Below are 144179 nucleotides of genomic sequence, written 5' to 3'. Positions count from 1 at the left end.
ATGGGAGTCGCCACCAATCTTTTTTGATGAGGTGTGATCGGGTCACCTCGAAAAGTGGTTGTTTTTAATAAACGATTTAATTTTTATTAAAACAACGCTTTTGGTCTACGAAATTCAGAAAAACGGGTTCGGGAGTCGGTTACGCACGAGGAAGGATTAGCACCCTCGATACGCCCAAAATTGGTACCTAGTTGATTACTTAATGTCTTAATGTCGAAAATTGAAAACCTTGAAGAATTTTAAAAATACGATCCTTTTATTAAAACGTTGAAAATTTTCAGGAAAAATGGGATATTTCACGTTATTCGAGAAAGAGAATTATATCCAGTAAGTTAGGACACAATGTCTCGAATTCCCGATACGCGAATGAAAAAATGCTTATTTAAAAAATATTTAACTATCTTGGATTAAAAAAGAGATCGCGACCAGTAAGTTAGGACACGATCTTTTAATCTCGAGATCATTTAAAATTTGAGTTTAAAAAGATTCGTGCATTTAGATTTATCGTGAAAATCAAAACCCAGTAAGTTAGGGTACGACATTCTCAAATCTAAACACGAGATTTTGCTTATTCAAAAATTGTAATTTATGCATTGAAATAAATTAATCTAACATGAAATAATAAAACACGATGTTAATACTCATAACAAGATGATATTGAATACAATAGTGCAAAATAATACGAACAATTGCAACGAAAAAGATAAATACAAAGTATGAATCAATAACACACGAAATAGCAATGTATACAAGCAAATAAAATTAAAGCATTCATTCAAGTCAATAACGGAAATGAAATAAATAACTAAATGAATACGAATATAAAAAGTAAAATGATATATGTGTGTACATAAAATTATGAGAATGTAAAAATATATATACGTATACATATTTTAAAATTATCAAATATAAAAATATGTGTAATGATGTATATATATGTATATGTGTATGTATAAAAAATGGAATGTCTAAAATATAAGAGTGTGTGTATACATGTATTCGTGAGAAAAAAATGGAAAGTATATAGATATACATATATGGATATATAAAAGTGTTTGTGTATTTATATCAAATAAGTTGAAAATATATATATATATATATATATATATATATATATACATATATATACGTATATATGTAAGCAATTGTATAGTAATAATAATATTGGTAATAATACTAATAATAATAGCATGAATATAATGCTAAAAATAATAAAAATAATGAGCAAGGTAATAAAATTGCTAAAAATTGAGACTAAATCAAAATAAAAACAAATATGCTGGGCAAATTCGAAATAAAATAAAAAGGACGAAAGGGACTAAAATGCGACACGCGCGAAAAGAGGGGGACCAAAACTGAAAATAAACAAAAAGCCCCAAAACGCAGCGTCGAAATGGATCATATTGTAACAAAAATGAAATTACGGGGCTAAAATAAAAAATAAAAGAAGATAGTGAAGATGGGCCGAATTGAAGCGCGCTGCAGAGTCGGAGGGCTAGACGCGAAATTATCCCCCTTTTAGAAAACGCGCGGATCCTCCCCTCGGGTCGGGTCACCGCGCGGGTCAAGGGTTTCAAAACGGCGCTGTTTAGCATTTAGTATAAATACAAAAAAACCTTAAAAAAAACAGATTCAGATCCTTCTTTTAAAAAAATAAAAAAAATCAGAGAGCTTTGGAGCTCTCTCTCAAATCCTCAAATCCGACCGCCTCCGGTCATCGGGCCGACGTCCGTCGGCCACCGCACACGGTGGTTGGAGGCACAAAATGGGCCATTTTTGGTCCCCTTTGGAGCTGGTCGTCTCTCGGACATGGATTCGAGGCCGAATCCCATGAGATGAGCACCGTACCCGAGAAAAACGAAGGGAGACCGTTCGTCTCCTCTCCGTCCGGCACGGCGCAGGTAAGGCCTCTTCTCCTCGTCTCTTTTTTTATTTTCGTTACAAATGAGTAAAAATAATAAATAAAAATAAAATAAAATAAGAAGAATGCAAGAACAGAGAAAGAAAATGGAGTCAACCTTTTTTGTTTTTTATTTCAGTTGTTGTTGTTGTTACAAAGATCATATTTTTTGCTTTTATATCTCATCTATTTCTATATTTCTATTATTTGTTGCTGCTTTTTGCGTGTCTGCTCTGTTTTTGCAGGTGTTGATGAAGCTAGGCACGGTGGGTGGCGATGGGACAAGGCAAACGGCAGAGGGATGGGTGCGGCGCTAGGCTTGGCTAGGGTTTCATTTTTTTGAAACCCTAGTTGGCGTTTTTTTTGGGAAATTGGGCTCCAAATTTGGGCCTCGGGTTTGGGTTGTAATTGGGCTTGTGGGTTGGTGTTATTTTGTTGGTAGGGCCTGGGCAAATTTGGGCTTCTACAATGGGTATGCATCCGATAAGGATATAGTTGGATTTTTTTCAAATTTTTCAATATTTTTGGAGGTCATACTGTCATATTTATGTATCGGACATATTTGTTGGACACCGATAGTTGAAGAGAAATGAAGAATCTGAGCAACATAGGAATAAACAAAAAGAAATTGTATGTATTCCTTTCAAGACCATATGAAGAAGGTAAAAGCAATAGAAGCTGAGACAGGAATGCTTTCAAAATTTCTCTATTCCAAGCTTAACCTTAAGTAGCATGGGATTCAGCCATGGAATATGTATATAACAGAAAATTCAAGTTTGTGCAGCTAACATGGAAAATGTGAGAGAAACGCAAAGAAAGCTGCTGTGTCATGATTATTATATAGATTAGTAAAGTTGGAGGCCTTTGCTTGTGATGGAAGCAAGCATGGTATATGTATATGAATATGAAAACCACATTCTAAAATCAATGAAAGCCCTTCTCAGAAACAGAAAGTAGAAAAGCATATAAATTATTACCAAAATGAAGACTTTGAATCCAAGTCCCTGCAGCTTAAAGTAATTGTAGTTGTTTCGTTTCTAGCATATAATGATTTAACTATCACTAGACTCACTTAAACACTATATATTATATATAATACAATGTTGAAGATCAAATAATTGGTTAATTAAGATCAAAGTGCATCATTATTTGCTTTTTTATCACCTTTTTTTATGCTTCTTCTTAATTAGGGAAAAAGATTAATTCAGTCCCTCTCAATTTCAAAATTGAGCAATTGGTCTTCTTAAAAAATTTGGAATAATTTAGCCCTTGTCAATTTCGAAAGTGAGCAGCTAAGGACAATTCATCATGGGTTCCATCAATTGTACATAATTTTGATGGGTATAGTAACAAATTTAGCCTTTAATGTTTACATATTTTTCCATTTCGGCACTAATTCTAAAAAAATTCAACAAATTCAGCCTCAACATTTACACATTTACACAAATTGTGCGGGACAAATTTGATAAATTAAGACAACAGCTCAAATGTGTAAACTTTGAGGGCTAAATTTATTATTATACTAATCAAAATCATGTACAATTGATGGAGAATATTAACATTGTGGTTAATTATCCTTAGTTGCTTACCTTCGAAATTGACGGGATCAAATTGCTTTGATTTTTCAAGAGGGACCAATTTGCTCAATTTTGGAATTGAAAGGGACTGGAGAGATCTTTTTACCAATTAATTGTTGCTTGCTTCAATAAACGGCTACCACAATAATGATGATCATTGCTCGCATTTGTTCCTCTGGATTCATGTAAATGAACTGTCAAGGCCGGCAACAAGTAATCATTCTTCACAAAAACAATAAGAAAACAAAATTAGAAACAAAGGAGACAAATTTAACTATATTTTACATATTATATCTTCATTTCCTTACCCTATAAATGCCCTGGTTGGGAAATTCATCTTGCATTTCAGCTGAGATTTTAAACAGAAATGGCTTCCTTCGCTGCTCAAACTCTCTTCATATTGTTCTTCACCCTCTTCTCAGCATTCTTCATTAAAATCAATGGAGAGTTCTCGAGGCAATCCATTAACATGTCCACAAAACGCATGGAGAAAATCACCCGTCTGCATTTTTACTTCCATGATATTGTAGATGGAAAACACCCTACAGCCATGCAAATTATCAGGCTACCAAACAAGACAGCTACATCATTTGGTACCACTTTCATGGTGGATGATCCATTGACAGAGAAGCCTAAGCCTACTTCAAAACTTGTGGGAAGAGCTCAAGGGATTTATGCTTTCGCTTCTCAAAGTGATTTTGGGTTGCTTATGGTCATGAATTTTGCTTTCTCAGAGGGAATCTACAATGGAAGTGCAATCAGCATTCTTGGCCGGAATGCAGTCCTTGATGCCGTGAGGGAAATGCCGATTGTCGGAGGTAGCGGAATTTTTCGGTTCGCTCGTGGTTATGCTTTGGCAAAGACAGTTTGGCTTAATAAGAATGGGGATGCCATAGTTGAATATAATGTGACTGTTTTTCACTTGTGAACAATTGGTACATGCATGCATGTGATGTAATTCGATTATGTATGCATTGGTTGGTTTTCTTCTTGCTTTAGATTGTTTCTCCTATTGACTAAAAAAGACAATTGATGTTATTGTCATTTATACTTTTTGTGAGGATGAATATGAGAAACTTGGGATTGAAAGAGATATTAACCTCAACTTTTCATTCGAACACATGACTATGAACAGAGTTTGTTGTATGATGGGACATTGTATTCACATTCAGGAGAATTGGTTATCGTGGTTTCTGGTGTAGAACTACGGTAATCTTTGCATGGTGGGCTCAACTTATGTTGATCCAAGGTTGGTTCGCCTGATAGGAACAAGACATAAGAGTAGTAAGTAGTTTAGAAATAGTAGCCATGTTGGATCTCTCAATCCAAACACAACATTGATTGGAGAAGGAACATTTCTTCACCGCATGTTGAGTTTAAAAACAGCCAAGAATCAAAAACAACTAAAATTTGTGTTGAAAGATGAAAAACAGAAGCAAAAATACGGATGTTGAAGGAGAAAAGAAGTTGACGTATCTCATTACTTCATTACGCAAAATAACATGTACGTATATAGTTCTATTACATTGGAAGAAAATCAATCTTGGTTGTACAAGTAACCAAACTGTAAAATCAGCTTAATGATAACCTAAAACCTACTAAAACTGCTAAGTACATGGCTGAACCTCAGCCAATCAAAAAGTTACAATCAAATCAAACATATGTCACATGTTACAAAAGTTAAATGACCGAAATACACCATGGACATTAGCATGCTGCTGCATTGTGGCTTGGACGCTTGCATGCTGCTGAAATGTTGCCAACTTTCAACACCGCATTTATCCTCCAAGGAAGATGGATATAACATATCAGGGGTCCTTGATTATGATCTGGTTATATTCACCTAAATCAAATCCACTATAATCCACACGTCAAAGAATTCTTCCGTGAAAAACAGCTCCATCACAACCAGGTTTCCAGAATTTCTAGCTTGACACTCAATGTCTTCATCCCTCGAATCATCGTCATTGACAAAAATGCAGCATAAAGCAACTCCCATCCATTGACTATCATTGTGAACATTGTGAGGAAGTTGTACCTTGATTGAAGAGTCAACTGCTTGGTGACTAAACCATTCTGGGATTACACTTCCAGTTACCATAACATCAAACTTTAGTCTTACTTTTGTAAATACCTGCAAAAGAAAACTCAGGTTGTTTAGTAACAAACACCATAAATAATCTAGTATTGGATTTTGTGATGGAGACAAGAGATACTAACCAACCTTAAATGCATTGATGTTCTCAGCCAATTTGCAGCAGTGAGTACCACTAATACTAGCGCAATACACTGCATTGCATACTTTTGATGGATATGCAACTGCTTCAAGTGAAGCACAACCTTAAGATATTTAAGCTTGGAAAGTCGAGTAATTGACGAAGGTAAGGTGATGAAATTGTTACCACTAAGACTAACATTTGTCACGCCTAAGATATGCTGTTGCAACAAAATTTCATTTCAAACTTTATAGAATTCTCTTGTTACCTGAGTGTTTCTTTCTACCAACAGTTTCTTCGGTTAGTAGCTCTGCTCGACAAATCTTTAAAATTCTCCAAGGATGAAATTGTAGCTTCATGTCTTTCTGGAAACGTAATCAAAATCTCTTCAACAATTTGTTGAATAGGATCCATTTCTTTGGTAGTTGCTGTTGTTAGTCTTTTGATTACTCAGGAAACAGAAAGAAGAACAAGAAAAAGGTTAAAAAGACTAACAACAGCAAAAACCAAAAAAATCGATCCTATCCGACTTGTGCAGCAGCTGAGCAATACCCGGAGGGGCAACTGTTTGTTGCAGCATGTTTTGCAAGCAGAAGCACCTTTGAGAGTTGGCTGGTGGATAGTGGTTGTACAAACAACATGACAAATGATCAAGAATTGGAAACCGTCAGTATCTTCTAGTGAAAGGCAAAAGAATAGTAGCCATGGAAAACCAAAACGGTAAATGGTTTAAAGCTCATTTTTTACGTTGTATTTGTCCCTGAGTATTGGACAATTGGTTGAGAAGGGGAAGATGAGTGAGTTGCCACAACAAGAGAGCGATACAGTGCCCTGGCACAAACGGCTTGAGCATTTCCATCATAGTGATGTGCTCTATATGAAAAAGAACCAAATTGTTGTTGGACTTCCTCACTTAGAAAAAAAGCATCCTGTGTATATAGTCTGCCGATATACGAAGCAAACAAGACTCCTTTTTCCAAAAGAATCAACTTGGAAGGCAACAAAAAAGCTACTGTTGGTCTATACAGATATTAGTGGACCTCAACAGACACCGTCCTTGAAAGGGACTGCAAGTACTGATCATCAGCTCACTGCACTATACACTCCAAGGCAAAATGGGATCGTAGAGAGAACAAAACATAACACTAATGGAGATGACAAGATGTCTTTTGCAAGAGAAACGTCGCTAAAGATTTTCTGGGTTGAAGCTGTAAATATAGCAGTATTTCTGCTAAACAGGTTACCAACAAAAGCATTGAAGAAGCACACATCATTTGAAACTTGTTTTGGAGAAGGAACATTTCTTCACCGCATTTATCCTCCAAGGAAGATGGATATAACATATCAGGGGTCCTTGATTATGATTTGGTTATATTCACCTAAATCAAATCCACTATAATCCACACGTCGAAGAATTCTTCCTTGAAAAACAGTTCCATCCCAACCAGGTTTCCAGAATTTCTAGCTTGACACTCAATGTCTTCATCCCTCGAATCATCGTCATTGACAAAATTGCAGCATAAAGCAACTCCCATTCATTGACTATCATTATGAATATTGTGAGGAAGTTGTACCTTGATTGAAGAGTCAACTGCTTGGTGACTAAACCAGCCCGCGATTTCACTTTTAGGTACCATAACATCAAACTTTAGTCTTGAATTTGTAAATACCTGCAAAAGAAAACTCGGGTTGCTTAGTAAATAACACCATAAATAATCTAGTATCGGATTTTGTGATGGAGACAAGAGATACTAACCAACCTTAAGTGCATTGATGTTCTCAGCCAATTTGCAGCAGTGAATACCACTAATACTTGCCCAATACACTGCATTGCATACTTTTGATGGATATGCAACTGCTTCAAGTGAAGCACAACCTTAAGATATTTAAGCTCGGAAAGTCGAGTAATTGACGAAGGTAAGGTGATGAAATTGTTACCACTAAGACTAACATTTGTCACGCCTAAGATATGCTGGTGCAACAAAATTTCATTTCAAACTTTATAGAATTCTCATGTTACCTGAGTGTTTCTTTCTACCAACAGTTTCTTCGGTTAGTAGCTCTGCTTGAAAAATCTTTAAAATTCTCCAAGGATGAAATTATAGCTTCATGTCTTTCAGGAAACGTAATCATAATCTCTTCAGCAATTTGTTGAATAGGATCCATTTCTTTGGTAGTTGCTGTTGTTAGTCTTTTGATTACTCAGGAAACAGAAAGAAGAACAAGAAAAAGGTTAAAAAGACTAACAACAGCAAAAACCAAAAAAATTGATCCTATCCGACTAGTGCAGCAGCTGAGCAATACCCGGAGGGGAAACTGTTTGTTGCAGCATGTTTTGCAAGCAGAAGCACCTTTGAGAGTTGGCTGGCAGATAGTGGTTGTACAAACCACATGACAAATGATCAAGAATTGGAAACCATCAGTATCTTCTAGTGAACGGCAAAAGAATAGTAGCCATGGAAAATCAAAATGGTAAATGGTTTAAAGTTCATTTTTTATTTTTTATTTGTGCCTGAGAATTGGACAATTGGTTGAGAAGGGCAAGATGAGTGATTGCCACAACAAGAGAGCGATACAGTGCCCTGGCACAAACGGCTTGAGCATTTCCATCTTAGTGATGTGCTCTATATGAAAAAGAACCAAATTGTTGTTGGACTTCCTCACTTAGAAGAAGAGCTTCCTGTGTATATAGTCTGCCGATATAGTAAGCAAACAAGACTCCCTTTTCCAAAAGAATCAACTTGGAAGGCAACAAAAAAGCAACTGTTGGTCTATACAGATATTAGTGGACCTCAACAGACACCGTCCTTGAAAGGGACTGCAAGTACTGATCATCAGCTCATTGCACTATACACTCCAAGGCAAAATGGGATTGTGGGGAGAACAAAACATAACAATAATGGAGATGACAAGATGTCTTTTGCATGAGAAACGTTGCTAAAGATTTTCTGGGTTGAAGCTGTAAATACAGCAGTATTTCTGCTAAACAGATTACCAACAAAAGCATTGAAGAAGCACACATCATTTGAAACTTGTTTTGGAGAAGGAACATTGCTTCACCGCATTTATCCTCCAAGGAAGATGGATATAACATATCAGGGGTCCTTGATTATGATCTTGTTATATTCATCTAAATCAAATCCACTATAATCCACACGTCGAAGAATTCTTCCTTGAAAAACAGCTCCATCCCAACCAGGTTTCCTGAATTTCTAGCTTGACACTCAATGTCTTCATCCCTCGAATCATTGTCATTGACGAAAATGCAGCATAAAGCAACTCCCATCCATTGACTATCATTATGAATATTGTGAGGAAGTTGTACCTTGATTGAAGAGTCAACTGCTTGGTGACTAAACCATTCCGGGATTTCACTTCCAGGTACCATAACATCAAACTTTAGTCTTACTTTTTTAAATACCTGCAAAAGAATACTCAGGTTGTTTAGTAACTAACACCATCAATAATCTAGTATCGGATTTTGTGATGCAGACAAGCGATACTAACCAACCTTAAGTGCATTGATGTTCTCAGCCAATTTGTAGCAGTGAATACCACTAATACTTGCCCAATACACTGCATTGCATACTTTTGATGGATATGCAACTGCTTCAAGTGAAGCACAACCTTAAGATATTTAAGCTCGGAAAGTCGAGTAATTGACAAAGGTAAGGTGATGAAATTGTTACCACTAAGACTAACATTTGTCACGCCTAAGATATGCTGTTGCAACAAAATTTCATTTCAAACTTTATAGAATTCTCTTGTTACCTGAGTGTTTCTTTCTACCAACAGTTTCTTCAGTTAGTAGCTCTGCTCGACAAATCTTTAAAATTCTCCAAGGACGAAATTATAGCTTCATGTCTTTCAGGAAACGTAATCAAAATCTCTTCAACAATTTGTTGAATAGGATCCATTTCTTTGGTAGTTGCTGTTGTTAGTCTTTTGATTACTCAGGAAACAGAAAGAAGAACAAGAAAAAGGTTAAAAAGACTAACAACAGCAAAAACCAAAAAAATCGATCCTATCCGACTAGTGCAGCAGCTGAGCAATACCCGGAGGGGCAACTGTTTGTTGCAGCATGTTTTGCAAGCAGAAGCACCTTTGAGAGTTGGCTGGTGGATAGTGGTTGTACAAACCACATGATAAATGATCAAGAATTGGAAACCGTCAGTATCTTCTAGTGAAAGGCAAAAGAATAGTAGCCATGGAAAACCAAAATGGTAAATGGTTTAAAGTTCATTTTTATGTTTTATTTGTGCCTGAGTATTGGACAATTGGTTGAGAAGGGGAAGGTGAGTGAGTTGCCACAACAAGAGAGCGATACAGTGCCCTGGCACAAACGGCTTGAGCATTTCCATCATAGTGATGTGCTCTATATGAAAATGAACCAAATTTTTGTTGGACTTCCTCACTTAGAAGAAGAGCTTCCTGTGTATATAGTCTGCCGATATAGTAAGCAAACAAGACTCCCTTTTCCAAAAGAATCAACTTGGAAGGCAACAAAAAAGCTACTGTTGGTCTATACAGATATTAGTGGACCTCAACAGACACCGTCCTTGAAAGGGAAGGCAAGTACTGATCATCAGCTCACTGCACTATACACTCCGTAGTTGACATCAAGTAAGCACAATTTTTGTTCATGATTAGGAACATTTTGTAAATACTTGAATTACGTGTGAGTTATGTGAGTGTTTTACAGTTCTCCAATAGAGGGGAACCGTTTGAAGGAGTGAGTTCATACTGAGAGAGGTGAGAGTAAAATTGGTCACTTTGTTGACCATTCTTTTATGTAATAATAAAAGAAGAGAAATCACTCTCAAACATCCATACCACCAAGTACTCAAATAATCTTGAAGCTTCTTCACATGTAATCAAATTAACCCTAAACTAAATGGCGAAAAATAATTCGATGTCTAAAACAACACTTGTTTTAACTGTGAATTATAAAGAACCAAACTTCCATAAATTTCATAATCATCCAACAATACAGCATCCAATGAACTGAAAAACACAATAAATAAGAGTTGCATTTGTTTTTTATTAAACCAACATAAAGAAGACATAACACTATATAGATTATACTCTAATCAAATTGTAATCAAGTTGTGTTTCCTGCTTCGACACGAGGCACAGGTGACTTAGCAGAAAACCATAAGCAGTTGCAATTTAGAAACCATGGATTTTGATGTTTTCCTTCTTCACAATGCCAGCCTGGTCGGAAAAACAAAGGCAACGAAGATTAGGATCTCGAACACTAAAACAGATTAGATGTTCATTAGAAAGCACTAACAATTACCTGAACAAGGAAGGTTGACACATTCTTGCGCTGGTCACCTTGCAGTTGAATAACCTAGATATAAAGAGCAACATAACATTCTTAACCACCAGTCACCAATAATGGATATCGATGAGGTTAACAATATCTAGGGGATTATACACATACCTGCCCTAATTCAGGGTCCTGGACGACAGTACCATTGCAGCAAAACTCCTTCTTGAGGTCTTTGAGTATCTTGTTGTAGCTGAATTCTTTCTTCAACCCTTGGACAGTCGTCAAGCTTTTCCTACCGTTGCGTTGCTGAATACGAATGTGCACATACTCCTTTGCACCAGCACCTGAGTCCTCAGCATTTGCATCAGCAAAGGGATCTAGCACAATAATTACATAAAACAAGTTAAACCCAAAAATGATGACAGATAGATAAATAGCATAAGTGAGGAAGTTAGGATCCAAGCATACCAAAGGCAGTAGGAATCTGGACGTCGAGATCAGACATGAAACTTAGTTGATCAAATAGGCTTAACAACCACAAGCTGAGACCTAAACATGTAACACGATACCCACATCAGATTCGGCTTCATATAATTATACCACCAAGAATAAGAATAGTTAATGGCAAATTCTATTATGATTTAAGGCAACCAATACAAAGATTATCAAAATTTTTCCATCAATAGATTGAAAAGAACAAACAAAAGCCTTAGAAACCCCTCAAAAGGAAAATTGAAACTACATGTATATAATCATTATAAAATCAAAACCATAGGCTAATTCGAAAACAAGCATTATTTGTTAGCAAAAAGCCAATAACCCAGACTCGACTTAAGGTGCATCACCACTCCAAAGTAAGATTAAAGTCTAAGGTTCGAATTCCCTATCAATCTTCGACTTCCTCAAAGAAAACAACACAGTTAAATAAATAAATAATACACTCCAAAAAGAAATTAACTTTGAATCCTAAATTTTGTTCCTTTTATTCAAGCAGAAGCTTTTCCTAAACTGAAGTAATTATAAACAATTAGCACGGAAATTAAAAGAAAATTTGACGATATAAACAAAACCCAGAAACAAATGTTTTAGATCAACCGGATGACGATAAAAAGTTCATCTTTAACAAGAAAAATGGGGGAAAAGTTACCTGATCCGAGGTATTTAGGGCTTTCTTGAGAGAATTCAAGAAGATAAATAAGAAGAAAACCCTAAAGATCGGATAAAGCTTTTGGTTTGGGTGGAGATGGTATTAAAAGGAAAGGTTGAGAAATTATTTTATTAAAAAATATTTTGTTAGTTGGGGGCATTTACGCGAATTGAGGCAAAGCGATTACGGTATTGCAATTTGTACTCGCTAGAAAAAGCTTGGTGATGGTTTCATACGGACACGTGGCGATTGATGGGAAAGTGATGAAGGAGAGAGTCGTTGAGTCGGAGATGAACAATTTGTCAACGGAGGTTGAAAAGTGTTTTTCGAAAGACAAGGTTAGTTTAGAAAACGACGGCGCTTTGAGGTCTAAAGAAAGAGCACGTGGGATTATTGTCTTAATTAAATATATTTCTGAATAAGATTAAAACACGTTATAAGTAATTGCATTATTCACAAATTTAAAATTATTTTTTATATTTTATTTTCATAATTTTTTTTACTTTTCCATTTATTTTTATTACATTTTGAAATAAAAACATTTAATTAATAATAACGTAACTAAAAATATAACATTATAATGAATTCTATATATAAACATAAAATACAATAAATTTTTTTTAAATCAAACTGGGATATTATTATTGCAGTAAAACAAAACCAAACAAAGGAAAAAGCCTAACAGAGTCAAAGACCACCGACCCAAAAACCAACACCGAAGCCCAAACATCAAAAAGCCAGAAAAGAAAAATCTAGAAACATATTAAAAAAACAAAATAAATGCCTAAAAAACCCTAGTATATCATTAATGATCTGTCCTCAACTTTCTCTTTTCAATATTTCCTTTTGACTTGTCGGATCCAAAAGCCCGAGAGTATTGTGACCAAATCAAAGTAATGGGACCTCTCAACTCCCATTTCAAACCCTTCTTTAATCAATTTGGTTCTCTTGGTCGTTGAACATATTTAAGAACACAACCCACCAGGTAAATCGTTTCTCTCTTTTTTAGACTCATCGTGGCTAGGTTATAGGCTAACTGATTAGCTGACCTGAGAGCAAAATGAAAAACTAATGATCGAAAACTTTCATTTTCCTTCTAAATGTTTTTGATGTAAGCGTTAATTTTTGGTTTATCCACTAATCTTGTTTTGTATTTGTTAATGATGGATCTAGAATCCCCTTCCATTATTACATCTGTTAAACCCAACTCGATCCCTGTAAGCACGACTTCGAAACAGGCGAGGGCTTCTATATCAAATGTCGTGCCAACTACCGTGTGCAAACGGGACTTAGAGACCAGAACTTCTCCTTTCGCATTTCGTACCACAATCCCTGAAGCCGACTTAAAACCTTGGCAGTTGAATGAGGCATCAAAATTGATTTTAATAATCTGCTCTTCAGGTGATTTCCAGTTCTCTTTCTCACCAACAAAGGTAGTCTTTTTATCTGTGAAACAACCAAGTTCACGAATGTAGTTTTTGGTGAAATTAGCTACTCTTATTCCTGAATGGGTTTTCCCTTCATGCAAGTTCCTATTTTTGTCTAACCAAATTGACCACAAGCTACAACCAAACAAGCGCCATTGGGACTCCCTGCAACTTCCAAATACCCAGGTAAGCCATTCAAAACAATCCGTCTGTTGCCATAGAATTATCCATTCAAAGTTTAAAATTTGCCATATTTCTACTGAAATAGGACATTCACCAAAAACATGCCATGAAGTCTCAATTCCCACCTTATATCAGGGGCAGTTGTTGCTTTGAGTCAATCTTTTGGCATACAAGTTGACCATCGTGGGTATGAAACACTCTCCATATCATTATCTTAATTTTATTAGGCAGTTGTAAATCCCACAATTGTTTGTAGAATTGTTTTGTTGTAATCTGTAAATCATTAAAATTAGGGGTAATGCTCTGAATCTATAATAGTTTATAAGCTTTTCTTACCGAGAACATACCTGAGGGCTCACCGCACCATATAACCATGTCAGCATGCTCATCCCTCACAAATGGAATCTGCAGGATTCTGTCCGTATCATTCATCTCAAAGGTATTGCGAATAATCTCCTCCTTCCATACTTTATTAGCACTATCAATTAAACACGCAACAGTAGATAAGTTTGCATTGTTAATTCGATTATGTAATCTGTAATTTGTTGTCCTGGGCAACTACGCATCCTCGTAGATTAATATGCTTTCCCATATACAAACCCTTCAACCCAGATCGTCGTTAAGGAGATCTTTTGCCGCCAAAATACTTTTTCACATATACGATGGTGTGCACCCTAGCTATGCCTGTAAGAAACTGGTAGAGGGATAGTATTTGGCTTTTAAAACCTGCGCTAATAATGAGTCAGGCTGATCAATAAGACACCATCATTGCTTAGCAAGTAAGGCCACATTAAATTTCGCTAAATTCCTAAAACCCAACCCACTGTTTAGTTTTAATTCGTACATTTTATCCCAGCTACACTAATGAATTCCTTTACGCTCATGCCCTTTTTGTCACCAATACCTAGCAATTATAGCTTCCATTTCTTCATATAAAGCTTTTGGTAAAAGAAAGAAAATCATAGAATAAGTAAGGATCTCTTGCAAAATTGATTTAATAAAGACTTTCTTACCCCCTTGTGACAAGAACCGTAAACTCCATCTATTAATATTTAGTTGAATTCGATCCTTTGAACTTTGAAAGGATATTTTCTTTTTCTTACCTACCAAATTAGGGAGACCAAGATACTTCTCAACATCATTCGAGCTCCTCACCCCCAACAATCCCGTAACAAAATGTCTGTCAGCCTCCAAAGTATTGGTATTAAAAAATACTATAGATTTTTCAAAGTTCACACACTAGCCAGAACACAACTCATATGTATTCAGAATTCCCTTTATCTTTTGAGTTCCCAAGATAGTTGCCTCACCAAATAAAATGCAATCATTCACAAAGAGGAGATGAGAAATCTGTAGGCCTCTCTTGCTTACTTTGGCCCCTTTAATCTCCCTCCTCAATGTCGAACACATAAGGGATGAAAGTCTTCACTGCAAATCAAAAAAGGAGTAGAGCAGATCCCCTTGACAAAGCCCTATGATTAGTTTAAAACGTTCTCCTTTGCCCCATTTAAGATGATCGAATGGAAAATCGAAATAAGACACTTCATAACGAAATCCACCCAAGATTGCACAAAACCCATTCGCTCCATCATTAGCTTTAAGAAATCCCATTCCACCCTATCATATGTTTTGCTTATTTCAAGCTTAAGTGCCATTTGTCCTTTTATTCCAATTCGTTTATTCTTTAATGTATGCATTATTTCACAGGCTACGAGTACATTATCAGTGATTAAACGTCCTAGTACAAAGGCACTCTGTGCACTATCAATGCATGCATCTAGAACATGCTGAAATCTATTAGCCACCACCTTTGCTATCACCTTATAAAGAACATTGTATAGACTAATGGGTCTAAAATTTGTCATTTTCGTAGGATGTGAGGTTTTGGGTATCAACACAATGTTAGTGACATTTACGAGCTCTAAATCTCTACCCTTGTTTAAGATTTCCAAACAGAAAGAAGTTACCTCTGTACCTACAATGTACCAACACTTCTAAAAGAAAATTGCTGGAAAGTTGTCATCACCGGGAGCTTTTGTAAGGCCCATTCCTTTCAATGGTACCCAAATATCTTCAGCAGTGCACTTCATTGTAAGTTGCAAATTTGCTTCCTCAGAAATGCAATGCTCAATTCTTTGCAAGATTGATTCCATATTGCTCACCCATCCAGTTGTAAACAACTCATGAAAAAAGCAATTGGCTATATTGTCCATCTCTTCCACGTCATTGACTTCTTCCCCATCCTTGTTCCACAAGCTTCTTATAGTATTAGATCTATTACGTTGAGTAGCATAATTATGAAAAAAATGTGTTTTTATCCTCCAATTTAAGCCAATTAGCACGCGTTCTTTGCTCCTAATAGACCTCATCTTTATCAATTTCCAAATTGATATGTAACTTTGAGTCAATTATTTCGGTCAAATTTTCATCGTTCCTATCTTCTTCTAACAAACTTTCCAATTTTATGCTTAGATCTTTTTTTAGCCCCACCCTTCTTTTACAAATTTTAATCGCCCATTGAATCAATCCATGTATTAAGCTTTCTATTTTACCCATTACCGTCCCCGAAGATGATCCCTAAATATCATTAACCGACCTCTCAAATGTTTCTTCTAATAGCCACCATGCCTTAAACGGAAAGGGAGCCTTCTTTATCTCCCTATGACCTTACTCTGTATGAATGAGCAAAGGATAATGATCCAAATGTGGGTTGGGTAAGTGTTGAATACAAGTATGTGGGAAAATTGAAAACCATTATGTGTTTGCAACCCCCTTTCTAGCATTTCCCATATGTTTATTTCTAGTAAATTTCCTCTTTCCCATGTGAACCACAACCCAGAGAATCCTATATCCAAGAGTCGACACTCGTCAAGAACTGTTCAAAAAGCCTCCATTCTTTTCTTATCTTTTGGCACCCCTCCCTTCTTTTTAAATGAGTACAATATTTCATTAAAATCCCCACAAACTAGCCAAGGATGAGTTTGAGTCCTTCTCAATTTTTGAAGTAAATTTCAAGAACTACATATTTTAGTTTAGTTAAGATTAGATTGTTTTTTTCTCGACATTAGTTTTGAGGTTTTCTTTTGTTATTGGGTTCTAACCAAGGGTTCTATAGGTAAATTTATCTTTTTCTTTTTATTATTATTATTTAACTAATTTTATTTATTCTCGCTTTTATTTATTCTTGTGTCATGTTTCTCTTGTGTTTTTTTAACTTTTTTTTGCGCTTTTTGCTTTTTTTTAAGAATAAGAGGAGAAAAAAATTGACGAAACCGATGAAAAGTGTTTTGGTATTTTGACTGCTTTGATATGATTTTAGCTTCAAAATAACATCGAATGGCCTCGAATCGATACCAACCGATGCGAATCCTTAATCTAGACACAAGAGAAGCACAAATTAGAAATAAAAACGAGAATAAATAAAATTAGTTAAATAATAATAATAAGAAAAAAAAAGAATAGATTTGCCCTATGGAACCCTTGGTTAACTTGTAACCAAAAACGCCAATGATTGAGCGGCTCCCTATGAAATCCCTAGAAGAAGAACCTCTAGAAACACCGATGAACGGGAAAGAAATTTGAATATTTGTACTCCGACATACCCTCGAAAGTAACAAACTCTAAATTAAATAGCAAGAGAAGAATCACTTTACTCTCAAAAATTTGCCTCACACAAATTTGGAAGAAAATAAATACTCTTTTTTTTATCCCCCTCAATGTATAGAAAGCAAGCCTATTTATAGGCAAAATACAAGAGTAATTGAACCCTAATAAAACTCTTTAAAATTATCTAAGAAAATAATAACCTAACCAATAAAATTACTTAAAACTCATAAGTGATGTGTCCCAACCAATGAGAATTAAGTAAATAATAATAATATACATAAAAGATTAATCCACCAATTTATGGGCTTTCACTATTCCAAGATTGGTCCAGTGAATTGCATTCCCATATTTGTCAACGTCACGAACATGATGAATTAAATTTGTAGCAACAAAGTCTTGGACAAAAGCATTCATCTTTGATTTTAATTGTCGTGCCTTGCTTCGAGTGATTGGACCACTAGGAAAAACAACCCATTGAGTGTCACCTTCTTGGCTCGTATCACAATAGGTGCCCCATAAAACCCCGTGAAGTGACATTCTCTATCAACTTAATTTTCCTTAACCAGAGCATCAATATAATTTTTAGAATAGCTAGTAATTGTAACAAGAACACCTCCATGCCAATGAAAGCCCACCCCGCGAACCTTCTACCTCAACATCAAACCCATCAGTAAATCCACAACTTTTCCTAACCCTCTCCATACGTCTGCTATCAACCTTCGTCTCCATAAAGAATACAATTTGAGGATTATGTTACTTTAGCGTGAATCGAAGCCTTCTTATTGCCCGAGGACTCCCCAATCCACGGCCATTCCAACTTATGGTTTTCATTGAATTCGGTTGGCTTGCTTATGGGCAGCCGTCAGTCCTATTTGAGAAAAAACAACCATTTGTTCTTGAATGATCTTCTGAAACTGGTAATCAAGACCATCGTCATCAAATCTTATGATTATCCTCACTAACAGAAGAGTTCTCAAATTCATCCTTTGTAACTAAAAAACCCTTCTTCTTACTTGTCACGATTTCCATTTGGACATAATCAATCTACATAGTCCTTTCCAATCTCTTTCAGCTCATTTTTTTAGGCTTTTCAATTTTTTCTATTGTTGCTACATCCACCCTATTTACATTCTTATCTTTCCCCCGAGACTGCATAATCCCCAAATTTCATACATGAAAATCAGCATTTTTAGATTCAATTTTTGTAGGACAACATTGACTAGATGCCCTAATTTCCTTAAAATTACGGAACAAATCTGCAGGTCGCAGATCTGTCAAAAAATACACCTTATACAGAATCTCTTTCCCATGATGAATCGCTATCGGCATCTTATTACGAGTGGTGTCTTTTTTATATTTGACCTCCGATGTATCCACCCCTTCATTCTCCCCAATATATAAGCATTACTTAATGAAATTTTTTACTGAAAAACCAAACTGTAGAATCTCTTTACCGACTAAATTAGATTCAACTTTTAGCACCAATGAGTAAGGGAAGTCCTCTTCCAACTTCTCTTCCCCCAGATTTGGGATCTCAATACAATCTTTCACAGCATGACCCACACGACCACAACTAAAGTAAAAATTCGATAGGTTTTCATACTTAAAAAGGAAGCCAAACTTTCTCTTGATTGCCAGATGTAATAAAAATTCCCCTCTATAACGGTTTTTGGACATTGGACATCTAGCTGGACTTTTAATCGACAAACATCATTTTTTATCTCCGATAGCATTACTCCTCCAAAAGTGGAACCTATGGCATGTATCAAATCTTTCTTTTCACACTATGGCGATCAAGGACCAATTTTAAGCCAGAACGGTGAGAAAACCAATTTAATATCTCTCCTTTATGTCGCCTCCTTCTATCTATCAAATATAATCAATTGTCTTCTGAATAGCTACAGTCTCCCATCCATGATCGTCTTCAAGTCATCCTCATCCTCAAACGAGATCTGAAACAGGTTTTGCCTGACCACTTGGATCTCAAATTTTCTCCTAGTCTTCCATATACTCTTCAATTGTGCACGAAAACTATCTGAGTTATATTATTTTCTCATCTACACAGAGCATAATAACGACAAATTACCATTTGGTACAACCAAAGAATTCTTCACCGTTAATTGTACCAGATCTTTTGCTAAGAGGGAGATTTCATCCCCTGCCATACTGGGAAAAAGTCACCACCCTACTCCAACCCAACCATAGCAAGTACTATTTCTCTAGGACACTAAGAGATAGTACTCTTGACCTTTTAGATACACCAATTTTAGGGTTAGACAAAATACAATTATTTTTACATATACAAGACAAGACACGTATTTAGGAGCGAGCGTGCAATCAAATTGAGTGAAAAAATTTAGAATTAATTGAGTTAACAAGTCCTGTTTTATCATCCTAACTCGATTTGAATTTTTTTCGAATCAAATCGAGTAAAATAAAATTCGAATTAAGTCTAATCAAGTAAAATTGTTCGAGCTAAATTAAAAAATTAAACATGTTAAATTAAAATCTTATTGCAATATAATTGATACCATGTTAGAGTTGTGAAACCATACCTATTTGAAAGTTTTTCAAAGCATAATGGTAATAATAAATACCTTAATATGATAAACTAGAATCGTTAATTAATTTAAGTCCCAAAGTTATTATTCTAAAAAGATTTAATTTTTTACTTTTTTATATATCTTTTGAATTTTTAAAATATGATTTTATAATTTTTATAAATATTTTGAATTATTTTGTAATTTTATTGAGAGAGGCCAATTTGCTCATTTTCAAACTTGATAGAGACTAAAAGAGTATTTACACCAATCTGTTATTCGAATTTTAAAATATAACTTGAATTTGAATTACTTATTTGAGTTGACTCGAATAAGTCGAATAACTCGATTTAATTAACTCGAAATTCAAAAAAAAATTAATTTTTTCAAATCGTATCGAGTTCTGCTCACTCCTATACATATCTATATCTGACCTTATTTCAGAGCCAGGCTAGCATGTAATAGCAAAAACATGCTAGAAACAGAGGATAATAGTTCCATTGGCATTCAACATCACATAGGCCAAGAGTAGAACAATACATCAATCAAATCAACATGGGGATACTTATAGCAAAACAAGTTCATCAGTGGGTAGGATTTTCAGCTATTAAACGTAGAGGCTAGATTCCCAGAAAACTAGGAACCTGCAACTTAAAAACCATGGATTTTGATGTTGTCCTTCACAATACCAGCCTGTTCATAAAGAAGAACATACAAAATTAAGAACTTGTACAACCTGACCGAGACCAGAGAGCGAGTGTCAACACATGTATGTTCAATAGAATCATATTCGCACAGCATATCTACATTTATGTCGGACGCATATACCAGCTTTAAGAATATATATAAGAAAACCAAATGATAATGACAATAACCTGAACAAGAAAAGTGGAGACGTTATTCCTTTGATCACCTTGAAGTTGAATAACCTACACATAAACCGAGTACATAATAAACTTAAAAATGAAGAACAAAGACAGTGGTGGCGAAGGTGACTTTATTAGGAGGTTAGACGTGCACCTGCCCTAACTCAGGGTCCTGGACAACAGTGCCATTGCAACAGAACTCCTTGAGGTCCTTGAGAATTTTGTTATAGCTAAATTCTTTCTTCAACCCTTGGACAGTAGTCAAGCTTTTCCTACCATTCCGTTGTTGGATACGAATGTGCACGTACTCCTTGGTACCAGCACCAGAGTCCTCAGCATTTGCATCAGCAAACGGATCTAGCGTAAAACCGCAAAGCATATGAGTTCATTTTCCATGGGTGATCCAATTTAATCGATAAGAAAGGTGCAATGCTTACCAAAGGCAGTAGGAATTTGGATGTCAAGATCAGACATGAAACTTAGCTGACGGAAAGGTCGAACGAGTTCAACGCACTGAAAACCTACATTGCAAGGTCAAATCTTGATCAGATATTTCGTATACTAGATCAATTCAGTTCGGAACTTCCTACCTTTCAAGCAAAATCATTTTCTGCAAACACTAACCGGTCACCCTGGGGGTAACATAGCAAATAAATTTCATCAAAAACACAAATTTAGTATTCTTGGTAAAAAAAAAAAGATGAGAAAGCACCATAAAACCATACATAGATTTCAGCAGTTACAAGCATAAGCCACGAACTCATATCGGAATTTTAGCAAAAGGGAAACTCGTTATACTGATCTGATCTAAGGAGGGGGCACACGTGATTTGGTCCTAAAAAGAATTCGAGCATAAGCCCTAAATTATATCAAAATAAAAACAATTGTTTTGGGAGAAAATCATAAAGAAGCGGTTAATACGTACCTGATCTGAATATTAGGGTTTCGAATAACTAAGAATCTGATTATGAAATTTAGAAATCCTAAAGGTGATGATCGAAGTCTGAGCTGATTCTCTTTTTCTCTACCTGAGTTCTGACTTTTGGGTTTTGGGGGGGGGGAGAGAGAAAATGATTTATCTGTCAAGTTTTTCTGGATTAGGCCAGGTTCAGTAAGTGAGTCGGCAATGTGGGGGGTATCTTAACCGATGATCAGTTTGATCCACACATGTACGATGATTAAGGCGAGTTTGATTGTTTGTGTAGAGAATGAGTTAGTTTGGAAGTGAGAGAGAGGGTAGAATTGTCCGTACAAAGATAGATTAGACTACAAAAACAACACCGTCTTAGTTTTTCTCTGAAATGGCACGTGCCTTTTTCTAACTCCTATGATGCCTTCCAAAATCTAAAATCGTTGGTTTTTCATTTACGTTATTTTGTTTGAATTTTAAATATTTAAATTCGATTTTTTATTATATGTAAGTTTTATTTATATTTATCTCGATTTAAATTTCATTATATATGATTCTTATTCAGAGTTTTTCGATCTAAATAAATCACTTTTCAAATAAAATAATACAATAATTATTAAATTTATTTCTAATCTCTATTATTTAAATATAAGATTATGCCATGATATTTTAAATTTGATAAAGTTTGCATCATTTTAAATGATCATTAATTAATTTAAACAATTAATACTATTAATTATTTTTAATTCGATAATTTTTTAAAATATTCATTCAACTCGTTATGTTAAAATTAATTTTAAATATAAATTTTTTTAAAAATCATGTCAATTTTTAAACCAAAATAATTAGTAATATTAACTATTTGATCTAACTAAGATTAAAATAAAATAAAGGATGAATTTATTTCAAAATTAAAGTATAATAATTAACTCTCAATTTTGATTAAATATTAAAATCATAATTAAATTTATATTTTTTTATTCCAGGTTTAAAACTACCCATGAGCCTTAAATAATAACATAACACTTCAACACTCAAAGCTCCTCTAACATTAAAAACAATACCAGTTAATACTCAATAACCGCCAACCATTTAGTAGAGAACCAACAAAAATCAATAAAAAATCAAAATTAAAATAAACCAATTTTTAACAACAAAATTAAGATTTTCTAAATTATATATTTAAGTTTTCTTTATGATTGAACAGAGAACATAGTCAAATCCTATTCAAAATTTCAAATATCAAATATCGTTAGTTTTGTTGATTTCCATTTTTTTACCCAAAAGTTGCAAATAAACAGTAAAAGAAATGAGAAGATATAAAAACTTAAAATATCATATAACCATTCACTGGAAAAGATGTCAGAAAACTCATTCATATCAAAACCTTGGAAGATAAAATCAATCATATAGCAAACATAACATTAACAAAAAAATGTTAGATATTAAGATCATAATAAGTAAAAGATTAACTCTTTCAAGTAGCTCATAATTTTCTTTAACAACAACATGATGGGTCTGCAAACTACATCCAATAAAAAGTTCAAGTTGAAAAATTCGGTTCTAGAATTTCCAGGCATAAACGATTCAACCATGCAGCTGTATAAAACATTGCAAATATTACAATAAAAAAAATTAGAAGATTATGGCTCAACAACAGTCACCTGTTGCCATTCCCCATCTACAGCTTCTTTCCACAACGTCACATTGTTGTTCCCATCAGCCACAGCCAATATGTTTCCAGTCAATGACCACGACACCCTCCACACAGGGGTACCGAAATCATGCAATACTTTACCTTCCCACTGATCCCCTTCCTTGGCCACTGTCCATATAATTACTTTCCCATCCTGGGAAGCGCTTGCAATGGTCGATTTTGGTAGCCCCAAATTGGGTGCCCAAGCAACATCCCGTACCCAATCAGTATGCATTTGGAGAGCCGGAAAGCAGTCCATCTTCCAGATTCCATTGTAGAGTTTCCACACCTTTACAGTGTTATCACACCCACCAGAACAAAGTTTCTGAACAGGGTCCAGCAAACCCGAACCAACAAGAGCACCGGGTGCTGTTGATGGAGCCCATGAAACAGATGTTACCCCCACTGGGTGAGCCTGATCAATCCTTGATACATCCCAGCCCCCGTCTGCCCTTGCTGTGAAAACTGATATATTTCCATCAGAAGAACCACATGCCAAACAAAGTCCCAGTTCATGAGGAGCCCAAGCAATTGAATTAACAGATGACTTATGGTCATCAAATACATGAGCCTGAGCCCATTCATTCTGATTGCCTTCCTTCCAAATAATCACACGTCCATCATAACAACAAGAAGCAAGTAAAGAGCCAAACTTTGGATGAGCCCAAGCCACCTGCCATACTGGTCCCTGGTGACCTGTCAGAGTCGCTAAATGCTGATGTGTGTTGTTGCTCACCCCAACTATCTTAATTGTGCTGTCTGATGAGGCGGTAGCAATACGCTTACCATAAAAATCCATGGCCACATCATGGACCGTGTCCTGGTGGCCAGTTTCAATCTTCTGCGATGGCATTTCTCCTTTATCTGTGAGTTATTCAGTTTCAGTATAAAAAATAGGAGCTGGAATTTTGAATTAAAAAATAATTCCATAAAAGAAAAAAGAGCTTTTTAAGGACTGCAAGACATATAAATCACACAAAAAATTAAGAACTAAGTCATCTAAGGAAAAAATCTAAGAAACCACAACACGAAAAAGGCAATGAGGCATAAAGAAGAACAAAATCAAAGGAACTACAACACCAAAGGCAAACATTAATAATCATATGACTTCAGTAAAGTCTATGTTTCATTAAGACTTATCTTTCTTATCGGCCTTGGTTTCATTTGATGCCTTAGGTTTGTGACTATGTCTTGACTAATAGGGAGAAAAGGAGGCAGTGACAACTGATAAAGCTCCACCAGCAATCGGATCATATTCTCGGGCCATCAAGGCCAAAAATCTTCTATTCTCTCCGGTGTTCTTTCTCTTATTTCCAAAGGTTTGTGAAATTGAAATTTCTTGACATGCCAAGGTTTTAGGCCTGAATTTTCATTATATGCCCGATGTATTAAATATTAACTATCACCATTCTATTCTATTCCCAGGATATGAAATTCATCTCATCACTATAAAGGATCAGACCAACAGATCTAATAATTTGAAAACCAATTATGATGTAATGAGGCATCTCAGCTTTCCTACTTTGGATCTCAATACACGATGGTTATTGACAGTTTCGAAGCAAATCTACAGGTACTCCACAATATAGGATATCAATGGAAAATGTGAGTACAAATAGCATGAAATCAGGCTGCGATCTTACCAGTAATCGGCAGAAGGAACAACAGCAGCGTCGATCGGATCGAAACTGGTTGAGGTTACAACAAAAAAGAATCATAGTTAGATCTAATAGAACCGAAATATAGAAATTAAAAAAAAAATAACAAAAGAAAAGAAATTAGAGAAAATTCACCTTGAAAGTAGGGATTTTCGGAGAGGGCTTTGATGGATCAAGTAATCTGAAGATATCGATTTTGGGGATGGAAATAGTTAGGGCCTAGGGCTCGAATCGGTACGGTAACCTTGTTTTATAAGGTCAAGCAAGACGTTAAATGACGAGAAAGGGCTTGAGGAGAAAAGGTAAATTTTAATAAAAGGTCCTTATACTATGAACTTTTGGTGAATTTAATGTTCTTATTATAATTTGATATCTTTTAGTCTTTACTTTTTAAAATCAGGTCATGTTTTTTCGGTTAATTTCATGATGTGATTTATTTTTTCAATATATGATAATATAATATTTATACCTTGATAAAAATATGACAACATTTTTCAAGATATGTAGAAAAGTGCTGTGGTGTATATGACACCTCAATGTATATTTTAAGAAATTTAAGAAAAGTCATGCCAAATTATTTGCAATATTGTAAATATTGGATCGTTGATCGAATAGGTCAAATCATCAATTTCAATTCACTCGACTTAACCGTCAATTAAATAATAATAAATAAAAAATAAACCGATTCACCATTATTTTTTCCCGGTTTTAATTTTTTAATGATTCACAATAACTTGTTTTATTTTCAATCGTGGTGAAACCAAAAATCTTTTTAGAGGGTTGGAATTAATTTTTATATTTTATAATATTAAAATGTAATTTCACCATTTTACTAGCCTATATCTTTATAATTTCTTAGAGGATTAAATCAAAATTTTATCATTTTTGGGCAAAGTACAATTTTACCAAGATTAATTTAAAATTTTATAAATTATAAATTATTTAAAAGGGAAATTTTTTCATTTTAGGGGGTTGGAACACCTGCCACCCCTAGCTCTGCTTTTATATCCAATATTACAGAACCGGTCAGATCATCAATTCTTGATTCAACTAACTCAACCAATTGTTCCAATTTAGTTTAATATAATTGACTATTTGAAAAAATTAACAAAAAGAATTATGTTAATACTAAAAGTATGCATCTCAAAAATAAAAATATTAAATTATAGTAAAAAGATTGTATCTGCCAGGCCATTAAAAAAAGAGTTAAATATAAATTTGGTATTTGAACTTGTCCACTTCTTTCAGATTGGTACTTAAGGTTTTTTTTTGTCCCAAATTGGTACCCAAAATTTTTTTTGTCAACTAAGTTGGTACTTTTTTTTAACATCGTTAAGTGTAGGGTAGGTGGCAATACTAGACAACGACACATGTTATTAGTGACATCATGATGATGCCATCATCTAAAAGTTAAATTAAAAATTATTAATAATTTTAAAAATATATACAAAAATAATAAACATATATTGCCCCGCTTCTTTTCTTTAATTTCCCCCATTTCTCCTCATCTTCTTATTTTCTCCTTCCTCCTCCTCTAAACCCTAGCCAGCACCTAGCCTATGCCACCATTATTGGCCACTTTTTTGGCCCGAAAGTGGCACCTAATTGTTGCTCTTCATTCCCTCTTTTGAATGCTCTGATTAGATTTCTTGGAAAATTTCCTAAAAGCCACAAAAATGCCTTCAACTTTTGAACTTCTCTAATGTTGATCTAAATATCTGACTGCGAATGGATTGGTTGTTACAGTCATGGTGGTCGGTATTTGGCCCTTTGTCGAATCATTTTCTGCAGCCATGGGGTTTGAGGCCCTTAGTGTAATAATATAATTTTCAATGGTGTCGGAAACAATGGTTTCGGGACCATAGTTATGATGAGTGAGTTTGTAAATCTTATTAATTATTATTTACAATTTAAATATGGTGTCGTTGTGAATTGTGATTTGGTCAATTTAATTAATTGGTCGTTAGTCAAGGTACAAGTGGTTCGTAGTAAAAGTCAATAATTTTAGAAAATAAGGTATTGGGACCTTATTTTTGAAAATAAAGCTCGTAAATATTTCCATGGAATATTTATGGAGCTATATTATAAGTGAATTGAAGTTTGGTCCGAAAATTTTAGTGATTGGATAGTTAATTTAAGTATAAGGACTAAATCGTAAAAATTGTAAAAGTTAATTGGTATTAGTTTTTATTTGTTAAAAGGCTAAATTAATCAATTTTTGAGGGTTTAAGTGGAAAATTGACCATTTTTATTTGAAGTGAATGATTGTGACTTGGAAAAATTGTAATTTTTGTTAAAAATAATTAATTATAAAGTAAAAATTATAATTAAGTAAAACAAATAAGTGTCATCATCATCCATTTTCATTTCTTCTTTCTCAAACTGAAACTAAAGCACCAAGGAAGCCATTTTTGAAGGCTTACATTCGACCAAGCTTAAGGTGCTTGCATGATTGAAAATTGGATCAAATTGAAAAAAATTGAGAAAATGACAAAAATTGTTTATTAGTCCTTAGAGAGTTGTTTTTTCATGTCTTGACCAGGTAAGTTCATATGGTATGTTTTTGTTAAATTGTTATATTTTTAAAATTATAATGGTAAATATGTTTAATTAAAATTTTGATTGTTTACAATTTGGTACAAAATGTGAGATATGAATTAAATCATAAAGAAATGATAAATTGACTGATAAATTGAATATAATGAATTGACATTTGAGATTTATTAGTTGAATTGAATCAAATTGATATGATTATGTTTGATCTTCGAAATAGAGGAGTAAATTTAATAGATTTGGAAATATTGTATATTGTTGTAATTATAAAATTATCTTTATGATAAGATGAATTATGATGTTATGCATACAAATTGATAATTGGTTTATGAATGACGACATTAAACTGAGAAATTGGCATATAATGGAAATTGAGAAATTGTTACCCTATTAACTATTTGGGCAGAGTCGGATATAGTTGGCATGCCATAGGATAGAAAGAGTTCAGGGTTATGCAACTATGTGTAGGGCCAATGTTGGGCACACTCATTTTTCGGTTATACCGACCAGTGCTAGGCACATCTATTTGTTGGTTTTACTGACTAGCGTTGGACGCAACTTATTATTTTGGATTTATTTGATAGGCACTAGGTGCCAAATTGGTGTGGTTGATTGGATCCGTATATCTGTCCGAATCAGGTTAATAGGGACATGTATAATATAAATAGAATAAATGATATTTAGATTTATTTGATACGATGATCGAATGATGCATATACATATTAAGAATTGGTTATACAAGCCCAAGGGGCCAATATGGAAACATGACAAATCGATGAATGTGAATCAAAATTTGTATTATGAAACGAAGTGGTAATTGACATTAAATTGGAAATTGATATATATTTGGTATAAAGATGAATCAATTTGATTTGAGAATGAAGTTCATATGATTTAATATGAATTTGATTGAGAATTCAAATTATGAAATGAAAACAATTTTTGCATTAATTTGAAATGGGATGTATTGCGGGTAAATAGATTGTATGATATGATTAAGATAGTGAATTGATTAAATGATTGTTTTTTTTTTTGTGAATGATAATGAAATGCTATATGATTGAGTTACTATATGGTATGATAAATATTGAACTCACTTTTTTTATATTTGATTTGCCATGATAGGCAAACTTTACCTAGCTAAGTAGCATGTAGTGTATTATTATAACTTGAGGTAAGTTACTTAGTTTTATACCTTTGAACTTACTAAGCATTGTATATGTTTATCTCGTTTGTTTTCCTTTTCCTTTTAGATTGCTAACTTGCAGAACACATCAGGCGAATCGTTCGAACCTTACACTATCTCGTTATTGATTCAGTAGTTTTTCTATTGTTTAAAACTTGGTTTTGTGGCATGTATATAGGCATTTATTTTTGGTCAATTTTGAATGTCGGTACTTTGATTCTTGATTGTAGTTTGTGTTTTGAATGGTATTATGTTATGAATATAAGTTATGTTTTTGAATCATGAGTTTTGAAGTTAAGTTTTGAAAGTTGCAAAGTTTGGACTTATTATGTAATGTTGTTTCTAAAGACTATTCGGCATGTTTGATGGAATAAATGGTATAAACATGTGTAGTTGAGGTGTGCTTATCCTTGAAACATGGTAGCTTATGAATTGATAATGGTTGATGAATGGTTGATTATTAGATATATGATATAAGGTTAGTTGTTGGCTTGAGACTTATACGGTCAACATTGATAATTGTATAGCATGTCTTATGTTTGTTTAAAAGGTAAGGTTTGGTATGTTTATCATGGCAAGAATGTACCATTTCATTTTGAGATACATTGTTTGAATGAATCATGTTGGTATTATAATTGTTGAATGTTTTGGTAATGATTTATGGTTTGTTTGTGATGGTGCGAAAAAGGCATGTTGGTTAGGAACTTTAGGTTGTTTTGGCATCATGATTTAGATTGAATCCTTGAGGTGTTTTAGTTAAGATTTTGATGAAAATAAACATGCGTTTGGTAATGCTTAAGGGTTTGGATTATATGAGTTGCAAAAGTGGCCATTTTTTGTATCACATGGTTTACCACACAATTGTGTGTCATACACGGTTTGTTGACACGACCGTGTGCCATTGGTAATTTAGATGCAGGATTATTGACATGGTCTCAGTCTCTCACACAACCCAGTCACATGGTCGTGTGAATGTTTGCAAAATTTTATAATTAGGTCCACACAACCACAGTGTGTTACACGGCTTGTCTATTATTGCAAATAAAATTATTTAAGATTTGGGGGTTTTTTTTTTCACAATTTCAAATTTGAGTTTTTTTTTTGTTTCTTGATATTTTAATTGGTTTTGTTAAATATCCATTTCAAGTATTCATTTAATTATTTTACTTGTTTGCATGTCTGTTTGTTATCTTGAATCAAGATATTAGTGGGTTATTGATGAATGTTCTTTAATTTACTTCAAATTTATTTGCAAAATCTCATAAATTCATAGAACATGCTCAAAATCTAATAAATTCTTAAAGTATGCTCTCCTTTAACGTGAAAAAGAAACCCTCGGTGGAAATAAAATAAAAAAAAACCCAAGTTGAACACAACCAACTCAAATAGAAAACAAATAATAAAAGCTTTTGTAAGACAAAGAAATGAAGCAATAGATGAAAGACATTGCAAAGGGAAATGGAACAAATTTATGAAGATATTCAAAAAATTTGAGAAAGATTTCTTTTTAATTTATCATTTTTTATATATATTTTAGATATTATTTTAAAAAAATTTTAAATTATGATATTTAAATTTTTTATTGATTTTTAATATATATTTTAAATTATGACGTAATCATGATCTCATTAATGAAACGCGTTATTGTTTGGTACTGACATCTGTCCCAGACTTAATGTTGTTAAAAAAAAGTATCAAACTAGTTGATGGCAAAAAAGTTCGAATACCAATATGGGATAAAAAAAAACCTTAAATACCAATCCGAGAGAAGTGGATAAATTCAGATACTAATTTTATATTTAATCCTTTAAAAAGTTTAGAAATAAAACAATGGTTGGTCAAAGTGGGTGACGTCAAAATTGAAATTAATTTGAATTTCTCCTCTTCATGCTTTAATTAAGTACAAAATTTATAAGGGTTTTTTAGTTAAATATTAATTTTAAAATAGTTTTTTAAAGTCATTTTTCAGAATATATAACTTTTAGGGTTATTTTAAAACTTACAATATCAATGTTCAATTAGTCAACATTGATGTAGTATTTATTATTTGTAGGCCCAACCTATCCATTTAAATAAAAGACTTAAACACTCATAGATGTCGTGTCGAGGTCCCTTGATATTTCCATTCTCTTATGTTTTACCTAAATCTTATTTATAAAAAACATAAAACTCTCCCGACTTGAAAATAAATCCTAAATTTTCTACTTATCTTCTCAAAAGAATTTTTGTTTAAAGGTTTCATGTAAAACACATAACTTATCATGTTATAAACATAGTCAAATTATTGACTTGATTTTTTAATTTTGTTCATATTAGATTTTGTTACAATTTTATCATTGCAAATTCTTTTTAGATTTTACTAAATTAAGTATTTATTTTGTGATATTTTAAATAGGAAAAATATTGATCTATTCATGTCCCACATAATTTATGGTTTATGGTATCAAATGAACATATCACAAATGACTTAAAAGGGCTGGTTTACTTGTGGCATTTAGAACAATAACATTTAAAATAGTGTTGGAGTTGTTTGGCGCTTTAATGGAAAGACAAAGGTTGGAAACATATACATATAATTTTCCATATGGAAAAGCGTTATATTGCTAAAAGATGTTTTAATAATTGGTCTTCCAATCGATAGACATGTGATAACTGAAGCGACATGAAGATGCTATATTATTTATTGTTGGGTGTGGTGTTGAATAAGGAGTAAAATGAACAGATGAGAAACAAGTGAAATTTAAAGGGTAGAAAATATTTGTCGAATTGGCCCCTCTGTATAATGCGATATTGAAACAGCTACAACAATATGCCAAAGCTTTGATGCTTTGGATGATGGGAGGTATGTTGTTTCCTGACAAGTCTAGAAATAAAACTTCATGGCATGTATTTAGGTATATTGTCAAATTTTGATTTGGTTGGTACATTCTAGTTGGGGGACAATGGCTTGAGTGTATCTGTACAGGGCACTTTGTAAGATGACTTGAAATTGACAAAATAAATATTGTTGTCTACTTTTGCAAACTTGGGCATGGATATGGATGCCATAGCTATCGTCCATCTCTTTCTAGCCATGGGAGTTATCTTATGCAAAGGTAAAAAAATAATCGTATTGAATATCTTAAAATGTATTAAATGATGAATAATTATAATGTCATTTGCATCTAATATTTGAACAGATTTAGAGGTCACTTGGATCATATCAGTCATACAAAAGACTTGACTTAGAGTGATGGGAAATTGATCGATTAGCCAATCCGAAGGCATGTTGATGTTATATTCATACTCAATTAAAGTAATTAAAAGTGTTTATGAATATAATTTTATTTTTGCTACGTTTGGTAGGAGTATTACTTTTTACACATGTTTTAGTATATGTGATAGCAACAAACTAATTCAATAGTAATATTTAGTCACTCCCATGATTTATTTTTAGCAAAAGAACGAAAATTTTGCTTATTTTGAAGAGGTCTTATTTTTACAAGAGTTATTATTTATCTTTCTAATTTCAAGTTTAAATTTGTACTAACTATTTTTTATTTAATGTCTAACTATTGTAATACATATGTAATAAATAAATGTGTTATTCATACTATTACAATATTAACTAAACGATGCATTATTGTAAATGTTTGCAGTTTGTGTGGAGGTCATACATAGAGAATGCAATTATTAATTTTTTATCAATGATAGTGTACTAGAACTTTGTGGTGTGGAGGTCATGCATGTTGATTTGTTTCCGTATTATTTTAGGGGGGTCGAAATTAAATTATAATTTTTACGATAGTAAAAATGCGATTTCACCATGTTAATAGCCTACATCTTTGTAATTTTTAAAGAATTGAATCAAAATTTTATCATTTTTAGGGGGACAAAGCACAATTTTACTTTTACTAATTTAAAATTTTAAAGGGCCTAAATGGAAAACTTTCCATTTTAGGGGGTCAGGGCCCCTGCCAGCCTCCCTAGTTACGCTCATGATTGAGTAGGCATAATTAGTATTGTCCCACAGAGAACAGTATATATATTTTTAGGACTAACGTTGTGAGCATTCCATCAATGGAATCATTATCTAATATTGTAATTTTCATCCTTTTCATGTATATATTCAATGGTTTAGGTAGATAGGTCAACTGCATTTATATGTGAAAGAGGAATATCTACATATGAAGAAACAACACATACCAAAGAGCTGGAGTCTAAACCACTTATGCAACATTTTGACTTAGAGCCATATGTCAAAGCTTCCACACAAGTCATATTGGCATTGTTTGCCCTTGTGAACTATCTGGCTGCATCCACGTTCCATGTTGGTTAAGAATTCAATTAAGCAAACGCCTTTCCTTCACCATTTAAGACGCTAATGAAAATTTTGACTAGACTTTTTGAGACCTTTAGACTATCTTTTTGTGTGATTCTTGTACCAAATCATTTTTAAATGGTTTGACTTTGTGTTTTGTAACCTAATATATGATCATTTTTATAATTTATCAAACAATAAAAACAATAACAGAATTCAAGGGTTGGATATGAAAACAAAAAATAAAATAAAAACAGAATTAAGAATATTGAATCGAAAATTAGAGAAATTAAAAATAGAGTTGAGAGAAAGGAAATTCTTATGGGAGATTCCAGCCTCCAGTTGTCTCATTCCGCTTTGGGTTCAATCATCGGCTTTTAGGTGATTCTTCCCAAACCGAATAAGCCAGTTATAGTGGAAGAGGACGCCTACAACCACCAGCTCCAATGATTTAGACTTACGATTTGGTGGAACCTGACTCCAGCCAACAATCGCTTCTGTGGGATCGTCTTGTGCTAGATCAACGCTTCTCAATGGCGAATCCCACGCCATTTTATCTCTTAGGCTCGCCAACCTCTGACGCAATAAGCTAACGAACCGACTGTGCAACCTTCCCAAAACATACAAAGCAGCCGCCTTTGCATACGTTGAAAAGCTTACTTCTTAAGGGACATGGACGGAAGCGTCAGCCCCGTAGTGTGGAGAAACGATGAATACTCGTTGAGAAAGCTAAGTACGAATTCTAAGCCTCAAGAACACTTTTGGGGATTTTTGACAACCTTCGGCTAGATGGGTTTAGTGGCTCATGGTTGGGGTAGAAAAGAAAATAAATAAAATAAAAATGGAAATTTTATTGAAAAGAAATATGAGAAGAACAAAAGCCTAGACTTTAGGGGAGTGAGTGTTTACAGAAAAAGATGGATCCCCTTTTGAGTCACTTCACCCCCTATTTATAGTGCTAGGGGAGATAGTCTAATCCTACTTAAATTCCTAAAAGATAAATACATTTAATTGAAGATAAATAAAGATAAAATAAAACCCTAAAAATAATCCTTAATAATTATCTCAATACTAATTATCCTAATATAATTAAAATAGAGTTTAATAGAATAAAATCTCTTCTTTTTGCATTTCAACCCTTGTGTCCTCCATGCTTGCACTTTTGGCACCAACTTTTCCTTGTGCACATTGGCCCATTTTATCTCTAAATTCATGCTTTTGGCCCTTAATTTTGCTTTTGCCTCAAATTTAGTCCCTATGAGATAAAAGATCATAAATAACTCCAATTAGAAGGATCATACTCAGAATAAATACATAATTAATACATAAAAATACGTTTTTCTAGAGTGTTATCAATTTGTTTAATTACAAGGCCAAGAGAAGTTTCTTGGTTGTCAAATGTTAGGGATTAGGAAAACTGTTTATGGTTATTAATGCTTTGAGATAACAACAATATTTTTTGGTGAAATGATGTTGAAAAAACATAAACTAAAGATTTAGAGTTTAGGGTAACATGTTATAACATTTGGTGAGTTTCTTCAACTATAAGGACCATCAAAAGTCGTCAGATACACAGTTAGGGATTAAAGAAACGTGTCAGGCTTTTGATGCCTTAGATGATATATTAGAAGCTAATATAATGTGATTTGAACCAACACATCCATGGAATAGAAATAATGAACATCAAATGCTTTGTAAATGAAGTGGAAGTCAACATTTTAGCAATAGACTCCGAAGCTATAGAGCTCTAAGTTAAAAAAAAAAAATAGGTTATGTTATTTTTTTTGTGTATATTTAAATGCGATATCAATAAAATTTTATTATTCATTTTTTCTAACGTTTGATATATTTATAGAGTGATTTTATTAAGTCTAATTCAAATAAATTAAACTTAAGAAATTTATTAAACACACACAAAAGACTACATCAACACTTCTTCTAATAGCTAAAGACACGGATTTCATAAGAAATTTATGAATTGGTACATTCACGAGTGTTGAGGTATCCCTTAAAAACTTATTCTAAGATTTTTAAAAAATACAATATTATAATAGTAAAATCAAATTTAAATGCATTACTGTTTTATTTTATATAAGCTTTAATGAATTTTTTATTATATTAAGTTTAAATTTTATAATTATTGGCTTAATACATAATTTGGTACTTGACATTTTTTTAATGTGGTACTGTGTTATTTTTGGTCTAACATGATATTTGTATTTGACAAAAGTTATATATTTTAGTACTCAAAAGTAAGGACGTCAACTTTTAATATTTAATTTGGGTTTTAGAACTGATTTAATGAAAATACATAATTAGCTAATAATATTAACAATTAATTTTCATCAACTCAACCCTAAAACCCGAATTAAATAAGATCATTGAATTGCATTTGACAAATTAAACGCAAAATTAAACAAATTCATAATTAACACTAAATTTATTCTATTTTCTAAAAAGTTAACACCGTTACTTTTGAATACTAAAACATATAACTTTTGTCAAATATAAGTATCAAATTGAACACAAAAAATAACACATGTACCATATTAAAACAAAAGTGTTAAACTTAAATATCAAATGATACATTATATTATATTTATATTAAATAATAAAATAATTACTTAAGTAATAAAATGTATTTTCTTCTAGAACATTTTGCAATTTTCTTTTATGAAATTTATTTTCTCAATTTCATTATTAAACAAATTAATCTTACTAAAAATAGAAGGATTAAGTCTCTATCGATTTGTAAAGTGACTAATTAAGAAAAATTAATAATAGGTAAATGCTTTCTGTCCATTCATCCTCTCTGACAAAACAAAAAAAGAGAGTAGATAAGTATATTAATACTAAAGAATCCACTTGTTGAGTTTTCATTGATCCATGCATTTAAATTTTGACCCTAACGCTATTATTCAACACATGATTTAAACATTTACAAGAGCTATAGGAGAGGGGCAGATCCAACTCAAGTCAATAGACTTACCTCCGACATCTCATCTTAATGCCCTCTTCTTTATGATATACGAAAGTTATTATTGGAAATAACATCTTATTCGTATGGTTTACATGTAATAAAGTTACCCTAATGAGAATATAAGCCAATTTATTGACATATTTATGGTTTTTCTTTTGTCGAAATATATTGACATATTTAATTGTTGATTTTGAAAATTTACAAGAATTATATTGCTTCATTTTCTTAGGGGGGATTAATTTACTTAATATTAAAATTCAGAGGACTGAAAAAGTGTTTTTACCAAGAAAAGGGAAAATGAACGTAATTAAAAGAGACGATTAATCAATCAATCATTTAGAAAGAGGAATTCCAAAAGCCAGAGAGAACCCTTTCAACTAAAATTATAATAAAATTCAACTTCTTATCTCTTTCTCTCTCTAAAATCCTTCATATTGCTTCACTCTTTTCCCTCTCTTTCTTCCGATTGTTTCCCAAGTTCCGATCCAAAAACCCTAAAATCTACTCCCTTTTAATCTCAATCCCTTTTTATTTTAATTTCCCAATTTTATTCCTTCAAAATTTCATTTACTTCCCGAACCTCAAAAAATTGTTTCTTTATTTTCTGAGTAATATTTTTGATTTTTCGTTTAATTCCAATTAAGAGCTTTGAGAAAAGTTTAGTTTACTATTTTTAATAATAAAATAAAATTTTCTGTTTGGATTGGAAGTGTGTTTCTTTCTAGTTTTCCTATATTATTATTTTTTGTGAAAAATATTTTCTATGTTTTATTTCCAATTGAGACACTTGTAACCCGAAAATTTCTTCAATTAAGAGGTTGTTTCTTTCTGGGTTTTCATCAATTCCTCTTAATTTCTCCCTTTGAAAAGAAAAATCCCAGCTATTGGTTTAATTTTTTTAAGGAACAACCTTTAGTGTTATGTTAAAAGGAGAAATTGGGGGAATTATCGGAGATAAATTTGAATTTACTGGATTGTTTCAATTTTGGGTTTCTTAATCGGGTGTTTGGGATTATGAGGAACAGTGGAGATGGACAAGGGCAATCTAAAACGCAAGGTGGTGGTGTCGTTTCCAAGTCAGCTCGGAGTTCATTACGTGCAATTTCCAGTTACTTCAGGATTGTTTCTTCCGGGGCTTCCACTGTGGCACGGTCGGCGGTTTCCGTAGCATCATCGATTGTGGACAGGGAAGACGATTCTGGGTATGATCAGGTAATAAGTAAGAAAATAGGAGTTTTCTTTTAATTTTTTTATGAATTTTTTCTTTTCTTTTTAATTTCCATGCGGAATTTGTTATAGAGTTGGAAAGCTTATTGGAGTTCAATTTAATGTGTCCTAAAAAGGGAAATGTTTCAGTATTCTTAGTATGCACACGTTGAGTTTTGTTATATGGAATTGGAATGTCTTAATGGGTTGAAATGTTCATAAGAGGAAGTCGTTTTTTCTTTAATTGGAGAACTTTAATATGCCTATGTTGAGTTTCTTTTCTTGAAATGAAAGAGAAACATAGGTGTTGTTTTGGTTATAGGGTGTATGATTTTAGGTTTAGTATGGTGTAGTTATTAGTTTGAGCTTTAAATTTGCTATTACTCATTTTGAAGATTTTGAGTTTACCATTTGTCCTAGAACTTAATACTTTTAGGTGCCTTTTTTATTCAAGCTTTGAAAAAAAATGTTAGCGCATTTGCATGTTCCTTTTATTTCTGTTTTGGGAAGGGGAGATTGTGACATGTGGTGTGATTTTTGGTTGTGAGTTTAACTTACTTTGACCGGTTAATAATTGATGCATGTAGGAGGTATACTTTTAGGTTAGCCTTTCCTAAATATGCTTTAAGATGAAGAGCATAGAGCAAATATGACTAATATCATAGTCCTCTGTGACTTTTGTTGATGTAAAGGTTAATTGGGCTGGCTTTGACAAGTTAGAAGATGAGAAAGGTGTCATTCGACAAGTTCTCCTGCTTGGTTATCGGTCTGGTTTTCAGGTTTGGGATGTTGAAGATGCTGATAATGTCTGTGACTTGGTTTCAAGACGTGATGGCCCTGTTTCATTTATGCAAATGCTACCAAAACCAGTAGCAGCAAAGAGATCAGGAGACAAGTTTGCAAACAGCCGTCCCCTTTTGGTGGTCTGTTCTGATGGGTCCCTCTCCGTGGGTGCTCGTATTCAGGATCATTCTTGCAATGGAAGCATACCACGCAACAATTATTCGGGGAATGGTAGCATTGTTTCTGCCATTGTCCAGTTTTATTCCTTGAGATCTCAATCTTATATACACAAGCTAAACTTTAGGTCAGTTGTTTATTCCGTAAGGTGCAGTTCTCGAATTGTTGCTATAGCACTAGCAACTCAGGTATGTTACCTTGTGCATATATTTTTTGGGCATCCTTACATCTAATCAGATATTGACTTAAGTTCTATATTTTGCAGATACATTGTTTTGATGCCACCACATTAGAAAGGGAATATACTATTCTTACGAATCCTATAATTACAGCCTCCCCTGGTTCTGGAGGTGTAGGTTATGGACCCTTGGCAGTTGGTCCTAGATGGCTGGCTTACAGTGGTAGTCCAGTTGTAGGTTCTAATTGTGGACGTGTCAGTCCACAGCATCTTATGCCTTCTGCAAGTTTCCCTGGTTTTACTTCAAATGGGAGCCTGGTAGCACACTATGCAAAAGAATCAAGCAAGCAACTTGCTTCTGGGATTGTGACCCTAGGAGACATTGGATATAAGAAACTGTCAAGATACTTGCCGGACTCATATAACTCTGTGCAATCAGGAAGTCCTGGCTGGAAAGGAAATGGAAATGCTAATGGTCATTTTCTCGATACTGATAACATTGGAATGGTACATATTTTCTCCCCAAGCTGATTACACCTGCAACTTAGATTTGTATTTTCCAGGGCCTCCTTTTTCATTCTCTTGTACACATTTGGCCCATTGCATAGTCTTTAATTTAACATCTGCAAATTGCTATGTTTGTAGTTAAGACCTGTATGAAAAATTCTGTTAAATATGTTATGTATTTAGTACATATCTTTTAATCTGAGGCTTGCATCTTCAATGAATATTTCAAAATGACTTTTAAGATGTGCTCTCTTATTGGAAAAAAAAAAATGCAAGCAAACCTTTTTTACATATGACTTATTACCTTTTCCATTGGCTTATCAGGTTATTGTCAGAGATATTGTCAGTAAGGTTGTTATTGCTCAGTTTAGGGCACACAAGAGCCCTATTTCAGCATTATGCTTTGATCCCAGCGGCACACTTCTTGTGACAGCTTCAGTTCAGGGTCATAATATCAACGTGTTCAAGATTTTGCCTGGACTTCAAGGAAGCACTTCTGCTTGTGATGTACCAGCATCACATTCACATCTCTACCGACTGCAGCGTGGTTTTACAAATGCTGTGAGTCTAGCATTAATGTCAGTATAATTGTTGCCTGTTTTTAGTGTCTTGCTTTTTTTCTTAATCTGTTTCCCTTTCATTTGAGGTTTCAGGTAATACAGGATATTAGTTTCAGTGATGATAGCAACTGGATTATGATTAGTTCTTCAAGAGGGACAAGCCATCTATTTGCTATCAATTCAATGGGTGGATCTGTAAGTTTTCAGTCTGCTGATGCTGGTTTTGCTCCTAGAAGTAGCAGTTTGGGTGTTATGACTAAGCCACAAGTTCATTGGCCACCTAATATAGGAGCGCAAACACCTACTCAAACAAGCTTTTGTGTTTCTGGCCCTCCGGTGACACTATCTGTTGTTAGCAGAATAAGGAATGGAAATAATGGTTGGAGAGGCACTGTAAGTGGTGCTGCAGCGGCTGCAACAGGCAGGATGGGTTCTCTTTCAGGGGCCATTGCTTCTTCTTTCCATAACTGCAAAGGCAATAATCTTTTGTTTACCGAGAGCAACTATTTGAAGACAAAATATCACCTTCTGGTTTTCTCTCCTTCTGGATGTATGATACAGTATGCTTTGCGACTGTCCCCTGACCATGATCTGACACCAGTTGTTTCTGGATTAAAAGCAGCATATGAATCAACTACAGAATCTGATGGAAGGTTAATAGTCGAGGCAATGCAGAAGTGGAATATTTGTCAGAAACAAACCCGAAGAGAGAGAGAAGATAATGCAGACATATATGGCGAGAATGGAACATCTGACACTGGTAAAGTATATCCTGAAGAAATCAAAGAGGGAACTACATCCACTGATCCATCCACTGTTGACAAATCAAATACCAACCCTCAGGAAAAACATAATTTGTATATTTCGGAAGCTGAACTGCAGATGCATCAAGCTCAGACACCATTGTGGGCAAAACCAGAGGTATTATTCTGTTGTTAGGTTCGTCAGGTGTTTGGTTGTGGAGATAGTCCTTTGGTGGTTATGCCTAGGACTTGGGATCAAATCTCAGTTTCACTGGGTATTCTGTGTCTGTGCACACATGGGTGTTGGAGGAGGTTGTTGAGATAAAGAAGGGTTGGCCCGGGGGGTGGGAGGGGTCATCCCCTGTTCTTTTAGTCCAAATATTTTCTTTTTTTGAAGAGACCTATCATTCTTCTTGTTTTTATTTGCAGATATACTTTCAATCAATGTTGATGGATGACATCAACATGGCTGATGAAAATGCTTTTGTTGGGGAAATAGAAATTGAAATGTTGCTAACTCGCATGACCGGAACACGGAAAAAAAGCTTAGTTCCAGTTTTTGATTACCTTCAAAGCTTTAAATTCCAGCAAGCAAGGTGTGCTGAAAGCTATTTATGTTAATCTGTTTTTTCTGATTCTAAGGGTGCATGTCAATTCTTTTTGTACTTGCATACAAGTCCTGGTACTTGGAGGTTTTTGGTTCATTGTATCATCCTTGGCTTTTCTTCGTTTTATTATCAATTGGCATTTCTTTCAACTGTTTGGTTTGCTTATGAACATCCATGGATATGTTATTAACTCTTATCATCTGGTTTACAGGGTTTCAACTGTAGATAACAATAACAATGGATGCCTGATGCATCAGAGGTCAGGTCTGTCTGAAAATGGCCGGCTTTCATGTAGAAGTATTTCTGGCTCTCTTAATTGCATGACCAAAAATGGTGATGCAGTTGATGAACTTCAAAATGGCATAGAAGAAACTAGATTGAATGGTCATCAGATGCCTTTAGGAACTAAGGGCTTTGTAAATAGAAGTGACAGCCCTAAAACCAACACTCGGCTTGAGATTGTAAATAATAGTGAGAACTCAAGAATGGAAGCTCAACTCAAGTTTGTAAATAATAACAGTGAAGACCTCAATATGGGGAATCTTTTTGGAGATGAAGGTGATGAGTATGATTAGAGGTAATCTTATTATTTCTAGTTAAAATTATTTTGTTTAATGTTAACAGTACATGTGTCCAAACTAATCATCTTTGCCGGCACAAGCTTGCATAAAACTGAAAAGTGATAGTTAATATAAAGATCACAAGTTTCACCTGCACCTAGATGTTCATTATTCCTTGTGATGTATGATGATATGATGCCATCTTCCTCACTTGGCGGATTTTGTTGTCACTTGTCATTGTAAAGCGTCATTACTTTCCTTATAGTTTTATTTAATGGCTTGATAAAGCTCTGCACATAGGACTTGGTGGACACACTGCTGTGACAAACTGTTTCCATATGAACTAACAAAGATTTTTAGATTATGAACTTGTATGCTTGAACATGGTGTTGTACCCATTGTTATGTCATTTGAGACGAAGCCGTTTTTCGGGATTCCACCTGCTAAATATCGATTACTTTACGTATATCATCTTGATCCTTCTTTTTCCTTGTTATGCTTCTAGCTAAATTTGATTAGAATACAAGCTTATTGTATTCTGATCATGATCATGAACTGAAGTTTGGCCTTAATCTCCTATTACAGGTGTGGAATTTTATTCTTTTGATTCTCCAGAGAGTCTGATTAACAGTGTTTAATACTTATGGGGGTGGCAATGTAAACAAGAGACAGAATGGATGCTTCGACTGTGAAGTGAATTGTTTAGTACTGTGTTGTTGGGTTTTTCATATGTTAACTTTGTAAATTATAGACAATGAATTTCCCAATATTTAGTTGTGATATGTAAATAATAGAATTACCTTATTAACTCCAACTCTTCTATTCTATTAATTTAAAAAGTTTATTTGTTACCATTCTACTTGGGTTTTGGTCAAGTTGCAATTATCCTAGTAAACAATTTGCAAGCTTCTCTTTTTCCCTAATTGGAGTTTATATTGTTTAGAGATTTGGATGAGTGATCAAGTTGCAATTATCCAAGTACAGAATTGCAAGTTTCTCTTTTTCCCTATTTGGAGTTTATATTATTTAGATTTGGATGATTGGGGGATTTTTTTTAATCTTCCATGTTTGTTTTATTGTCTATGTTTGGGGTGGTTGTTTCCAATAATGTTAACCCCAAATTTGAACCTGTGTTTTCTCCTTGGGCGTGCAGGATGTTCGTATGTATTAGATTCGATGTGGATGGTTGCACTATACATCTTAATGAACATTCCTTTTGAAATATAATTATTTTTTTGTAAATTGTATAAAAAATAGCCTTACTTAAATGAATTTCGTAAGAAGACATTTTTTAAGGAAGAAAGTAAGGACATGTGACACATATACATAAAACATGCATTTCATGAATTCTTTTTCAGTAATCCAATCCCCAAGTTTGTTTGCATTCAACACAAGCACCGTCATTATATTTTTGAGAAATATATACATAGTCAACCTTTTTTCAAGCCCTAGGTATATATACACACAAATGCATTATTTTGGAATTTGCTATTTATGACATGGGGAGAATTGTTCTTACCATCTATCATTCTATGTTTCAGCGTAGGGGTTTCAGTGGTTGAAATCGTTGCTGAAGACTGGATTTTATCTCATCATTGCTGTAAATAAGGCGATTCCACCATTGCAACTCCCCTCTTATTTCTTTAAGAGTGGCTGCTACTCCATTGCTTGTTGCGAAAGGAAGCTTTGTTAGCATGGGACAGTTTCTGACTTCAATCATCTCCAATGCAGGCCAAGCAGGTAGTCTTGAACAAATGGTCTTTAACATAGGCAAATCACTCAATTCTATGACCCTTAGTTTTGGGATCATTTCTGCTGACACTTCTCCTCCAATGATATATTTCATTTTGCTACAGTTTTTTACCTTGATTTGTTCAAGGTTTTTGACTTGTTGAAGTAATGCAAAGGATATGAGGGCCCTCAGCTTCTTACAGTCCACCACTTCAATGGTTTTTAACCATTTGAGGCATCCTTTTCTTGGAACCATGCCACCCAGAATTGCACCCAAATTTTCTAATCGATTGAGGCTTAAATGCTCCAAGTTTGGTAAGATGGTTCCTGAAATGTTGTCTCCACTTATCAAACTAGTGATGCAATCACACTTTGAGATAGAAAGTGATTTTACGCTTTCCAGACTTGACAATCTATGGCTGATTGAGAGTTCAGATAAGGCACTTATGCCTCCACATATAACCAGGTCCAAGGCACTTGCAGTGTCTAACAAACCATTGAGTCCTTTGATTCCCATGAGGTCAACCCCTCTGAGAATGGCTCTTTTTTCATCATGTTGAGTGGCTAGATTGTTTGAATCACAACTTCCGGGGCTAATTTGAATGTTGAACTCTCTCAGTTTCATCAACCAAGCAGAATCCAGGGTAACAGAATCAACCTTGTCTAGTCTTAGTTTAACTATTGAAAGCCGATCCAGAGTGAGTATTTCATTGAATGAAGCCTTACCATAATCTACATTACATCTGGTATCCCACTTGTATGCACTGAATGACATGTCTAATAATTCCAGGCTTTGCAACCCTGAAATTGTACCAGCTTCAATGGTTTCTAGATGGTGTGTTCGGAATAAATGTAGTTCTTGTAGCTTCTTTAGCTTGCTCGTCCCGTTTGGTAGTTCTCTCAATCGAGTTCCTGAGAGATCCATCACCAGGAGTTTACGTAGAGCTCCAAGTGAAGGGAGTTTCTCTAGATAACAACAGTCTCTTAGTAGAAGAGCTCGAAGCTCTTGGAGCTGACTAAGAGAAGGTGGCAGGGTAACTATATGAGACTGGCTCAAATTAAGGACTCTCAACTTTCTAAGTCCTGCAAAGAGATTGTCATGGATTTTGTTAATAGGATTACCCACAAGGATTATCACGGTTAGCTCGGAGAAACCCGAGAATTGCTTCGGTGGCTTTGTGATGTTGGTAAACAAAATACTTGCACAAGGTTTCTCTGAGCCTTGTTTTGTTGATATCCATATGGCTACATCCCTGACCACATCATGTAATTTCACAGTTCGAGCACAATCACCCTGTTCTAATAAGCAAGAGTCCTTCAGAGTTTCAATCAATGCTATCCCATCATTGAAACAATCTTCCAAAGGCTGGTGTTCATTGATTAATCTATCAGCTATCCAGCATTGAATCAATTCATCTGTTCTGATCGAATAGTTTTCTGGATATAAAGAACAAAAGAGAAAGCATGACTGCAGGATCTTACTTGGCAATGAGTCGTAACTCAACTTTAAACGACGATAGACTTCGTCCTCGATGTTTTTGACGTGAGGGTCTGAATGCTGCAAATGGTGAAGTGCGTGTTTCCACAACTCAATCCTTCTTTTGTTCCTCATTGACTTCCCAACCGTTTTGAGAGCTAATGGCAAACCGCCGCATTCTTTTGCAACTGCCCTTGCTAGTGGATTAATGCTTGGTACTTCAACCACATCACCAGCATTTTGAGCAAACAAATTCCAAGCAGCTTCTTGTTTTAGAACATCTAACTTGATCTCTTCATCTGTCATCATTGCTCGGCAGACATCGAGCGATCGAGTTGTCAAGAGAATCTTACGGTTGGCTTGATCATCAGTTTGTGGAACTCCCACAATGTCCAAATCAATATGCTCCCAAACATCATCCAGAATCAGAAGGAACTTTTTCATCATCAATCTTTTAAGCAGCATCTTAGCCCTTTCTTCTATGACCTCATTGGGATCCAATTCCAAGTTCAATCTCTTGGCTATCTGAGATTGAACCTTTTTCAAATCCAAGTCCTTGGACACTGTGATCCAAATGACAATATCTATTGATTCCATCAACGAAGATGACTCCAGCTCGTTGTTCAGGTTCCGGACCAATGTAGTCTTCCCCACTCCGCCCATTCCCCACACAGCTATCCTCTTGTTTTCGTCCCCTTTCAACAATTCCATTAGTTTTTCTATCATCTCCTCAGCTTCTCTCTGACCGGCTAGAGACGGTCCTTGTTGTTTCTCGACAGCTCGCACCGGAGACTTCTTGTCCGTAACAACATTATCGAAACAGCATGAATTAATCAGCTGCTGCACCTCAAGTTGCTTCTTGGCCATACGTCTGCAGAGCCTATACCGTGGAAGAATGTTGCAGCAAGGACCACATCCTTGAACAGCAAGCCTGTCAGCCTTTTCAAGCATTGGCTGCACTTCTTGTTCGATCTCTTCGACCTTCCAGATCCATCCTTTGACTTGTTCAGTAGCACATTTCCCTTCAGTTTCAGCTAATCTCACATCCTCTTCGATCCCATTCTTCCGGTCCTCGAGTTTCTCGAACTCTTTCCGCAGCCGTCCGGTGTTATGTTGGAGTTTTATAACGGTGGCAATGCTTGTAAAGAAAAAGCTGAAAATACATCTACCAGTTTCAACAATGACTGAACCCAAGGGATCCATGGCTGGAGGAGTCGTAAAGCTGTGTTTACATGATGATTTATAGTGGTAGATGTCGACAAAGCGCCAAATTCATAGGTTCAACCAAGGCACAAAAATTGAAATAGATATTTGTCACCACCCTTACGAAACTTCTAGGCGAATAAATATATGTATATTCTCTTCTTGTACCTTGTACTCTATGATTACGGATTGTCTTTTCTATGTTTCTACCATTTTCTAAGCAATGCTGTTTGTTGCTTCCCATTGGTATTGCACCAAAGTCATGAGGTTTTCTTTAGATAGGGTAAGTTGGGACGTGAAAACACGGCACAAGCACGACACAAATGCATTCATCTGTCCTTTTTTACACATTATAATTAACAATCACATATGCGAGCTCGAAAGTTCGAAATTCAATATCTGCGAGTGTGTTTTTTTTTTCAGAGTGCGGCTTAATTGTATAAAAAGAATCTAGTTCATATGATGCTGGTATCATTGAGGTTATTCGCTCTCCAAATTAAAGAAATTTCCATGCAGGTCGAAATTTGGCTTTTCTTGTTTGGTGTATGTGTTTGACCTTCACTTTGTTTAACCTAGCAATCTATGTATAACTTGGAGAAACTCATCACTAACTTTGATAATATAGAACCAGACTAATAATGCCAATCGTGCCGTTCAATCAGATAATCCAAGAAAATGAGGTTAGCTAATGTAGTGTATATAACAAGGAATCATGTCTAAAACCTAGTACCTCCTTTACTTGAAATAGCTATAATAATATAAGTACTAACTACTAATTAGTTTATTGTTAAGTAAGGTTTTACTTTATGAAATGTAACTTCTGTTTTATTAGTGAAAGAAAAATATTTAATAACTCAAACAATTTTCTTAAAAATTTAAGTTACATCAAATATAAAATAATATAATAATGGTAGTTTACATGATAAGAGTGTGGAGAGCCACTAAAGTGAGGGTGATTCAATTGTGGATGGTGCGAAGAGTTATTAAGAATGGTGGTTTTAGAATGTTGAGGTCATATTTGAGAAAGTGTGGGCATTATATTTTCACTCTTTTTTCTCCTCTTAGAAGAAAGGGTATTTATAGATCAAGAAAGGTACTTTTTGGGTAGAGTCCAGCCTAAACTCAGATTAGAGTATGGTTCGAATGTGACCATATTTAAGATTGATGAGCTTAGAAAGATAAAAATATTAATGAGTTTAGATTTAATGTAGTGACTATTTTAAATGACATCGCAATGATGTCTTTTCCATTATGATGTGGAATGCTCATGTATAGGAAACATAGAAATTACTCAAGCGTAAAAGTATAACAATTTATAAATGTAAGAATTTTAATTTTATAAAGTTATATGCTAAAATTTTACAAGTTTTTATATGGTTATAAAATAAAATAAATTTAAAATTTTTAAATGAAAATTTTTACAAAATAACACCTAGAATTTAACATGTAATTTTATAAAAAATATGTTCAAATAAAATTCAAAGTTAAGATTTATAAACATTTTCAAATTATATAATTTTGACAAAATTAAAGAAAAATAGAAATAATGCTACACGCAGCAAGGAGTATAATTGTATTTTTAATTTTTAAGTAATTTTGACATTCTTGAAAACATAAAATTAAAGGAAAAAAATTAGTATTTACACTCAACAACTGTAAATAATTTTCCTCACAAAATAAGTTATTATAATTGTTTCAAAATAATAACAATAATAAAAATATGACTCATTTTAAAGGTCATTAATTCTATCAAAAGTGTAGAAATTGTAGTATTTTGTGTTAACAATGACTGCATTTAGCTCCTATTTCCATACATGAAGTGGAAAAGGCCTACAGCATCTCTGCATGGAAGCATATAATTGAAGAGGGATACATGTATTAGCAGATGAAATTACTAAAAATTTACAAGTGATTTACCAGCTTCAAATCATTACATTACAATTGAGTCACCCAATAAATCCAGTTAGTTTCTTCAGTTAAAACTAGAACATCTGAGAATAATGACCAACTGCATACACTTCTTTGTATCAAAATGCAAACCCAAATCATTGTAGGTTGCCACCTTAGGCAACCGGAGGGCGGAGTACATGATCCTCTGAGGTGTCTAACGACGCAGGCAGCATAAACTGCCACATGGCAACTCCAGGATAACCAAAGAAAGGAACCAACTTGTTTCCTGGAACTTGACCTTGGGCAGTAGCAAATGCAGCAGGGAATGCAGGTGCAGGAGGCATGAAGCTGGGTTGTGAATTCATGGCCTTCAGCTGTTGCTCCAGCTTTTCCTTCTCGGCCTTCAGCCTTTGCTTTTCATCACGAAGTTCATTCTTTTCAGCCTAAAAAATGAGGAAATACAGCTTAATCTGGTGAAATGCATATGTTTCTTAAATCATTTCCGAGATACTGGCAGCTCCCGAATAGAAAATAGCTTCCCAAAGTTATGATATTACCATAAATGAACGTCAAGGCATCCTCACCTTCAATTCTTTAATCCTGTCATGGAGACTTGAAATTGAATCCTTCAATTTCTGGGCTTCACCTCGTAACTGGGTTACCATTCGGACAGCATCAACCAAAATAGCAGCCTTGTCTGTCTTGGGAGGCTTTTCAGGTTCCAAAATAGAACTCAGCTCCATAAACCTGTTATTTACAAAATGTTGAACATTCGTGCTTGGCATGGAAAGGAAAAAAAGCAAAGAAAAGGCACAAGAAGAGAGATGGGAGTACTTCTCATTTAGCTTATCCCTACGCAACTTCTCCCTGCATGCTTTGGAGCTTGAAACATTGCAAGACTCAGATCTAACTCTGCATTAACACTTGTGTCTTGTCAGTTTCTTGTTAACAGAATTGATACATTTGTAGCACTAGCAACCGAGTCTATTACATAAATGAGAAATACAAAAGGAATATTCAACAAGAATGTCAAGATCATGCCACATCGGAATCATCTTATCAATGCTGCTAGAATGGCAATAATCTCAGTTTAGTTGAGAATCTATTTGGTATTGCAAAACTAACACAAACTAAAATGCTTTAGCTCCGCAAAAATAATGCCCCTATATATTATTACCTTTTATCTACTTGCCAGAACTATGCCTCAGCCTTAAAATGTTTTGGATATTTTTATATGATTCCTTTAGGTATTCTATACTCACTTAAGTACACCAATTAAATAAGTTCTTAAAACTTTCATAAACACACGAGGAAATAAACAGTGAAGACTAGCTCATCACGAAAGTGAAACTAATGGTAGTTTCTAAAATCAATTTTCCCCCTCTAATAAATCATAGAGATCATGAAAAGAAAGAAAGTACCTCTTCTTTGAACCAGATTCCTTAAGGCCATCTGAATCCTCAAACGAGCCGTCAATTTCCACACTAGAAGCAGATCATACCACACAAGAAAGAAAATAAGAGTCAGGACAAACAAAAGAAACAAAATATCCAACTGAAGACATCTGAGCCACTACTATTGAGAAAAAAAAAGAGAGAATTTTGTTTGCAAATAAACAATGAACTACAGATCTACACTAGAATGGAAGTTATAAATCTTCCAAATGAAAACTTCTGCTCAACAAAAATAAAAAAATTCAGAAACAAGGTTTTTCTTTCAATAAAAATTTCAAGGCAAGGTGGATAAAGGACCAAATTAATGGTGAACATGGCAGTGGTGACTAAGCATTAAGAATTTAATTAGGCTCCTGCTAGCACTTAAAAGGTTTATCCAGATATGCCCCTACCCTCTAAATGGACCTAAATTCTTATTTGGTAAACATCTCAAGGTTTCGTGAAGCAAATCCCATATTAGGTAAAAAGCATGCGTAATAAAGCAACAAATGTTACTGCACATGGCAAAACACTCCAAAGGGGCACCCTACAGCATCCTCATCATACCAGTTTGGAAGAAACTTATAAAAGGATGCTTCCACAAGCAGCTTTGTTCAAATATGAATTTCATAACGTTGCTTTGTTTTCCAAAGAATCCTCTGAGAAGCATAAAAATAACACAAGTTCATGATAATTTTGTTTCAGAGGTTGGGTGTAAAACACAACATACTTTGAAAAATAACATGAGGTAGAATGTATGAACTACGACCCAAGAGAGCATGAATGGTCATTAATTACAACTACAGAGATCACAACGCCATAAAACCCATGACAACTTGAGCACTCGAGCCGCGTACTGTCAAATTGGATGGCATAACAAGCACCATAACTTAACCAAATGCCCAAATTAATAGGTTGTTTGAAACACATACCGTCTCCTTGTCTAGATTAAAAACACTAACAACCTTCAGTTAAGATGAAAAATTGATGAACTTTACAACCTATACTTAAAATCAATTCTCAGGACACTAAATATACAGAAAAATAAGCTAATAACCTTATTTTAACTACACCGAGCTAACCTAAACAATCATATACCCTAAGAAAAATAAAACTATACGATTTTTTTTAATGAAACCCTCACTTCATTTTACAAGCAATAACTTTAACGAGAAAGAAACGGTGGAAAATTAAAAAAAAAAAACTTGATCACAATTTCGAAGAAACCCAAATCAGGTTGAACAAAATGAAATCACACTAGATGATCAAAATAATATAAAAACAACGGCAATCGATCAAAGATTCAAATAAACTTTTCAAAACCCTAACTGAATTAGGGAAAAAAAAGAGAGTAAAAGAGGGATTTTTTTGGTCATACCTGAAAACATTAGAAGATGCATTGATTGGCCGAGTGGGCCAAGAAAATCCGGAATAAGGTCCGTCAGGGGCAGGGATATCGTTGATCAAGGTTGCATAATCGAAGCTAGACCAATAATTGGTGTTTTCAGGTGATACCATTCTCCACTGAATTTGCTTTTAGCCGGAAGGGTTTGGTTTGATTTCCGGCTTTTGGCAAAGAAAATGGAGTTTCTGTTTGGCAAGAGAGAAAACTAAAAACAAAGGGCGGGACACAGAGGATTGGTGGGAGGGGATGGGCATTAGCACCTTGGAACCCTTTTTTGGGCTTTAAAAGCCCAGTTGGCAACTTAGACCAAGTCTGAAGTTCCTTCGGGTATGGAGTATCAAATCCGGATGTATATCTCACACACATTATGCATATTCCATTTAGTAGCTATACTATGATTGAGTTGGTGTCACGTGTCGGTCGACATTAACACTAACTCAGTTACAGATATTATATTTATATCTTATCGTATTTATTTTAAATTATATTATTTGAGGATATTATAATTTTTTTATTTAAAAAACAGATAAAAATATACATATAGTGGTATTTGGACCTATGTATCACTTAACTAAAGTTTTATTTTGATATTTTTATACATTTTAATTTTATTATATACACTTTATTATCTCCATCAATTGTATATATTGAAAATATTGTTGATTGAGTTGGTGCCATAAGTTAACTCAACATAACTCAAAATTGATGACAACACTATGATAAACAATTGTAGTGCATTTAGTATTCTTAATATGATGTATTTACGTATTTGAATTATGTTTTACTCGCAATTTAATCTATCTCTTTTAATTTTTAACATCGTACATATTTCATATGTTATTATTTAATTTCAAACCATATGTTTCATTATTTATTGTATATTGTTAAACAAGTTTTAAATATATAGTTTCCACACATACGCATTAAATTTCCTACTATATTATAACACAATTATATTTTTTCATCCAATAAAATTCAAAGTCAAAGTCAAAGCTTTCAATAGACGACAAAATTTTATTTAACATTATTTTCTTTATTTAATAAAATCTTAGAATGAATTGTTAAAAAATCAAAATCAAAATTTTATTTAATCTTTAAGTGATCACAATTTAAAATTTAAAATAAATTATATTATCACTTTTTATCAAATAAATTAAAATAAATATTTTCTTTTTTTTATTTGAATTTCAAGATATTTTATTTCAAAATAGAAAAATTTGCAATTTTAATGAAAATTGTGATTTTGATGTTAGTTTAATAATCAGGTTTTGATCTCTTATTGTAATTTTTTCTCTTAATGACTAATTGAAATACATGATTTTGAAAATTCTTTATATTATTATCGTATAACATTTTGTTTTTAAGTCGGATCGAAATAGTAGTTTCGAGACCACAAAATCGAGTTAAAATATTTATTTTATTATTTTAATAAATTTTGCTGCATGATAGAATGATAGTATAAAAATTTCGTTAAGAAATTTTAAAGTTTAAATGCTTAATTCAATAAAAGGACTAAATCGCATAAAGCGTAAAAATTGAGTTCTTTAGTTTAAATGTTTTAAATGGCTATGGAATTAAAATGTACAAGTACTTAAAGGGTAATTAGACCATTCATAAGGTGAGTGGACTTTCATGGACATTAATGGCCTTATACTTGATGATTTAAATGGTTTAATAACCAAGGGTAAAATGGTTTAATACCTATGCTTTAATTTTTGGATTGGTTGATGAATTTGTGAGTTTTCATTGATGATAGTTTGATGTTTTTGTTGTTTGATGATGAAAAATAAATATTTGATGTTAGATTATTGTGTTTTATGAAGTGATTTTTGATGAAAATGCAAATTAGGGATTAAATTGTGAAATGTGTAAATTGAGTAGTTGAAATGTGAAATAAATGCAAGTTTTGGGCTGCTAGGGACCCCTAATGAATTCGGCTAAGCATGGGTATATCGAAATTTTGTGTAATTTGTGATTTTGTGAAATAGGGAATAAATTGAACAAATGTGAAATTTAAGGGGCTAAAGTGCAAAATTCCCATTTATGTGTTTTTGGATGAAATTGAATGAATATGTTTTTAAATAATTTAAATTTGAATTGATTTAGATCAAGAAAGAAAGAAATCGGAGTTAGATCGGGGAAAGTCGAAAGTTATCAAGTAATCGATCCGTTTCGCCAATTTTGATACGAGGTAAGTTCATAAGTAAATAAATGTTTTTGAAATTAAATATAAATGTTTTATACCTTGCTGAAATTAAATTGTACATGGTTATATATTTTCGATATTGAATTGTTTATGTATATATGATGCCGAATTGGATTTGTATTTGATTATACATTATCAAACTTGATTCGTGTATGGCTATACATTGCCAAATTGTTTGGTATATGGATATAAGTTGCTGAATTGATTCGTACAGGGTTGTACATTGCTGAAATTAATTCATACATGGTTATATATTGTCAATATTGAATTGTTTATGAATATAGGATGCCGAATTTGATTTATGTATGATTATACATTGCCGAACTTGATTCGTGAATGGTTATACATTGCCGAATTGTTGGGTATATCAATATTCATTGCTGAATTGGATTCGTATATGAATATATATTGTTGAATTGATTTGAGCATTGGATGACTGATTTTGCGTATGAAATAATTTAATTATGAAGTCGATAGCTTTGAATGAACCATAGAAAATGTATTTGAAATTGACGACATGATAATAGGACTTCAAGATGTGATTTTTGTGTAGGACCATGTCTGGGACATTGGCATCAAAGTAAGAAAACGTGTAAGACCTTTTCTGGGACATTGGCATCGTATATGATTTGTATAAGACCCTGTCTTGGACAGTGGCATCAAAATGCGTTAACATGTAAGACCATATAAGGGATATGACATTGTACGAGTTTTATAAGATTTCTATGTGTTCTTAACAAATCTAAATGTGGTTTTAAACTGAATGGTTCAGGTATGTGTGAGTGTATATGTTTATAAAATATAAAGGTAAGTTAGCACTTAATGTAATAATATGAGTTCATATGTGTTATTTAATTGTATATGTGTTTGTCATATGTTTGAGTTCAGCTTAGTTGAATTGAATTATAATTTTCATTGAAATGATTTATTTGCTTATGACTTACTAAGCTTCCAAAGCTTACTTTGTGCATTCTTCCACTGTTTTATAGATTATCGAAGTTAGCTCAAATTCAGGGATCGTTGGGAAAAGTCATCACACTATCGATCATTTTGTTGGTACTTTTGAAGCTTTATATATATGACATATGGCATGTATAGGCTAGTGAACTATTAGTGTATTTTTGAAATGTAATTCTAGCCATATGATTTGGCTTGGAAATGATGTATATGATAGAATTGTGTTTAGCATGCTTATTATGATATGTGACGTTTTGAGGATTAAATGTTGGCAAAAAAAAAAATGAAAAAAAAATGAATGAAACGAAAATGAATTGACTATTTTGATCTGTGTTTTATCCGTAATGCTTCGTAACCCTAATTCGGTGACGGATTCAGGCTAGGGGTTGTTACATATCGTTAAAAAATGAAATATCATAACACAACAATTATTTTATTTAATTAAGTTATTATATTTTAAAATAAGCTTAAATATTTATTTAATATATTTTAATTTATAGTCAGTGCTAGTGTGACGGTACAATGATTAAAAATAATGGAAAAATAAAACGAAGTTGATGAAGAATAAGATCTAGAATAACATATTAAAAGTTTAAAAAGAAAGAAAAAGGTGGAAATTAGTATTGGTGTACCAAAACATTTTTTTTGATAAAATAGAAATTTAAACTCACACATTTAAAGAATCATACAGGCATAGTTTATGGATTCATCCCACAACTTTAAAAATAAGATAAAAATTCTTGACTGATAGACTGGTTTAAAGAAAACAATAATTTCTTAAACAATATAATGTTTGTAGAAAAGGTTGAGCAATTAAATTATTTTAACACTAAGCGCCAACAAAGATATCAATCAAATCTACCCAAGGATCTACTATATATTAATTTAAGTTTCCTGAAAACCATGCCATTATCAAATATCTCACTTTATATATAACATGCATTTGTGGTTGATGGACATCATTTTATTCAAACATCTCACTTTATATATAACATAGTATTTAAGGTTGACGATGTCTATAAATAGCAACTCCTAAATGCATTTGGATCATACAAATCTCAGACAAAGATGTCTTCTAAAATGCCTGCAAACCTTGTACCATCAATGTCCAAGGAAAATCGCCATTTGGCCGATTTTGTTCCTAGCTTTTGGGGGGATATTTTCCTCTCTACTCCTCCTGGAATGGTATGTTTCTACGTGTGAAAACCTCTTTGTATGAGACTAGACAGACATATATCTACCTCACTAGGACTTGGTCTGTCTATTTATTTAATAGTGATATAAGGTAAAACTATCATGAAAGTTTATATGATACGAGTTGGATTTTTTACTTAAAAAAATAGATAAATCAGTCATTGTATGTTAAAAATTCTGTTTGTTTCCACTGTTAAGTGATGATGTGTCCCTATTTGGTTGCTTGAATTAATCTCTCCATGTCAATAATTCTATTCATTTCACTATTTGTAAAAAATTCTATCTATTTTGCTTGAATTAGTCTTTTCACGTCAGCATAAGATACATGTGGCCTGCCATGCATCACTATCTCGCTATTCCATCAACCGCATCAACACTTAATAGTAAAAATAAATAAAATTTTTAATAGAATGTCTAGTTTGTTCTTTGATCTAACGTACAAGGACTAATATTACGTTTTTTAATGTTTATATTATAGTAGTAATATATATTACTATAGATTTAATTTTTATGTGTTATAAATTACATAATATATAAAAATAACCTAACATATTACAAACTTTAAAAAAGGGCATGGCCGAGTTGGGCTCAAGCTTGAACATTTAAGGTCTGAGCTCGACCCATATTTTAAACGGATCTAATTTTTTTTTCCAAACTCTCTCAATTTTTGGATGGGCCTTAAGACTTGATCGAGTAACTCAACCCGTGAATAAATCTAATTAATACTGAGTTTTAGTGATGGTGGTAAATCTGGGACATGTTAGGTTTAGCTAGTGCCGGGGTTGTTTCGGTTAAGGTTTAGTGGAAGCTCTTGATTAGTTCTTTTTAATATATATATATATATATATATATATATATAATTTGTTTTTATAAAATTAACCTGAAATGGGTAGCAAAATTGTTGACTGTTAGTCATTGCAATATTGTGGGTGACATTGAGAAATAAAACACCCACAAAGGTTAGAGTTGAATTTTGCAACTCTCTCATCTCTATTCTCATTCTAATATGATGGACGCATGAAAATGTATACTTTAAATTTAATTGAAAACTTTTCACACTTAAATAGGATATGGATGCCAGAACCCAACAAGAGTATGAAGAATTGAAGCAGAAAGTGAGGAGAATGTTGGTGGCAAATATGGACAAACCATCCCAAAAATTACACATAATTGATGCAGTCAAACGCTTAGGTGTAGCTTACCATTTTGAGAAAGAGATAGAAGATGCCTTAGAAGTTATATATGATCATTACTGCAATCATATTCAGATTGATGATGATGAAGATCTCTACACTACTGCTGTTCGATTTCGTTTGCTAAGAGAGCATGGCTTCAATGTTCAGTGCGGTATGCTTTAATTTATTATATATATAATCATAAAAAGTTCATACATGCAACTATATTTAAGAGGTGAAATCCAATAAATTTAAAGTTGGAATACTTGCTTTTATGTTTTTCTCAGTTTTGATGACTTCATTTAGGAAAGTAATGTTTCAAATTTGATTGGATTGAGCAGAGACCTTCAACAAGTTCAAAAATGAGAAAGGAAAGTTCAAAGAATCCTTAATTAGTGATGTGAAAGGCATGCTAGAATTGTATGAAGCTGCACATTTTCAACTACACGAGGAAAATCTATTAGAAGAAGCTCTTTCTTTCACCACTTTTCATCTAAAGTTGGCAGAAACTACGGGGGACTATCCTCTCTCCACACAGATTGCTAATGCTCTAAAGCGACCCCTTCTTAAGAGCTTACCAAGGTTGGTTGCTTGGAGTTACATTTCCATATATGAAGGATATGGTACCCAAGACAAAAATTTAATGAAATTTGCAAAGTTAGATTTCAAAATGGTACAACATTTGCACATGAAGGAAATAAGTGAGATATACAGGTAATCTATAGTGCCACAAGGTTTTCATCCAAATAAGAACCTTTTATACACAGGTTTATAAATAATATATATTTATTCTTATTTTAGGTGGTGGAAAGGTTTAGATGTTGAAACCAATTTTCCCTTTATACGAGACAGATTGGTGGAATGTTACTTATGGATATTGGGAGTATACTTTGAACCTCATTACTCTGTTGCTAGAACTTTCATGACCAAAGTAATATCGTTGACATCAATTGTGGATGATACTTATGATGCATATGCCACATATGAAGAACTTGAAATATTTACAAAAGCAATCCAAAGGTAATTAAACAGACAAAGGTAAAATTTTTTTGATTGAATTATAGAGAGAGATAGCCATTTGAATTGATGACATATTGTAGGTGGGATATCAATTGCCCTGATCAACTTCCAGACTGCATGAAATTGTGCTATAGTGAGCTCTTAAAAATTTTTAAAGATATGGAAGACTTGATGTCCGGACAAGGAAAATCATATCGTGTCCAACTCGCAAAAGAAGCGGTATATATGATCAAACATTCTTAATTTGTAACTTCAATAAACTAAATTAATTGGTGTTTGCTAACTTCTTTATTTGTTTGTTTGTCAATAGATGAAACAAGTATGTCAAGCCTACTTTGTTGAGGCCAAATGGCTGCATGAACATTATATGCCAACGGTGGAGGAGTATTTGTCTGTTGCATTTGTTTCTACTTGTTATCCAATGCTTACAATTGTATCCTTTGTCGGCATGGAGGATAGCATAACGAAGGAGACATTCACTTGGGCATTTAATACACCAAAGATTCTTCGAGCTTCAACAATTATTTGTAGGCTGATGGATGATGTTGTTAGCCATCAGGTATATCATTTATTTTCATCATTGTAGTGTTCGGGTTGATTTCGATTCGATTTTTTTAAAACATTTATTTAAAACTTATATTTATTGCAGTTTGAGCAAGAGAGAGAACATGTTCCTTCGGCTGTGGAGTGTTACACGAAACAATATGGGGTATCAGCACAAGAGGCATACGATGAGTTCTACAAGCGAATAAACAATGCTTGGAAGGATATGAACGAAGCGTTCTTGAAACCAACGGTGGTGCCGACATCGGCTCTTAATCGAATTCTCAACCTTACTAGGGTTATAGATCTACTTTACAAGGATGAAGATGCTTATACGCGTGTTGGTGATTCAGCAAAAACTAGCATCACTGCCCTGTTGATTGATCCAATCTCAATTTGATTCAGGGATTTAAAAGTTTGAATAAACCCAAAATCACTTTCGAAAAGTGGTATCCGTGTGAAATTTAGTCTCTTATTATCGGGTTGTCACCTCATATGTAAAAAAAATAATGTTCTGCTTGGCAACCTTTTCCTACGTTTGAGTGCTTCAAGTTTAGTTTGAGTTGTTTAGGTGTTGACTATGTTTTCTATTGTATTAATAAAACTTTATGCCGAAATGATGTTGTTTGAAATTGTGTGATTAGAATCCTGTCATTTATTAAAAAAATAAATATAGTGGCAAAATAAGAAGATTTGTGGGGTGAAAGGCCGATCGTTCTTATTGCTTTGCAATCGTTCTACCGTCATTATCAACGTTTATTATAACAAATATGGTAGACAATTTTTTTGGGAATGTCCTCGGATGGAATAATCAATGTGATAATAATATCAGTATAGATGATGTGAATTCCCTTGAAGATGGCAACAGCTAGAACTTTTTAAAGTAAACGCTCATAAAGGACAAATCTGTATAAACTAAGTAATATCATCGAACACCAATCGGTGGATGAAATTCGGGTAGTCCAGATTGAAATCAAGAACATCATTCCCATGCTTCAATCAATGTGTCAAACAATGGGCAACATGATTAGCTTATCTATGGGTAAAAAAAAACTAAAATCAACGAAGGACTCACAAGAACCTAAGGTCTCCCTAACAATACAACCATAGAAAGATAAATCTAGAGTTAAATTATTAATTTTGTTTATAATAAAAGCACAAATTAGAACAGCTGTAGAAAAATCTTCTGGAGGGCCTTTTAACTGACGTACGACATAGCAAAGCCTCAACAAATGGTGAAAAGGTAAAGAATAAAAGTACAATTGTCTATTAAAATTAGTAAAAATTCGATAGAGAACTTAATTTATAGATCTGTCATATTAGATTATCAAGAAAAAAAGTTAGAGGTGAAAGTATATTTGAATCCATTGATATATTAAAAGTTTGAAAATTTCAAATTAGATCGTAATTTTTAGACAAGGCGACCATCTCTCTTCTTTGAAGATAGATGTGAAAAAGTTAGGTTATGCGTAATGTGGAAACCATAACTATATAACAGGTAACCTTAATTTTTTGAAAATGTTTTTCAAAAGTTTGATAGTTATTATTATCAAAAAGTGTATTTGAGAAGATAAAATGTCTATTTTAGACTTGATGCTATAAAGTAAAAAATATGTATTTAAATTTATTAATATATAATATATGGAACATATAAACTTAAATTATAATTAAAAGTTAAAAATAGTTTATTAAGTAAATAATATTATGATATATGGAATACATGTAACATATAAACTCAAATTCATTATTATTATGGTATATGAAATATATAAGCTTAAATTACAATAAAAATTTAAATGTAAAATATCTTTTAAATATAAACAACCATTAGTCCAAATCCATTTTGAATATAGTTTTTAAAATTATAATGTAATTTAAAATTTTAAAACTATTAAAATTTTTAAAAAATTATGGCTTATCATAATAAAAATTCGATTTAAAAATAGCGTTTGTAGGCACAATGTAAGTTTTTTTGTTTTTTAGAATCAAGCCTTGGTAAAGTTTTTGTGTTATTATTTCAGACATTTTGAATTCTCAAGTGCAGTAGAGGTTAAGGATTAAATGAAATTGGGATACCATCAAATTTGTATCCTTTTCAATAATTAATGTCATTTTAATATTTTCATTACGAAAGAAATCAAATTCAAAATAATGTGTCAACTTTTAAATGAAAATACTAAAATAACATTAAATTATTGAAAAGAGATACAAGTTTGATGGTATCCCAATTTTATTTAATCCTTGATTGATATGGGATTTGAATCTTGACATTTGCAACTCTTTGCCAATTCCAAGCAGAGATTTTCTCCATAAAGAAAAAAAACCATTTGTTTCGGTATGCGAACTATGACTCATTATACCTATATTTATAATTAACTTAACGATTTTTATATGGGAATTATATATTTTTGTTTGCTACTAAATTCTATTGTTTTTTATAGTCAAGCAATTATTACACATTATTATTTATATTTAGTTAATTACTACTATAATTTTTCTCCACATATAATTACCTTTTTCTTAAATATATATATTATTTAATCGAAGCTTGTTTGAAATAATGATTAGAATTTTTATCTGACACTTTGATAGTACGAGTTTAAACTCTATCATCTCTCTACTTCCTCATGGTGTAATGGTAAGAAAATTACTATTTCTAAAATAATGTATGATTAGAAAGGCTCAAATGCTCGATGATGAAGAAAAGAATAAATAGTGTTGACACCATTTTTTTGATTGAAAAAACGGGGTCGACTTGGGTTTTGAAAAACAAAAACGGGAGTCGCCACCAATCCTTTTTTGATAAGGTGTGATCGGATCACCTTGAAAAGTGGTTGTTTTAATAAATAATTTAATTTTATTAAAACAACGATTTTGGTCCACGAAATTCAGAAAAACGGGTTCGGGAGTCGGTTACGCACGAGGAAAGATTAGCACCCTCGATACGCCCAAAATTGGTACCTAGTTGATTACTTAATGTCTTAATGTCGAAAATTGAAAACTTTAAAGAAATTTAAAATACGATCCTTTAAAAAAACTAGAATGGCATGGATTAAAATTCAAGAGGATATTTGGCAATTTGGTTTAAACGAGAAATCGAAATCCAGTACCTTAGGACACATCCCTCGAATTTCCAAACGCAAAACATTGCCTTATTTCGAATTTAAAAAAAAAGAAGGATATTTAGCCATTTGGTTGAACGAGAAAAATCGACACCCAGCACCTTAGGGCACGTTCTCTCGAATTTTCCAAACGCAAAACATTGCCTTATTTCGAAAATTTTTAAAATGATGTTTGGCTATTCGGTTAAATAAGAAAAATCGACACCCAGCACCTTAGGGCACGTTTTCTCGAATTTCCCAAACGCAAAACATTGCCTTATTTTAAAATTATTTTTAAATTTTTTTTTAAAGGATATTAAGCCATTTGGTTAAGCGAGAAAAATCGACACCCAGCACCTTAGGGCACGTTTTCTCGAATTTCCCAAACGCAAAACATTGCCTTATTTTAAAATTATTTTAAAATTTTTTAAAGGATATTAAGCCATTTGGTTAAGCGAGAAAAATCGACACCCAGCACCTTAGGGCACGTTTTCTCGAATTTCCAAACGCTAAGTATTGCCTCAATTTGAAATATTTTCCTTTTTTGAAATATGATATTTATATGCATAATGGAATAATAAACATGATAATGTGAATATAAAAAAATGAACAAAAACGAATAATAAAATAAATCAATCATACATATTCCATAGCAAATAAATAAATAAATAAAACTAAAGCATAAACATGGACATGTGAATAAGTACATAAATGAACATAAAAAAATGAAAGTACATGAAAATTATAAAATATATAAAAAATATATGTGTGCATATAAGGAAATATACATGTATGTATATACATAAAATTACGGAAATATGAAAATATATGTATATATGTATTTTAAAATTATTATATAAAATATATATAAGTAAGCATGTACATCTATACATATGTAACTATCATAAAAAGTATATATATATATAAAATATAAAAAGTATATATATAAGTATATATATGAATCATAAAAATATAAAGAACATATATAAAATACGTATTTAAAATATGAAGAATATGTAAGTACATATATATATATTTATGAAAGTAAAGTATATAGATATGTATAAAAATTGTGAAATATAAATATATATATATAGGTACGTATATGCATATTACATATGTATATCATAAAATCACATATATGTATATAAATATAAGTAATTAAAATAATAATACTATAATAAGATAAACATATAAAAAATTTACATAAATAAGTGTAAATGGAAATACGATGATAATAAAATAATATTAAATAATAATAATAATAATAATAATAATAATAATAATAATAATACTAATGAACAAAATAATAAAAATGCTACAAAAGGGCTTAAATTAAAGTAAAAGTAAAAATACTGGGCGAATTCGAAATAAATAAAAACAGAAAGGACTAGATTGTGACATGCGCCAAAAGAGGGGGGACCAAAACAGTAAATATCCCAAAACACTGCGCTTTGATGGGGACCAAAATGAATCAAAATAAAATTATGTAGCAAAATTAAAAAAAACAAAAGGGATTGGATTAAGCTATGCCGCAAATGCGGAGGGGCCTATTGCGCAAATAGCCCCTCCGACGAAAACACGCGGATCCTTGGGTGCGGGTCGGGTCGGATCGCGGGCCGGCCTCCTAAACGGCGTTGTTTTGGGCGTTCTGGGGCTAGGCCAAAACGGTGCCGTTTTGTACCCCTATAAATTTTAAAAAATTTTCAAAAAATTCATTCCTTCCTTGTTTTCCAAAAAAAAAAATTCCAAACTCTCTCTCAACTCCCCCTTTCTTTCCCGGCGGCCATCGGTCCGGCCTTTGGTCATTGTCGATCATCGGCCATTGCCGTGCACTGCAAGGGAGGCCAAAAGTCTCCCCTTTTTTTTCACCGAATCGTCTCTTCGTTCCCCTAATCGCTCCGGTGTCGGTAAAACAAGGTAAAGATGCCTCATTTCTTCTTTTTTGTTTAATATTTTGAAATAAAAAAAAATCAAGAAAAAAAAGAAAAAAAGAAAAAAACCTTCAATCTTTTCTTTCTTCTGAACCGTTCTTTTTTATTACAATGGTTTTTAATCGATTTTACACTGATTTCCAAAAACAAAGTCCCCCCTTCAATCTGTTTTTCATCGGTTTTTATACCGAATATATAAAAAAAATAAAGCCCCATGTTGCTTGCTGTTGTGGTTTTTCTTTATTGTTTGCAGGTGGAGTAGGTGGCGGTAGGATAGTGGCGGTGGTGGCAGTGGAGGCGGCGCCGAAGTCGGAAGGGTTGGTGGCGACAGTACTAGGGTTTCAGAAAAGCTGAAACCCTAGTTTGACTGTTGAGGTTGGTGAGTTGGGCCATTCGGGTTTTGGGCTTTGCCTTTGGGCTGGTCCATTTAATTGGCCGTTTGTGTTGAGGTTAAAATGGGCCTGTACAAATAGATTTTAGATGTGTGCCTATAAATGCATGCAACTTAGAAAAACATTTGGATCGCACAAATCTCAAATAGCTTTTAGCTCACAACAAAGAAAAAATGTCTTCTTAAAAATCTGCAAATCTTGTTGCAACTCAAGATAATAAAATGTCAAAGGAAAATCGCCATTTCGCCGATTTTAATCCCAACTTTTGCGGAGACATTTTCCTCTCTTCTCTTGCTGAAATTGTATGTTTCTTATATGTGAATATCTTATGTTTATTTGTGTCATGTATTTCATACATAGATTTTAAAGAGTAAAAGTATAATGAGGTTTCTGTATTAAGATTCAGATCTCATTTTTTCCCCTTTAATTAAAAAATAGGTAAATTATTTCTTGTATATTAGATTAAAGAGCAAATTGGTTATTTCACATTAAAAATTATCTATTTTTATGTTAAAAACTGCCGTAGTTGACAAAACAACCAACACTTATGTCACATATACTTCATTCTGATGTATAGGGATCAATTTTTAATAGTAAAAATGGATAAATTTGTTAATAGAAGGACCGATTTGCTCTTTAATCTAACGTATAGGGACTGATTTGCCCATTTTAAGTACAGGGTGCAAAATGAAATCTCACTCCTAGTACAAGGGCCTCCATGATACTTTTACCATTTTAAAGGTTTTTATATATATATTTGAAAGATTATATATTCTTTCAAAAGAAAATTATATATTTATTTTCATTTCATTCTGTATTTGACATAAATGTTAGATAAAAAAAATTGAAAATGTTGAGTAACACTATATGAAATTGATTATAAGTATAGCCTTAAAATACATTTAATAATGTGATTCTTAGAATGAATTGAAAGCGTTTCAAACATGAACAGAATACAGATGCTAAAGCTCATCTACAATACGAAGAATTGAAGCAACAAGTGAGGAGGATGTTGGTGATAAGTACTGATAAACCTTACCAAAATTTGGACATAATTGATGCAATCCAACGTTTAGGTGTGGCTTATCATTTTGAGAATGAGATAGTGTCACGGACTTAGAGCTTTCCCACGGATCCGTGCGGCCTTAGGCAATTTCTTTGCTTAAAAACGCCTAAGTCAGCCTAACTTGCAATGATAAAAGATTCAACAGTAAAAAAGCCTAAGTCAGCTTAACTCACAATGATAAAGGATTCAACAGAATTCCCTTAAGGTTTACACGAAGAACAGCAGAAGAACGAAGTAAGAACGAGCCTTGAAAGATGAACAAAAGCAAGAATACTTGAGAGAAAAGTTTGAGTGAATACTCTCAAAATTCTTATTAACAACTGAATGAATTACAATGAGCAAAAAGGTCTCTATTTATAGTTGAGCCTCCCTAAAATCAACGGTGTAGATTAAAGTACATCAATGGCTACAGTTAAAAGCTGAATACAATTAGAACTCTAAGCTTACATAATAAGCTATATACAATTAGAACTCTAAGATTCCATAATTATATCTTCTAGATCACTTCCCGTTTTTACCAGGCTCTTGAGGTGGGCTTTTAATCTCTCCAAACAGCGGGCCAGTGTGATTGGGCCAAGTGACCTCCCTCAAATACGATGGTTCGTACAAGTTTGTCATGGTTGCGTGCTCCAATGCGCAACCCATGACATTCTCCCCCACTTGTTCTAGCGACGCCCTTGTCACATCCTCCTTATGGAACTGGTCAATCTTTTCTTGGAACTGCCATAATGCCTCGACAGGTTCCCAACTTGCTTCACTATCAGGAAGTCCCTTCCATCGAACTAAGTACTCATGCCGTGGTCGGTGGTACTTTTGTCTAATTACTCGATCTGCCTCATTGTTTTTGACTTCATGATCGTATGACACCTTTACCCCCATCGGTGCTCGTTCAGACTTGCCTCGATTTGGATCCTCTTGATCCCCATGAAACGGCTTAAGCATGCTTACATGGAAAACTGGGTGGACTTTATGTTTTGCTGGCAACCAGTTTGTAGGCCACCTTGCCTACTCTCTTCACAACTTTAAACGAACCTTCATACCTTCGCACAAGACCCTTGTGCAAGCCAGTATATCGTAAAATCAAGTGTAGTTTAGCAAGGACAGAGTCACCCACTTGAAATTGCACATCCCTTCGGTTCTGATCGGCCCACTTCTTGCTACGCTTACTTGCCTTGTGTAAAAAAGCTCTAGCCAAGTCATTCTTTTCTTGCCAATCTTTTGCGAATCGATAGGCTGCGGGATTTGGTCCTGTATAATGGGTCACAACAGCGTTGAGTGTGAGTGGCTGTTGACCCGTCACTATTTCAAATGGACTTTGATTTGTGGCCCCACTTCGCTGCAAGTTATATGAAAATTGGGCCACATCCAACAACTTTGGCCAATCCTTTTGTGTGGCACTCACATAGTGTCGAAGATACGTCTCCAACAATGCATTTACTCGTTCAGTTTGCCCATCGGTTTGTGGATGCATGCTCGTGGAGAAATTCAAATCTGAGCCCATTGACTTGAACAACTCCGTCCAGAATCGACCCGTGAATCGTCCATTTCGATCACTGATAATAGACAGTGGCACTCCCCAATATTTCACCACATGTCTAAGGAACAACCGAGCTGCTTCCTCAGCAGGGCACTCATTGGTCACTGGAATAAATGTCGCATATTTTGAACACCTATCCACCACAACCAAAATACTCGCGAACCCGTCAGACTTAGGCAAACCAATAATAAAATCCATGGATAAACTCTCCCATGGCCTTTCCGGAACTGGCAAAGGTTGAAGCAAACCGGCTGGAGTCTTTAACTCAACCTTGTCTTGTTGGCACACTAGACAAGTTTTCACATAAGTGTCCACATCAGCACACATGTGAGGCCAATAATATCGATCCTCCAAAAGGGCCAAAGTGCGATGCATCCCTGGATGACCCGCCCATTTCGAGTCATGACACTCTTTCATGACTTCTTTACGGAGTTTCCCATAATAGGGCACATAGAGGCGGTGTCCATGAGTGTATAACAGCTCCCCATCAAGCCAAAATCTTCTCGTTTTTCCCTCTTTGGCAAGCTCACTCAAATTTTTGGCCGTGGGATCATGGGACAATCCCTTTCAAATGCGTTCCAGCAAAGAACCCTCAGGTTGACTAATTGCTGCAAATTCCATCTTTCGACTGAGTGCATCAGCCACAATGTTGGCATTTCCTGGTTTATATTCCATTGTAAAATCAAACTCCGCTAGTAAAACCTGCCAACGAGCCTGCTTGGGAGACAACTTTTTCTGTGTTAGAAAATAACTATTGGCAACGTTATCGGTGAGGACCACGAACCTGGAACCCAATAGATAATGTCTCCATGTGCGCAAGCAGTGTACTACCGCAGTCATCTCCTTCTCTTGGATCGTATATCTACGCTCTGTCTCATTAAGCTTTCGACTCTCGAAAGCAATTAGGTGCCCATCTTGCATCAGTACTCCCCCAATAGCATAATCTGATGCGTCCGTGCGTACCTCATAAGGCTTCGAAAAATCTGGCAAGGCAAGTACCGGCTCTCTTGTCATTTCTTGCTTCAATTGATTAAAAGCCTTCTCACATTCCGGATTCCAATCCCATACCTTCCCCTTTTTTAACATGTCCGTCAAGGGAGTGGTAATTCTGGAGTAGCTTTTGACAAAGCGTCGATAGTAATTTGCCAACCCAAGGAAAGATATCAACTCCGTTACCTTGGTTGGAGACTCCCACTCTGAAATGGCTCGAACCTTGCTCTTATCCATTCGGATCTTACCACTTCCCACAATGTGGCCTAGGAATGACACCTTTTGTTGGGCAAATGAGCATTTCTCCTCCTTAATGAATAGCTCATTTTCCCTCAAAGTTTGGAACACCTCCCTCAAGTGTCCTATGTGCTCTTCAAGAGACTTGCTATACACCACAATATCGTCAAGGTAAACAACCACAAAACGATCAAGGAAGGGTTGAAGTACCTTATTCATTAGGGTGCAGAATGTAGCTGGGGCATTCATGAGTCTGAAAGGCATCACAAGGAACTCATACGAACCATACCGTGTCACACAAGCTGTCTTTGGTTCGTCCCTTTCGGCTATCCAAACTTGATGATACCCCGATCTCAAATCTAACTTGGTAAACCATCTTGCACTACTAAGCTGATCAAACAAATCTGCAATAAGAGGAATAGGGTACCTATTCTTCATAGTGATCTTGTTTAGAGCTCGATAATCGATGCACATTCTCAAGGACCCATCATGTTTCTTTTGGAACAACACTGGCACACCATATGGGGATTTAGATGGTCTAATGAATCCCGCATCCAAAAGTTCCTTCAATTGTTTCCGCAACTCTTCTAATTCTGGCAGAGACATACGATAGGGGCCCTTGCTGGCGGCACCACATTGGACATTAACTCGATTTTGTGGTCTACCTCCCTCTTGGGTGGTAAACTTTTAGGCAACTGTGCAGGCATTACATCTCGGAATGATTGCAACAATTGACCCACTTCTTTCGGGGTCTCACTAACAGACTCAGCGGTCCCTTCGATCTTCAAGGTGGCTAGATATGAAACTTCATTTCTACGTACACCTTTAGCAAACTGAATTGCTGACAGTGTTTTTCCCTCAAGGCTTCTTTTCCTTATCACTTTCACCATGCATTGATGTTTCGCGTCTGAAATCACCATGTAATTGCTCGAAGGGGCAATAAGAGCATTAACCTGATTAAGGAAGCTTAGTCCCACCACAAAATCATAATCATCAAGTGGTATTACCTTAATGGATACCTTCCCGGACCATTTACCGAGCTGAAGATGCACTCCCTTTGCAACCCCCTTGATTGGAACACTTTCTGAGTTTACTGTTTTGATCCGACCCACTTCATTATCTATCTTGAGGCGCAATTTACAAGCAGCCTCCTCGGACATGAACAAATCAGAAGCCCCTGTGTCAACAAGTGCATTCAATTTTCTGCCAGCCACAATGATGTCTACAAACATCAACCCATGGCTCATTCTATCTTCGACACCTCCTAGTATCGAACCAAGATTGTTGTCCTCCACATCGGACTCCCCCTTTGCTACCATAGCCGTGAGAGCGGCCTTCTTTGGGAAATCCTTAATCATATGTGGACCATCACAGTGAAAGCATCTTATAGGCCCACTCTTTCTCTTGTCCCAAGGCTTCTTGCCATTGTCGTTCCTAGTGAGCTTTTCTTTATCTCCCCCACTGTTACCCTTTTTATTAAATCTGGGCTTAAAAGAATTGGGATTGTCTTTCTTCCCACCAAATTCAGCAAGCGATTCTGCTACGGACATAGCCTTGGTGAGTTCTTGAACTCCTCGACGTTGCAACTCTTGCTTCGCCCACGATTTTAATCAGTCCATGAAGGAAAAGAATGCCTCTTTCTCCCCCATATCTGAGATTTAGAGCATAAGTTCACTAAACTCCTGCACATACTCCCTCACAGTGCCTTGTTGCGCAAGCCGACGCAACTTTGCCCGAGCCTCATCCTCGGCATACTCTGGGTAAAACTGTGCTTTGAACTCACATTGAAACTCCTCCCATGTTCCGATTTCGGTCCCACCACGTCTCACATCAGTGGACCGGCGACGCCACCACAACAAAGCAACGTCAGATAAATACATCGTAGCAGTAGTTACCTTAGTGACATCCTCCGTGATGCCTTTGGCACAGAAGTATTGCTCGATTCCCCACAAAAAGTTATCCACATCTCTTGCGGACCTTGTTCCCTTGAACTCCTTGGGCTTGGAAACATCAATATTGGGCTTGGGTGAGACAGCCGCTAACCCACCATTGCCCAAAGCAGCCTTGTAGATTATGAGTTCACCCTTGAGCTCCGCAATCTCTCCCTTCAAGGCCGCCACCATAGCCTCAATGGCATCATCTCTACCAGTTAACTGTTCCACATTATCCGTCACATACACTTTGAGCTGCTCCTGCATGGACTGCAATCCATCATGGAGTCTATCATCGACATCATCAATCCTTTCCTTGGTATCCCCCACGAAATTCTCGAGAGTGACGACATGATCTTCTAAAGCTAACAATATGTCCCTTGAGCGACTGGCTTTCCTAGCCCTCCCACGGGTCTCCACCCCCTCAACTTCTTTCTACATCTTTCAACGGTGGCTTCGAACCTGGCTCGGATACCAACTGTCACGGACTTAGAGCTTTCCCACAGATCCGTGCGGCCTTAGGCAATTTCTTTGCTTAAAAACGCCTAAGTCAGCCTAACTTGCAATGATAAAAGATTCAACAGTAAAAACGCCTAAGTCAGCTTAACTCGCAATGATAAAGGATTCAACAGAATTCCCTTAAGGTTTCCACGAAGAACAACAGAAGAACGAAGTAAGAACGAGCCTTGAAAGATGAACAAAAGCAAGAACACTTGAGAGAAAAGTTTGAGTGAATACTCTCAAAATTCTTATTAACAACTGAATGAATTACAATAAGCAAAGAGGTCTCTATTTATAGTTGAGCCTCCCTAAAATCAACGGTGTAGATTAAAGTACATCAATGGCTACAGTTAAAAGCTGAATACAATTAGAACTCTAAGCTTACATAATAAGCTATATACAATTAGAACTCTAAGATTCCATAATTATATCTTCTAGATCACTTCCCGTTTTTACCAGGCTCTTGAGGTGGGCTTTTAATCTCTCCAAGCAGCGGGCCAGTGTGATTGGGCCAAGTGACCTCCCTCAAATACGATGGTTCGCACAAGTTTGTCATGGTTGCGTGCTCCCATGCGCAACCCATGACAATAGAACATGCTTTACATATTATATATCATCATCACTGCAATAATGCTCAGATTGATGATGACCTATACACTGCTTCTGTTCGATTTCGTCTACTGAGAGAGCATGGCTGCAATGTTTTGTGGTATGCCTTAATTTGTTACAAGCAGTATATATATATATTAATAAAAAGAGTGCCCTAGATAGATATTATAAAAATATTTAATAGATTAAAAGTTTATATAAATGATAAATACCATTATATTGATAAATTCAATGATTTAATCTATATAATTTAAGTAAAAACTAATTAAGAAAAAGTTTACAATCTAGAATATCGAAAGAGGTTGCAAATCTTTGGGATTCAGACTCATTACTTCTTCTCCTTTTTTATGTTTTCAAATTGTGACTTCCTTTATACCAAAGGAAAATAATATTTAAAATTTATTTGGTGATTGAGCAGAGACGTTCAATAAGTTCATTGATGAGAAAGGGGAATTTAAAGAATCCTTAATCAGTGATGTGAAAGGCATGCTAGAATTGTATAAAGCTGCACACTTTCAACTGCATGGAGAAACTATATTAGAGGAAGCTCTTGCTTGGACTATGTTCCATCTAAAGTTGGCAGAAACTATGTACGATGGATTATCCTCTCTCTACACAAATTGCTAATGCACTAAAGCAACTCTTTCGCAAGAGCTTGCCAAGGTTGGTTGCTAGGAGTTACATTCCTTATATATGCGAAGGATCTGCTACCCTTGATAAAAATTTAATGAAATTTGCAAAATTAGATTTCAACATGGTACAACATTTACACAAGGAGGAGTTAAGCAAGATAAACAGGTAACCTTATTCATAGCCAGACCTATACACAAGCCAACTATTGACATATATTTATCATTTTTTTGCTTGTTTTAGGTGGTGGAGATGTTTAGATGTTGAGACTATTTTTCCTTTTATACGGGATAGATTGGTGTAGTGTTATTTTTGGATATTGGGAGTATACTTTGAACCCGTTTACACTATTGCTATAACTTTCATGATCAAAGTAATATCACTCACATCAATTTTGGATGATATTTATGATGCATATGGAACATATGAAGAACTTGAAATCTTTATGGAAGCAATTCAGAGGTCACTTGAAACATTTATTTTCACCTTCTCTTCAAAATCATCAGAAGTAAATGTCTTTTATTGAATTAAGATAGAAATAACCATTTGAATTGATGACATATTGTAGGTGGGATATAGATCAACTTCCAGATTACATGAAAGTGTAGTATAGTGAAGTCTTAAATGTTTATAAAGAAATGGAAGATTTAATGTCTAAAGTGTAGTATAGTGTCCAATTCGCGATAAAAGCTGTATATATGAGCTAATTTGTTTTCTTTTCTAGGAAACTACTTAATTTGCAATCTTAATCAACTAAATTAGCTGCTTTTTAGTTAACAAAAACAGCAAAGTCAAGTCTACCATGCTGAGGCCAAATGGCTCCATGAAAATTACATACCAACAATGGAGGAGTATATGCCAATAGCATTAGTTTCTTGTGGTTATCCGCTACTTACAATTGCATCTTGTGTTGGCATGGATGATAGCATAACAAAAGAGACATTTATTTGGGCATTCAATGACCCCAAAATTTGTAGAGCTTCAAATACTATTTTTAGGTTGATGAGTGATATCGTTAACCACAAGGTATACAATTTATTTACTTATTGTTTATCGCCATAACCCATAAAACAGAAATGGACGAGTAGCTCTACATTAGCTGAAATTAAATTATGTTTTATTGTAGTTTGAGCAAGAGAGAGGACATGTTTCATCGGCTGTGGAGTGCTACATGAAACAACATGGGGTGTCAATGCAAGAGGCATACAATGAGTTCTACAAGCAAATCAACAATGCTTGGAAGGATATTAATGAAGAGTGCTTGAAACCAACAGCAGCAACACCAAGGTCGGCTCTTAATCGAATTCTAAATCTTGCAAGGGTTATGGATCTCTTTCACAAGGGTGAAGATGCTTACACGCATGTTAGTGATGCAGCAAAAACTAGCATCAATTCCCCGTTGGTTGATTCAAGAATTCAAAGTTCAAATGAACTCGAGCTCACTTTTGAGAAGTACATCCTAAAATATCAGCATTTGCATGGAATTTATTCTTTTATCCTCGAGTAGTAAGCTCATTTGTAAAATAAATAAACATGGTTCTGCTTTCCCACCTTTTCCCGAGTTGAATGCTTTAAGTAGCTCGGGTTGTTTAAGTGTTTATTGTGCATTATCTCTCTTTTATTAACAAAGCTTTATGCTTTTAAAAGGAATGATGTAATTATCAATGTGGATGTAACATTTCCAAAATATATAGTGTTTCAATAGTTGTAAATGAAAAGTTATAAGTATCCAAAAGTTATCTCACTATTTATAGTTATTAGCTATGTCTCTTAAATTCAAAAGTTATATCACTTGATTATTAACAAATAGTCATAATTATTTAAGTAGATATGTATTGAATAATTATGTTTATTGCTAAAGATATGCCTATCCATTTGGATAATTATGTTCCTACGAACAGACATAAAACCTCCTATAAATAGGTGTGAAATTTCATTTGTATGGTATACAAAAAAATAAAAACAATTTTTTTCTATTCTCCCACCATCTTTTAGATTCTTAGATTGTTTTATAAAGAATTATTACATAAATTCTTTGTAGAAATTGATATCCTTGTCATGCTCTGCTCATTGCTCAGTAGATTGTTTCCGTCAATGCAAGACATAAACAATCATTGGACTTCATTGTATCCTCGAGGTTCATTTGCTAATAACTCTTTTGCACACCATAATATAGGTGAGGGCGAATAAAACCTTAAAGAAAGTGGCATTGGTACACGCCTTAAAACCTTTATTAATTTCCAATAAGTTCATTTTTATCCGCTCACAACAACACTTGTAGCGACCTAAAAATTTGGCACGGGCGCTAATTGAAGTGATTATTGAAAATTTAAAAACAGTGTCTCGATTTTATTTGAAAAGGAGTCGCCACCGATCTTTTTTTTTCTAGGTGTGATCGGACACCTAATAAATTCTCTTTTTAGAAGAAAAATTTATTTTTAAATTTTCCTAAAAAAGAGGCAATTTTAGGTCTACGTGAAAATCCAGAGAAAATTAGAGTTCGGGAGTCAGTTACGCGCGAGGAAGGTATTAGCACCCTCGCGACGCCCAAAATTGGTATCTTGTTAAACGCGCGTTGTCTTCATTTTCAAAAATACGAGTTCAATTTAATATTTACTCGCGATCCGATCGAAACATGAGAATTTTGGAAACACAATTTAAAAAAAAACGAAAATTTATGAAACACGAGATTTTTTTTTTGAAAACACGAAAATTTTGAAAACACGAAAATTTTTAAAAATACGAGGATTTTTGAAATACGCAAAATTTTGAAAACACGAAAATTTTTGAAATACGAACATTTTAGAAACATGAAAATTTTTAAAACACGACAATTTTTGAAACACGAGAAAAAAGTTTAGAAATTTGGAAATTTTTAGAAAACACGAAAAATTTTGAAAAATGGAATTTTTTGAAAACACGAGAATTTTTGAAAACATGAAATTTTTTTTGATTTTTCATTAAGCACGTATCGTATTTAACACTAATCGATGATATTCACTCAACATAGCAATGAAATCAACGAATTAGTGTCAAATCGATTCGTTACCTTATTTTTGAAAACACGAGAAATTTTTTTGAAGACACGAGAATTTTGAAACCCGAGGATTTTTTTTAAAAATACGAATTTTTTGAATATTTTTTATTTTTTTAAAAGGGCGTATCGAGTTTAACACAAACCGGTGATATTCACCCAACATAGCGATGAAAGCAATGATTTTATGATAAATCGATCCGTTGCCTTATTTATTAAAAGTATTTAAAATAGAATTAAAATTAAAATTGAATTAAATTAAATTAAAAATATAAATGCCAAAATATAAAAATGCATAAAATACTAATAATATTAAAACGAAAAAATACAAGCATTAAATTAAAATAAAAAACGAAATTACCGAAAAAATCTCGAAACACGAACTTCGCCGAACGGGTAACACAAATTAGAGTCTTTTTTTCTCTTTTTCTTTTTTTTTCTTTTTTTCTCTTTTTTTTTTTCTTTTTCCTTCTTTTTCTTTTTTCTTTTTTGCTTTCTTTCTCTTTTTCTTTCTTTCTTTTTTTTCTTTTCGGCCTGTTGGGCCGGCCTGCTGGGCCTCCTGCACACCTGCTGCTGTTGGGCTGCCTGGGCACTGGGCCTGGCTGATGGGCTGGTGCGTTGGGCTTTGGGCTGCTTCTTTTCCCTCTTTTTTTTGCTGTTTATTTTTTTTTGCTTTGTTTGCTTTTTTTTGAGCTGCTTTGGGCTTGACTATTGGGCTTGCTGGGTCGGGTTGGGTCACTGGATCGGGTCGGGTCAGACCCGGGTCGGGTCGGTTTGACCCGACTGTTAAATTTTTTTTCTTTTTTTTTCTTTTTCCTTTCCCTCTTCTTTCTTCTTCTCTCTTTCTTTCTTCTTCTTCTTCTATCTTCTTCTTCAAAACCGAGCCACCACACCGTCGCTTCTTTCACGCCGCCGTTCGAGCTGCCACCGTCGACTCCACCGGACCTTTCTCTTTCCTTTCTCTCCCCTTTTTTCTTATTTTGGAAGCTTTTTTCTCTTTGAAATTTTTTTTTGAGACTCGTGGGTGGGGTCCCCGATTTTAGGGGTAAAACACCCCTTTTATAGATGATTTTTTCTTCTTTTTGCAGGGAGCAGGTGGCTAGGGGAGAGGGAGGCCATGCCTTAGGCCGGTGGCTGGAAATCACGGGGGTAGGTGTGCAAGTTGCTGCCAGAAGGACTAAATTGCAACTGCAGTAAAACTTTTGGGGCCAAAATGAATTTTGAGAAAATTTAGGGGTCAAAATGTAATTTCAAAAAGTTAGTGGGTCAAAATGTAATTTCAAAAAGTTTAGGGGTCAAAATATATTTTTTGATTTTTTATTTTTTGAAATTTTCTTTGAAATTTTTTTAAATATATATATATAAACACGACAAAACCCGGACAAAATTTAGTGCTTACAACACTTATATAGCTTTATTTTGAATTGATCTTTGTTTTCATAATAGATTAAAATACATGTTCACTATGTACTTAGAAATTATATTAAGGCTCTATATAGGGGTTGTTCCTATTTTGATTACCTCAAATTTGCTTTTATTAAGTTGGCCACCCAAAAAAGAAATTGATCAAATTGGTCACTTCATCATTAAAGGATAATAGAACTCATGAAAATCCTGCAGATATGATGACTGAGTCACTTCCTATAACCAAGTTTGAGCACTGCTTAGACTTGGTTGGTGTTCATTATTGAAGTTAAACCCTTAAGGGTTTTATGAAAGAGGTGGAGAACTTGTTCGCTGAGAGTTCGCGATGAAGAACTTGTTCATTAAGAATTCGTGTCAAGGTGGAGATTGTTAGAATTAAGTGACCCGAATCCTTATTTAAATAAAATACAGTGGTAAAATAAAAGTAAAATCCCTACAGAATTATACTTATTTTATTTTATTTTTAGAATAAGGTTTTCCAAACCTTATTAAACTCCATCTATTTGATATTGATTAGAATAAGGTGTTTCAATCTTACTACGCTCCTATTAGAATATGGTTTTACAAGCCTATAAATAGACATAGTCTATTCTTGTAATTATTCGAATTCGACATAGTGGATTTTCTTCTCCTCTGCCCGTGGTTTTTTCCCGAAAGGGTTTCTACGTAAAATCTGTGTGTTATTTATTTTTATTTCTCTTTTTTTTTCTTTGTGATATATTATTATCGACATTCTATTTTTACAGTTCCTATTTTGATTACCTGAAATTTGTTTTTGTTAAGTTGGTCACCCAAAAAAGAAATTGATCAAATTGGTCACTCCATCATTAAAGGAAAATAGAATTCTAACCACGCATTTCTATGTTAGTCACTCTAAGTTTAGGGTAAACTATTTGTTAGTCGCTTTAAATAGGAGTTTTTTCTATTTAGGTCACTTTAAAACAATACGTGAAAATAATTTTCTATATTTTATATATATATATATACATTTCCTATAATACATATATACGTTTTTTTTAAAAAATTGTTATAAATATATACATTTATATATATATATATATATTTTAAACATTTTATAAATATGTGTGTTTGTATATATGTCTTGCAAAAATGTTTATTTTTATTAAAGCATTAAAATCACTTTATTTCTTAAAATTTTAAATATTTGGCATTCACGTTTTTCGAGAGAGATCGTATCCTAACTTACTAGGCTTCGATTCTGTTCGATGAATTTAGAGGGCCAAGTATTTATTTTACAATGAAATTGTACACATTTCAAATAAAAGCTTATTCTCAGGAATTCAAAAATGTCGGGTCCTAACTTACTGGTCACGACATTTTGCCATCTCGAAATAAGAATTTCTAAATAAATATATAAATGTAATATTTGGTATTTGGAATTTTGAGAAATTGTGCCCTAACTTACTGGGTATCGATTTACCTCATTTGACCTAAATAATCGAATATTATTTTTAAGTTTAAATGTATGAGTTTTAAAAATTAAAAAAGACAAGCTTAATTTTGAAGATTAAAAATGTTCGCCCTAACTTACTGGGTGTGACATTTTATTTCTTTGAAATTAGAATGTCTTATTTTTAAAATTCATTCAAGGTAAAAAGTTTTCTTTCAAAATCTTTTTCAAATTTTTCGACACCAAGACATTAAACAATCAATTTGGTACCGATTTTGGGTGTTACGAGGGTGCCAACCCTTCCTCGTCCGTAACTGACTCCCGAACTTGTTTTCTCAAATTTCGTAGACCAAAATCGTTTTTAAGGTGAGCCGATCACACCTCAATCAAGGGTCGGTGGCGACTCCAATTTTTTTTAAAAAAAGTCGATAACTTATTTTTGTTTTCAAAAAATGGTTTCGACAGCTTGACGACTCCACTGGAGACCGAACCCAGAATCTCTGGGGGTTTCTTCCATGTATTAATTGGAATGGAATTAAATTTTTTTAAAAAAATTGAAGGCCAATTTCAGAAAATAAAAGGATTATTCAAAAAAGATGTTGAGAAAATGGAGAGGTAATGTTTCCCACGACATATGATGAAAAAGGCAAGAAATGAATGTAATGTTTTAATGATTTTTCTTCTGAGAAGAAGCATCTTCATAGAAGGGTAAAGTTTTTCTTTTTGAACGACTAAATTGATGATTTAGTACATTTATTATCTATGCTTTGAACTTTGTCAATTTAGTCCGTAAATCTATCTTTACTAATTGTTTACCAAAATTTCCAATTATATATATATATATATATATATATATATATTATAAAATAATGAAAAGAAAGAACAAATTTATGAAAAACATCAATATAAAAGATAATACACTAGAAAGATAAAAAAATCAATACAAAGAGATAGTACACTTGAAAGATAAATGAGAGATTTTTTTTATTTTATTCCTTCTGAGTATCTTTACAAGCCTTGTACATGCCTCTATTTATAAACCTTTTAATATAATACGACCCTTAAGTTATAAAGAATAGACAGAGGTTTAATTATAATATAAAATCTTTATAATTCCATTGTGGGTTACAACTTTGAAAGTTATGGACATCCATAATAAAGTAATATTTATAACATTCCCCTTAGATGTCCATTAACAATGAATGATTATACCTCGTTAAAACCTTACTAGGGAAAACCCTATAGAAAAAAATCCCAGTGAAGAAAAAATAGTACACTTTAACAAACCTACCTCATTAAAAACCTTGCGTGTAAAATCCAATGGGATAAAACCTCGTCAAGGAAAAAAAAACAATGCTTATTATACTACCCCTTATTTGAACATCATTTTATAACTCAATATTGAGACGTTCAATATTATTTATCAATAGTAAATCATAACCATATACAACAAATTCTGTTGATGCGTATTAATATAGCAATAAATTCAATTGCATTCCCATGCATTAGATGTCGCCAACAATTTTGTAAAGCATGATGTATTGTATTATTCACTATTACCAAAAAAATGAGTGTATTGGATACATAAAGAAATGGTATTTCAGGACCATCATTTTATAATATAATTGTATGACCATTTGTACTCCTTTTCAATATCTCCAATCTACATGAAAAAATGATCTTGATTAATTTTAATTATATAAACACTATTTGGATACTTAAATTCTTTGTAATGTTATTATGTGATCATTTGTCCTTATTGAACGCTCGACCTTCGGATTGAGGCAAAATTTTATTTTAGATATACTTTAATTATAAAGTTTATCTACCGAATAATTATTGCTCTTGGAAATTTTTCAGGAACTCCAATAGTATTTGATATAATAATATCAACAACAATAATAACCTATATATATATATATATAAATATATTAATTAATAAAAACACGTGAATAAGCTCATATTCTCATTTAATGATTTTTGATGAAACTTGAGTTTTATGCTTTCTGCATTCTTTAGGGATTTTATTTTATAATATTACTAAATAATTTATATCAGTTGAATACAAATTCACTAGACGTAAATAAATAAATTTATCTAGTACCAAACTATTGCATCCACCACAAATTATTTTCATAGTCAAAACAAAGTGTCTTGTGAAAGTTTGTATTACAAGTCATATATATATATATATATATGTATATATTATGACTTGCATTTTTCACTATTATACTAACATGTACTCCACTTGACTTTACACCATCCTGTGTTTGGACTTCAGGCCCGAGAAACATTTCGTAAGTTATAAGGAAGTGTCTATTTATTTTGATGAGTTGTATGCTTTCAAATATATTTTCATTCAAGATTCTCACTTTCCATAATATTAAAGTATTCTATGTATATTGTCATTGTTGAACATAATTTCTTTTTGTTAGATCAATCATTTTCGATTGTGACAGAACTTATTGAAATATCTTATTATATTCATAAATCCAGGTACTTGAACCTTCTATGAGGTTTTATCAAAAGTTATGTCTTTGGTCTCTTCATGAGCATGTGCCTTCTTTAACATGTGACCATATTTATTTCTTGTTCATTTCTTTGAGGAATTTTTCATTTCATGGAACCTACTAATTTGTTTTATACGTAACTTTTGTACTAAAAACACTTATTTTGTACTAGATTAAATTTGTTTCATACGTAACTTTAATAAAAAATTTTAAATATTGCTTTTAAAAATTTAAAACAAAAAGAAATTCAAAGTGTTAAACGTTTACAAAAACATAAATACTTATTTGAAAAGTTTTTTAAAAATCATAATAATAAAAAACATGGTTAAAAAATATCAAAAGATTTTGAAAAATTTAAATGCTAAATTTTTTTAATGTATGTTTTAAATATTGTTTTATATTTAATTCAAATTAAGAATATTAAAAAATTTAAAATAACTTATTAATATTTGTTTAAAATATAACACTCTTTTCAATTTTCTTGAATCAATTATTAAAAATAGAATAATAAAAATAATATTAGGGTTAGTATTTAGTACACTTGTATTTTTTATTTTACAAGTAGCTTTGAAAAATTAACAAGTGTCTCTTTTCTTAAAATATTTTACTATAACCCTATAAGACAGTTGTCAAACCTTTTGATTATGCTTGTGGAGTCTAAAACTCTATTGGTATTCTACCAAATAATTTCCCTAACGTTGAATATGCTACTATAAATATATGAGAAATTATTTAGTACACTATCGGTGAAGTTTTTTGAAAAATAGATATTTTAAAAATGAAAATACATGTTAATATTTTAAACTCTTATGAAATAGAAAATATACTGCTAGTATTAATTTGGTTATTTTATTTTGGTCATTCAATTTTTTTTGTTAATTTGGTAACTCGAAAAAGAAATTGATCAAATTGATTACAATTTACCGTTAAATGGTAGTGGAAAGATGATACATTTTCATGTATTGTTTTATAGTGACCAAAATAGGAACAACTCCTATTTAAAGTGACTAATAGGTAGTTTATCCTAAATTTAGATTAGCTAACATGGAAATGCACACATTCCATTATCATTTAATAGTAGAGTAATCAATTTGAACAATTTCTTTTTTGGGTGACCAACTTAACAAAATAAGTTTGGGGTAATCAAAGTTGGAACAACCCTTATTTAGAGTGATTAATGAGTAGTTTACCTTGATATGATATCACGGTATTGAAAAACAAAAATCAATTCAAAATAAAGTTATAAAATTGTCGGTGTGTGGGGGATGAAAATGAATTTATGATAAATTAATAAAGGCTTCATGATTTGTATCAATGTCACTTTGTTTAAGGTTCTATTCCCCCTAACCTATTTTATGGTGTGAAAAAGAGTTACTGACAAATGAACCTCAAGTATACAATAAAGCCCAATGATTGTCTATGTTTTGCACTGACAGAAACAATCCACTGAGCACTAAGCAGAGCATAGTAAGAATATCAATTTCTATAAAGAATTTCCATAATAATTTTTTATAAAACTATCTAAGAAAATAAAAAAGGTGGAAGAATAATAATGTAATACCCGATTTTGGCCCGGGTAAAAGGCCCAAATTACAAACGGGCCTATAAGGGCCCAAACCGAAATAAAACAAGAGGCCCAAAATTCGGTCGCCCAAAACAATTGCAGGAACCCTAGGGTTTCTAAGGATCAACAGTGCCGCAGCCAAGCCAGAATCTCCACGCCTTCACCTGTAAGAAATAAACAGCAAAAATGGAAAGAGAATCAAAGATTCGCAAATCAAATAAAAAATAGATTTGTTTCTTCTTTATATTGTTTCATTCGGTTATAAAAAAGCCATGGATGTACTGTAAAAGGGATGAAAAAAGTAAATAAGAAAAAGAGAGCAGCATTTCACACAAAAAAAGAACTGGAAATTAAATCGGAGAATCAATCGAAAACACAAAGGTTGATGTATATATATATATATATATATTTGTTTCTGTTATTTATTTCTTTTATTTTTTACATACTGATAAAATAAAAGAAAAAGGTAGAGAAGTTTACCTTCGTGTGGGTTTGTCACGCCGTGAGACGATTGAGGGAGCCACCCCCGAGGATCGGTGGCCGAAAATCGAAAGGTTTTGAGATTTCCTCCCGTTTTCTGTTGTTTTTTTTGAAATTTCGAACCCAGATTTGGGTTTAGGGAAGTCATAAGGGCCGAAAAGGGGATTTTCTTTTTTTTTTTCTGGCCACCACAGACGGCGGTGCTGGTGCCGAAGACCAGCGGCCGGCGCGGTGGTCGGTGATCAGTCGATGCCCGGACCTTGGTCGGACGAACAGGGGAAGGGGAGAGTTTTTTTGAGTGGTCTAAGGGTTTTTTTTAAGAAGTGAAAAAAATGATTTTTTTGAACTAAATTTGGCTTAAATAGCCTACTGAAAACGGCGTCGTTTAAGGCCTGAATCGACTCAAAACAGACCCGACCCGGCCTAGGATCCGTGTGTTTTTATGCAGAGGGGCAAATTGCGCTTTTAGCCCCTCCACCTTTTAATGTTTTTACAATTAAGTTTTTTTAAATTTACCCTTCCAATTTATTTTCAATTTCAATTTGATCCTGATTGAACGACGCCGTTTAGAGGAAATGAGAGAATTTCCCTTCTGGTCCCTCTATGTAATTCGCGTGTTCAATTAAGTCCTTTGGGCTTTATTTATTTGCGGATTTACCCCAGATTTTTCATCTTCAGTTCAATTTAGTCTTTTTTTTTATTTTTTTAAAATTAATTAATTTCAATAATGTAATTATTTATATATATATGTAATTATTATTTTTATCTATATATATGTATATATTTATTTATTTTATAAGTGTACATGTATATATATATGCTTGCTCCTTTCCCTTAGTACATTGGTTCAAATCTTGTTGGTAACAATTTTTTTTTTTGAATCAATTAACTCTTTAATATTACATCAATAGCAACAAGTACAAAAAAGATTCAAAATTGTTACCAACAAGATTTGAACCAAGGTACTAAGGGAAAAGAGCAAGCATCTTAACCAACTAAGCTAAACTAATTAATTGACATATTATAAAAATATTGTTATTATCTTAATTATATTACTTACGTTCTAACGATTTATCGGACCTATTCCATACACGTGTCAAATTAGAAAAAATAATACAACAATTCTGTAAAAAAAATTCGGTGTTTACTGCAAATAAATAAGGAAAATAATAATTTGAATGTTTCAAAATTCAATTTTAAACCGAAAAAATCGAAATTTATGGGCAAAAGAGGATCTTTTTCGCCGACCATCGGCAGTTTGTCACCGCGTAGATCTCGAAAAGTTATTCGAAATAAAAAAAATTCGTCTCAATCGGACATCCCAGCCAAAAGTTATGGCCTTTCAAAGTTTTCCAAGCTAAAAAACATAAATTGTTCATGCCACGTCAGCAAATCGCGTCCTCGTAGGTGCGATTTGTGTCCACGTAAGCAAATCGCGCTGACGTGAATGCGATTTCCTAACGCGTACCCTGACATCGCGCTGACGTGGATGCGATTTCGCAGAAAATGGACCATTCCGGTAAATAATTAAATAAAGGGCCCATTTCGGTAAATTTTGAAAAAAATGGGCTTTTTTTGGCAAATTGCCCATTTTTTCTTTATTTATTTTAATTTTGTTTATTTACTGTTTATATTATTTCTATACTATTGTTATTTGTTAAAGCGGCATTTATACATACATCTAATATAACATTACATCATCTTTTTCCTCGAATTTAAAAATAGAAAATTTGCAAAATAGAGATAATACTCGTATTTAGGATTTTCAAGAAAATTGAGCCCTAACGTATTGGGTTCCAATTTTCTTTGTTAAATCTAACAATCGAGAATTGCTCTTTAATCAAAAAATAAAATGAAAAGCTTGTTGTCGGGAATTTAATATGTTGTGTCCTAATGCATTGGATGTGACGTGTTTATTTCTCGAGACAAAGATTTTTTTTAAAAATTAATAAAGGAAATATTCAACGTTTAGGGTTTTGAGAAATTATGCCCTAATGTATTGGGTAGCGATTTCTTCATCTCAAACAATTGTATATTCTTTTAAGTCTTATTACATGAATCTTTTGGACAAACTCATTTTTGAAGAAATAAAATATCGTGCCCTAACGCATTGGGTGTGACATTTTTTCTCCGAAATGAGGAAGTCTTAACGAATAAGCTTAATTTAACTAAGGATCGTATTTATCAACTCTCGACATTAAGACACTAATTAATCAACTTGGTACCAATTTTTTGGCGTTACGAGGATGTTAATCCTTCCTCGTACGTAATTGACTCCCGAACCCGTTTTTCTAAAACTCATAGACCAAAGTCGTTTTAGGTGGCCCAATCACACCTTAATAAAAGATTGGTGGCGACTCCAATTTTCATCGACAACTAATTTTTGTTTTTTCTCTCAAAAATAAAAATGGTTTCTGTAAAGCCCATATTTTGCCCAAGCCCATACCAGCATAACAAGCCCAACAAATAAAAATTATAGTACATTACAAATGACCCAACTGGCCCAAAAAAATAAAGCCCGATAAGCCCAAAAATTAAACACAATCAGAGAAAACCTAGGGTTTCCCTAACCCTTTCGCGCCATAGCCCCTAATGCCTATGTGCGCTGCTCCCTCGGGCGTACCATCCGCGCCTCGTCCCGAGGCTTACCTGACACCCTAGCCACCACCTTGCACCAAAACGGCAAAAAGCCGCGAACTCTGCGTTCGTCGATACCTGCAAATGACACAAAATAGAAACAAGAACAGCAGAAGAAAAGGAAAGAACAGTATAGAACAGTAGCATGCACTGTAATCCAAAACGACTATAAAAGCCGAATCAAACAAATGTAAAAAAAGGGGGGATTGAAAAAATATTGCTAAATCAATGAAGTCGAAAATCTTTGAACAGAAGGTTTTTTCTCTTTTTCATTCCGTTTTTTTATGATTTGTTTATGTCTTTCTCTTTTTATTATGTATGTATATATATATGTATATAAGAATATTCATAAAAAAATGAGAAGCAACCTTACCTGGACTGGTGCGCCGTCGAAGCCATCATCTCCTCTACTCGAATCGGAGAGAAAGGGGAAGGTTTTGCACCGAAACGGCACTCTTAGGTGCCTCCAGTTTCTGTTTCTGAGTATTATTTAAAGATGGATAGGACTTAGGGTTTTCTGAGTTGATTTTAAAAGCGGATTAAACGACGCCGTATAGAGCTTGCTTCAGTGGCTCTAAAACGGCGTCGTATGAGGCCTGTAACCCTGTAACCCGATGACCAGATCCAACCGCAGCTAGATCCACGCGTTTTGGAAGGGGGAGGATTATTTGCATGCCAGGTCCTCCACTTTTGCACCTTGGTTCAATCTAGTTTCTGTTGCTTCTTTAAATTGAGCCGCTTATTTTCTTGCCGATTTCATTTTAGTCCGCATCGCAGTGCTACGTTTTGTGGATTGGGATGTTTCCCACTTTTGTCCCCCTCCTTTCACGCGCGTCACGCCTCGATCTATTTCTTTGTTTTTTTTTTTTCTTGGATTTCGCCTCTAAGATTTTGTTTATGTTCAATTTAATACCCCCTTTTGTTATTTCAACTGTTTTATTATTAAAGTAGCTATTTTAGTCTTATTACTACTATTATATTATATCATTAATATAGTATTATTATTATCGTTATTATTATTATATTTATTTTTATATATATGTATATTTTTATGATTACTATTATTATGCCATTAGTTTTATATTATTACTGTTATACATATTTTTTTAAATTTACTTATTTAAAACTTCACCATCCTTTTAACCAGACAAAGGATGCTCCTCTACGTACCTATCCATTAAAGGAAGCTAGATCATACATTCAATTTATACCAGCAATAGCTATAAACTTTTGCTACTGCGCACTTAATGACAAAAAACTATGTTAATTAAATTTCCATTTCCTTTTTTGTTAAAATAACTCCAAACTAAGAAAAATAGACGAACTAGCATATATATGCATGTATTTCTTTTAAATGAAACAATAGATGTGTAAGGAAACATATGTAACTTTAGAAGACAGGGGTTCTAAGAGACATTTAATCGAACAGTTGAAGAACGTAAAAATTATTGAATAACATATATATTTATAACATAAATAAATATATCATAAATCCAGGTATTGAAATTGAGAACAGTGGAAAGGGAAAGATATACCATAAATCCAGGTCCTTTAAAAAATTATTGAATAACATATATATTTATAACATCAAGAAAGAAAATCCACGTTAACACTTTTGGAATCTAGGATATAAGGCTGACCTGAGAACTATTCTGTAGATCAATCCTAAAGAATTTGACATTTCAATTATTTGAAACACACTCCAACTTATCTGTTGCTTTTTGACTAGAAGGTTTCCATTTTCCTGGAGAAGGGAAGCTATCACATTTATTTTGACACATGAAAATATATTGATTTTTTTAAAGAAAAATAAAAGAAGAGAAGAGAAGGGATTCTAACATATTGTAAAAAATCTACTGTTGCAAATACAAGTAATTAAAACAAAATCATATTCATAAGATTTTAAAGAAATCATAAACATACCAACTCCACGTTTTAAAAATGCCAATCTGCAGACAAAAATATGTTTTTCTATTAGTTCAACAGCATGGAAAAGAAAATAAAGAAAGAGCAAAGCAAAAGAAACAACGATAAGCTATGGAGCATAACTTGATTTAAGTAAAACAAATGCATATTATATATTCACAATTTATTATTCATCTCATAATCTGCCTCAGAACTTTGTTCATCAATACAGAACAAGAAGAATTACCTCAGACAAATGAGAATAAAGACCATTAATTGTTGGCCATCATTGTCGCTTTCTACATCCCAAAGCCCCTGGATTTTTCTAAAAGTCCAGCGGGACTGTTATTGTTATATGTGTATGAATCGCGATAGGTTTTTTTAAAAGTTCTGCAGAGAAAGAAAAAATAGCTTTTTAAATTTGGGCGTTTAAGAATTGGGGTTGAGGAAGAAAAGATAGCAATGGGCATGGAGTTAAAAATTTTAAAGGACGGTATGTTTGTAAAGTTGGGGGTTTCAAGGGCGGAAATTAGGGATTTTAGGAGGGAAAGTTGGGGATTTTGGGGAGGGGATTTTATAAAATGGCGTTATTTTTTTATAAAATTATTTTTTTGTGGTGTTTTTTATAAAAACGCCGCTAAATGCTTTACTATATAAAATGGCTATTTTTTAAAGTAAAATTATTTTTTGTGGCGTTTTTTATAAAAACGCCGCTATTGCTTACCTTCTGTGGCGTTTTTATAAAAAAATGTTTTTCTATATAAAATGACTATTTTTTAAAGTAAAATTATTTTTTGTAGCGTTTTTTATAAAATGCCGCTAAATATTTTGCTATATAAAATGGCTATTTTTTAAAGTAAAATTATTTTTTGCAAATGCCGCTATTGCTTACCTATAAAAACGCCGCTAAATATTTTCCTATATTTTTTAAAGTAAAATTATTTTTGTGGCGTTTTTTATAAAAACGCCGCTAAATGTTTTGCTGCGCTATTTTTTTAAAGTAAAATTATTTTTGTATGCTTTTATTTAAAAGCGCATAAAAATTATTTCATTTGGAATAAAGCGACCTTTGTTTTGCTATGCTAAAATATTTTATTTTGTCTCATTAAAATTATTAGTTAAGTGATTTTATAAAATATTTATTATTATTTTTATATATTTAATTTTTATAAAAAAATCAAGTACTCTCAAAATAAATATCGTATTTTTAATAAGAAAAAATGATTGAATGGTTGTAATTAATTATTAAGTTATAATTATCCAATGTAAGCAATTAATCTCTCACATATCAAATTTCTATTAAAGATTTAGACATTAATTATGATTTTATATTGTTCATTTCGATCTAATCTCCATTTTATTAGAGATATTTCTTCCTAACTAAAATATAATTATTTTGGTAGATGTTCGATGTGGAATGATTTTAGTTTTTGTATTTTATTTTTATTTGTTATAATTTAGTCCTATATATCCAAAATAGATAGTTACCTATCCGTATCAATTTGTTACATTTTTTATTTATTAATTTTTTAAATCTAATATCTAAATATATCAAATGGTTTAAATTAAATATTTTTAGTCATAAACACCGGTAATGTTACCTTTTCCGGCGTTTACAGAAGAAATGCCACTAATAAATTAAATTATTGTAATGAAACGACACCATTTTGAAAAATTCTAAATCATATTAGCGGCGTTTTGGCTATAAACGCCTCAAAAGCTCGCATATTTTACAATTTTTTATATTCAATTATTGTATATTGCATATCAATTTTAAACTAATAATCTTTACAATTTATTAATTCTCTTTTACAATTATATAAGAAATTATTTAATATATAAATTAAAAAATACTAATTAATCTAAACTTTAAACCCTAACTCGACCCCGAATCTCTAAACCCTAAATCACTAACTCTTAACCCCAAACCCCAAACCACTAACCTCTAAACCTTATTTAATATAGAAATTAAAAAACACTAATTAATCTAAATCATAAACCCTAACCCGACCCCAAATCCCTAACCCCTAACCCCTAAACATTATTTAATATATAAATTAAAATACACTAATTAATCTAAACCCTAAACTCTAACTTGACACCAAATCTATAAACCCTAAATCTCTAACTCTTAACCTCTAACCCTTACCACCTAACCCCTAACCCCTAACCCATAAACCTTAAATCACAACCCTTAAATCAGAATCCCTAATCCATAATCCCTAATTCTATAATCTATAAACCTTAAAATTGCAACTCTTAAACCAGCCCTAAATCCTAAATTAACCATATATCTACCCTAAGCCATATATATTAAACCCTAAACTATAATGATAATTAAATTAAATATTTTAAAATTAATACTATCATATCTTTTACAATTATATTTGAAATTATTTAATATATAAATTAAAAATCAATCAATCATGTACACAAAAAAATTAAAAATTATTTTAAATAATAGTATATTAATTTCTTCATTTTTAACAAATATTTTTCTATGTTTTTTATTTCAAATTATTTTTACCTGTCATTATTTCAAATTTATCCATTTTTAAAAAATATTCAATTAAAAATAAATTAAATAGTAAATAGCAGATAAAATGTTTTTGCGGCGCTTTTTCAAAAACGCCGCTAAAGCCTCGAGCATTAGCGGCGCTTCTTGGAAAACGCCGCTAAAGATCTGAGCATTAGTGGCGCTTCTTCAGAAACGCCGCTAAAGATCTGAGTATTAGCGGCGCTTTTTTAAAAATGCCACTAAAGATTTGAGCATTAGCGGCGCTTTTTTAAAAAACGCCGCTAAAGATCTTAAAGGTAGAAAACGATGTCATTGTGCTTAGGTTTTTTGCGGCGTTTTTCCAAAAAACACCGCTAATGCTCATTTTTAGTGGCGCATTCCTAGGAGCGCCGCTAATGCTCTATCTTTAGCGGCATTTTACTTAATGCGCCGCTAATGCTCGATTTTTAGTGGCATTTTTTGTTCAAACGCCGCTAAAAATGCCGCTAAAAGCCTGTTTTGGTGTAGTGATACCAGCATAACAAGCCAAAAAAATAAAAATTATAGTCCATTACAAATGGCCCAACTAGCCCAAAAAAATAAAGCCCGATAAGCCCAAAAATTAAACACAATCAGAGAAAACCTAGGGTTTCCCTAACCCTTTCGTGCCGTAGCCCCTACTGCCCATGTGCGCTGCTCCCTCGGGCGTACCATCCGCGCCTCGTCCCGAGGCTTACCTGACTCCCTAGCCACCGCCTTGCACCAAAACGGCAAAAAGCCGCGAACTCCGCCTTCGTCGATACTTGCAAATGACACAAAATAGAAACAAGAACAGTGGAAGAAAAGGAAAGAACAGTATAGAACAGTAGAATGCACTGTAATCCAAAACGGCTATAAAAACCGAATCAAACAAATGTAAAAAAGGGGGGATTGAAAAAATATTGCTAAATCAATAAAGTCGAAAATATTTGAACAGAAGGTTTTTTTCTCTTTTTCATTCCATTTTTTATGATTTGTTTCTATCTTTCTCTTTTTATTATGTATGTATATATATATGTATATAAGAATACATATAAAAAAATGAGAAGCAACCTTACCTGGACTGGTGCGCCGTCGAAGCCATCATCTCCTCTACTCGGATCGGAGAGAAAGGGGAAGGTTTTGCGCCGAAACGGCACTCTTAGGTGCCTCCAGTTTCTGTTTCTGAGTATTGTTTAAAGATGGATAGGACTTAGGGTTTTCTGAGTTGATTTTAAAAGGGGATTAAACGACGCCGTATAGAGCTTACTTCAGTGGCTCTAAAACGGCGTCGTATGAGGCCTGTAACCCGATGACCCGATCCAACCGCGGCTAGATCCGTGCGTTTTGGTAGGGGAGGATTATTTGCGTGCCAGGTCCTCCACTTTTGCACCTTGGTTCAATCTAGTTTCTGTTGCTTCTTTAAATTGAGCCGCTTATTTTCCTGCCGATTTCATTTTAGTCCGCATCGCAGTGCTGTGTTTTGTGGATTGGGATATTTTCCACTTTGGTCCCCCTCCTTTCACGCGAGTCATGCCTTGATCTATTTCTTTGTTTTTTTTTTTTCTTGGATTTCGCCTCTAAGATTTTATTTATGTTCAATTTAATACCCCCTTTTGTTATTTCAACTGTTTTATTATTAAACTAGCTATTTTAGTCTTATTACTACTATTATATTATATCATTAATATAGTATTATTATTATCGTTATTATTATATTTATTTTTATATATATGTATATTTTTACTATTACTATTATTATGCCATTAGTTTTATATTATTACTGTTATACATATTTTTTAAATTTACTTATTTAAATTTATATATATTTGTCCTATTATTATTACTATTATAACTATTTATATATATCTTTATATCTTATTATATATATAAATATCTCTTTATAAACATATTTTATAACCTATATACATACATACGTTTGTTATACATACATATATATATATATGTCTATATCCATCATACGTTTTATAAATTATATATATATACGCCTATAATTTTTATTTATATATATATATATATATACATACTTACATACATTATTTATGCTCTATATATATATACATATATGTACATACTTACACTGTTTTATTTTATAATATACATACTTATATCTTTCAGCTTTATTATAAATATACATGTATACACATACTCTTATATTTTAGACATTTCATATTTTATATACATATACATATATATACATCATTACACATATTTTTATATTTGATGATTTTAAAATATGTATACATACATAGATTTTCATATTTTCATAATTTTGTGTACATTCATGTATATACGTTTTTACATCTATTCGTTATTTATTTATTTATTTACATTTTCATCATTATTTAGAAAGAAGGATTCAATTTTATTTGCCTATGTACTTGTCACTTTGTATGTTATTGATTGGTCCCTTTTATTATCTTATTTTTGTTGCTATTGCTCGTGTTATTTTTACGCCATCATATTTATTACTGTTGTGCTATGCATATTTTACACTATACATCAAAAGGAAATTTTTTCTAAATAAGGCAATATTTTGCGTTTGGGAATTCGAGAAATCATGCCCTAATGTGCTGGGTTTTGATTTTCGTTCGACCAAATAACTAAAATATCCTTTTAAAATTTCAAAATAAAGTAATATTTTGCATTTGGAAATTCGAGAAAACGTGCCCTAACGTGCTGGGTTTCGATTTCTCGTTGAACCAAATAGCCTAATATCCTCTTAAATCTCAATCCATGTCGTTCGAGTTTTTTAGGATCGTACTTTAAATCTCTTCAAAGTTTTCAATTTTCGACATTAAGACATTAATCAATCAACTAGGGTGCTAATTCTTTCTCGTACGTAACCGACTCCTGAACCTATTTTTTCTGAATTTTGTGGACCAAAATCGTTGTTTTAATAAAAATTAAATCGTTTATTAAAAACAACCACTTTTAAAGGTGATCTGATCACACCTTATCAAAAAGGATTGGTGGCGACTCCCGTTTTTTTTGTTTTTATTTTCAAAATCCAAGTCGACCCCGATTTATCAAAAAATGGTGTCAACAGTTTTGACAAATAAGAAACTTTGTTCCCATCTTTTTGGGTGTGTCATAAAATTCCACAGGTCCCATGTCTATTAATAGGGATATAACTTTTGAATTTAAAAGACAAAATTCATCACTATAAATAGTGACAACTTTTGGTTACTTATAATTTTTCATTTGCAACTATTGGAATACCGTTAGATAACTAGAGTTAGTTGGTTTGTCAAGTCAATTGATTGTTAGCTAAGTAGTTATTACTTTGTTATGATAGTTACTACTCAATGCAGTATAAAAGGGTGCTAATGACTTGTGATAATCAAGATAAGAAAATGATTTGTTTCTTTATGTGAGTTTCTGTCATTTGCTGCTGATAAATACTATATATAATTTGAAAATGTTTCAAAAATAATAACAATATTTGATTATTTTTATTCTTTTAAAGTACAACACCACTTCTTTTAAAAGCATGAAGTTTTGTAATAAAAGAGAGATAATACACAATAAACACTTAAACAACCCGAGCTACATAAAGCACTCAACTCGGGAAAAGGTTGGCAAGTAGAACCATGCTTATTTATTTTACGAATGAGCTGACCACACGAGGATAAAAGAATAAATTTCATGCAAATGCTGATATTTTAGGATGTACTTCTCAAAAGTGAGCTCGAGTGCAGTTGAACTATAAATTCTTGAATCAAATTGGGATTGAATCAATCAACAGGGCATTGATGCTAGTTTTGGCCGCATCACCAACATGCGTGTAAGCATCTTCACCCTTGTGAAAGAGATCCATAACCCTTGCAAGATTTAGAATTCGATTAAGAGCCGACCTTGGTGCTGCTGCTGTTGGTTTCAAGCACTCTTCATTAATATCCTTCCAAGCATTGTTGATTTGCTTGTAGAACTCATTGTATGCCTCTTGCATTGACACCCCATGTTGTTTCATGTAGCACTCCACAGCCGATGAAACATGTCCTCTCTCTTGCTCAAACTACAATAAAACATAGTTTAATTTTGGCTAATGTAGAGCTACTCATCCATTTCTGTTTTATGGGTTATGGCGATAAACAGTAAGTAAATAAATTGTATACCTTGTGGCTAACGATATCACTCATCAACCTACAAATAGTATTTGAAGCTCTACAAATTTTGGGGTCATTGAATGCCCAAATAAATGTCTCCTCTGTTATGCTATCATCCATGCCAACACAAGATGCAATTGTAAGTAGCCGATAACCACAAGAAACTAATGCTATTGGCATATACTCCTCCATTGTTGGTATGTAATTTTCATGGAGCCATTTGGCCTCAGCGTGGTAGACTTGACTTTGTTGTTTCATCTATTCACAAACAAACAAAAAGGTAACAAAAACCAGCTAATGCAGTTGATTAAGATTGCAAATTAAGTAGTTTCCTGGAAAAAAAGAAAACAAATTAGGTCATATATACCGCTTTTATCGCGAATTGGACACGATATGATTTTCCCTCTTTGGACATTAAATCTTCCATTTCTTCATAAACATTTAAGACTTCACTATACCACACTTTCATGTAGTCCGGAAGTTGATCTATGCAGTTGATATCCCACCTACAATATGTCATCAATTTAAATGGTTATTTCTATCTTAATTCAATCAAAAACATACTACTTCTGATGAGTTTGAAGAGAAGGTGAAAATAAATGCTTCAAGTGACCTCTGAATTGCTTCCGTAAAGATTTCAAGTTGTTCATATGTGCCATATGCATCATAAATATCATCCAAAATTGATGTGAGCGATATTACTTTGGTCATGAAAATTCTAGCAATGGTGTAATGGGGTTCAAAGTTATACTCCCAATATCCAAAAATAACACTCCACCAATCTATCTCGTATAAAAGGAAAATTGATCGCAACATCTAAACATTTCCACCCCCTAAAACAAGAAAAAATAACGATAAATATATGTTAATAGTTGGCTTGTGTATAGGTCTGGCTATGAATAAGGTTACCTGTTTATTTTGCTTAACTCCTCCTTGTGTAAATGTTGTACCATGTTGAAATCTAACTTTACTAATTTCATTAAATTTTTGTCATGGGTAGCATATTCTTCGTATATAGGAATGTAACTCCTAGCAACCAACCTTGGCAAGCTCTTGCGAAGGGGTCGCTTTAGAGCGTTAGCAATTTGTGCAGAGAGAGGATAGTCCATCGTAGTTTCTGCCAACTTTAGATGGAACATAGTAAAAACAAGAGCTTCCTTTAATATAGTTTCTCCATGCAGTTGAAAGTGTGCAGCTTCGTACAATTCTAGCATGCCTTTCACATCACTGATTAAGGATTCTTTAAATTTCCCTTTCTCATCAATGAACTTATTGAACGTCTCTTCTCAATCACCAAATAAATTTGAACTATTATTTTCCTTAATTTGGTATAAAGGAAGTCACAATTTGAAAACATAAAAAAAATAAAAAAAAATAGAGGAAGCAATGAGTTTGAATCCTAAAGATTTGCAACCTCTTTTGATATTCTAGATTGTGAATTTTTTTAGTTTATATATATAAAAAGGGATCCACTTAAATTATATCGATTAAATAATTGAATTTATCAATATAAACGATATATTTATCATTTATATAAACTTTTAATCGATTAAATATTTTTATAATATCTATCTAGAGCACTATCTTTATTAAAGCATACCACAACAAACATTGAAGCCATGCTCTCTCAGTAGACGAAATCGAACAGAAGCAGTGTAGAGGTCATCATCAATCTGAGCATTATTGCAGTGATGATGATATATAATATGTAAAGCATCTTCTATCTCTTTCTCAAAATGATAAGCCACACCTAAACGTTGGATTGCATCAATTATGTCCAAATTTTGGTAAGGTTTATCGGTACTTATCACCAACATCCTCCTCACTTGTTGCTTCAATGCTTCGTATTGTAGATGAGCTTTAGCATCTATATTCTGTTCATGTTTGAATCCTTTTGAATTCATTCTAAAAATCACATTATTAATTGTATTTTAAGGCTATACTTATAATCAATTTCATATTATGTTACTCAACATTTTCAATTTTTTTTTATCTAACATTTATGTCAAATACAGAATGAAATGAAAATAAATATATAATTTTCTTTTGAAAGAATATATAATCTTTCAAATATATATATAAAAAAACTTTTAAAATGGTAAAAGATCATGAAGTCCCTTGTACTAGGAGTGAGATTTCATTTTGCACCCTCTACTTAAAATGGACAAATCAGTCCCTATACGTTATATTAAAGAGCAAATCGGTCCTTCTGTTAACAAATTTATTTATTTTTACTGTTAAAAATTGATCCCTATACATCAGCATGAGGTATATGTGGCATAAGTGTATGGTTGTTTCGTTAATTACGGCAGTTTTTAACATAAAAATAGATAACTTTTTAACGTGAAATAACCAATTTGCTCTTTAATCTAATATACAAGAAATAATTTACTTGTTTTTTAATTAAAGGGGAGAAAATGAGATCTGAATCTTAATACAGAAGCGTCATTATACTTTTACTCTTTAAAATCTATCTATGAAATACATGACACAAATAAACACAAGATATTCACATATAAGAAACATACCATTTCAGTAAGAGAAGAGAGGAAAATGTCTCCCCAAAAGTTGGGATTAAAATCGGCGAAATGGCGATTTTCTTTTGACATTTTATTATCTTGAGTTGCAACAAGATTTGCGGACTTTTGAGAAGACATTTTTTCTTTTGTTGTGTGCTAAAAGCTATTTGAGATTTGTGTGATCCAAATGCTTTTCTAAGTTGCATGCATTTATAGGCACCTCCTTTGATGCCCATCAAGATCCAATATACATGATACAATGTATCTCCTCTAAAATCTATTCATTCTTTTGTTTATAATCGAGCATTTGAGTCTTTCTAATTTTTTACTAGAATTTATTACGAGGAAAAATATTTTTAAAAATAATAATTTTCTTATCAATACACTATTGAAAGAAGGAGGAAGAAGATATAGTCTATATCTTTAAACTCGTACCAAAGTGTAAGGTGAAAGTTCTAATCACTATTTCAAACAAGCTGTAGCTAAATTTAATATACATTAAAAAATAAAAAATATAGTCTATATCTTTAAAAATTTTAAAAGATTAAATTAATTTTTATCATTTTGGGGTCAAAGTGTAATTTTACTATAATTAATTTAAAATTTTATAAATTATAAAATTTTCCATTTTAAGGGGTTCAATGCTTGCCAACCTCCCTGCTTTTCCCCTGTGCAATCACTATGCTACACCTCATGATCTATGTACTTTTTTGAACATATTAAAAGTAAACTCGATTATTTTAGATATTTTAATTATTAAATACAAAAACAATGTAATAAATACTATAAAAACATGTAATGTAGGAATATTTAAGATTTTAACATATCTTTCGTCAACGTATTTAATATTTTTTGATATTTATATTTTCAAATTGAACAAATAAAGAAACAAAATACATATAGCTAAAATATAAACCTAATTATAAAAGCGTAAAAAAAAAGGAGGTAGTGCATAATTCTAACCCATGATTGATATGATGACCAAAAAGGTGGGTCCCTCGAGGAAGAAGAAATCAATAATTGTAATAATAATCTTTATATATTAATTATAAAGAGTTATTATTATTATTTTATGATTTTTTGGGAACTTTGAAATTATTTGCCAACAACAGAACAATGCTATGTCAGAAATAACACGTTGAGGGCCTACTGACACTAAATAAAAGGAGTAGAAGTAAAATTCAATAAAAATTAAGGGCTAAAATTTCTATTATTTTTATGTAAAAAGTATCAAAATAAACTTATAATGGCATCATTTTAACTAATGAACTATTTTTCTGCTTTATCCAATGTACAATGATTAATTTACATATTTTTCCAATAAAATAATCAAATGTAATCTAAAATATAATAAAGGGATTACTATGATATTTTTACCAAATATTTTGCAATATATATTAGTTTTATACCTGCGTGATGTACGAATTTATTATGTGTTATATTTAAAATATTTAATTAATTCATATTTTACTTTTAAGTATAATATATTAACACAAAAATATAATTTTGAAAATAAAAATTGGCAAACAAATTTTCATAAAAAGTAGTAATCAATTTTAATAATTAAAAATAGATAACTTATTGACAGAAAAAATTAAATAATTTATAAAGTAATAAAATTAAAAAAAGGTATAATTCGATGCTTTTCAATTGTTAGGTAGAACTTAAGACTAGTTTGGATGGGCGGTGTGTTTAGCTCCGGTGAGGTTAAAAACAGCGGTGGCGGTGAGATTAGTTACTGTAGCGGTGAGATTGGATACTGTAGCAGTGAGATTGGGAACAGCGGTGGAGTGTGTGTTTGGATTCAAACGCAGCTGTAGTGGTGAGGTAAGAATAAAAAATGACTATTAAGGACATCAAATTAGAATTGATATATAATAGAATTTTTTTAAATTATTTTACTTTTTTAAAATTATTAAAATATGTGAATTTATTAATTTATTTAATAAAATATTAAAATATAAATTTATAAAAAAATATTTTTTTCTTTAGCCATTAGCGTTTTCTATTTTTTCCATCAAAGTTTTTTTTTTTTACTTTTCTTTATTCAATTTATTAATAAATGAAAAGGGACAAAAAAGGCATGTAAGCTGCGTTTGTAGTTTTAAATTTTCAATTGGCCATAAATGGAGCAGTGGAAATTTTGGGGTGTGGTGCGATGAACTCCCTTCCACTGCACTGGAAGTTGGCCATCCAAAGAAGGTTTTGTGCTGCGGTTGCACAGAAATCAGTAAAAAATGCACTGAATTGATGCTAAATTGGGATCCAAAGGAGGCCTTAATGTTGAATCACCAAATTGTTGTGCTCCTATTTTTGAGTGCTATGAAATTAAATTATATAAAAAAAAAGAATGATAGTCATAACTCACTCGCAAATGTATTTTTATTCTCTAAATATGCTTCCTCTATAATATATATTTAAGGATAGTATTTGTTATACTGGTAATATATATTTTTATTCTATAAATAATTTTAAAAATTAATATGTTTTTTATTTTATAAATATCTATTTTCTAAAACTCTACTAATATTGAATATGTTACTATAAATATATGAGAAATTATTTGATATAATATCAATGGAGCTTTTAGACTCCACAAGGGTTGACAATTGTCCTATAGGGTTGTAGTAAAATATTAAAAAATAAACATTTAAAAAAAAAGACACTTGTCAATTTTCAAAGCTTCTTGTTGAATAAAAAGTATATTGGTAATCTTATCATACGTAATTCTTAAATAGGAGGAAAATACATTTTAGCGCACTCAAACCCACGATCTCCTACACTAACAAAAAATTAATGCCAATTAAACTAAGACTCAATCAACAAAAGAGTGTTATATTTTAAACAAATATAAATAACATATTTTAAAAATTTTCGAGATTCTTAATTAGAATTAAATATAAAACAATATTTAAAACATAAATGTAAGAAAAATATATTAAAATAGCATTTAAAATATTCAAAATCTTCGATTTTTGGTTGTTTTAACCATGTTTTATTTTTTTATTGGCGTCAAATATATATAAAAAATTAATAACTTTTAAATAAGAATTTAAATTTTTATAAACGTTTAACACCTTAAATTTCTTTTTGTTTTAAAAATTTAAAAGCAATATTTAAATTTTTTATTAAAGTTACGTATGAAACAAATTTAATCTTAAATGTACAAAAATTTTCGCATTTAAAGTTTAATTTAAAGCCGCCTAAACAATAATTATGTTATTGATAAAGTGGTTTTGTTATAAATAATATTTTATTATGAATGTTAACTCTCAAACTTGTAACTTTTAATGTATGAGTGTAATTAAGCCTCTTTGTAACTTAATAGATTGTATTATATTAGAAGGTCTGTAACCTTTAAAATATAGGAAGTTAGTTGAAATAGCTAAAGAGAAATAAACTTTAGTCTTGATGGATAAGTAATTTGTATATTTTTAGAGGTCTTTTAGGTTCAAACCATATCTCTCTCCTTTTCTTTTTTCTTTTTTAGCAACTTAAGATAAAAGTCATACTAAAATAAATATTATTTAAAGTAGAAGTTAAACAAGAAATAGGCCATGGCCTAATCAAATTTTACATATTTTGCTGTTGAAATTATTTTGCTTACCATATCAAACCAATTCCTGTTAAATTGATTCTCTACCGATTGTTGAAATTCTACATCGATAACCTTCGTAATTCCAACAAGTGCGGTAAGTGCATCCCGATCTAAAGTCTAGGACCCCAAATTTCATAGAATTTCTATACAATATTGATCTTTCAAACCAATTAGCCAATCTTTCATGGTTCTTAACAAATCTTTCATTAATATCATTGAATCTTGGTAAATCTCAGAAAACAAATGTTAACCCGTGTGAAATTATCGTTTGAAGGACTCGTTTTAGGTGCATCAGACCAGATTTGAGCGCGAAGAACGTTGATTAGACCTCCGACAAAAGATATGTGTTCTTTTACAAGCGAATCGAGGCAAACTGTGCCTAGGATTAAGGCTACACGGTCTGCCACACGTGTGGGCCACACAACCATGTGCCATGGAAATCCTAGTGTCGTCCATGAACCACACGGCCGTGCAGGTTTGGCCACACAACCATGTGACCCTTGTTTTTACAAATTTTTTAGTTTGCCTGAAAAATTATGATATATTCAATGTAGCCCCTGATTAGTTCTCGAAAGGTTTTTAGAGCTTTATTTAATTCAATTGAGTCCTTGATTATATGGATAATGATGGAATCCAAGATCTGATTGTTGAAATTATTACTGTATATTCATGATATGTAAATATTACGTGTCTACTGTCAACGAATTTATGATGAACTGCCATTGTTGTTTCCACCACTGTATTACTGATTGCATGATATTCATGCCTATTGCTACCGTTAGGCCGAACACATGATAAGCAAGATATTGGTGTTGTTATGATCTGTTATAAAGCATGACAATTACTACTATATATATTTGTTATAAGCATGATTATTGCTATCGTACTGATCTGTTATAGCATGATTACTACTGTATATGCATGATATGTAAATATATGCTTTTTTGTACAAAGTTAATTTTAGGTGAACTATAGCGACCCGATAGTCGCGGGTGTCAAAAAATGCATTACTGGGACTCCGTTTTCGTAAATCAGATTCGTAAATATTTATTAAAAATATTTACGAAGCTAGTTGTGAAGTGAATTAGGTTTCGGTTAAGTGAATTTCCATGAATTAAGAGTAATTAGGTATAAGGACTAAATTGTATAAATGGTGGAAGTTGAATTGTAGATTAAAGAAAAAGTAAAAGGACTAAAAAAGCAATTATGCCATTATCTTAAAATGAGGCGGCATAAGGTGAAAATTAATATAAAATTTAAAGTTAAAATATATATTATAATAGATTTACTTAATATTTCAGTATATATATTATATTATAATAACAAAAAAATAAATAAAAGAAAAAAAAAGAATTAGAAACAGAGACAAAGCAAGAACGAAGTAGAAAAGAAAGAAAGAGAGAAAAAAGAAAAGGGAGAAAGAAGGAGACGAAGGCTTTGGGGGCTTCAAAAATTTAAAGTTCAATTGGTTAGTTAATTTAGTCAATTTTTCTTGTAATTTTATGTTTTTGGAATCCCGGTGTTAAATACTACCCGACTCATGCCAAAATTTTAGAAATTATTGAGTTTTTAAGTGTTGTTAATGTTGAATAATTTTAGTATTAGGGATTAAATTGATAGATTTTTAAGCTAGAAATGAAAAAGGATTAAATTGTAGAATAAATTGTAAATTTTGAGAAATAGGGACTAAATTGCAAAAATCAAAATTAGGGATTTTAAGTGAAAATAGGAGTTAAATTTAGTCTAAAGTGGAATTTCATGAAATAAAGAATTAAATGTGAAGAATAAAAGTTAGTCTCGGTTTAGGGACTAAATTGGAATTTAGGAAAATATTGAATAAAAAAATTAAAATATTCAATATGAAATTGAATTGTGTTGTATTGATGAATTTTAATTATTTTAATTCCGTAGCTAAAGTCGTACTGGAATCTTCAACTAAAAAGGGAAAGGATAAAATCGACGAGGAATAGCTCAGAATTTTCGGTTTGTATTTCTATAATCCGAACTTAGTTATTAATTGTTGTATTTTTGATTTAATGCATATCGTAAGTATTGAGATGAGTATTTGACACTCTGTCATTGAATTGAATTTAAGTTAATTGAATGGATTGAATTGGTATATATAAATTGAATATATTGATTATTTGAATTGAAATGAATATTGGTTGTATTTGATAAGTGAATTGAAACCCTATTAACTGTATCAGGCTGAGTGGGATATAGATGGCATGCCATAGGATTGGAAGAGTTCAGGAATTTTTCGACTTTGAGTCGATGAGACACTGGGTGTCAATTTATTACTTCGGATTTATTCGATGAGACACTGTGTGCCAATTTATTTCGGTTTAACCGATGAGACACCGGGTGTCAATTTACTACTTTAAATTATCCGATAAGGCACTGGGTGCCAAACTGGTGTGCTTAGTTAGATCCTTGTATCCGTCCGAGTCCGAGTCATGTTAATAGGGGTAATTAATTGAAATGACACTGTGATTGATATTAGATGATATTGTATGTGAAATGATTGAGACACATGAATTGTGTATTCATGAATTGGATATGGAATGAATAATATTGTTGTTTAAATGATATGTGTATCATATTGTGAAAAGTTATTATATAGCAAATGATTAGAATTGAGTATGGTATGAATGATGTATTTATGAATTGAACATTGAATGACTAATGTCATTGTATGAATAAATGTGGTTTTTAATATTCAATTGTACTTATAATTAAAATGTGCATATTATATTATCTTGTCTTTAAATATTCAGATTATAAAAATACCACTGAGTTTTACTTAGCGTATGGTTTTGTTTTTCGTGCGCAGGTTAGGTACTTAATTTTAATCTCCGATTCAACATCCAACAACGATCCTGAACTCAAATGTGGTTATGTTTATCCTTTTGAAATGTGTCGGCATGTACCTAAAGTGTCTAAATAATAATTATTTATCCATACTTTGAAAAATAACATGAGGTAGGATGTATGAACTACGACCCAAGAGAGCATGAATGGTCATTAATTACAACTACAGAGATCACAACGCCATAAAACCAATGACAACTTGAGCACTCGAGCTGCGAACTGTCAAATTGGATAGCATAACAGGCACCATAACTTAACCAAATGCCCAACTTAATAGTTTGTTTGAAACACATACCATCTCCTTGTCTAGATTAAAAACACTTAACAACCTTCGGTTAAGATGAAAATTTGATGAACTTTACAACCTATACTTAAAAAATCAATTCTCAGGACACTAAATATACAGAAAAATAAGCTAATAACCTTATTTTAACTACACCAAGCTAACCTAAACAATCATATTCCCTAAGAAATATAGAGCTATACGATTTTTTTTAATGAAACCCTCACTTTATTTTACAAGCAATAACTTTAACGTGAAAGAAACGGTGGAAAATAAAAAAAAAAAAAACTTGATCACAATTTCGAAGAAACCCAAATCAGGTTGAACAAAATGAAATCACACTAGATGATCAAAATAATATATATAAAAACAACATCAATCGATCAAAGATTCAAATAAGCTTTTCAAAACCCTAACTGAATTAGGGGAAAAAAAAGAGAGTAAAGGAGGGATTTTTTTGGGCATACCTGAAAACATTAGAAGATGCATTGATTGGCCGAGTGGGCCAAGAAAATCCGGAATAAGGTCCGTTAGGGGCAGGGATATCATTGATCAAGGTTGCATAATCAAAGCTAGACCAATAATTGGTGTTTTCAGGTGATACCATTCTCCACTGAATTTGCTTTTAGCCGGAAAGTTGGAAGGGTTTGGTTTGATTTCCGGCTTTTGGCAAAGAAAATGGAGTTTCTGTTTGGCAAAGAGAAAACTAAAAACAAAGGGCGGGGGGAACACAGAGGATTGGTGGCAGGGGACGGGCATTAGCACCTTGGAACCCTTTTTTGGGCTTTAAAAGCCCAGTTGGCAACTTAGACCAAGTCTGAAGTTCCTTCGGGTATGGAGTATCAAATCCGAATGTATATCTCACACACATTATGCGAATTCCATTCAGTAGCTATATTATGATTGAGTTGGTGTCATGTCGGTCCACATTGACACCAATTAGAGATCTTATATTTATATCTTATTGTATTTATGTTAAATTATATTATTTAAGGATATTATAGATTTTTATTTAAAAAAAGGGGTAAAAATATACATATGGTGGTATTTGAACTTATATATCACATAACTAAAGTTTTATTTTGATATTTTTTATACATTTTAATTTTATTATATACATTTTATTATCTCCATCAATTGCATATATTGAAAATATTGTTGATTGAGTTGGTGCCACAAGTTAACTCAACATAACTCAAATTGATGACAACACCATGATAAACAATTGTAGTGCATTTAATATTCTTAATATGATGTGTTTACGTATTTGAATTATGTTTTACTCACAATTTAATCTATTTCCTTTCATTTTTAATATCGTATATATTTCATATGTTATTATTTAGTTTCAAACCATATGTTTCATTATTTATTGTATATTGTTAAACAAACCTTTGTGTTCTAAATATATAGTTTCCACACATACGCATGTGATTCAATTTCCTACTATATTATAACACAATTATATTTTTCATCCAATAAAATTTGAAGCCAAAGTCAAACCTTTCAATAGATAGACAAAATTTTTTAACATTATTTTCTTTATTTAATTAAATATTAGAATGAATTGTTAAAAAAATCAAAATCAAAATCTTATTTAATCTTTAAATGATCACAATTTAAAATTAAAATAAATTATATTATCACTTTTTTAATCAAATAAATTTAAAATAACTATTTCCTTTTTTTGTCATTTGAATTTCAAGATATTTTATTTCAAAATAGAAAATTTTTCAATTTTTAATGAAAATTGTGATTTTGATGTTAGTTTAATAATCAGGTTTTGATCTCTTATTGTACTTTTTTTCTCTTAATAACTAATTTAAATACATGATTTTTGAAATTTCTTTATATTATTATCGTTTCAATTATTTTATTTAATTAAGTTATTATATTTTAAATTAAACTTAAATATTTATTTAATATAGATACAATTAATCTGTCAGTGGTACAAAGATTAAAAATAATGGAAAAATAAAACGAAGTTGATGAAAAATAAGATCTAGAATAACATATTAAAAAGTTTAAAAAGAAAAAAAAGGTGGAAATTAGTATTGGTGTGACGGTACAGTGATTAAAAACAATTTTTTTGATAAAATAGAAATTTAAACTCACACATTTAAAGAATCATACAGCCATAGTTTACGGATCAATCCGGCTGCAACTTTAAAAATAAGATAAAAATTCTTGACGGATGGACTGGTTTAAAAAACAATAATTTCTTAAACAATAGTAGATCAAATTATTTGTGCTAATACAAAATTTTAATTACATTATTTTAACACTAAACGCCAACAAAGATATCAATCAAATCGACCCAAGGATCTACTATATATTAATTTAAGTTTCCTGAAAACCATGCCATTATCGATTAATCAGTGACGATGTCTATAAATAGCAACTCATAAATGCATTTGGATCATACAAAACTCAGACCAAGATGTCTTCTAAAATGTCTGCAAACCTTGTCCCATCAATGTCCAAGGAAAATCGCCATTTGGCCGATTTTGTTCCTAGCTTTTGGGGGGATATTTTCCTCTCTACTCCTCCTGGAATGGTATGTTTCTACGTGTGAAAACCTCTTTGTATGAGACTAGACATATATCTACCTTACTAGGACTTGGTCTCTCTATTTATTTCTTAGTGATATAAGGTAAAACTATCATGAAAATTTATATGTTACGAGTTGGATTTTCTACTAAAAAATAGGTAAATCAATTATTATATGTTAAAAATTCTGTTTGTTTCCACTGTTAAGTGATGATGTGTCCCTATTTGGTTGCTTGAATTATAATCTCTCCACGTCAATAATTCTATTCATTTCACTATTTATAAAAAACTCCATCTATTTTACTTGAATTAGTCTTTTCACGTTAACCCATTATGATTTTTTTTTATCTTATGTCTACTATAATTAGCAGAATTGTTAGATTTGCCTCTAACCTTTGAGGATTTCTTCACTTTAGCCCTTAACTTTTTTTTCCTCATATTAACCCTCATTGTTGCAAAAATTTTCAATTAAGTCCAAAAGTAATGGAAACCGTTAGTAAGCTAATAATCAAATATTTTATCCAACGTAAGTTGATAACTCTACTAATGTGGCATGATATGACATCGATGATTTGACATTAATTTTTTTAAACTTAAAAATTCAAAAATTATAAAAATATATAAATTTTTAAAAAATTAAAACTATTAAAATTAAGAAAAGATAAATTCTTAAAAAGTTTATCAACAATTTTAAAAATATTTATTTATCTTGCTTTTAAAAAAATATGAAAGTGGAGGCTCCATTTGGTATTGAGTAGAGGTGTTTATGGGCCGGACCGGGCTGAGTTGGATTCCGGTCAGGCCTAAACATGGTTGCCTAAGCTTGGCCCAAATTATGGGCTTATAATTTTGTTCAAACCCGCTTATATTTGTAAATGACAAATTCAAGCCCATTTTAAACTTGCTTCTATTTAAAAATATATTTATTTTAATTTAATATTTAATATTTAATATTTAAATATTTTATTTATTAAAATTTTAGATATAGTTATCTTAACATTTTTTAATGTTTATACTATAGTAGTAATATATATTACTATAGATTTAATTTTATGTGTTATAACTTACATAATATATAAAAATGACATAACATATTACAAACTTTAAAAAAGGGCATGGCCGAGTTGGGCTCGGGCTTGAACATTTAAGGTCCGAGCTCGACCCATATTTTAAACGGATCTAATTTTTTTATCCAAACTCTCTCAATTTTTGGATGGGCCTTAAGACTTGATCGAGTAACTCAACCCGTGAATAAATCTAATTAATACTGAGTTTTAGTGATGGTGGTAAATCTGGGACATGTTAGGTTTAGCTAGTGCCGGGGTTGTTTCGGTTAAGGTTTAGTGGAAGCTCTTGATTAGTTCTTTTTAATATATATATATATAATTTGTTTTTAAAAAGTATAATTTGTTTTTATAAAATTAACCTGAAATGGGTAGCAAAATTGTTGACTGTTAGTCATTGCAATATTGTGGGTGACATTGAGAAATAAAACACTCACAAAGGTTAGAGTTGAATTTTGCAACTCTCTCATCTCTATTCTCATTCTAATATGATGGACGCATGAAAATGTATACTTTAAATTTAATTGAAAACTTTTCACACTTAAATAGGATATGGATGCCAGAACTCAACAAGAGTATGAAGAATTGAAGCAGAAAGTGAGGAGAATGTTGGTGACAAATATGGACAAACCATCCCAAAAATTACACATAATTGATGCAGTCAAACGCTTAGGTGTAGCTTACCATTTTGAGAAAGAGATAGAAGATGCCTTAGAAGTTATATATGATCATTACTGCAATCATATTCAGATTGATGATGATGAAGATCTCTACACTACTGCTGTTCGATTTCGTTTGCTAAGAGAGCATGGCTTCAATGTTCAGTGCGGTATGCTTTAATTTATTATATATATAATCATAAAAAGTTCATACATGCAACTATATTTAAGAGGTGAAATCCAATAAATTTAAAGTTGGAATACTTGCTTTTATGTTTTTCTCAGTTTTGATGACTTCATTTAGGAAAGTAATGTTTCAAATTTGATTGGATTGAGCAGAGACCTTCAACAAGTTCAAAAATGAGAAAGGAAAGTTCAAAGAATCCTTAATTAGTGATGTGAAAGGCATGCTAGAATTGTATGAAGCTGCACATTTTCAACTACACGAGGAAAATCTATTAGAAGAAGCTCTTTCTTTCACCACTTTTCATCTAAAGTTGGCAGAAACTACGGGGGACTATCCTCTCTCCACACAGATTGCTAATGCTCTAAAGCGACCCCTTCTTAAGAGCTTACCAAGGTTGGTTGCTTGGAGTTACATTTCCATATATGAAGGATATGGTACCCAAGACAAAAATTTAATGAAATTTGCAAAGTTAGATTTCAAAATGGTACAACATTTGCACATGAAGGAAATAAGTGAGATATACAGGTAATCTATAGTGCCACAAGGTTTTCATCCAAATAAGAACCTTTTATACACAGGTTTATAAATAATATATATTTATTCTTATTTTAGGTGGTGGAAAGGTTTAGATGTTGAAACCAATTTTCCTTTATACGAGACAGATTGGTGGAATGTTACTTATGGATATTGGGAGTATACTTTGAACCTCATTACTCTGTTGCTAGAACTTTCATGACCAAAGTAATATCGTTGACATCAATTGTGGATGATACTTATGATGCATATGCCACATATGAAGAACTTGAAATATTTACAAAAGCAATCCAAAGGTAATTAAACAGACAAAGGTAAAATTTTTTGATTGAATTATAGAGAGATAGCCATTTGAATTGATGACATATTGTAGGTGGGATATCAATTGCCCTGATCAACTTCCAGACTGCATGAAATTGTGCTATAGTGAGCTCTTAAAAATTTTTAAAGATATGGAAGACTTGATGTCCGGACAAGGAAAATCATATCGTGTCCAACTCGCAAAAGAAGCGGTATATATGATCAAACATTCTTAATTTGTAACTTCAATAAACTAAATTAATTGGTGTTTGCTAACTTCTTTATTTGTTTGTTTGTCAATAGATGAAACAAGTATGTCAAGCCTACTTTGTTGAGGCCAAATGGCTGCATGAACATTATATGCCAACGGTGGAGGAGTATTTGTCTGTTGCATTTGTTTCTACTTGTTATCCAATGCTTACAATTGTATCCTTTGTCGGCATGGAGGATAGCATAACGAAGGAGACATTCACTTGGGCATTTAATACACCAAAGATTCTTCGAGCTTCAACAATTATTTGTAGGCTGATGGATGATGTTGTTAGCCATCAGGTATATCATTTATTTTCATCATTGTAGTGTTCGGGTTGATTTCGATTCGATTTTTTTAAAACATTTATTTAAAACTTATATTTATTGCAGTTTGAGCAAGAGAGAGAACATGTTCCTTCGGCTGTGGAGTGTTACACGAAACAATATGGGGTATCAGCACAAGAGGCATACGATGAGTTCTACAAGCGAATAAACAATGCTTGGAAGGATATGAACGAAGCGTTCTTGAAACCAACGGTGGTGCCGACATCGGCTCTTAATCGAATTCTCAACCTTACTAGGGTTATAGATCTACTTTACAAGGATGAAGATGCTTATACGCGTGTTGGTGATTCAGCAAAAACTAGCATCACTGCCCTGTTGATTGATCCAATCTCAATTTGATTCAGGGATTTAAAAGTTTGAATAAACCCAAAATCACTTTCGAAAAGTGGTATCCGTGTGAAATTTAGTCTCTTATTATCGGGTTGTCACCTCATATGTAAAAAAAATAATGTTCTGCTTGGCAACCTTTTCCTACGTTTGAGTGCTTCAAGTTTAGTTTGAGTTGTTTAGGTGTTGACTATGTTTTCTATTGTATTAATAAAACTTTATGCCGAAATGATGTTGTTTGAAATTGTGTGATTAGAATCCTGTCATTTATTAAAAAAATAAATATAGTGGCAAAATAAGAAGATTTGTGGGGTGAAAGGCCGATCGTTCTTATTGCTTTGCAATCGTTCTACCGTCATTATCAACGTTTATTATAACAAATATGGTAGACAATTTTTTTGGGAATGTCCTCGGATGGAATAATCAATGTGATAATAATATCAGTATAGATGATGTGAATTCCCTTGTACCTCATATACCTCATGTTAAAAAATTATATATTTTTATGTTAAAATTATAGCAAATTGGTCATTTCACGTTAAAAAATTATCTATTTTTATGTTAAAAACTGCCATAGTTGATGAAACAACCATACCCTTATGCCACATATATCTCATGCTGATGTATAGGGATCAATTTTTAACTGTAAAAATGGATAAATTTGTTAACAGAAGGCCCGATTTGCTCTTTAATCTAACGTATAGGGACTGATTTGCCAATTTTAAGTAGAGGGTGCAAAATGAAATCTCACTCCTAGTACAAGGGACTCCATGATACTTTTACCATTTGAAAGGTTTTTTTATATATATATTTGAAAGATTATATATTCTTTCAAAAGAAAATTATATATTTATTTTCATTTCATTCTGTATTTGACATAAATGTTAGATAAAAAAGTTGAAAATGTTGAGCAACATAATATGAAATTGATTATAAGTATAGCATTAAAATACAATTAATAATGTGATTTTAGAATGAATTGAGATCACTTTACCTTTTTCTTTTAATAATTCAAAACAAAAATTTTAGGGGCATTGCAATTACTCAAATTCGCATTAAATAATAGAAAAATATTTAATATAAAAGATAACTTTAATATGTTTGAGCCTTACGCGTATCTTGTGCGTATCTAATTAATGTCTTGAAACCAGGTTGTGATCCAACTTAATTCATGAAAAAGTGTAAGAAATTATATATATTATTAATTTGTGAAGAACAAAAGTAAAAGCATAAATTGATTGAATATTAATGTGATTGAAATGAATATTATTTATTATTTAAAATATAAATTTGAATATATTTAAACACTATTTATTTTATATATAAATTTTAAATAGGAAAAGAAAAGCAAAACAAGAAGTTTATAAGTCAATGTAGTGATAGTAAGTGCTATATACATTCAACAAAACAAGAGGATACAGTGTTAACAGCATATATGAATAAAATTTTCATTTTATAAATTTTAAATCATTTTAGGTTTTTTTAATTTTATCGTCTTTTATTTCTTTACTTTCAAATCGCGTTTTATTTTTATGTAGTCAACTTTTAATTCTTTAAATTTCTATAATATTTCAAATTTTGATTTTTTTACAAGTGTTTTTCTAGATTTTAATTGTTGATTTTAGGGTTTTTTTCTCAACTCGAGCATATGATTTTTTATCATTTTTAAATTTTAATTATTGATTTAAGTTTTTCAAATTTTATCTATTTTTCGTTATTTTTTTCTGGCATATAGTTTCAACATTTTCTCTAAAATTTTAATTATTTTAATTAAAGTTAAATTAAATTAGAGATGATATTATATGTGATTGAATATAAAATAATATTTATATACCCTTAAAATTTGATGATGTATTATTTTATTGATATCTAAAAACTAAATATTTTAAAATATTCTAATATAAATTATACCAAAAAAAATTATACGTTTAAAGCAAATTGAAGACGATATTTTCCATTAAAACCACGTGAAAACTGTCGTGCAATTTGAAAGCGATATCTTTCATTAAAACCACGTGAAGGCAGCGTGTAATTGCGATTAATGACTTGAGTTAGTAAAACCCTTGTTTTTTCCCTTAAAAAATATTATATTTAAATATAATGATGGTGCATAAGTTTTATACGCAATAAATAAATTACATTATCAATGTTGAATAAAACCTAAAACTTTTGAATGTTGAAAATCTTCTCATTGTACTTAATAAGTCTAACTTCGTAATCAATAAAGTAAAAGAATATTACGTAGAACCAAAACAAACAAGTCATCAACTTCGAAAGTAAAATCACAAGTCATCTAGAAATCTAAAATCAATATGCAGTAAGGTGAAAGAACTCAAAGGATGGTGCCTATAAATACAAGCTGCTCATAAAAGCATTTGGATCACACAAAACTCAAACTTGCTTTTACCATTCTAAACAAAAATGCCTCATATCAATTTTGGATGATATTTATGATGCGTATGGTAAATACGAAGAACTTGAAATCTTTACAAAAGCAATCCAAAGGTCATATAAAATATATATCCACAATTACTTCTAACTTTTACTTCAAATCATTAGAAGTAAATGTTTTTTATTGAATTGAATAATAGAGAGAATTGACCATTTGAATGGATGATATATTGATATATTGTAGGTGGGATACCAACTGCATTGATCAACTTCCGGACTACATGAAATTGTGGTATAGTGAAACCTTAAATGTTTATAAAGATATGGAAGATTTGATGTCCAAAGATGGAAAATCATATCGCGTCCAAGTCGCAATAGAAGCAGTATATCTGATTTTTACTTTTCTTTTTCTTGAAAAAATTCTTATTTTTCAATCTTAATCAGCTACATTAGTTGGTTTTTGCTAACTTTTTGTTTCTTTGTTTGTTAATAGATGAAACGACAATCTCAAGTTTACTATGTTGAGGCCAAATGGTTGCATGAAAATTACATACCAACAATGGAGGAGTATATGCCGATTGCATTAGTCTCTTGTGGTTATTGGAATCTTACGGTGTCATCTTTTGTTGGCATGGAAGATAGCATAACAAAAGAGACATTCAATTGGGCATTTAATGACCCTAAGATTGTCAGAGCTTCATGCACCATTTGTAGGCTGATGAGTGATATTGTTGGCCACAAGGTACAATAATTTATTTGTTTATTTTTATTATCTGACACAGCTCTACATTAGCTCAAATTAAGTTATGTTTATTGTAGGTTGAGAGAGAGAGAGGACATGTGTCCTCAGCAGCGGAGTGTTACATGAAACAATATGGGGTGTCAATGCAAGAGGCCTACGATAAGTTATACAAGCAAATAAACAATGCTTGGAAGGATATAAATGAAGAGTTCTTGAAACCAACAGCAGCACCAACATCGGCTCTTAATCGAATTCTACACCTTGCAAGGGTCATTGATCTCCTTTACACGGGCGAAGATGCTTATACGCAAGTTGGGGAGTCAGCAAAAACTAGCATCACTGCTTTGCTGATAGATTCAATCCCAATTTGATCAAGAATTTAAGGTTCAAATGAACATGAACTCACTTTTGAAAAGTGACATGCAGAAGGTTATTCTCTTATCCTTAAGTTGTCAGCTCATTTGCAAAATAAATAATTACTTGTCAGTGTGTTGTTTTATGGTGCTCTTCAATCTCTTGGCATGTGCTGGAGTTTTATAGCTGTCTAGTGTCACTGGGATTGTGTTTGTGTTTGCGTCCATTGTCGTTGTGTTTTAGTGTTGGTCATGTTGCTTTAAATTCAAGTAGCTCCAGTTGTTTAAGTTTGTATTATGTATTGTCTCCTTTGTATTAATAAAACTTAATGAAGGTTCATTATCAGATTTAATTCCCAAATCCAAAACAAGAAAAGTGAGCTCCTTTTTTTTTATTATATGTATTGTCTCTTCTGTATTAATAAAAGTTGATGGTTTTTGTTTTTGATGGTTTTTGTTGGATGAGAAGGCTAGATTTGTTTCTATTGGAGGTGAAAGTGATGCTTAGTTAATCCTCTGTGGCCTTAAGATGTGTTTTCAGATATATTTATGTTTCTAATATTAAAGGAAATAAAGTAAATTAGGTTTTTGTTTTTGGTTAAATCAGAATTTTATTAATAACCCAAAGGTTACAAAGCTTGCATAAAGTTAACGAGATTAGAGCAAAACACAAGAAAATGCCAAAATCCAAGCTAACGTATTCCCGAAACAAAACGAACCTAAGACAACTTCAAAACACACCAAGACCAAATGCGAAACACACGTACAAATAAAACTCCTTACTCCTAAACCAAGCAGTAATATCAAATCTCAAGGCCCATCATAAACATGAATCCCACCGCTTATACAGCTTTTATAAACCAATATTTGTTTCAAGGATGGTCTTGTGCTAGTCGATGTGTTTTTTATTGTTGTCCATGCAGCTACGATGGTTTTTGCTATCTTGGTTTGATTATCTCGGATTGCTTGATATCCACGTTGGTCTTATAATGATTTGTGGGACTAAATTTTAAAATAATATATAGACTTAGTATATTTAAACCATTTAAATTTTAAAATAATATATAGCTGGATGCCACTATTTAAGGATGGCCTCATTTATGTTGAAAAAATGAATCATAGTAGTCTGTCCAACCTCTTGATCTAAGAATTTGTAGTTCGTTCCATCCAGAATAATCATCAAATTGCTTGATTTTCTAATGATAAAAAATCAACCAAAAAATACTTAAAATCTGAAACAACAAGAGATTTTCAACCTTTTTAAATTTACCCGTAGTGGACAAACAGTTCAATTGTAGTTAATAAAATACATATTTATCTAATATTTATTATATTTAATATTAATTTTTAATATAATTAGCTGATTGAACTAGTCCGATCGATTAATCTATTTCAACACATAACTAAAGTAAGAATAAGAATATTTTTATCATTTCACACATTGCAATGAATGTATCTACCAACAGTACCTTATGGTATTTTGATAATGGTTACTCAGGGAATATGATTGGAGATATGTCAAATTTGAAGCATTTTGTGAGGTGCTTGGACCAATCCCATCAAATGATCTATTTCAATAGATAATTAAAGAAGGAAAGAGAATATTTTTTTTCATTTCACGCATTGCATTGAATGCATCTACCAACACCTTATGGTATTTTGGTAATGGTTACTCAGGGAATATGATTGGAGGGTAGAGTGGCCTTCGAAGATGGGAAGAAAGGTGGATGATTTTAATCATCTGTCATGAAATTATGTAATGACACATTGATGAGCTACATAATCTATTAAACATAATTGCACATAAAAGTAACACAAAGATATTGAGGTGCCAAGATCTATATAACTCCTTAAATACAATACGACATGTAAAAATAACACAATCATATATCAAGAGTTATTAAGGTTTCAGTCTCTAAAAAACACCTTAAACAAAATATGATAACATAAACATATACCATAGAGTACTGAGATGCTAGGATCTATATAACAACTTAAATAGAATATGACACATACCAATAACACAAAGCTATACACTTAAAAGAAATATCAAGATCTATAAATCACCTTATGACATGACAGAAGTATAAGTCACTTAAACGAAACCCAAACATAAAAGGGATCGTGAGATAAGAAAAATTCTTAATTCCTCAAGCTGAGAGTGAGACTGGATCAATGAGCAAAGAAGTGATCCAATCTTTAGAAAATTTTACAACATGTGTGTTAGAGTTGTGACCCAAATTCTTATTAAAATAAAATACAAGTGGCAAGATAGGGATCCACGAGGGTGAATAAGGTGCTTTCTTTCTCTGTTTGATATTGATTTGAATAAGGTGTTTCAACCTTACTGCATTATTTTTATTAGATGTTAATTAGAATAAGGTTTTTTAAACCTATACTCATTGTAATTATTCGAATTCAACATAGTGAATTTTCTTCTACTCTACCCGTGGTTCTTTCTCCAAAAGAGTTCCCACGTAAAATCTCTGTGTTCTATTTTTCTCTCTTTTATTGCGATTATCAATATTCTATTTTAACAATGTGTGTACTGATCTTCTCCATCCTTGTAAAGAAAATCGGTCACCCTTGTAAGATTGAGACTTCGCATAAGAACCAACATTGGAACAACCTTGGATGTCTCACTAAACATCAACTCATGGTTTATATCTTTCCAAGCATTCTCCACTCGCTTCTTTAATTCAATGCATGCTTCTTGTTCTGAAACTCCATATTCTCTCATTTAGCATTCAACAGCGGATGCAGAATGCCTTCTCTCTCGCTCAAACTATTTGGCTGAGAAAAAAAAACAAGTTGGACTAATTAATAATCATATACAAAGTAAGAGGGTCAAATTATATTGTATAGAAGAGAAATTCCTAAATTTAGTATTGTAAAGAGACCAAAATCATAGTATAACTAAGAATGTACCTACCTTAGAGGTCCCTCTATTTATAAGAACTTGATCAAATTAGTCCTACTATAAAAAGAGTCAAATACAGTCAAATTGGAATAAAGTTAACATTCACTATACCAAAATATTATTCATTGTTTAACAAAGTTGATATTTATAAAGGTTTTATGGTTCTTCAAATGAAATATTTTATTTGGAATTGGATTGCAATTAAAAACAATACTTTTCAAGATATTTTTTATACAATAAATGTTAGCTCTGTTACCATTTTGACTTAATTTATTCTTTTTAATAGTATAGGACTAAATCAATCCATTTAATAGCGGTCGAGACCTTTTAGAAATCGACCTTTATTTAAAAGAAAATGAAAAATGAGAGTCGCCACCTATCTTTGTTATGAGATGTGATTAGGTCACCTCGTAATTTGATCGTTTTAATAAACGATTTGATTTACTAAAACAACAATTTCTTGGTCTACAAAATTCAGAAAATGGGTTCGAGAGTTGGTTACACACGAGGAAGGATTAGCACCATCGTAACGCCCAAAATTGGTACCTAGTTGATTAATTAATGTCTTAGTGTTGCGAATTAAAAATTTGAAAAGAGTTTTAAAACACGACCCTTTTTGTATTAAGGCACTACCTAACTAAAGTAATTTTTACGAAAAGGGCTTAATTCAAGTTAATCGAGAAAGAGGATAATGTCCCTTAAGTTAGGGCACAATGTCTTAAATCCCCGAAAATAAGAATAAACACTAATTGATCATTACTTAAATCTCGTTTTTATTTATTTTAAAGAAAATATTCGACTATCTCGATTTTAGAAGGAAGTCATATTCCGTAAGTTAGGAACACGAGTTTTCTAAATTCAAAATAACGAACATTTGTCTCAGTTTAAAAATTTTCCTTTTTTATGCATCGCGTGAAAAAAACAAACGCAATACTTAAAGTGATGTGTTTTTAATTAATTTAGGCATAATATACACATGGATAAATGCTTAAACTTAATGTATGATATAGTGACAGCGAAATAATATAAGATGACCATGTGGGTAGAACATTTATATTAGAATAATAAAAACAAAATAAATGGATAAATACTATAATAATAATGTAAATATAGCAATAATAAGAATATTAATCCACGGCATTAACAACAAAATAAATAACATAACTTAAAATAAAAAATGAAAGTGAAAGGTGCTTAGTGAAAGGAAAGTATAAGTAATATCAAATCTAAATATTTAAAAAGGTAAAAGAATAATAAATAAATAGATAAATAGATAAAACAAATATACATAATATTAAATTTAAGTATTTTAGAAGTAAAAGAATGATAAATAAATTGATAAAAATATAAAAATATTAAATTTAAGTATTTAAAAGTTAAAGAATAATAAACAAATATAAATAATATTAAATTTAGATATTTAAAGAGTAAAAGAATAATAAATAAATAGATAAAATATAAAAAAATTAGATTTAAGTATTTGAAAAGTAAAAGAATGATAAACAAATAAATAGATATAACAAATATAAATAATATTAAATTTAGGTATTTGAAAAGTAAAAGAATAATAAATAAATAGATAAAAAAATAAAAGTATGAAATTAATTGAATGAAAGGACTAAATTGAAATCTAAATGGAATTAAAGGTATAAATTATAATAAATTAAATAATAAAACTGAATAAGGACTAAAATTAAATACGCATAAAAGAGGAGGGACTAACTGGAAAATTATTCCCTGTCCCAAAACACGTCGTTCCTTAAGGGACCGAATCGAAACAAAATTAAAATCATAGGGTATAAATTAAAAAATGAAAATGACTGGATTGAAAAATAAAGAAAAAGCGGAAGGGCTAAAGGCGAAATTAGACCTCCCTATAAAAAATACGCAGATCCGAGTGGGTTGGGTCGGATCGGTTTATGCTTCAAAATGACATCGTTTTGTGCGTCTAAAGGTCAAGCCCAGACGCCCAAAACGACATCGTTTGGTTGCCCTATAAATACCAAAAATTTTACAAAACAAAACATTTCAGACCTAGCCTTAAAAAAATTTTCAAAAAACCTCTTTCCTCTCAACTATCCAAAATCTGGCCACTTTGAGCCACCATGAACCACCATGGCCACCGGTCATCGGCGACCGTGACCGTCACCTCCGATGGTCAGAAAAGGTGGCCTTTTTAACCCCTCCCCTTTTTAAAATAAAAAATTTTGATCTAAGACCGAAAATTCCTTAAACAAAGGGAAGAAAAGAGGAAAACAATCGGTCTCCGGCAAAAGTAGGGACGGAGCGACAGGTAAACTTCTATTTTTATTTATTACTTTCTTTTTTCTTTTCTTGAAAATAAAAGAAATAGACTACCTTTGATATTTGCTCTCTGTTTTTTTTTGTTTTTGTATTTCTCTTGCTATTTTTCTTGTGTGTCTAAATATAAAAAGATAGGGACTAAATTAAAATTCATGAAAAGTAAAAATTATGACATATTTTAATCAAAAATTAGTATATGTGATTAGATTTCAACTTTTAACCTTTAGTTAATTTTAGTTTTTAATATAATATAAAGACAAAGCAGCTGTCTAACCACAATATAGAGTTTTTAAATTTACCCATAGTGGACAAACAGTTCAATTGTAGTTAATCAAATACATATTTATCTAATATTTATTATATTTAATATTAATTTTTTAATATAATTAGTTGGTTAAACTAGTCCTATCGATTAATCTATTTCAACAGATAACTAAAGTAAGAATAAAAATATTTTTATCATTTCACACATTACAATGAATGTATCTACCAACACCTTATCGTATTTTGATAATGGTTACTAAGGGAATATGATTGAAGATATGTCAAATTTGAAGCATTTTGTGAGGTGCTTGGACCAATCCCATCAAATGATCTATTTCAATAGATAATTAACGAAGGAAAAGAGAATATTTTTTCATTTCACGCATTGCATTGAATGCATCTACCAACACCTTGTGGTATTTTGGTAATGGTTACTCAGGGAATATGATTGGAGGGTAGAGTGGCCTTCGAAGATGGGAAGAAAGGTAGATGATTTTAATCACCTGTCATGAAATTATGTAATGACACATTGATGAGCTACATAATCTATTAAACATAATTGCACATAAAAGTAACATAAAGATATTGAGGTGCCAAGATTCATGTAAGTCCTTAAATACAATACATGTAAAAATAACACAATCATATATCAAGAGTTATTGAGGTTTCAGTCTCTAAATAACACCTTAAACAATAAAAGTAAAATAAACATATACCATATAGTACTGAGGTGCTAGGATCTATATAACAACTTAAATAGAATATGACACATACCAATAACACAAAGCTATATAGCTTTATATATACACTTAAAAGAAATATCAAGATCTATAAATCACCTTCCAACATGAAAGAAACATAAGTCACTTAAAAGAAACCCAAACATAAAAAGGATAGTGAGATAAGAAAAATTCTTAATTCCTAAAGCTGAGAGTGAGACTGGATCAATGAGCAAAGAAGTGATCCAATCTTTAGAAAATTTTCCAACACGTGTGTTAGAGTTGTGACCCAAATTCTTATTAAAATAAAATACAAGTGGCAAGATAGGGATCCACGAGGGTGAATAAGGTGTTTTCTTTCTCTGTTTGATATTGATTTGAATAAGGTGTTTCAACCTTATTGCATTACTTCTATGAGAGGTTGATTAGAATAAGGTTTTCTAAACCTATAAATAGACGCAATCTATACTCAATGTAATTATTCGAATTCAACATAGTGAATTTTCTTCTACTCTACCCGTGGTTTTTTCTTTGAAAGGGTTTCCACGTAAAATCTCTGTGTTCTATTTTTCTCTCTTTTATTGCTAGTATCAATATTCTATTTTGACAATGTGTGTACGGATCTCCTCCATCCTTGTAAAGAAAATCGGTCACCCTTGTAAGATTGAGACTTCGCATAAGAACCAACATTGGAACAGCCTTGGATGTCTCACTAAACATCAACTCATGGTTTATATCTTTCCAAGCATTCTCCACTTGCTTCTTTAATTCAATGCTTGCTTCTTGTTCTGAAACTCCATATTCTTTCATGTAGCATTCAACAGCGGATGCAGAATGCCTTCTCTCTTGCTCAAACTATTTGGCTGAGAAAAAAACAAGTTGGACTAATTAATAATCATATACAAAGTAAGAGGGTCAATTATATTGTATAGAAGAGAAATTCCTAAATTTAGTATTGTAAAGAGACCAAAATCATAGTTTAACAGATAATGTACCTATCTTAGAGGTCCCTCTATCTATAAGAACTTGATCAAATTAGTCCTACTATTCAAAAGAATCAAATAGAGTCAAATTGGAATAAAGTTAAAATTCACTATATCAAAATATTATTCATTGTTTAACATAGTTGATATTTATAAAGTTTTATGGTTCTTCAAATGAAATATTTTATTTGGAATTGGATTGCAATTAAAAATAATACTTTTCAAGACATTTTTTATACAATGAATGTTAGCTCTGTTACAATTTGGACTTAATTTATTCTTTTTAATAGTATAGGGCTAAATCAATCCATTTAATAGCTGTTGAGACTTTTTTGAAATCGACTTTTATTTAAAAAAACGAAAAATGAGAGTTGCCACCTATCTTTTTTATGAGATGTGATCGGGTCACCTCGTAATTTGATCGCTTTAATAAACAGTTTGATTAACTAAAATAATAATTTTTTGGTCTACAAAATTTAGGAAATGGGTTCGGGAGTCAGTTACGCACGAGGAAGGATTAGCACCCTCGTAACGCCCAAAATTGGTACCTAGTTGATTAATTAATGTCTTAGTGTCGCGAATTAAAAATTTGAAAAGAGTTTAAAAACAGGATCCTTTTTGTATTAAGACACCACCTAACTAAAGTAATATTCACGAAAATGGCTTAGTTCTAGTTAAGCGAGAAAGAGGATCATGTCCTGTAAGTTAGGACACAATGCATTAAATTCTCGAAAACGAGAATAAACACCAATTGGTCATTACTTAAATCTCATTTTTATTTATTTTAAAGTAAATATTCGACTATCTCGGTTTTAGAAGGAAGTCATATTCCGTAAGTTAGGAACATGACTTTTCTAAATTCAAAATAACGAATATTTGCCTAGATTTAAAAGTTTTCCTTTTCATGCATCGCGTGAAAAAAACAAACGCATCACTTAAAGTGACGTGTTTTTAATTTATTCAGGCATAATATACACATGGATAAATGCTTAAACTTAATGTATGATATAGTGACAGCGAAATAATATAAGATGACCATGTGGGTATAAGATTTATATTAGAATAATAAATATCAAATAAATGGATAAATACTACAATAATAATGTAAATATAGCACTAATAAGAATATTAGTTCATGGCATTAACAACAAAATAAATAACGTAACTTAAAATAAAAATGAAAATGAAAGGTGCTTAATGAAAGGGAAGTATAAGTAATATCAAATCTAAATATTGAAAAAGGTAAAAGAATAATGAATAAATAGATAAAACAAATATACATAATATTAAATTTAAGTATTTTAGAAGTAAAAGAATAATAAATAAATAAATCAATAAAAATATAAAAAATATTAAATTTAAGTATTTAAAAAGTAAAAGAATAATAAACAAATATAAATAATATTAAATTTAGATATTTAAAGAGTAAAAGAATAATAAATAAATAGATAAAAATATAAAAAATTAGATTTAAGAATTTGAAAAGTAAAAGAATGATAAACAAATAAATAGATATAACAAATATAAATAATATTAAATTTAGGTATTTGAAAAGTAAAAGAATAATAAATAAATAGATAAAAATATAAAAAATTAGATTTAAGAATTTGAAAAGTAAAAGAATGATAAACAAATAAATAGATATAACAAATATAAATAATATTAAATTTAGGTATTTGAAAAGTAAAAGAATAATAAATAAATAAATAGATCAAACAAATATAAAAGGATGAAATTAATTGAATGAAAGGACTAAATTGAAATCTAAATGGAATTAAAGGTATAAATTATAATAAATTAAATAATAAAACTGAATAAGGACTAAAATTAAATACGCATAAAAGAGGAGGGACTAACTGGAAAATTATTCCCTGTCCCAAAACACGTCGTTCCTTAAGGGACCGAATCGAAACAAAATTAAAATCATAGGGTATAAATTAAAAAATGAAAATGACTGGATTGAAAAATAAAGAAAAAGCGGAAGGGCTAAAAGCGAAATTAGACCTCCCTATAAAAAATACGCAGATCCGAGTGGGTTGGGTCAGATCGGTTTATGCTTCAAAATGACATCGTTTTGTGCGTCTAAAGGTCAAGCCCAGACGCCTAAAACGATTTTACAAAACAAAAAATTTCAGACCTAGCCTTAAGAAAAAACTCAAAAAACCTCTTTCCTCTGAACTCTCCAAAATTCGGCCACTTTGAGCCGCCGTGAACCACCATGGCCACCAGTCATCGATGACCACGATCGTCGCCTCCGGTGGCCGAAAAAGGTGGCCTTTTTAACCCCTCACCTTTTTAAAGAAAAACTAAAAAATTTCGATCTAAGACCAAAAATTCCCTAAAACAAAAAAAAGAAAAAAAGAAGAAAACAATCGGTCTTCGACAACAATAGGAGACGGAGCGACAGGTAAACTTCTATTTTTATTTATTACTTTCTCTTTTCTTTTCTTGAAAATAAAAGAAATAGACTACCTTTGATCTTTGCTCTCTGTTGTTTTTGTTTTTTGTATTTCTCTTGCTATTTTTCTCCTGTATCCAAAAAATTACATTTCGAAGCCAGCCTTTATAGTCGGATTACATACTTTCTTTCTACTGTTTTTGCCATTGTTCATCTACTGTTCTTGTGTCCTTGCGTTCTATTCTTTTGTGTTTGCTTCTGTCTCTTACTTTCTATTTTGTAGGTGGCCGACAGTTGGGAGAGGTACTCCTGAGGCGTCAGTCCTTGGGCGACGTTCGCGCTGCCATGGCTACGTGAAGGCTGCTGCCCGACTAGGGATTTTAGGTTTCTTTACTGAAAATTTTGTTTAGGTTATTGGGCCTGTGCCATTGGGTTTTTTTTTGTTTTGGTCTTTTAAATTTGTAATTGGTATATGATTACATTATTTTATTTTGGTTTTTTGTTGGGCCGGGCAAAATGGCCGTTCACATACTGCCCTTTTGCTCATTGACGTGTAACGAGAATTGAGCAAAGACCTTAAAAAGGGCCAATTTTTCCTGGTCTCACCGAATCTCGACTTCTTTGGTGTTTCTCTTTTCCAAGTAGCCTTATTGTAACCTACTGCAACTATAAAGGTATAGGTTTTGTCGCTTCAATCTGCTCCATTGCAACTTTGGGGAGATAAGATTAGTAGCTTTAATCTGCTCCACTGTAACTTCCGGGAGATAAGATTTATAACTCATACCTGTAATCTGTTCCATTACAACTTCAAAGAAATAAGATTTGCTATCTTCAATCTACTCTACTGCAACTTCAGGGAGATAAGATTTGTAACTTATAGCTTTAATCTGTTCCACTACAACTTTAGGGAAATGATATTTGCTATATTCACTCTGCTCCACTGCAACTTTAGGGAGATAAAATTTGTGGCTTTAATCTATTCCACTGCAACTTCAAGGAGATAAGATTCGCCACGGTGACCTCAGTCCGCCCCACTGTAACTTTAGGGGTACAGGATTTGTGGTTTCATTGATTTGTTACACTGTTCTCTAGGGAACATGACTTGTAGAATCCATTTTGTGGACCTATTTCTGCCAAGCGATTAGGATGTTATGATTAGAATGAATCAGATGCTCTTAACTAGATGTGTATGAATGATATTTGCATGAATGCAGAATGTCATTTTTCAAAAATGATCCCCCTTTTTAATGCTTAGGTTGACATTGCTCGTTGTCTATAAAGGTTCTATCACTGGCATATTACCCGTCCTTTTGTTCAGCTGGTATATTTGACAGAAAACCCAAAGAGAAAATCACGATTTAAATTATTCTTCCCCAAATATTTCCAATTCTTAAATTCAGTTAGTTCTGACTAGTGGTCCTGTTTCAGGTCCTTGTACTATTTAGAAAACCTTTCAGAGTAATATACATAAATTTTTTTATTTGAACATTATTAGTCCATTAATCGTTATTTCAATGAAAAATGCTCGAAAAAGACTAGAACAATGGACAAGATCGAAATTTATTGGGAGCGAAGCTCGAAATGAATGGATTAATCAAAATAGACATTGCTAAAATACAAAATGAGTAAGATGAAACTAGGTGAATTATCTTTTGACTGAATCTAAATTCATAAGGTTAGACAGGTTGTCTCCATCCATCTCGATCAAAATCAATGTTTCTCCAGAAAAAGCCTTCTTTACCACATAAGGTCCTTTCCAGTTTGACATCCATTTTCCTCTATAATCCTTTTGTATAGGAATGATCTTTTTTAATACCAAGTCCCCCTCATGGAATTCTCTAGGGCCTCTTCTCTTCAATCAAGTTCAATTGATCATATCGAGATTGGATCCATTCTGTTTCGTCTAACTTTAACTCTGATAAAACTGGGAGAGAAGGAATCTCGACTTCAATGGGAAAAATCGCCTCTGTTCTATAAACCAATGTGAAAGGCGTTGCCCCAGTGGAGGTTCTAACAGATGTTCGATAAGCATGGAGGGCAAATGGTAGCTTCTCATGCCAATCTTTATAAGTCTCAGTCATTTTTCCCACAATCTTCTTAATGTTTTTATTGGCTGCCTCCCCCGCACCATTCATTTTTGGTCAATATGGAGACTAGTAGTGGTGTTTAATTTTAAACTGATTGGAGACTTCTGATATCATGTTGTTGTTCATATTTATTGCATTGTCAAATATGATCCTTTTTGGCATTCCATACTGACATATGATCTCTTTCTTTAAGAACTTGCTAATTGCCGTCTTTGTGACATTGGCATAAGAAGCGACTTCTACCCACTTAGTGAAGTTGTCGATGACCACAAAGATAAATTGATGCCTATTAAAAGATTTTTGTGAGATCGGCCCAATGACATCCATGCCCCACATAGAGAAAGACCATGGAGAAGCCATAATATGAATAGGTAAAGGAGGCACATGAATTTCGTCTCCATAAATTTGACACTAATGACATCTCTTGGCATAACTGATGCAATCTCCTTCCATGGTGGACAAATAATATCTAAATCTCATGATTTGCATGGCCATTGTAAAACCATTAGCATGTGTTCCGTAGACACTCTCATGGACTTCTTCCAAGATTTTCTTAGCCTCAAGAGCTTCTACACATCTTAGTAGCACCTGATCCTTTCTTTTTTTATATAGGATCTCTCCATGTAAGACATCGTCACTGGCCAGTCTTCTCAACATCGTTTTATCATTCTCAGTTGCTTGGTCAAGGTATTCATGATTCTTTACATATCGCAGTATATCGTGGTACCAAGGGTGATCATCTTTTTCTTCTTCTTTGATGTTGTAACAATGAGCTGGAGCCTCATAAATACTCATTTGGATAGGTTTTACATCCTCTTGTTTGTTCACTTTGACCATGGGAGCTAAGGTAGCTAGGGCATTAACCATTTGATTTTTATCTCGCAGAAGGTAGCAGAAGGTGATGTCATCAAACTCTTTAATTAACTCTAGGACCATCTTTCTGTACTTGATCAACTTGTGATCTCTTGTCTCTCATTCATCTTTGAGTTGATAAATCACTAGTGCAAAATCCTCATATACCTCTAGTACTTTGATCTTGCATTCTATGGCTACACGGATACCCATGATGCATGTTTTGTATTTTGCCATGTTGTTCGTGAAATCAAAATCCAATTTACTAGTAACTGGATAATGATCTCCGTTTGGGGATACTAGGACCGCCCCGATTCTGTTTCCTATAGTGTTTGATGCCCTATCAAAATTTAGTTTCTAGGGATGTTCTTCTTGAGCACCTCCTTCAGTAGTTGCAACATACATCAAATCTTTATTTGGGAAATCAAAATTTAATGGCTTGTAATCTTCTAGAGCTCTACTGGCTAGAAAATCCACTATTGCACTCCTTTTTACTGTCTTCTGGTTCACATAGACTATATAAAATTAGAAAAGCAGGATTTGTCATAATGCCATCCTTTCATTCAGAGCAGTTGACTCCATCATGTACTTCAGAGGGTCTATTTTGAGATTAGCCAAGTTGTATGGTACAACATGTACTATCTCAATCTTTGGGTTGTCCAAATTAAGTCGCAATACAATTTCTCAATTGGTGAGTATCTTGTCTCACATTCAGTGAACTTCTTATTGATGTAGTATATCACTCTTTCTTTTCTTCTTGACTCATCATGTTGGCCCAATACGCATCCTATAGAATTCCCAAATATTGTCAAATACAATATCAGTGGCTTATCTAGTCTAAGTGGCATCATTATGTTTTTTAAGGAGATGGAATATGGGGTCACATTTCTCAGTTAGTCGTGAAATGAACCGAGCGATATAATTTAACCTTCCTAAGAAACTTCAAACTTCTTTTTTAGTGTACGGCAGAGGTAGCTCTTGTATAGCCTTGACTTTATCTGGGTCGATCTTGATCCGCTTTTCGCTGACTACGAATGAGGTCTTAGAGTGACTCAATGAGGTTTCGATTTGTCTTCGAGACGATACAAGCTCCGATCTTCACTTCTTTCTTTTCTTGCTTGTCTCCTAAGCTCATAATTTCTACCGACTCTTTGTAAGGTAGGATTTGTTTCTCATATTGTTCTATATTTCTTAACAAATTAGGAGATAGGTTACAGTCTTGATCATCTTCAAAATCCTGAGGTTCTTCTAGACACATATCTTGCTCAAAAAGAGATTATGAGTCAATAGCAACGTTGCTCATATCATTGATATCTAGAGACCTGTTATAGGAATGAAGGAAGACCTAAAAAACAAATGAATCTAAGAATAATTATCTGTGTGGTGTGATTATGAATGAAATGGAATAAATAATAGAATATTTGCCAAAATGGGACAAAAAAATGCATTTTATTGAAATAAAGATATTAATTATATGCCTATTTCACGAAAGGATTCTCATTGCTCCTAAGCTTAGAGCAATAAGCGTGTTTTGAACATTACTCTGAATTAGTTCTAAATATTACAGGGATCTCTTCCGCAGTCTAATTGTTCAAAACACTTTCGGGGATACAAGGACAAATGCCTAATAAGTTTTCCCCAATTCATTCTTCAGATATAGCATTAATGCTCAGATTTCCCAACATTTCTTCCACAGTTTCTTTTTGTAACATCTTTCATTTAGGATAAATGGTTTCTCCTGACACGAATATTTTAGATATATGGGGAAAGGTCATTGGTTTCCATTTGACCTCTCTCTCGCTTAATTGTACTCTTCTCCTTTCTTGCTTCTTCTCTAACTCCTTTTTCTTTTGTCTCTCATTTGGATTGTATCCTAAGCCAAAGCAGTCTCGTTTTGTCTATCAGTATTGGTGCTTTGACTCTCCCTTGGAGGTGTTCCTAAGTCCTCTTCTAGGCAAGACTCTTTTTTTAACCATCAATTGCAGGCTCATCTTTGTGGTTTTGGATATTCTTGGTACTAGGATATTGTTTCTTACGATAATGAAAGTTGTATTAAAAAATTCCAATGATTGAAAGGAACATTCTATTGTCTCATCATTCGCTCTTATATATGATACGTTATTGGTTACGAATACAATGATATCTTTTTAAACATTTATCATCACCAGTCGACCCTCTGTTACCAACTTCAGCTTTTGATGTTGTGATGATGACACTGCCCCGGCTGAGTGAGTCCAAGGCCTCCCCAATAAGCAATTATAAAAGGGCTTGATATCCATCACTAAAAAGTCTACCTCATATGTGTTTGGACCAATTAGGAGAGGTATTTCAATCATTCCCATTACCTTTTTTTCCGTACCATCGAATGCTCTCACTATGTTCTGACACCTCTTCATATGAGGTATTCAGTGTAGATCTATTGTTGATTAACACCCCTGGCAATGTATATCCTTTGCAGCAGGTGGTGATGTGTAGAGTTTTTGTGGATCCCATGCCCCATGGCGGTATTTCATCATCATTGAAAAAGATGAAGTTGTCGACACTTATATTGTTAACCAGACGGTCTAACTTGTTTACAAAGATGTCATCAGCGAAATAAGTTTCATTTAACACTTTCATCAATGCGCTAGTTGTTTGTGTAGCTGTTCTACAACACTATACTTGATATGATTTAAGAGTTTGAAGAATTCTTTAGCCTCTTTCTCAATTACCGGCTCATTAACAGGTGATTCAAGTCTAGTAATCTTTTCTTTCTTATGTTTAACTGTCAAAGATTTTCCTTTAATGGGCTCAGTTCTTATATTTGTAGGATTATAGCGTCTCCCACTGAGTGTGTAGAAACCCATATCATGGCCCTCTTTTAAAGTGCTAACTGAGTTCTCCTCTCCCAGGATCATCACGTTGCAGTCATAATTTTATGGAACCCTTTTACTGTCCTTGTAGGGAAACGCCACGGGTTTTTAAATTATGACCCTGGATGCAATTTGTGATCCCACTTCATTGCTTCTTGGTCATGAAATAATCACCACCTAGTGATTGACCTTGTGGACCTTCTCCGTCGATCCTTCCTCTGAAGCATAAACATCTCCTCCTTTAAAGCCTTTGATATCTTTATAAAATTCAATTTCTTTGTTATCCATCTGACTTTGCACCAAAGCTCTAAATTTGGTGCACTCCTGGATCTTATGACCTTCTTCAGCGTTGAACTCATAGTAGCTACTCATCCCTCTAGGTACCTCCTCTGAATTCTGAACGATTAATCCCACGTTTATCATTTTTGTCAAAACCCATTTTAGTTGGGTTTTTACTTCTACAACATTGGTTTTGGTTCTCTTTCCTCCACTCTAAATTATCATGTTTACCCCTTAATCTGAATGACCGGATAATGGATTTCCTGCCACATTAGGTCATGATGGATCATCAAACCTTACAATCCCCATCTTGGTGAACCTTTCAATCAGTTTCTTGAATGCAGTGTAGTTCTCAATTGAGTGTCCCATTATTCCTACGTGGTACTCGCATTGAGCATTCGCATTATACCATTTTGGGAATAGAGGTTGCATGGGTTTCAAGTAAAATGGGGATACCACATGTGCATCAAACACATTTTAATATGACTCTCTATATGTCATCGGGATGGGTGTGAACTGGAGTTTTTCAGTGTTTGACCTTGAGTTATATTCTTGTCTTGAGGGACTTTGATGGCTTGTTGTTATGGTCCTTGGTTGGCTTACAATGACTAGTTTTGAATAACCTTTATTATACGCACTCGCGTTATTCACTTCATTTTTCTTCTTCCACAAGGCTGATCTTTTTAAGTTTTCCCTCGCGTCTATTTTCCCACTCCTTATTGTATTTTTAATTATCTCACCAGACATTACTATATCTGAGAAGCTCTTGGTAGCACTTCCCAACATATGGTTAATGAACAGGACTTTCAGAGTATTTATGAAAAGCATTGTTGTTTCCTTCTCTAGAAGAGATGGTTGGACTTGCGTTGTCACCTCTTTTCATTTCTGAGCATATTGCCTCAAGCTTTCACTTTGCTTCTTTTCTATATTTTGCAGTGTAATTCTGTCGGATGTCATGTCGGTCACATGGCTGTATTGTTTCATGAAAGCCTATGCCAAGTCTTTCCATGAGTTGATTTTCACATGGCTCAGTTGGTTGTACCACTTGGCAGTTGACCCGATCAGACTATCTTAGAAGCAGTGGATTAACAATTGGTCATTATTGACGTATCTCATCATTCTTCGACAGAACATTGTGATATGGGCTTCAGGACAACTCATTCCATTATACTTTTTAAACCCCGGGTCTTTAATTTTGGTGGGAGTATTAGATCTGAGACTAAACTTAAATCCTTAGCATCAACCCTGCAATGGTAATCAACATTTTCCATAGCTTTGAATTTCTCTTCCAATCACTTGCACCAATCTTTTAGTTGTTTTGATAGTTCTACCCGTACTTTATCCATTTCTGCCATGTCTTCTAAATCAGGAACAACTGGGTTGGTCAGATTATCCCCCAGATTGGAACCTAAACTTGTTAGGTAGTTTACCGGTGTTGAGGTGCCCGTTTGATATTGTTGAGGTCTTATGGTAACGGGTACCCTTCATGGATATGTGTTTGGTTGGGCCTAGACATTTACTGGGGTAAAGACTCGGGAAAGTTAGGGTCTTCATTATCATCCTCTGAGTTAACCACAGTGCTTTTCCTTTTTTGATCTCTCCAGACATCAACTGTGTGAACTGGCTTGTCATACTTCATTGGGATTCTTGTATTTGATCCCGCATGTCTTGTTGTACTTTAGCATGTCTGCTTGAATTTCTAGGGTTTACAAATGGTCGACTATTTCCCGTACTTGAGTCACAACTTCACCCATGATGTGGTCTCTTTCTCTATTCTAACCTTAAGAGCATTGGAGTTGCTCTTTCCAGTGTTCATTGTTTGTTTCAAGAAGCTCAACTCGAAGTTCACAATTTTATAGTACGGTCTCGAGCTCTTCTATCTTTCCCTTCAACTCTTTAATCTTATTTAGGCTTGCTTTTAATTCAATTGCGGAATTGCAACTACGATATTGATGCAGTGACCTTTCTAATTCTGCTACCCTTGCTCTCAATCCAACCTTTTCATTTCGGCTTTCGAACAAATCCCTTTCTAGAGCATCTCCTCGAACTCGAGCATCTTGGAATTTCTTTTCCCACTGATCAGCCTTAATATTTTCTTCTTTGATTTCTTGTTGCCATTTTTTCGATGCTTTACCCTACCCGGTGGTTCTTATCAACAAGCGTAGCTTCTTATAATCTATTTTTAGATTGTCCAAGTCTTCCTCAGCCTTATTCTTTCCTTTCTCATCTTTCCGACCTCTAACTTCTGTACGTCGACGTCTAATCCTAGCTGCATCTTTTCCTCTTCCAATTGTTCTATCTTTTTCCGCAGTTCCAAACTTCTCATTTCAAAGTCTTACTTTATGATCTCTAGCTTAGATGAGATCACTTGTAGGTGTTCTTCTATTAGCCCAGTGTTTTCTTGACTTGATACAAGGACATTGTCATTGACTCTTTTACCCCACCACCAATCATATTTGAGGGTTGTTATAGGGTTTACGACAAATCATTTCATTCTATAGGTTTGGTTCCAAGCGTTTGATATTTCACAAACCTTCTTATTGTAATTATCACCCTTGTTGTAACACCCCTAACCTGTATCCATCGACAAATTAGGGTTACGAGGCATTACCGAACAAAACACAACTCAATACAGACGTTCAGTAGAATTCAAGAATTTAACATTTATATGCAAATCGTTTTAATACAGGTTTAAATCAACTATTTTCAAATCAAAATATAAACATTGTTTATATATATAAATTTAAATATATTAAGCTTAGTCAAATTTTAAGTATAATTATAAATTCTACTTTAACTTTTAAAACAAAACATAACATTTCAGTCCAGTTAAACCATAAGAAAATAAGCTATTTTCGTATAGCTATTAATTATATATACAGTACCTCAAAATACGACTTCCAAAACATTATCTAGCCTATACATGCCATAAGTTAAAATTTAAACATTTCAATACCGAGACAGTAGATAGAGTGATGATCTTTGCTGACGATCCCCGAGTCTGTAGCTTGGTTTTTATCTATAAAACAAATGGACGAAAACAAACAAAGTAAGCTTTTATAGCTTAGTAAGTCTATAACATATCTAAAATACATATAAAAGAATCGTATAATTCCTTAAGTAAATTTATTGAGATCACAAATAAATTTATTGAGATCACAAATATCAAATATAATTACTTTTCAAACATTGCTATCTTAAGTCATTTTGTTTATATCTAAAAGAATGTGTATTTAACTAATACATATAAACAAACATATGTATATACATTATATGTATATAATCAAGTTACAAACATAATCTTTAATCGCATATCTTGATTGCTAGTGTACTTATCATTTGCACTTCATCGAATGCATTTATATATATATGATCTTTCAAATACATATGCCAAAAGCATATATTTATACTTATCAACTACATGTGCGGATGCACATATATACTTATAATTCGCATATGTAGAATGCATACATATATATATCCAACAATTTCATGACAACCAATATATGAACATACTCACTAATCACAAAGATCTGAATGTTTATATGCTCATCAAATACATTGAACAAATGTTCATATATTTATCCATTACATATAACCAAAATCATATATATATATATATACCCATTGCATATAATCACTTAATTTAAACAGATTCACCGGCACTTAGCCTGCTAGGCTTATAACCTGATTCAGATCACCGGCACTTAGCCTGCTAGGCTTATAACCTGATTCAGATCACCGGCACTTAGCCTACTAGGCTTATAGCCTAATTTAGATCACCGGCACTTAGCCTGCTAAGCTTATAGCCTGATTCAGATCACCGGCACTTAGCCTGCTAGGCGTTAAGCCTGAAAACTTCAAATTATATAAGTTGTAACTCATATCTGAACTATTTATATATATGAAATCCATACATCATAATTCAACTCAAAAAGAAAAATTGTAACTTATATCTTTGAACCACCTTGGTATATAAAGTTCAATCACAAAATCCATCTCGATAACTCAATGATCCAACCGAATACTTATATATATAACTTTATAATTTAGATCCTACTACTAGTATTATACTATTTGCTTATAACATACCTCAATTAATGTACATTTAACCTGCAAATTACTTAAATATATATATATATATATATATATTTCATGGCATCAAATTTAATCCAAAGAAAACATATCCTACATTCAAGATATTGAAATAATCTAAGCTAATAATTTCATTCCTTTGAAATATAAAACTTATACATGTATAAAAATACACATTTGAACCTCACATATACATATATAAATTCATATCTAATTTCAATAATATAATTTATACATATATATTTATATATATTAGTCTATCATATTCATATATAATTACATACTTAATAATCAAAACATGAACTTATACTTTTATACTCATACATATTGAATCTAATTTATATATATCTCTAATTTCATACTCAACTCCATATAAGGAATCATACATGTATATACATGCTTATTAGATCCACATATATATACAATTATATTATATATATATATATACCTTTGATTAAAAAACAAAATTATACATGTATATACCTTAATGTATTGAACCTTTTATGAACTTATATAACATTCATACTTCAATTAAGTTCAAGAATTTATATATATATATATTACATATATATATTCGTACATTAGATATACACAAATATAACATCAAACTTTTAATTAAATCCAAAATTTATACTTTTATATATATACCTATTAGAACATCTTATATATATATAAGATTCACACTTCAACTAAAATCAAATTTTATACTTTTAGTTATAGCTCATTAATTATAAAATAGATATACATATATATATATATATTGATTTGATAACATGAATTTACTAATAGACTTACCTCGAACAGTGAAAAATTGAAATCAGATAATTAGTCGACAATTTTGGTTTTTCCCCGATCTAGCTCTGATTTCTTTGGTTCTTGATCTAAACATATTCAAAATGAGCTAGTTTAAATATTATTAACTTCAATTTAATCCAACAACACATAAATGGGAAAATTACAAATTTGCCCCTAACATTTTAAACTTTTTGCAATTTAGTCCTTTTTGCACAAAACTCAAAATACACAAAATTTGCCCTCACTATGCTAGGGCCGAATATTCATAGGCTTCATACAAGTCCACACATTTTATTTATTTCACATTTTAGTCCCTCAAAAACTTACTTTCACAATTTTAACCCTAATTACTTAATTTCACTAAACATTCAAAGACAAAACATGTTAATCCTTTACATATCTTTCATATTTCATCATCAACTATCACAAAGCTCAAGCATTCATCAATGGCATATCTCAAAATCACCATCAAATTCTAAAATTAAAGTATGAGTCTTGTAGTACACAAAGCAACGATCTCAAAAACATAAAAATTATCAAAAACCGAAACCAAAACATACCTTAATTTTGCTATGGAAGTGCCGAAACTTTAAAAAGCCATGGAAGGTTTCTTCATTTTCACTATTCGGCTAAGAAAGATGAAATATTCATCTTTTCATTACTTATTTTTAGTTATAATATTATAATTTACTTATTGACTAAATTAACCTTAATTAAATAAATTATAAAACATATAACTTAAGGGAAATATTGACCATTGCAGCCCACTATCTACTAAATGGCCTAATTGTCATTTAAAACCCTCATTTTTGAAAGACAACAACAATTGAGTGCTTTTAAGTTTGACCTTCTAAATTTTCATTTTACGCGATTAAGTCATTTTATCAAATTGAGCTCTCAAACGATCAAATTTTTTATACGAAATTTTCACACATATTAATTCACATACTGCAAATACCAAAAATAATTTACAAATATTTTTTTGACTCGAATTTATGGTCCCGAAACCACTTTGTCTAATTAGGGCCAAAATTGAGCTATTACACTTGTACGCAAACTCACACTGAGCCAATCCTTGTGTTGCAGGTAGAAATTGCCTCAACCTATATTGCCTCAATACAAGTAGAGGTGCATATCCAATGACTCCCTATATCCCGAGTAGAGAAACCCAATCGAAATCTCCACATCGGTACAAAATCTCATTAGGGATCATCCAAGGGGCACTTCATTCAACGTCTTCGTCTTGGAGACTCTAGTGAATTGCCATCCAATTTTCTTCAGAAATGTTTTCTCGCCTTGTGTAGTCATGAACTCTTTTAACGGAGAGTAGTTCTCAGAGAATACTCAAAAAGAAACCTTCCCAGGGCTACAACCTCGCTTGAAAGTTTATCATTTTTTACTTGTTCAGCTCCTAATTTCCTGATGAGCTCCTCGTTTTGTTTGTAGAGTACTTAATTTTCTGCCATCTTTTTTGAGTGCTCTTAAGATTTTCTTCAAGCTCCCTTTGAGTAGCCTCTGCCCAAACGATATTCTCTTCAAGGCCTAAACCGATTGCGGAGGCCTCATCGAGGCACCAGCACATATTTTCCTTTTTGTAGCCTCTTTCCACCTCTCAACAATACCTTTCAGCTCCCTACTACTTAAATTCTGGTGACTTGGAGCTTGCTCACCATTGTTGAGTAATTTTCTCTGTCTCATGGAAGGAAATTGTAACAGCCCGATTTCGACTCTAATCAGACATAGTGGTTTCGGGACCGCAAGTCTGAGTCAAAAAAATTTAATATTATTTTGTGTGTTTATTTTGTGTGCATTTGATTGTGTGAAATTTTCGTGTTTTAATTTTGTCGTTTAAGCGTCCGGTTTAATAAAAGGGCTTAATCGCGTAAAATGAAAATTTAGGGGTTAATTATAAAAGCACATAATTGTTGATGTCTTTTTAAATGGGAGGATTTATGATGCAATAAGACCATAAAGTAGATAGTGGGTGGCATATGACATAATTGACCTTAATATGTATGTTATATATATTTATTATAATAAGGTTAATTTAGTCAATTGTTAAATTAAACATTATAATGAAAATAAATGATGAAAAGATGATTGTTTTCATCTTTTCTTAGCCGAATTCATGCAAAAGAAAAAAAAGAAGCCAAGCAATATTCAGCCATTTTGAAGCTTGATTTAGGTTAGTTCTTTGTTCGGTTTTTGATAATTTTTACGTTTTTGAGATCGTTGCTTCGAATACTATCCGACCCATGTTTGAATTTTTGATTTTGATGAATATTTTGAGTTGTTCCATTGATGAATATTTGTGTTATGTGATGTTTGATGATGAATAATGAAAGATATATTTTAGATTAAAATGTTTTGTATTGGAATTTTTAGTGAAATTGAGTAAATAGGGCTAAATTGTGAAATTAAACTTTTGGGGGACTAAAATGTGAAATAAATGCAATGTGTGGACTTGTATGAGAACCATGAATATTCGGCCCTTGTGTGGTATGGGCAAATTTTGTGTAAATTGTGTTTTATGCAATAGGGAGTAAATTGCAAAAAGTGTAAATATTAGGGGCAAAATAGTGATTTGCCAAATTATGTGTTTTTGGACTAAATTGAATGTGTTAATAAATAAATTATCTCATTTTGAATATATTTAGATCGAGAACCAAAGAAATCGGAGTTAGATCGGGGAAAAGCCAAATTAGTCGAATAATCGTCCGACTTCGATTTTCCATCATCCGAGGTAAGTCTATTAGCAAATTCATGTTATCAAATCAATATATATAAGTATATTTATTTTATAATTAATGAGCTATAACTAAAAGTATAAAATTGATGATAGTTTATGTGTGAATCTTATACATATATATATGATGTTCGAATAGGTATGTATATAAAAGTATAAATTTTGGATTCAATTAAAAGTTCGATGTTATGGTTGTGTTTATATAATGTACTAATATATATATGTGTGTATATATATATATATATTTAAATTCTTGATCTTAATTGAAGTATGAATGTTATATAAGTTCATAAAAGATTCAATATATTAAGGTATATACATGTATAATTTTTGGTTTTAATCAAAGGTATATATATATATATATATATATGGATCTAACAAGCACGCATATACATGTATGATACCTTATATGGAGTTGAATATGAAATTAGGGATGTATATATTAGATTCGAATATGTATGAGTATACAAGTATAAATTCATGTTTTGATTATAAGTATGTAAATATATATGTATATGATAGACTCAAATATATATAAATGTATTCGGTTGAATCATTGAATTATCAAGTTTGAAATTGGTGATCTGAATCAGGCTATAAGCTTAGCAGGCTAAGTGCCGGTGATCTGAATCAAGCTATAAGCCTAGCAGGCTAAGTGCCGGTGATCTGAATCAGGCTATAAGCCTAGCAGGCTAAGTGCCGGTGATCTGAATCAGGCTATAAGCCTAGCAGGCTAAGTATCGGTGATATGAATCAGGTTATAAACCTAGCAGGCTAAGTGCCGGTGATCTGAATATGTTAAATTAAGTGATTATATGCATTTGATATATATATAAATATATAAATGATTTTGGTTTATTTTAACTTAATGATGGAATAATTATAAGTATATATATATATATATATGAATTTTTGCTTATGACTTACTAAGCTTTAATAGCTTAATGTGTGTTTGTATTTGTTTACCTCTGTTTTATAGATTTTGGAGTCGCGTTACTAGCTCGGGGATCGTCAGCATAGTCTATCACACTATCGACCGTCTTTGGTATTTTATATATTTTGAATTCGAACCTATGGCATGTATAGTCTAGTTAATATGTTTAGTTTTGGGATATGTGAATATGAGCCATGCGAAAATGGCTTACTCATTTTGATTAAGCTTGGTTTTATATTTTTGATCTATTTGGTATATATATAATGTTTAAGCTTATGCAAATTTCAGTTATTTATATGGAAGTGTGATGTGTTTAGTATATTTGTTAATAGTTGTATAAAATAGTTATATTTAAGCCTATTTGAAAATAATATGTGTATTATATGTATATGATGTATTGTGTATATACTGCCCAATTTTTTGTGTATAAGAGCTGTCCAAACAGGTAGATTACTTAATTTTGTAATATGTAGTATAATTAGTAAATTGAAATGAAATAAATGCTTGGATAAATGTTTGATTTATGATATCAAATTTTGATTAGGTAAATGATAATGATATTGATGAATTGTTGAAACGTGGTTAGTATATGAAATTTGATTAAAGGTGCATGTTTGATTTTAATTGGTTATGTGATAATATATATATGGAATGGAATTTTGTGGTTGAGTTAAAAAAAACTAATAATAATAATTTTGGGTCGAATTTTGATCGGTAATACCTCGTAACTCTAATTCGGTGACGGACACGGGTCGGGGTGTTACAGAAATATTCAGGTATTTATACATATTATCACTCTTCATGATTTGACTCCACTGTTCATGACTTGACCCCATTATTCATAAGACTGACATTCTGAGCGGAGCTTAGGCATGTTGAGCACGTGTATCGTTGTAGCTCGCATGCTAGAGCTTGCAGTTCCCTACATGCGAACTCCTTGGGTATATGTGAGCTGAGACCGCGAGCTCCCCTCGACTCATTCGAGTTGATACCACGAGATTGTCCTCTCACTGTGTGTCTCGTGCGCATCGATCTGGTGGGGCCTAGCCTTATCTGGGTTTCGAGTTGGTGACTATTGGTGTATAACGAGTTTCAACATTTTCGTCCAAAATTTTAATCAAAATTAAATAAGAGATGGTATCGTATATGATTGATTATAGAATAATATTTATATATCTTTAAAATTTGATAATATGACATTATTTTATTGATACCTAAAAACTATATATTTTAAGATATTCTAATATAAGTTATTCTAAAAAAAATTATCCCATATTTTCTTTAAAACCACGTGAAGAATATCATCAATGTTGAATAAAAGCTAAAACATTTAAATGCTGAAAATCTTTTCATTGAACTTAATAAGTCGAACACCGTAAAAAAAAATGTAAAAGACTATCCATAAAAATAGAAATCTGGAACTCTAAAATCAACAAGTCATCTAGAAATCTAAACATTTGTCCATATGCAGTACGGTGAAAACCCTCAAAGGCTGGTGCCAGGGGCGAATCAAGTTGCTGGTACGGCCTTCGATTTTACTCCTTTAAAATTTTTAAAAGTTTGAATTAGTAAAGGTAAAATTGTAATAAAATTTTAATTTAATCCTTTAAAATTTTCATTTTTACTATCGTAAAATTACAATTTAATTTTGTTCCCCTTCTAACTTTTCTCCTAGCTAGTGCCTATAAATAGAAGTGACTCATAAAAGCATTTGGATCACACAAAACTCATTAGAGCTTTTACCATACTAAACAAAATGTCTTCTCAAATCTCTACAAATCTTGTTCCATCTCAACATGGTAACACCTCCAAGGAAAGTCGTCATTTGTCCAAATTTAAACCTAGCTTTTGGGGGGACATTTTCCTCTCTTCTCCTTCTCAAATGGTATGTTCAGACGTCTGATAATCACTTTTAATTTGTTTTTGTGTGACATCATATAACTATATTATTTAGATTTGATGTAAGTGCTAATATGTATTTCATACAAATGTATTCAATTTTTTAAAACTATTTTCGTAGTTGAAGAGACATACGTCTGTTCTCATTCCAATGTGTCCTTACATGCATGTGAATCATTTAAAATTAATATAAAGCTTTTCATTTAAATAGGAAATGGGTGCTGGAACTCAACAAGAGTACGAAGAATTGAAGCAAGAAGTGAGGAGAATGTTAGTGGCAAATACGGATAAATCGTCCCAAAAGTTGCCCATAATTGATGCAGTCCAACGCTTAGGTGTGGCTTACCATTTCGAGAAAGAGATAGAAGAGGCCTTGGAAATTATATACCATCATCATTGCAATCATATTGAGATTGATGGTGATGATCTTTACACTACTGCTGTTCGATTTCGCCTGCTAAGAGAGCATGGCTTCAATGTTGATTGTGGTATGGCTTAGCTTTTTAAAAGCAAATCTGGTAACAAAGAAAAGTTATGGAATATAAATTGGTTTAAATATGTCAGATGTTACTATATTCTTTTAAAATTTAAAATTTAGTTTTTATATTTTAATTTAGAGACCTTAACTCTTTGCATTTTTTTAATTTAAAAATCTTAGTACTTCCATCTATTTTTGTGGTGAAAGTTAACGTGGTCAAAGGTGAAACAGCTCCTTTTTAGCCTTCAAAAAATTTATAAATATTGAGGGATAAAGGCTATTTTACCTTTGATACTTTAACAGAAAAATTAGATGGAGGCACCAAGATTTTAAATAAAAAATATAGAGATTTAATGTCTTAAAATTATAGTACATGGACTAAAAACATAGTCTTGTAGCATATTTAAACCATGTAAATTTTAGACAGGCTAGATACGACTATTTAAGGATTGTTGAAAACTCGAACCATACTAGTCTGTGGAACCTCTTGATCTAAGAAGTTGTAGTTTGTTCAATCCAGAATTATCATGATATTCTAATGATAAAAATCAACAAAAAATTCTTAAAATCTGAAACAACAACATATTTTAAACCTTTTCCTTTAAAATTTCAATAAAATTAGGTTAAAATATGTCATAAGTCCCTATACTCTTCACAAATTTAGACTTTAGTCCCTGCACTTTTATTTTTTAGGAATTTAGTTCCTTTACTTTTTAAATTTCAAATCCAGGTCCAATTGTTAACACTGTTAACTTTTTATGGTTAAATTTTTAAGTGTGATATTTAAAAAATAATGAACTTGAAATTAACAAAAAAATAGTAAAATTTTAACAAAATAATAAAAAAATTCTCACTTGGTAGTCAAGTAACTAAAAAATGAAGTAGTAATAAACTTGAATCTAATAAAATAATTTTAATGGTATCAACAGTTGGACCTAAAATTTTAAATATGAAAAGTAGAGAAACTAAATTCCAAGAAATAAAAGGATAGAGACAAATTATAAGTTCATAAAAAGTATAAGAACTTATGACATATTTTGACCTAGAAAATGTTATATATAATTAGATTATCTTTAGTTAATTTTTAATTTTAAATTTTAATATAGTATAAATACATGGCAGCTGTCTAACCATACTATGGAGTTTTAAAATCTACCCATAGTGGTTGTCCTTAGTCAAATACACATTTATTAAATTTAATACTTAATTTTTAATATAATCAATTGGTTTAACTAGTACGATGAATTGAAGTATTTCAATCCATAATTAGAGGACTCACCATTTTGACTCAATTTGATATTTTAAATATTAGACTGTATGAACTAACTTAACTAATTAAGCATTAGATTTACAATTATTGTAATCTTGAATCAACCAGTTTTATTATTGAATACAAATTTGGTTTTGGCTAACCCAAATTTGCAAACTCCTTTAATAAAATTATAATTGAATTAAAAGGTGACTAGATTTTGAAATCCAAATCCTTCCATAAATATATTTTAAATTTGTAAAGTGGAACTTAGAAAATAACGTCTCAAATTTGTTTGATGATTGAGCAGAGACATTTAACAAATTCAAAGATGAGAATGGAAATTTCAAAGAATCTTTAATTGGTGATGTGAAAGGCATGCTAGAATTGTATGAAGCTGCTCACTTTCAACTACATGGGGAAAATATATTAGAAGAAGCCCTTTCCTTCACTACAGTTCATCTGAAGTTGGCAGAAAGTACGGTAGACTATCCTCTCTCCACACAAATTGCTAATGCTCTAATGCGACCCCTTCGCAAGAGCTTGCCGAGGTTGATTGCTAGGAGCTACATTTCCATATATGAAGGATACGGTACCCAAGATGAAAATTTAATGAAATTTGCAAAGTTAGATTTCAAAATCTTACAACATTTACACAAGAAGGAGATAAACAAGATAAACAGGTAACCGATAGTGGTAGAGGTTTCTATAAGTCAAGCCAAATAAAACTCTTATTCATAGCCTAGTCGATACACGGGTCTACTATAATATATATGTATCATAATTTATTCTTCTTTCTTGTTTTAGGTGGTGGAAAGATTTAGATGTTGCGACTAATTTTCCTTTTATAAGGGATAGATTTGTGGAATGTTATTTTTGGATGTTGAGTGTATACTTTGAGCCCCACTACGCCATTGCTAGATCTTTTGCGACCAAAGTGATATGCCTCATATCAATTTTGGATGATATTTATGATGCGTATGGCACATACGAAGAACTTGAAATCTTTACAAAAGCAATCCAAAGGTCATATAAAACATATATCCACTTTTACTTCAAATCATTAGAAGTAAATGTTTTTTATTGAATTGAATAATAGAGAGAATTGACCAGTTGAATGGATGATATTGTAGGTGGGATACCAACTGCATTGATCAACTTCCAGACTACATGAAATTGTGGTATAGTGAAACTTTAAATGTTTATAAAGATATGGAAGATTTGATGTCCAAAGAAGGAAAATCATATCGCGTCCAAGTCGCAATAGAAGCAGTATATCTGATTTTTACTCTCTCTTTTTTCTTGAAAAAAATTCTTATTTTGCAGTCTTAATCAGCTACATTAGTTGGTTTTTGCTCACTTTTTGTTTCTTTGTTTGTTAATAGATGAAACGACAATCTCAAGTTTACTATGTTGAGGCCAAATGGTTGCATGAAAATTACATACCGACAATGGAGGAGTATATGCCGATTGCATTAGTCTCTTGTGGTTATTGGACTCTTACGATGTCATCTTTTGTTGGCATGGAAGATAGCATAACAAAAGAGACATTCAATTGGGCATTTAATGACCCTAAGATTGTCAGAGCTTCAAGCACTATTTGTAGGCTGATGAGTGATATTGTTGGCCACAAGGTACAATAATTTATTTGTTTATTTTTATTATCTGACACAGCTCTACATTAGCTCAAATTAAGTTATGTTTATTGTAGGTTGAGAGAGAGAGAGGACATGTGTCCTCAGCAGTGGAGTGCTACATGAAACAATATGGGGTGTCAATGCAAGAGGCCTATGATGAGTTATACAAGCAAATAAACAATGCTTGGAAGGATATAAATGAAGAGTTCTTGAAACCAACAGCAGCACCAACTTCGGCTCTTAATCGAATTCTAAACCTTGCAAGGGTCATTGATCTCCTTTACACTGGCGAAGATAATTATACGCAAGTAGGGGAGTCAGCAAAAACTAGCATCACTGCTTTGCTGATAGATTCAATCCCAGTTTGATCAAGAATTTAAGGTTCAAATGAACATGAAGTCACTTTTGAAAAGTGACATTCAGAAGATTATTCTCTTATCCTCATGTTGTCAGCTCATTTGCAAAATAATTACTTGTCAGTGTGTTGTTTTATGGTGCTCTTCAATCTCTTGGCATGTGCTGGAGGATTGTGTTTGTGTTTGCGTCCATTGTCGTTGTGTTTTAGTGTTGGTCATGTTGCTTTAAATTCAAGTAGCTCCAGTTGTTTAAGTTTGTATTATGTATTGTCTCTTTTGTATTAATAAAACTTAATGAAGGTTCATTATCAGATTTAATTCCCAAAACCAGAACAAGAAAAGTGAGCTCCCTGTTTTTTGATGTATTGTCTCTTGGTTTTATGGGAGCTATGCTGTTTTTGTTTTTGTTGGATGAGAAGGCTAGTTTTGTTTCTTATGGAGGTGCACGTGATGCTTACTTAATCCTCTCTGGTCTTGAAGGTTTTTTTATTTATTAATATTTTAGGTGGCTTGGGTTGCTATCCTAAGGTGTGTTTTCAGGTGGATTGTGGCACATTAAAACTAAATAGAATTTAAATAAATATTTATATTTATGTTATTAAAATATTTATTATAAAATATTTAAAATTATATTATTTATATATATTTAAAATATTAAAATATAATTGTCGAAACCATTTTTTTGGGAAAAGAGGTCGACTTTTATATTGAAAATAAATATAAAAAGGGGAATCGCCACCGATCATTTTTCTGAGGTATGATTAGGTCACCTCGTAACGATTTAATTTATTAAAATAACAATATTGGTCTACGAAATTCAAAAAAATGGGCTCGGGAGTCGGTTACGTATGAGGAAGGATTAGCACTCTCGTAACGCCCAAAATTGGTACCTAATTGATTGATTAATGTCTTAATGTCGAAAATCGAAAATTTTGAAGAGATTCAAAATACAATCCTTTTGTTAAAATCGCTTGATTGATTTTTTTTTTTGGAAAAGGGCGTGTTTCACGTTAATAGAGAAAAAGAATTATATCCCGTGAGTTAGGACACAATATTTTAAATCCTGAAACGAGAATAAACACTAAAGGTTTTATTTATTTTAAAGATATTTGATTATCTTGGTTTTAGAAAAGAAATCATATTCCGTAAGTTAGAACACAATATTTTTTATTCTTGAACACGATTTTTTTATTCTTGAGATTATTTTTAAAAAATTATGTTAAAAAGAGGGTTCAGATATTCGGATTTATCGAGAAAATCGAAACCCCATAAGTTAGGGAACAATTTTCAATTCTAAAATACGAAATATTGCTTTTAATTTCAAATTTTTATTTTATACAAGTTTGGGTAAAATATGTATGATATTTGAAATGATACATGAATGAAATATCGCATTAATAAATGACAATAATAAATAAAACAATAAAAACAATTTATGAGAATCACATAATGTACACTATTTTATCATTAATATGAACAATCAAAATAAATAAAATAAACAATAATAATGACTATAGCAACAATGTATGCACATAAAGGACAACACCAATAAAAAAGAAAGACAAAGAAACAAATACATAAATAAATATAGGGAGGATAATTTATAAAATATCTAAAATAAAGAACCAAATTAAAACATAAATGAGATTAGGGACACAATTTGTAATAAAATATATAAATAAATAATAGTAAAATATAAACATACATGAAAAGAATGTAAATAAATGAACTTTAATTATTAAATAAGGTTGAAGAACTAATAAATAAATGGAGAAATGAGATTAATAAACTAATGGACAAAACAATTTGCAAAAAAGATTGAAGTTAAATAAATCAGGTATCAAATTGAAATTAAAATGACATTAGGGGTATAAATTATAAGTAATAAAAAGCTACTAAGGATTAAAAAAAATACAAAACCCAAAATCATAGGATAAAAATAAAAGAAACAAGAAACAGGACCAAATTGTAAACCGTTTAAAACCAGAAGGACCAGGACACCAATTAAATGCGTGGATCCCATCTAGAAACCAAGTCGGGTTTAGGGTCATCAAAAACGGCACCGTTTCAGGCGTCCGTCTCCTCAAATGGTCCAAGGACCAAATTGAAAATAAAGTAAAATTAGGTGACAAAATTTAAAAAAGAAGAAATGTATTAAAGTGAAGCAGGCCGAAAAAGTGGAAGGGCTAAATGCGTAAATTGCCCATTAATAAAAAACACATGGATCCTCTTTGGCGGGTCGGGTCAACACGCAGATCCTAGCTGAAATGACGTCGTTTTGGCCACTGGGATTAAGGTCTAAAACGAAGCCGTTTCGATCCTTTATAAAATCAAAACAAAATTCAAAAAAAATCATTTCTCCTCTTCTCTTTAAAAAAAAACTTAGAACACTCTCTCCCCTCTCTCTCAGCCTCGCTCTCCGACCATGGCTTCGGCCGCCAGTCGCCAGTGATGGCGCCACGGTCCACGGTGGTCGGAGATAAAAAATTGCCATTTTTTTGGCTTTTTACTTTCTTTCCCTTTAAAAAAATAAAATAGAACAGAAGACCAAAAAGAAAGAAAGAAAAAAAAGAACTACCTTTAAAATTTTTATTTTTTGATTGTTGTTTTTGTATTGATTTTGTGTCAATAAAAAAAGTATATCACTATTTTTGTGGCTTTTTATAGCCGAAAAGAAAAAAATACAATGCTATCATTTTTTCTCTATGTCTGCGTGTTTGTTTTGCATGTACAAGGGCTAGCAGTGTACGGAGGTCGATGTGGCAGTACGAAAGCATTGACATGGGCGAGGGCAACGGCGGCTGAAAGGGAGTGGGAAACCCTAGGGTTTCTGGATTAGATTAGGTTGTGGGCCTTTTAGGCTGTTAGATTTTTTAATTTTTGGGATTGTGTTTGGGTTTGTAAATTTAGACTTTTTATTTATTTTTTGGTTTTGCTTATTATTTGTATTTGGTTTTTGGGCTCGGGCTAATTGGGCCTACTACAGCTGCCCCTCTTTACTCGTTGTCGTGTAACGAGAATGGAGCAAAGACTATTAAGAAGGACCAATTTCGCCTAGTCTCACCGAATCTTGACTTCTTGGTGTTCCTTTTCTTCAAGCAGCCTCGTTCTAACCCGCTGCCACTTTAGGGGGATAAGACTTGCGGTTTTAGTCCACTCCACTACAATTTTAAGGAGATAAGACTTGCTATGGTAGGTTTAATCCGACCTACTGCAACTTCAGAAGTACAGGATTCAACATT

General features: G+C 32.3%; 14 protein-coding genes across 21 annotated transcripts in view; 8 read left to right on the top strand and 6 right to left on the bottom strand.

Moving 5' to 3' along the window:
- The window catches only part of LOC105801632 (dirigent protein 21-like), an 8398-nt gene extending 6181 nt beyond the window's left edge, over window positions 1-2217 (top strand). Inside the window, exons 4-5 of the mRNA XM_052623550.1 lie at window positions 1668-1901; window positions 2146-2217. Of these exons, the coding sequence (XP_052479510.1) occupies window positions 1668-1901; window positions 2146-2217 (306 nt within the window). The remainder of the gene's footprint in view (window positions 1-1667; window positions 1902-2145) is intronic.
- A 1572-nt stretch (window positions 2218-3789) lies between these two features.
- LOC105761197 (dirigent protein 22) lies at window positions 3790-4570 on the top strand. The gene has a single exon (XM_012578942.2). The coding sequence runs from the start codon at window positions 3845-3847 to the stop codon at window positions 4403-4405; it is 561 nt and encodes a 186-aa protein (XP_012434396.1). The 5' UTR covers window positions 3790-3844; the 3' UTR covers window positions 4406-4570.
- A 6051-nt stretch (window positions 4571-10621) lies between these two features.
- On the bottom strand, window positions 10622-12282 carry LOC105761202 (protein translation factor SUI1 homolog 2). The gene is made up of 5 exons (XM_012578949.2): window positions 12116-12282; window positions 11437-11517; window positions 11140-11345; window positions 10993-11046; window positions 10622-10907 (listed from the first exon to the last, which is right to left on the bottom strand). Exons 2-5 carry the CDS (start codon window positions 11471-11473, stop codon window positions 10863-10865), a joined length of 342 nt encoding a protein of 113 aa, XP_012434403.1. The 5' UTR covers window positions 11474-11517; window positions 12116-12282; the 3' UTR covers window positions 10622-10862.
- A 657-nt stretch (window positions 12283-12939) lies between these two features.
- LOC105761200 (uncharacterized) lies at window positions 12940-14069 on the top strand. Of its 3 annotated transcripts, XR_008191054.1 has the most exons (4): window positions 12940-13100; window positions 13289-13516; window positions 13645-13728; window positions 13811-14069. XR_008191054.1 is itself a non-coding variant. In XM_012578947.2 (3 exons), the coding sequence occupies exons 1-3, from the start codon at window positions 13276-13278 to the stop codon at window positions 13901-13903; spliced, it is 450 nt and encodes a 149-aa protein (XP_012434401.1). In that variant the 5' UTR covers window positions 13114-13275; the 3' UTR covers window positions 13904-14069. The 3 variants fall into 3 exon arrangements, 1 of the variants encoding a protein (XP_012434401.1); XR_001123648.2 differs by having other exon boundaries at window positions 12942-13100; window positions 13289-13728; XM_012578947.2 differs by lacking the exon at window positions 12940-13100 and having other exon boundaries at window positions 13114-13548.
- A 6286-nt stretch (window positions 14070-20355) lies between these two features.
- LOC105761203 (protein translation factor SUI1 homolog 2) lies at window positions 20356-22068 on the bottom strand. Of its 4 annotated transcripts, XM_052624032.1 has the most exons (7): window positions 21663-22068; window positions 21463-21572; window positions 21328-21369; window positions 21175-21258; window positions 20892-21094; window positions 20747-20800; window positions 20356-20564 (listed from the first exon to the last, which is right to left on the bottom strand). In XM_052624032.1, exons 4-7 carry the CDS (start codon window positions 21209-21211, stop codon window positions 20523-20525), a joined length of 336 nt encoding a protein of 111 aa, XP_052479992.1. In that variant the 5' UTR covers window positions 21212-21258; window positions 21328-21369; window positions 21463-21572; window positions 21663-22068; the 3' UTR covers window positions 20356-20522. The 4 variants fall into 4 exon arrangements, with proteins under 4 accessions (XP_052479992.1, XP_052479994.1, XP_052479993.1 ...); XM_052624034.1 differs by lacking the exon at window positions 21328-21369; XM_052624033.1 differs by having other exon boundaries at window positions 21175-21369; window positions 21663-22067.
- A 1036-nt stretch (window positions 22069-23104) lies between these two features.
- On the bottom strand, window positions 23105-25280 carry LOC105761199 (protein transport protein SEC13 homolog B). Its single transcript, XM_012578946.2, has 3 exons — window positions 25137-25280; window positions 24987-25031; window positions 23105-24207 (listed from the first exon to the last, which is right to left on the bottom strand). Exon 3 carries the CDS (start codon window positions 24194-24196, stop codon window positions 23291-23293), a length of 906 nt encoding a protein of 301 aa, XP_012434400.1. The 5' UTR covers window positions 24197-24207; window positions 24987-25031; window positions 25137-25280; the 3' UTR covers window positions 23105-23290.
- An 11082-nt stretch (window positions 25281-36362) lies between these two features.
- On the top strand, window positions 36363-42196 carry LOC105761205 (autophagy-related protein 18f). The gene is made up of 8 exons (XM_012578954.2): window positions 36363-37232; window positions 37919-38374; window positions 38452-38871; window positions 39196-39432; window positions 39525-40352; window positions 40604-40770; window positions 40994-41359; window positions 41928-42196. Exons 1-7 carry the CDS (start codon window positions 37035-37037, stop codon window positions 41355-41357), a joined length of 2670 nt encoding a protein of 889 aa, XP_012434408.1. The 5' UTR covers window positions 36363-37034; the 3' UTR covers window positions 41358-41359; window positions 41928-42196.
- A 639-nt stretch (window positions 42197-42835) lies between these two features.
- On the bottom strand, window positions 42836-45753 carry LOC105761206 (disease resistance protein At4g27190). Its single transcript, XM_012578955.2, has one exon. The coding sequence runs from the start codon at window positions 45751-45753 to the stop codon at window positions 42880-42882; it is 2874 nt and encodes a 957-aa protein (XP_012434409.1). The 3' UTR covers window positions 42836-42879.
- A 1856-nt stretch (window positions 45754-47609) lies between these two features.
- On the bottom strand, window positions 47610-102150 carry LOC105761207 (transcription factor ILR3). Of its 2 annotated transcripts, none has more exons than XM_052623285.1 (5): window positions 101854-102150; window positions 49065-49127; window positions 48478-48555; window positions 48228-48390; window positions 47610-48086 (listed from the first exon to the last, which is right to left on the bottom strand). In XM_052623285.1, the coding sequence occupies exons 1-5, from the start codon at window positions 101991-101993 to the stop codon at window positions 47817-47819; spliced, it is 714 nt and encodes a 237-aa protein (XP_052479245.1). In that variant the 5' UTR covers window positions 101994-102150; the 3' UTR covers window positions 47610-47816. The 2 variants fall into 2 exon arrangements, with proteins under 2 accessions (XP_052479245.1, XP_012434410.1); XM_012578956.2 differs by lacking the exon at window positions 101854-102150 and adding an exon at window positions 50455-50735.
- LOC105761208 ((+)-delta-cadinene synthase isozyme A) lies at window positions 54682-58208 on the top strand. The gene is made up of 7 exons (XM_012578957.2): window positions 54682-54829; window positions 55906-56185; window positions 56355-56727; window positions 56815-57033; window positions 57114-57252; window positions 57344-57592; window positions 57683-58208. The coding sequence occupies exons 1-7, from the start codon at window positions 54713-54715 to the stop codon at window positions 57974-57976; spliced, it is 1671 nt and encodes a 556-aa protein (XP_012434411.1). The 5' UTR covers window positions 54682-54712; the 3' UTR covers window positions 57977-58208.
- On the bottom strand, window positions 91608-94772 carry LOC105761209 ((-)-germacrene D synthase-like). Its single transcript, XM_052623284.1, is given in 8 exon segments — window positions 91608-92024; window positions 92125-92373; window positions 92483-92621; window positions 92729-92862; window positions 92864-92948; window positions 93025-93397; window positions 93716-93989; window positions 94644-94772. Coding segments are annotated over 8 exon segments (1680 nt in total). The 3' UTR covers window positions 91608-91727.
- A 1626-nt stretch (window positions 102151-103776) lies between the features above and the next one.
- LOC105761210 ((+)-delta-cadinene synthase isozyme A) lies at window positions 103777-107848 on the top strand. The gene is given in 8 exon segments (XM_012578958.2): window positions 103777-103943; window positions 105550-105829; window positions 105999-106371; window positions 106459-106493; window positions 106496-106676; window positions 106754-106892; window positions 106984-107232; window positions 107323-107848. Coding segments are annotated over 8 exon segments (1668 nt in total). The 5' UTR covers window positions 103777-103826; the 3' UTR covers window positions 107617-107848.
- A 2152-nt stretch (window positions 107849-110000) lies between these two features.
- On the top strand, window positions 110001-111436 carry LOC105801283 (sesquiterpene synthase 2). Of its 2 annotated transcripts, none has more exons than XM_012632602.2 (4): window positions 110001-110109; window positions 110240-110378; window positions 110489-110737; window positions 110815-111436. In XM_012632602.2, the coding sequence occupies exons 2-4, from the start codon at window positions 110277-110279 to the stop codon at window positions 111106-111108; spliced, it is 645 nt and encodes a 214-aa protein (XP_012488056.2). In that variant the 5' UTR covers window positions 110001-110109; window positions 110240-110276; the 3' UTR covers window positions 111109-111436. The 2 variants fall into 2 exon arrangements, with proteins under 2 accessions (XP_012488056.2, XP_052479246.1); XM_052623286.1 differs by having other exon boundaries at window positions 110043-110066.
- A 25588-nt stretch (window positions 111437-137024) lies between these two features.
- LOC105761211 ((+)-delta-cadinene synthase isozyme XC14) lies at window positions 137025-141248 on the top strand. Its single transcript, XM_012578960.2, has 7 exons — window positions 137025-137203; window positions 137429-137705; window positions 139255-139627; window positions 139752-139970; window positions 140078-140216; window positions 140330-140578; window positions 140656-141248. The coding sequence occupies exons 1-7, from the start codon at window positions 137075-137077 to the stop codon at window positions 140947-140949; spliced, it is 1680 nt and encodes a 559-aa protein (XP_012434414.1). The 5' UTR covers window positions 137025-137074; the 3' UTR covers window positions 140950-141248.
- Window positions 141249-144179: the final 2931 nt, after the last annotated feature.

The sequence above is a fragment of the Gossypium raimondii genome, chromosome 11 (genome assembly GCF_025698545.1).
Source record: "Gossypium raimondii isolate GPD5lz chromosome 11, ASM2569854v1, whole genome shotgun sequence".
Classification (NCBI taxonomy): Eukaryota; Viridiplantae; Streptophyta; class Magnoliopsida; order Malvales; family Malvaceae; genus Gossypium; species Gossypium raimondii.
This window is presented reverse-complemented; position numbering and strand designations above follow the sequence as displayed.

Coding starts and splice junctions, on each gene's coding strand:
- LOC105761197 (XM_012578942.2), top strand. CDS start 3,845: ATGGCTTCCTTCGCTGCTCAAACTCTCTTCATATTGTTCTTCACCCTC.
- LOC105761202 (XM_012578949.2), bottom strand. CDS start 11,473: ATGTCTGATCTCGACGTCCAGATTCCTACTGCCTTTG. Junction 11,047..11,139: donor AGGACCCTGAATTAGGGCAG/GTATGTGTATAA, acceptor CTTTATATCTAG/GTTATTCAACTGCAAGGTGA. Junction 10,908..10,992: donor TGTCAACCTTCCTTGTTCAG/GTAATTGTTAGT, acceptor TTTTCCGACCAG/GCTGGCATTGTGAAGAAGGA.
- LOC105761200 (XM_012578947.2), top strand. CDS start 13,276: ATGATGGATCTAGAATCCCCTTCCATTATTACATCTGTTAAACCCAAC. Junction 13,549..13,644: donor TCTCTTTCTCACCAACAAAG/GTAGTCTTTTTA, acceptor CCTTCATGCAAG/TTCCTATTTTTGTCTAACCA. Junction 13,729..13,810: donor TGCAACTTCCAAATACCCAG/GTAAGCCATTCA, acceptor CTACTGAAATAG/GACATTCACCAAAAACATGC.
- LOC105761203 (XM_052624032.1), bottom strand. CDS start 21,211: ATGTCTGATCTTGACATCCAAATTCCTACTGCCTTTG. Junction 21,095..21,174: donor CCAAATTCCTACTGCCTTTG/GTAAGCATTGCA, acceptor GTTTTACGCTAG/ATCCGTTTGCTGATGCAAAT. Junction 20,565..20,746: donor TCTCCACTTTTCTTGTTCAG/GTTATTGTCATT, acceptor CTTTATGAACAG/GCTGGTATTGTGAAGGACAA.
- LOC105761199 (XM_012578946.2), bottom strand. CDS start 24,196: ATGCCATCGCAGAAGATTGAAACTGGCCACCAGGACACGGTCCATGAT.
- LOC105761205 (XM_012578954.2), top strand. CDS start 37,035: ATGAGGAACAGTGGAGATGGACAAGGGCAATCTAAAACGCAAGGTGGT. Junction 37,233..37,918: donor ACGATTCTGGGTATGATCAG/GTAATAAGTAAG, acceptor GTTGATGTAAAG/GTTAATTGGGCTGGCTTTGA. Junction 38,375..38,451: donor CTATAGCACTAGCAACTCAG/GTATGTTACCTT, acceptor TATATTTTGCAG/ATACATTGTTTTGATGCCAC.
- LOC105761206 (XM_012578955.2), bottom strand. CDS start 45,753: ATGGATCCCTTGGGTTCAGTCATTGTTGAAACTGGTAGATGTATTTTC.
- LOC105761208 (XM_012578957.2), top strand. CDS start 54,713: ATGTCTTCTAAAATGCCTGCAAACCTTGTACCATCAATGTCCAAGGAA. Junction 57,034..57,113: donor TTTACAAAAGCAATCCAAAG/GTAATTAAACAG, acceptor GACATATTGTAG/GTGGGATATCAATTGCCCTG. Junction 57,593..57,682: donor ATGATGTTGTTAGCCATCAG/GTATATCATTTA, acceptor TATTTATTGCAG/TTTGAGCAAGAGAGAGAACA.
- LOC105761207 (XM_052623285.1), bottom strand. CDS start 101,993: ATGGTATCACCTGAAAACACCAATTATTGGTCTAGCTTTGATTATGCA. Junction 49,128..101,853: donor GCATCTTCTAATGTTTTCAG/GTATGCCCAAAA, acceptor ATCTGCTTCTAG/TGTGGAAATTGACGGCTCGT. Junction 48,087..48,227: donor ACAGGATTAAAGAATTGAAG/GTGAGGATGCCT, acceptor CTCATTTTTTAG/GCTGAAAAGAATGAACTTCG.
- LOC105801283 (XM_012632602.2), top strand. CDS start 110,277: ATGAAATTGTGGTATAGTGAAACCTTAAATGTTTATAAAGATATGGAA. Junction 110,379..110,488: donor TCCAAGTCGCAATAGAAGCA/GTATATCTGATT, acceptor GTTTGTTAATAG/ATGAAACGACAATCTCAAGT. Junction 110,738..110,814: donor GTGATATTGTTGGCCACAAG/GTACAATAATTT, acceptor TGTTTATTGTAG/GTTGAGAGAGAGAGAGGACA.
- LOC105761211 (XM_012578960.2), top strand. CDS start 137,075: ATGTCTTCTCAAATCTCTACAAATCTTGTTCCATCTCAACATGGTAAC. Junction 137,204..137,428: donor TCTCTTCTCCTTCTCAAATG/GTATGTTCAGAC, acceptor TCATTTAAATAG/GAAATGGGTGCTGGAACTCA. Junction 140,217..140,329: donor TCCAAGTCGCAATAGAAGCA/GTATATCTGATT, acceptor GTTTGTTAATAG/ATGAAACGACAATCTCAAGT.